Source organism: Phalacrocorax carbo, chromosome 2 (assembly GCF_963921805.1).
Source record: "Phalacrocorax carbo chromosome 2, bPhaCar2.1, whole genome shotgun sequence".
Lineage (NCBI taxonomy): Eukaryota > Metazoa > Chordata > Aves > Suliformes > Phalacrocoracidae > Phalacrocorax > Phalacrocorax carbo.
The window spans coordinates 165,359,105-165,503,283 of record NC_087514.1 but is presented as its reverse complement, the minus strand read 5'-3'; the positions used below and the strand labels follow the sequence as shown (position 1 = coordinate 165,503,283).

The 144,179-nt window shown below is 46.5% G+C and overlaps 1 protein-coding gene and 1 long non-coding RNA gene across 3 annotated transcripts; both read right to left on the bottom strand.

Moving 5' to 3' along the window:
* Positions 1-10,256: 10,256 nt before the first annotated feature.
* LOC135311769 (uncharacterized) lies at positions 10,257-15,423 on the bottom strand. The gene is made up of 3 exons (XR_010371350.1): positions 15,233-15,423; positions 13,002-13,317; positions 10,257-11,571 (listed from the first exon to the last, which is right to left on the bottom strand). It is a non-coding gene; the product is annotated as an uncharacterized LOC135311769 (long non-coding RNA).
* Positions 15,424-43,393: 27,970 nt separating this feature from the next.
* WNT9A (Wnt family member 9A) lies at positions 43,394-102,729 on the bottom strand. Of its 2 annotated transcripts, none has more exons than XM_064445181.1 (4): positions 102,573-102,729; positions 66,783-67,042; positions 62,563-62,825; positions 43,394-50,223 (listed from the first exon to the last, which is right to left on the bottom strand). In XM_064445181.1, exons 1-4 carry the CDS (start codon positions 102,665-102,667, stop codon positions 49,750-49,752), a joined length of 1,092 nt encoding a protein of 363 aa, XP_064301251.1. In that variant the 5' UTR covers positions 102,668-102,729; the 3' UTR covers positions 43,394-49,749. The 2 variants fall into 2 exon arrangements, with proteins under 2 accessions (XP_064301251.1, XP_064301252.1); XM_064445182.1 differs by lacking the exon at positions 102,573-102,729 and adding an exon at positions 102,149-102,230.
* Between the last annotated feature and the right edge of the window lie 41,450 nt (positions 102,730-144,179).

Sequence of the window (144,179 nt, the reverse complement as noted above, 5' to 3'; positions counted from 1 at the left end):
ACAGTTTGTAGATGCCTATACCAGAGGAAAAGTCACAACCTCATCAGCAGCGCTGAGGGAAGTGGAGCAAAACCCCACCAGGATCCCAGCCCTAGGGTGCATCCAAACACTTTGGCAAGCAGGAGCAGAGAACTGGATGAGTGCTTCTGAATAACCAGTTCCAGGACCATACGCACCTGGAGAAGGTCCAGACACCTGGGATTGTTGGAGGTGTCTCAGGATCTGAGGGAATTTTTGCAGGAAGAGAAGAGCCCGAGAGGCAAAGGGGAACAGGATGGGTCTCACACCTCCAAATCAAGCAGAGCTGTTCCTGTCCAACTGACTAACTTTACAAGGATATGTAGACCCTTGACTCTCATTTTAAGGTCATAACTTAAATATACCTTGAGCTACCAGTATAGACATACGCATGAACTGCAGTCTGGCTTTCTACATGGCTGAAGATTTAGAAACGCATTTTTGGTGCTCTTTGCACTTCAGAACTTTCTTTCTCGTCTAATTGAACAGGGCCACAGAAATGCTCAGCACATATAACATCATCTGTAAAAAAGCTTCTTTTTGGACCAGTGTTCATTACCATGCACTGTGGCAGACACTGAAGTAAATCCCTCCTGGCCTGTGTGGTTTTGTGAGAATCCAGGAAAAAAAAAATTAAAAAAGCAAAATTCACCAGATCAGCTTTCTAAGCAGTGACTTTCCTTGCGCTTTCCTAGAAACCCTGTTCTGCTTTCCCCATCTCCTGCCAAGCTGTATAGAATTGGATGAGCATAATTTTTCTTTTTCTCCTTCTACACGAGCTAGTGCCAGTGCAAGTAAGTTTATTATTGTAACTTAACCCTCTCTTGTGAAGTGCATTTAAAGCACCTGGCTTTACATTTTGAATGAAACCGGAATTGACCCTACTTTGCTGAAAATTTAGCTGCTCTTTATTTGACTTGCAGGGGTTTAAGTCAGCTGCAATGGATTGGGGTTAAGAGAGTCTCTGGTGAGAAAAACCTGTGAGAGGAGAGGGCAGCTGGAGGCAAAATGGACTTACAAAAGCATTGAGAGGCTCAGAAATGGTACTGTCTGGCAGTCTTCAAATTCTACCTGTCCCGCTTCTATGGAGGAACCATTTAGAGGTTTGTTTTTGTTTGTTTGTTTTGCTTTTTTCTTTTAAACAGGATTACAGAAGCCTTTAATGAAAGTCAACCTGGAGGCCAGGGAGTGAATGGGTGTCTGGAGGCTGCCTTCACCATGAGGAGAGAATTGAGTGACTAGCACAGACTTAAATAATTTGCAGACATCTGATATTAAAATGAGAGAAATCCCACCCCCACATCTACTGACTGGGAACTGTGCCCTGCAGACACTTCTAATGGCTAATGTGGCTTCGTGCACCCTAACCTTCCAGGAGTGCTTTTTCCTGGGATATTTATTGATTTTTCTGGATCAAAACAAAAGCAGAGGAAAGGGGGGAAAAAAAATCTAGATCAGATGGAAAACAGCTGATAATCCAACTTTAGAGAAATCCCTAGAGGAGCTGCCTGCAAAGTCATCCTGAAGATGTGGCAGCTTTGTAGATCTGGTACAGCCAGGTCAGGACATCGAGCTGAGTTAAGGAAGTTAGAAAAATCACCGAGCAGGAGTCATTAAGGCACCCATCACACTAAGCCTGGTAAAGAGTTCCGCAGTCTCACCTGCCCCCGGTGAGAAGCCTGTGATCAAAAACAGTGAACAGAAATTACAGGCTTCAAAGTTTTTTAGTGGAAAATGAAGTTATATCAGAATCTAGAGTGTCTAAGGACTAATAAAATAAGAACCTAATTTGGAGGCTTATGTAGTTGTTATTATTACTGAATGCATTAATTCTTTAAAGTTGAAATACTAATTCCAAGTAAAACAGGTCTTTCAAATCAGAGGCAATGTTTGGAAACAAAGTATTTGGCTCAATTTGTATCATCCCCCTTCCATTTTGTTTCTAACTATCGAAATGATACTCTGGCAAAGTCTGATCAGGATTCATCTAATACAGGTTCCTGTGAAATCAGTTAATTTGCCCTCTAAATATGCATATCTAACTTCAGCTATGCCAGGAAGTGTCGAAATGACCAGCTTAGACAAGATATCAAGTTTTAGATTCCTAATATTGACTGAAGTGAATCTTACTCTTTCCTTTATACCACCCCCAGTTTCCACTTGGAAAATGAGAATATTAGCATTGCCACACTTCAGAAGGCGTACTGGAAGGTTACAAGCTGTTAAAAATAATGCCGGGACAGTGGAGACCTTGGAAATACTTTCTACAGCAGCCAGGCTTAAGCAGCATTGTCTTCAGTGCTAACTCTTTGTTCTAGATCTTTCATTCTGCTTGCAGAGGTATGTCCTTTTAATTTCATTCCCTGTAAATGGGGAATGATAGCCAATTCAGATTAATCCCTGAAACCAGAGGAACAAGGGCTGTTCTTCACAACTTTGGGTCATTTTGAAATCAGTGGCTTTTTCAGTGGTTGAAAGGACCTGCTGGCCATCCCACTTGATTCATGAAATGCTGTCCTTCGTGTCAGCTGCTAAAGAAGGTTCATTGCCCTTTCCCAAACAAAAAACTTAAGGCAAGAGCTCTTCTCACCCAGCCTCTTACTAGCTGTGGGTTGTCCTCAGCGTTGTCTCTGCTTTGAGCAAGAGGTTGGACAGGGTGATCTGCAGTCCCCTCTGACCTGAATTTGCCTATGATCCAGTAGAGCTTTCAGGGGAAAGGTTGTCCTGGAAGTGGGGAGGAAAGGAAGACCATCACCACAGGAGACTGAGGCTCACATATGCAGTGATTTGTCAGGGAACCTGACATCAGTACCTTACATCAGTAATCTAACAAAGCTTAATTTGGCAAGACTGAACCCCAAGAGACAAACCCCATCCTGGTTCCTGCAAGGAACAACTGTGTGTGGATGAGTCACTCCAGTTGCTGCACTTGAGTCTTGCTACTGCAGTCGTCTGATCCCATCTCTAACTTCATAACCTTTGTCCTGCCTCAAAACTTTCCACTTGTGTCTGCAGCGTGATTCCTGACCTTTGGTTGATGTGCCAAATTTTTCTTCTACTCCATCACTCCATATTTGAAATGGAAACCTCAACCACAGCATGGTCCTCTGCTTAAAATTTATCAAGCGAGCATATGGCTCTCTGCTTTTTATATTTGGCCACCATCAATAACCTCAAAAGTTTACCACATGCTAAGACAAGACAGCATTCTTTTTCCTGCAGCCATCTTTCCTGTCCTTATTTAGAGATGTATTTCACCATTGGCGTGTTGCTTTCTCGGTCAGTGTCTGAGTGGTCGGGTCACTCGGTGCCGTCAGGCTCACAGGGCAAGCAGTCAAGGCTGTGAAACTTTCTTTGCACATTGTTAATCAGAGGTGCTTGATCTCTTTACAACACCAAAGGTGCTGCGAACACTGCTGGCGAGTTTTAGTTATGCACTGACCCCTAAAAACGGTAGTCACTAGGGAAGGCTGGTACTGTCCTCTTTTTATATCTGTTCACCCCCCTAGATTTAGAAAAAAAAGGAAGACGGGGGAAGGAGCTAAAAGCATTCATAACACTTTTGCTTGGAATATCACAGCAGTGGAAATGGCCAAGTTCCATTTTTAAAATATATTTTCCTTTTTAAAAGATCAGAAATGCAAGGCAGCTTCTATCCAGAAGCAAAATAAGCTGTCTGTGGCAGCAGGTTGAAGGGGACTCACAGCAAAGATGGTCCTGTGTTCTAGTTTACTAAAATAAACAGCAAAATCTGGAAAACCAGTGCTTCTGAGACAGGGGATGGGTCTTTGCCTGCTGCTTCCTGAGAAGGAAAGGCAGATTATACCCCAGGAATAACTGAGCTTGCTTAGAGTAGAGCTAGAATAGATTGACAGATGGATAGATAGATAGATAGATAGATAGATAGATAGATAGATAGATAGATAGATAGATAGATAGACAGACAGACAGATAGATAGACAGACAGACACTTTGTTCATAGAAGGCATTGCAGCATTACTGTCTTCTGCCAGAAGTCTATGAGGCCAACATGTTCCAAGTACTGCTGAGCAAAGCCCCACAAAATAAGAAGTAGAAATGACCACAAATATGCCTGTGCTTTAAAATCTAGAGGAGTTGGCGTTGTCTGGTAGTCTGCTGGTTGGAAAGGGAGCAGCCAAATCTAAACAATTGCAGCGAGGCACCCTTGTGTTCTCTGCAAGGGGTGAATTTACCAAGCCAGGCCTGGCATTCAAGCCAACACTGCTGAAGGCCATTTGCAGAAGGGATCTTCCTTCTACAAAGCAACTTGCAAAAGCTGTGCCTGTCATTTGAAAGAACAGAAACCACTGCTGTGTGACTCGGGCACCCAGCTGAAGCAGCTCACCCTCAGGGACTGTTGAACCCCATAGAACCAACTTTTCACTAAGTGCTTACTCTCATTGCATCAAGAGTCAAAGTTGGGGCATCAATTCAAGAAAGATATAACTCATGGAGACAGAAAGTGATGAAAGGCAGCCAACAGGTTATTCACTACAGAGTGTTTTCCTAGCTCTAATCTCTTCCCTTGTCTTTAAACACAAAGAGTTTGGGAAAAAAATGGGCCACTTTTTCTTGTGCATGTAATTCTGCAGCTGAAAACAAGGACACCAAGGAGGGCAATTCCACACAACACTGAGAATTGCTAGATTTTTTTAGTAAGGATGCTTGCACGTAGAGAACAAATGGCCATATTCCAGCCCCCAGCTGCAGCATGTAAAACAGACACAGGCACCATAAACTCAGGAGAGCAATTTCCTACTCCTTTAGTTGTCCATCTTTCCTCAGAATCTGGATTTCGAGTTGACTCCCAAAAGGAGCATCAAAGCCCTTCATGCATACTTGAATATAAGGTCTTTCTCCAACCATTTTAACCCTGTAAGAAGTACCTACCACACCATTTTCTGGCTGGGGAGTGAGAGGACCCACCGATGTTTCCTGCTTCTGCACTACAAAGTCTACAGTTGGTGTCTTCAGTGGGTTGGCCAAATTCAGAGAAATACTTTTTAAACATGGGCCACCACAGAGAGGTAACATGGTAGCAGTGGTCAGGCTGAACTTAGGTTTTTATTTCCACCAGCACTGAAAGATGTGAAGAACATGGGGTCTTTGATGAAGTCCTTGAACATTTAACATCACTCTGAGCTCATGTGTTCCCATGAGGGCTGGGAGTGAAACTGCAGTCTTCACCATGGGGGAAGCGTTGCATGTGCCTGTTACTCAATTTGGGAAGTGGGCATTTTAGTTGTCACTAATATTTTTTCCTCTCTCTGCTTCCTGTCTCCTAGCCTCAAGAGCATCAACCTTTTTACTCACCATTTGCCTGTGGAAAGAGCTGAAAACCCATTTGTGCTAGATAACATACTTTGGATTGTTTGATACTACATTGCTGTGTTTCCAATTAGGTTTCTTTGCTTTTATCTTCTCTGTGTAATCTATTCAGTCCCTCCCACTAATTAGAACCTTATTTGCCTTTTTTCCCCTTTCAACAGTGTTTATCCTTCGCATTGTTCCTTGCATCTCTGCTTAGCAAGATTGACTTCTGTTATCTTTGGTTTTAAAATTTATGTTTAGATTTTATTGGCACAGACGCTTGTTAAAGCGATCCAACTATTCATTACAGACCTCATGATTTTCCATAGTAAATTTTCTAGACAATCAACTCAGATCAACATTATTTTTTTGTCTCCTTCTACATTCTTTCAGAGAGTTATGTTTTATGAAAAGCTCAATACTTCAGATTATTACCTTTCATACATAACATTCCCTCAGAATCAGTGGATATCTGATGATATTCTGATGGCTAGACCTCCAGATGTTTTATTTTATTTATCATACTTGGCTTGTTTTCTAGGACCATGTCCAAACCAGCCTCTAATCTCAGGAGTTGCTCAACAAATTCTGTGAGGGGCTGTAAAAAGTTATTAAGGGGGGAAAAAAATCTTACCCAAAAACTAATTCTGCAAATCCTAGTATTTTCCTTATGTACTTAAAATATATGTTGATCAATAATGACCTTGTAACAAGATTAATAAGGAATTTTACAATGTACTTTTGGGAGGGCATGGAAACTCTCCGAATAAACTGATTTCTTGCTAACGCAAGTCAGGAAGAAACTTTCCAAGAGCAGCTTTCCGTAGTTGTTGATTAAGAGGTTTTTTTCTGTAGCAGGGGGCACTTGCAGTGCTCAGGATTCAGAACAGGTTCTGGATCTATAGTCTGAGCCAGGAGAGCAGTCTTCACATCCAGAAAACAAATAGAACAAAGATGAAAGGAACCGAGTGTGTAACATGCTGTGATGCTCTCCCGCCTGTGTGGAGCTTTGCAGGGCTCACAATGGGAGAGAACCTTTCTGGAAGGACAGACCACAGCCACCCAATCGAAGGGGCATGCCTAAAGGTAAACAAAAGGTAAGTGAAGACCAAGGGTCCCAAAATTAGAAGAAAAGAGCCACAGTAAGTTTGCAATTAACAATTTCAGTTCACTGAGTAAAGACATTAACAGATTGAACTTACTGATAGGCGAGAGGTGTATTTCCATAACAAAATGGTCTCTGGGAAGCAGCCGTTTTCAGTCTGCCCTATTTTCCCTGTAATTTCAGCCTGGTTTTAGTATCAGAGGGAGATGAGAGAACTCAGAGGGAGAGAGTTAAGCATTTGCACTTAGGCGGAGGGCTCTCATGTCCAGTAACATCAAGCCTTCTTCCACTAGACAAATCAACCACCCCTACTAATGATTAACACCATCAAAAGAAGTTAGTGGTGTGCTTTTCCTGAGCAAAACTTACATTGCTTGGCAGCGTCATCGGGGAACCACCCCATTCCCTGGAGCTGATGCTAGCTGCACCCTAGGCTGTGAATCTCCCCAGACAGTGCTTCTCCTTCTCCTGCCCCTGACAGTGCCAGAAGAGGGTATCTGCAGCCAGTTCAGGGCAAGGAGGAAAGTCTGGGGTGGTGCTGCCTTACCAGTTGTCCAGATCCATGTAGGAAGGAAAGTAAAATGATAGGACAAAATGTAATGGTTTTAAACTTAAAAGAGGGGGGATTCAGGCTAAATTCAGTGAAGAATTTCACAATGAGGGTGGTGAAACCCTGGCCCAGGTTGCCCAGAGAGGTGGTCGATGTCCCATCCCTGGAAACATTCAAGGCCAGGCTGGCCAGGGCTCTGAGCAACACGACCTAGCAGAAAATATCCCTGCTTTTTACAGAGAGTTTGTATCACATGATCTTTAAAGGTCCCTTTCAATCCAAACCATTCTATGAATCTATGAAAAATGGGTCTCATAGCTCCCAGTGCCATCTCTCTCCACTGCCATCACTGTGAAATGAAAGCTCCTCTGAACAGGTCCCACACTCCAGGTGAGGTCAGAGCACGGAGAGAGCAAAAGAGAGTTCCCCCACTCTAATTTCACCCAAGCATTGTGTTAAAATTCAGAGTTCATGAGATCTCTAGTCTCATGGAGTGAGCAAGAAGTTTTGCAGCAACATGAATAGCAGAACAGCCATTTGCTATTCTGTTCAGTCCATTTTACACAAAGGTTTATCAGAAGAACCAGATGAGGTTTCACTTTTCCAGTTCTTAATACAATATTTCGCTAGACTTGGTTAGGCCACTATTTTTCTTATTTGTTTTCCCTTCTACTCTGTTTCCTTCAGTAATTGATACATCAGTGGAAATGACAAGTTCAATGTCCCAGGTAAAGCTCTGTTCACCTGCAGGTATATACCTGCATGCCCCCTTCTTGACTCCTACAGGTCTTCAGCTGAAGTCCCGAAGCATGAAGATAAGCTGAACTAATCACATAACTAAGCACACTGTCTAATCTTGTCAAGTTGCTCTGAAATTCCTCTCATCAGGTTTTGTATCCTTAATTTCTTGCAGCCAGGCTCTCCAGTATCAGCAGTGCTCTTGGGAAAGGCAGTAATGGGACAAATGAGACAAAATCAATCAGATTTTTTTGTTTTGAGATTTCAAGGAGGTTTTGAAACCATTTTTCTAACCTTATGGCTCCTCACTCCCTACCCCCCCAGTTTCATGTAAATTTCTTTCTTTTCTTTCAAATCAAGTTCAAAACTGACATGCTGAAATTCAGAATACAAAAAAAAAAGTAGGAAATTTGAGGATTTTCCCACCCCACCCCACTTTCAACAGTTTCCAAACCTTTTTACTACGATGGCCTGAGAGGGCTCTTTATTTTTACAGCTGTTGCATACCTAGTTCTCCTCGCTGGAAGACGCACATGCAGCTCCAGCGATTCTAATCTTTTCATTCCAGGAAAGGAACCAGCTGTAAATCCACCGAAGCAAGATCAGGATACAGCACCAGGACTGTTGTTCTGGCCTCCTGCTGGTTAAGACTTCCCTTGAACTGCTCTCACACTCAGCCCTGTCGTGGGTCCAGGAGCCTCTGTTTTAAGAATCCCTTCCCACCTCCCATTTCTGACCTCAGTAAGCCTCTAAAGGCAGTGGTATTATGATTTTCATGATCTGGTGAGACACCCCTGCAAAGCAACAGTTGAGTCAGATTTGGAGGAACAGGGGGCGCTTGGTTTCTCCCACCCTGAAAGCACCCAGGAGAGGTGCTGTGTTTGCATCCACTCCCAATTTCCAAACAAATGGTAGGGATAAAATTACTCCATGCACACACCCTGTCCCTGGGTGATGCTGTAAATGAGTTTGTGTGATGATGTTGTAGCGCCTGATAGTGCAGCTCCTTCCCTCTTTTACTCCAAGCAGGGTTGCCACCATCCCTGCTGACATCATATCTTTGCTGACATCATATCAGCTTTCCACTCTACGGTAAGAGGTAAGAAAGAGCAAAATGTTTGGCATTGTTTGAAAAAAAAAAAATCAGATAAATATTTGCAAAGAGGGACAATTTCCCTGCACCCATGGAAAACTGCTCAGGGAGTCACGTCGTGATGGTGAGAACGTCACCTCCAGGATGGATCTTTCCCAAATCTTTATGGTATCCTGGTGCCGAGTGTATACAAACACTCACAATGACTGCTTAGCAACATCTCCTGCCAACCCAGGCAGTGGCAGAGCGAACAAAAATGTGCGCCGTGCTCTCCAGCTATTCCTGCAATGAAAATAGATCATCAAGGAACAGTAAAACCTATGTCGTGCTGACAGGGATGAGGTGGAGCGGCACCTCCCGCCCCTCTTTCCACACCACTAACACAAGTCTGACTTTGTCTTCTTGGTCTTCACAAGTCTCATTTGGGCTCCAGGGAGCACTGTGTCCCCAGAAAAAGCTGGCACACATGAAAGCTATATGTATTTATATTTGTTTTGTGAGGGGTTGGGGAGGAGGAGGCAACCCAAAGGTCAAAAGCCCAAAAGTCAAGAGATCTCCAGGATTATTCCAGACAACTTCTGTCCCCTCTTATCCTGTCTGGATCAAGGGTGACCCAGCAAGGGGGAAACTGGTCATTTGGCATGGAAAGAGACTATTGCTCTTAGGGCCGTGATTGAATAGATCCTGAGAGCAAAGGCCACTCTACATCCCCCATAGCAGCCTTGTGACCTTCTGCAGTTCATCCTTCAGTACTATTCAACATATGGCAGGACAGGTCCCCACCGAAGGCTGGCTATGGCTTAGCTCAGGCTTTCTACCTTCGGAGCACCCATCACGATTGATTTTGATGACAGTTTTGGAGGTGGGGGTGCCCATGCCAGCCACCAAAGAACCACCCAGAGGCACCTGAGCTGACACGGGGGTGAGCTACTGCATCCATGTAATACAGCGCTTTGCTATGCAAAGGTTTGCTCAGGTATTGACTCCAGTCTAAAAACCTACTTTGTGGGTAGGAGGGACACTGCTAATCAACCACATTGAAAGGAAATAAAGTCTCTTTTTCCAAACCCTGTTGACATTGTCACATCAGTGCTAGCTTGGGGGCAACCCCATACATTGCTGAGTCTTTCATCTTCACACCATACCTCACCATAAAAAGATGTTTCTTTGGTTTTCTGAGAGGCCAGGCAGAAGACTTTCCTTGCTGAAGAGCAGCTATGGGAGATGGGCATATGTGTCAATAGGATAGTCTCTATTTGCTGCCAGCTTATCTGACAGCAAGCTGCAGGTCTGTTCTTTCCTACACTGTCCAGAATATATTAAACTGGCTTAAAATCCACGGCTTGGTATGTGAAACCCTACTGAGTGGGTGTTAATGATTCCTAGTCAAAATTCAAAGACAAGGCACCGTGAAGTTTCTTAACAAGCATTTAATAAGCATAGAAAACCTTGTAAATCATGTTTGGAAAAAAAAACAAAACCTCAAATATTTGGGACTTGCAATAAATTTTAAATTACTACTATTGGGTAACTGCTCCAGACATCCTTCCTTCTATTACTGTTAAATACATACCACTGATGATCCTTCAGAGGTAACTTCTCCAAGTCAAGAGTGTGACTGTATGACACCCTCAGAGCTGGAGAAGAGTGGCAAGATCTCAGATGTTTGCCTGTTAAAAGGTGGAGACCTGTGGCAGAACCTATAATAGTATCCTTTTGTGGAATAATTTAGCTGAAGACATTTAAATTTACTCTCATTCTTAGCAGCATTTCAGTCCTGGGATTAATACCTGCCTTAGCTTCACGTAGATAATACGACATAAATCTGTAAAAAGGCAACCTGGACCACACAACATGTACTTCCCAGTCCTTCATCCACAACGCTTTGTCCATAATTTGTATTTCTTACTCCTGCCTGTGCTGTATATGTTTCAGTTGTAAGAATGTCAGCTGAAAGTGACACCAGCTGCTCTACAAGCTTCAGAAACAATTTCAAAGCACAGCTCATAAATACCATTTCTTACGTTTGGCTACATCTGAGCCTTTCTAGCCATGATACGCTGCCCTGCTCTCCACGTCTGCAAGAATTAAAGCTCACCAAAAACCCTGCCCCTCCCTATGTCTTTGATCCTTTTGTCTGGACTGAAGAAATCCAAGCTGATATATAAAGCATGTGTGATACATCAGCCTGGTAGAAACCTCCGTCGTGTATTAGCCCTCTTCTGGAGGAGGGAGATTTTTGTGGTATGATGCACAGAGCCAAACCTGCCAGCATTCCCTGGAAAGCAGGAATAAGGGGGAAAAAATCTGAGCTCATTATTTGAGACCTGATCATATTATTATACATATATATCTTAATTATTAAACAAAACATCCACCCAGCTAATTTCCCAATTGGCACCCTGGCAAAGGGGCCCTGGGAACTGAGTACTGGAGTCAGGGAATAAGGATCCATTTGGAGGGTAAGGGCTGGGGCTTGTCCGTGCCGGTGAGCAGGAACATCTGGAGGGAAAGGAGGGTGGGTTTCCAAGCAGAACAGCTGGCTGCCCCATGCATCCACCCCAGCCACAGCTGGCACAGGCACAGCAGCACCACCGCAGAGCTTCAGCCTCGTTCCATCGGCACCGCGTCCACACGCTATTGCCCTCGCATCGTATCCCCAGTCGCTCCGCGTGCTGCTTGTCCCTTAGGCTGTCCCCACACGGCAGTGGCACAGCAGGGCCCTGGCCTCTGGCCCTGTGAAGCATAAGGATACAGTGAAGGGGGGGGGAGCCAGGAGTTGTATCATTTGCATCCCAAAGGCATGAGTAAGACCGTTTCCAAATACAGCAGCAACTTGCTGTCAGGGGTTGCAGGACCATTCATACCAGAAGCAGATGATTTGTATATACGGTCATACGACATTACTAATGCTGTTGGGTTCCCTCCCAAGTGGAATACCTCCCCTTTGAGGCAAAGCCCCGCTGGTATTTAACCACACAAAGGATCCCTATCAACTATCCCTTCTACTAAAGCTCTGACAAATCACTTTCCTCTCCCTGTGCAAGTCACAACAGGCTTGTCAATCTCCCCCTCCCAACACCATCCCAGAAACCTTTCTCCCCCCAGTCAACCGCTGGTGGTCAGAGCCAGCCCGTAAAACCCCAGGACGTGCAGATGACTTCTCTCTGAAAGAATCCCCACCCCACCACCATGCCACAGCAGAGGGGATCAGGTCTCCACTCCATGAGTCAAGAGTCTCCTGTACTTGCTACAAAGCCACAGGGCTGTTTGTTTGACAATCCAAAGATTTCCTTAATTAAAACTAGAAATCAAATTCTCAAAATAGATATGATCCTGTTTTGGACTGAGTCCCAGGTTTGATTTTGATCTTCCGAGTCAAACTGTCTCCTTCCCTTCCACTGGAAATCACAGGCAAGAAGCCTTTGGCACCTAGTGGAGAAGGTTTACTATAGAAGTGCTAAAGAGCAGACCAATAATTCCCAAAATCTGAAATGATGGGACAGGAGTCAGTTAAACTGAGGATTTTGGTGCTTTTGCTCAACTTGTTAGATGTGTTTGCTGCCATGAAGTGTGGAAAGCTGGTGTACTGCAGAGGTGCTAAAGCACTTTGTGCCCTCTGAAACAACATGCAAGCTGCTAAGGGCAATAAAGCAAAAGCCTTTAAAGTCATGGACAATATTAGAAAACAAGGATGACAGCGCATGCCTTTTTTTTCCTTCATGTTGGGGAAACTGAGGCAAGAAAAATAACTTATCAGAAGGGTGTGGTGCCAGTTTGAGAAGTTAAATTCTCTCCGGTGCACTAAATCCTTCAGCTTCATTAAAAACCAAATGACAAATGGATGAGCAGGAATACTAATATTTACTTCTTCTAATTTCACATTGGAACAGCCCCTGAGAAAATCTGATCCAAAGAAAAGATGTTCCCAACCTCTGCCTTTATAAGGCAGTAGGCTGAGCAGTACAAAGCCCTCCAAGATTTATGCAACACAGACAGGTCATGTAAGTTTTGTCGATGTCCTAATAACCAACCACAATCTGGGAGTGGCCTGAGCACATCAGCCGTTAAATACATCACCCGTTCAAAGAACCAGGGGCTAAAATTCAATCTCAGCTGCCTTGGGGGTAAATCTGGGCAAATCTTGTTGATGACAAAAGACTTACTCCTGGCTGGGCTGAGAACAAAACTTGGACTTGAACAGCTACATTCCTCTACAGCCACCCCATCCTTAGGGTGGAAGAATCAAGGAAGGAATCAGGAGCTGCTGGCCATCTCAGTGTGACTTCCAGGTGGGTAGCTCCCCAGTCCATCCTCCCAGTGCCAGTGTTTAATTCAGCCCATGACTCTTACACCAGATCAGCCTTCAGCTCCTAGGTGACATGAGCATTTCGAAGCATTTTTTTCAAAAGCAGATGTTGGCCTGTCTTGCTCTAGTTAATGATCAAAGTTGTGACAAAGCTGTCATGTGCCTGGGTTGATCTGTAAGTGGGAATGGGAGAAGGAGAAAGGAAAGCTACTTAGGTGTGTATGTAGGTATAAAAAAAGACAGGACAAAACAACAAATATCTATTTCCATTCTTTGTGTTGACTCTCAAGTCCCCTTAAAGCCTTATGGAGCACACACCAAAGAAAGCCTTCTTACCTGGGAAGGCTAAGCCATAGATGGCTTTCTACCTCCATGGCCTCTGATATATCTGGAGAACTGCTCATTGACTTTACTGAGCCTCACTTAAGACTTGAAGTACTGAGTATCCATGGATATAACACACATGTTAAGCTGAAGACTGACAGACAAGCAGAAATTCAGTCTCTGCTGGTTTGGGGTTAGTGACTGCCTTATCTTGGGAAGCATTTTCAAACTCTGATGGTAAATTCTGCATTCTACAAACTTCTCTTACAGAGATTATTTTAATTTTTAAAGCAGTGACTTTACCCATAACTTCTCTTTGCTTTGTTTCATTTGGTTTGCTTTGGTTTTCCTAGAGGTTCAGAAATGGAGGTGGCTTTACCCACAAACCCACACTTAATCAGGGTCAGAGCATTGTACCTCTTCCCACTTCCCAACCACTGCATCTTCCTTTGCAAAGACCGTTAATTAACCCCCTACATAGAGCAGGGTTTGGTTTCTCTGCTGAATACCCTGACTGTTAAGGATGACACAGCCCCTGAAGGTACTGAGAAATGGGCTGAGACCACAAATTCATTTTGTGTCAGTCACCACTAGCACACTAGATCCTTTGACCACCACAGCCAAAACAGACTACTCTCAGACTAGCCATCTAGAAGAAACAGGAGAGGGGTATTTTACATTACATTTTCCATAAGACAAGTGCATCCAACTTTTTAGGTTGTAGGGGTTGGATGTCAATATTGGGACCCTTTCTCAGAAGCTCTACAGATGGGATAACAGCAAATGCTGACTTTTACTTTCTGGCTAATTATAAACCAGACAACGACAGGACATATTTAGCTGCTGGACTCCATGCATTGCCTTCATAGCCATCTCTTCAAGGCAAATACTATAGGTTAGAGGGAATTGTCCTGGTGACAAGGTCTAACCCTCGAATCCCTAGCTGGGTCCCCAACTCACTGACACTGTGTGTGTTCAAGCCAGTTTATCCAACATAGTAACCAGGCCTCTACAGCTATGCAAAAAAACCCAAAAGCAATTCTTTGTCTAGTGTGCTTGAAGGAAAAATATAACAAAGGAGCAAAATGACAAATCCAAAACAAAGGCTAAGGCGAGACTTAGAGCTAGTTCTTGAGAGTTGTTTCTTAAATTCCACGTTTCATGGGAAGTGTGGGACCCATCGGGATGGAAGGGAAGGTTTCACCTCACCTGCAATGACACTGCTAGGCCTGTGGTAATTTCCACGTAAAGTGACTGGAGAATGCCATAAATTACTCCATTCGACTGCTTTGTGCTCTGTGCGCTGATGTACTCAGCTGCATTTGGGAACTGCCGTAATAGTAAAGATATATGGAGTTTGGGACGGATCTGGAGAATGTAGAAGCAGAAGAGGCCCTTGATGGAAGCTGTGTCTGATGAGCCATTTCTGCTCACATTCTTGGACATTTCATTTTGACCCTGCTTTCCATCTCCACTTGGGATCTTTCCATACCCTTTTCTCTTCAAATACAGACATTCCATGCCTAAAATCATCCCAGGCAAAGCATATCCATCATCACTAGCATGTGTTGCACAAAGTCATCCTTTCCTGAGATCAGCCAGTGCTGGTAACTCCCTAACACATTCAACATACCCTCTCATCTTCTTTACACTCCTATACAATTCCTGTATGCTGCGGTTTTATGGGAATCAATTCCAGATTCAAAAATGTCCCCTAAAAATGCATGAACCATGTTCAGAAAAAAATAATTTTAAAAAACCCACCAGACATTTGCTGCAAAGACAAAACATGGTATTTTCTGTCTTCTTCCTTTTACAGGAGTCATCTTGGTCCATCAGAGCTGAAACTACTTTTATGTGTGTTCAGTAGCCTCTGTCAAATGAGCTAGAAAGATGAAGTATATAGGAGAAACTTCTTCTCTCTTAAGTAGTAACTTTTTAGTACCAGTAGCCCAGTTAGTAACCCTGACAGGATCTGACTAGTGCCCTTACCAGGGAATCCAAGTAGACAGGCAATGGTAGAACAAACTAAGAAAAACAACGTGGTTTCTTGCCTGGCTGTCAGGTGCCCCTGCAGCAGGACTGAATTAACCACAGCAGGGGAGGATGGAGGAGTGCTCTTTTGCTGTTGCTATTAGTCCTGTGGCTAATCAGAGGGTTTAAGGTCTCCAAGCCATCAATACAGGACTTTAATCTCACATTACGAATAGCATCAAACTCACAAATGTACACTGTACACAACACTCACGGAAACATGTAATTCTCCCAGACTAATAACCATTCCACCATTCCTTCGGGTCTTGACATGCCATGGCCTCAGGCTCAGGTTATTTCATATTCATCTGGCTTCCTGGTGGCCCTGTGTGAGGTCTCTCTGGAGTTTGAGCTGGAGGACAGCCAAGGTGTCAAAGGGACACCTTTCCCCTGAGCTGTTGAGTGGAATGTCCTAAGTTTATGAACACTGGAGTAATTCTAGGTATATGGCCCTCGTGAGCACCATCAATTGTGGATTTTCATTTCAAACTCTCCTTACTTTTTATGGCACTTCCCATAGCTGGGTAGGAGAAATGCTGTCACTCCCACCAGATCACTGCAGCTTACTGAAGTTGCTGAGCTGGGAAAGTGGAGCCTCCAGCAGATTCCTGATAAGGATTGTGGAAACCTGAGAATGTAAAAACCCTCTCAAATATTCTTACTCAATCCAAATTTAGTATAAAACTAACTTTCCTGATGCCTGCTGGGACAGGACTCATGTAACTAATTGTGACTGTGGACCGTCTCTCATGGAGAAATATATGTACTTATTCCAGAGAAACCCAGGGCAGTGGTAGATGGGAGTCTGTGGGACATCACGCTAACATATCAGGCATTTTTAACTATACTGATTTATCTACCTACTTATTTATCTATCACTTACGCAGCTCTAGAAGTCAGTGCTGGGGTTACTGAGGGAATACTCGCCACCTTAATCTACTGTAACCAAGAAAAGAAACAAGCAAGAAGCCTGAAATATCAGTTTAAGATTTTTCCAGACACCTACAGTTACTCATTCTCACACTCTGTTGAACATATTCACATAGATGTGGATCAGTTAGACACATCTTTTTGAGAATATTACAGAAATTCAAATAACCAAAGATGCATGAGCACTATCTAGTCCAGAGCAGGAGTAAGGACTGTTCTTATTTTTTGAAACTACTCATGAAATAACCAAAGCAGACTGAATCATTATTATGCTTTGGAGGTATTATCATTTATTGGAGATTTTCCCCTTAACAAAAATATGTCAATCCTGCTCAAACTCAGTGGCAATTAACAAGACAGACAACACGTAAATGCTTTTCCCTGTTTGCCACTCAGGGCTGTTTGGGAATTTGCTGGTGGGGCACCTCTTGGCTTCAAAGGACTGCTTGATTATTTGTTCTTAATGGGAAAATGTCATTTCATTGCAAAAACCCTCTTTGGTTTCCAGGCAGATACTGCCTAAGAGTCTCTCAGGTTCAGTGTAAAGTTTCCCATCAGAGCCTGAAAAAGCTTCCCAAGAAGTTCGCTGCAGTTTGGTGCTTGGGAGAACAGATTGGATGAGAAAACCAGAGTCAGAGACTAATTGCTGAGATTTATCATGAAGCAGAGGTTTTTATTCCATAGCCAGCTCTCCTTCTTACCTTCTGGCCTGTGCAGCTCTTTGGCTTCTTGCAAGGTTCAGGTGACCAGCTCTTTAGATAAAGAAATATATAATTTCTCAATTTTACGGGTAGGACACAAAACCACACTGAAAGCATATGTTAGATAGCTGTGGACTTTAAGGAAAAAGCTGAACTCGGACCTGTATCTCCTGTGATTCAGACCAACGTGCTGACTCCAAACCCCGCCTGCTTCGTTTTAACATGTGGCTCAGACTGGGGTACGAGGCATGCTTCCTTCCAAAGGGCACGTGTATTCCTCAGTACTAAGAGTGGGCTCCTTTTCAGAGATGAGGATGAATGAGCAAAGCCGGGCTAAGAAATCATCCATCCTACCCTTGAATGCAATAAGCTGCGGTTAGATGTGTCTCATCCCTCCTAGGTGCTCTGGGGAGCCTTAACCTTCCTAGGACCTCCAGGGAACAAGAAAATGAACCTCGCCAGCTTAGACTCACCTCCCCATGCCAAGACCTATCCTTGCCAGTCCAGAACCCTCCAGAATCAAGTCCCTGAGTTACCGTGCAAGGTGGCTTCAGCAAGGCGGCATCTCAGGCTTTTCCACCCCCCTCTTTTACAACACAACATCCTTCCTGCCCCTGCCTTCTGCTTAAGCCTGCCTTGAACTGTGGCCAATGACAGATGAAATGGCAGAGGATTAGTTTTGCCTAGCAGGGAGGGGGCCAACGCCGGGCCAAGGTGCTGGCATGAATTCTTCCCCAAAAGCACCGCTACTCCTCCAGCCTTCCAAGACATCTAGAGGCTCAGCAGCCTCCATCTCTCAAGACTACAGCTCAAGGATCCAGTGGCTTTGTTAAGCTACTATGCTGCCTCGAGGGAAACAAGGAGGGTATTTTCTTTGCGTGTCCCTTAATTCAGTCAGCAAACATTCCCCACACAAAAAAACTGGGCTGGGAAGAATTGATCTATGCACCATCTTGCATTTGCCAAATGGATTAGCTAGTAATTGCTGGGTGTCTCGAATGCAAAAAACTCCTGACTCCCATGTATGGCAGGACAGGGCTTGGTCTTTATTTAATTTATTTAACATTATTATTTCCCTCCCCCTTTCTCACCCTTGACAAGAAGAGACCCTGACCTGTTTCTTAAATCCTTTTTTTGAGGGGAGGGGGGGAAAGCAGGGGAGGGGTATGGGGTTCTTTCATTAACAAAGCCTGCGAGCCTAAAAGTGACTTTGGAAGGCAGGATATTAACCTTTATGGCTCCTAATGCCACATTACAACGCCTAATCCTGCATTCCAGGGCAGGCTGAAAAATGAGGAAAGGATGGGTAGAAGAGAAAATATCACTCATTGAGCACAACACACTTGCTTCAAATGAAACACAGGTCATTGCAAGGGAGGTAAAGAGACAGGACAAAAATGGAAGCAAAATAGATTTGGGTGGATTTTTCTGGGGATGTAAAAAAAATGTCCAAAGTGCAGAGGGGGTCTGGAGTGATTTATTGAAATGGCAATTTCATCTCTTCTCCTTGGCTTCACATCACTCCTCATGCTCTTCCAAAAGTTATCTGCTAATGACTGTTATCAAGCATTTATCACCCAGGTGGTGGGGTCAGGAAAATAGCTGTCCCCACCAGAGCCAGGGAGGAGCTGGAAATGAGGTGAGCAGCAATATGGTTGTGTGGTGGGGTGGGAAAGTCCCACAGCATGGAGAGGGCAATGGGGCTTAACAATAGCTCTCAACAGCCTTCCCCCCTGGATGAAGAAGCATGGGGTAACCAAAATTATTTTACCATGACTAATAATGCTGTAAGACAGGTAAAGCTCTCCCTCTGTCCACGTTACCTTGGCAGCAGGCTTAACCCATCAATCCATCTCAAAGGGTGACACTCTCTATGGGGACAGAGCTGGCTTGTCCTAATCTCCCTGCTGAATTATTTCACTCTTTTTACATTGTATGAATGTTAGAGTCTGATTTCTTGAGACTATGTGTCTGAGTCATAGTGTCGTTAGACGATATACCTCTTAATTCAAGGTACTGCTATGCTTGCACACAATGAAGTGGGAAGAAGAGGGGTTTTGGCAGAGGAAGGAGAAACAGGCAACCCTGAGGAAATAGTAAAACACTAGCCACAAAAAAGAAAAAGAGAGAAGAAAGGAGGGTCAGCACTTGAAAATTCCTTCATTTGAAAGTCAGCACTGATAGCTGTGACCTGAAAAACATCTCAAGGTTTCAGTGTGTACCAAAAAAGACCCTGAGCTTGAGTCAGTGATGTCTTCAGCACTGCAGAGTGGGCACTACAACACTGTCTGACAATGGTTTGGTTGGTTTTATCAGTGCTTTTTAACCAGCAGCAGTGACAAAGCAAGAAACAGTGCCAAGAATTTGTTAGGACCTGGATAGCTGTTGAGTCTCTGGAAGATTTTACATTGGAATTTATTTTATTTTTTTTTTCAGGAAAAGAGGTGGAAATACCATACAGGAATAAATTGATTTTGATAACATTTTGTCCCAGAAAAATAAGAAAATTAATGCTTTAAGATGAAAATTTCCTTCTCTGTCATGTACAGGGTGGAATGATTCATGTTATTTGAGCAATCTGGGGGAGTGGGTAAGGAATGGGATTAGCTTCTTGGTAAAGTTTGGGTTTTTTTAAATTACAGAAATCTTTTCAAAGCCAAAGTTAGATCCCACACATTTTGCATGCCTTCCAGACTGTCTCACTGCAGATGAATGCACTGATACTTATCCACCTATAAATGCAGACATCTAGCTAATAATTAGATTTCATTACTGTAGTCTCAAGAAAGCTCCTCGCATCTCGCTTAGAGTCCCAACTCCCCATCAACTCTGATGGCAAGTGAGAGAAAAGAGGTCTTGTCTTGAGGTCTGAGAGCTGGGTACGAACACATCCTGAACAATCACTGCCAGCTGCTGTAAAATCGCTCCCTATTCACATTCCCTGATCACATTCTTGCTTCTCTGCTCAGACACCCCACTTTTAGACTATTTTTCTCTTGGTTTATTTTCATGAGAATTAAACAAAATAAACCAAAGCAAATCAGCCCTCACTAGCTTTGGGTTTACCTCCTTTCTATGCTTACAGCATAGCCAAAACCAAAGGACAGTTAGACTCCAGATTCCCCTTAAAGCTAAACGTTCCCATCCAGGTCATGGGTTCTGCTCCAAACCAGACAGTGAAACCACCAAAGGGGCGCCCAGTTGCACGGCTCCTTGCAAATCACCATCACGTTACCGACTTCAGGGAGGCTGACCTGGTGAACTTCTGGTTCAGGACCAGAACGTCCTACTTTTTCACCTAGGTCTGCAGACAGGGGAAGGATGTTCGTTGTTCTTGAGGACAGATTTTATTTTTTTTTTTCCCCTGGATTCACAACAGCTAGCAAGGAGCAAAGATGGTTGGAGAAGCTCATTGCCTTGCTAATGAGTGGTTCGCAATAAGAGCTGCGGAAAGGCTTCTCAAAGAAAAGCCAAACTGGTTTCAGGAATGAGCCAAACCCAAGTGTTTAGGAGGGATCTCAGGAAAAGGATGAAGAGTGGAGAGGGGGAGAGGTAAAGGAAGGTAACAAGAGCTGTGTGTGGTACTTCCACATAGGAAAAGTCTTGAGGAATGGATTTGAGATTCCTCCATTTGGAAACAGTTGGGAAAAAAAAGAGCTCAGAAGCCTACATTTAAGAAGAGGTTAGAAATGTTCAAAAAACAAATAGGCAAAAAAAAAACCCCAACCCAAAAACATGTCCTTGAGGGTTTTTCTCCCATCAGCACTCCCGTTCCAGGAGAACACACTGGGTAAGGTTACGTGACCAATGAATGCATCCTGACCCCAAGTGCACCACAAGAATAATAGATCTTGTATCGTGCTTTCCTTTGGTAGAGTTCAAAACACTTTATGGGAAAAGCTGTGTTTTCCACAAAAAAAAATAAAAATAAACGTTTCCAACAGGAACTGGAACCAGAAGAAAAAAAAAACCAACAGAAAACCCAACTTTTAGAAATTTTCCATCTAAAATATAAAACGTAGAAAGAAAAACCATTTAGAAGGGGGAAAATGTTTTGTTTAAAACCAAAACATTTCACTTCTGAGAAGAAAGCCAAGGCATAGGGAGGTTAAAGTGGCTTGTCTAGAAACCCACTAGGGACTTACACCTAGATCTCCTAAGCCACAAGCCAGTCTGTCTTTAGTTAAACTGTAACGTCAGCAGAGATTTCAGGCAAATGTTGAAAAAAGAGTGCAGTATTACTAGTAAAGTCGCCGGGCTATAAACCAGCCTCTTTAAGAGATCTCCGTGCCCACACATGTACTATTCATCACTGTCGTATAACAGAAAAGCAAGTCAGGCTGGTCCCAGAGAGACCGTTTACCCCTCTTATCCCCCTGTAATAACCAACCCATTAAAAGTGCCTACAGCATTCCTTGCGCAATCTGCTCATCTGCTGTGTATAATATCACACGTACTATGTACATAAGGTCAAGCTGAACACGCACAAGCCATTCCCAAGGCTCTGAAATTCCTGCGTGCTCCACTCGGGCAACTTCTGTGAGTGAATTCCCTTGAATGACACTGAATTCAGCCTCTCCAAGACCTCAAGATTTTCTCCTAAGCAAACAGCACGTTAATCCTGCATGGAGTTTTTACAGAGCACACGGATCATGTCACGTATGGAGACTCTCAAGATGTCATCTGCCACTTAAGAGGTACTAAGAGAGCCAAGAATAGCAGAAACCCAGCGCAGTGCATACCCTTGGGTGCTCTACAGCTGTGCTTGAGTCGGGAAGACATGTAATTTTCACACCATTTCTCACCAACATACATTCAGTCAACTCCATTTTCCCAGCTCTGTGGTCTAAACACGCAGATCTCCAATTTTCACTTTATCTTCTCATTCAAAAGAGCTGGCAGTGCCTGTAGGCAAAAATGCTTTCAGTCCACTGTGTTTCTGTGCTCTGATTTACATTGGCTTCTGGAATTGGCTCCTCTGTTTAATAACTGTTTCATGAAGCAGAGAGTGATGAAAAAAAAACCCAAAACCAAACAACCAACCCTACCTGGATGGATTGATCAACATTAGTTTATGGCTTTACTGAACAACACTTGGGCAGAAGAATGAGGTGGGATGCTAAAAATGGAGATGAAAGAAACCACAGGACAGTGAGGCAGAAAACGGCCACTCTAACTCCTTCCCACCTCATCCTTTTGTGGGTGAAGAAGTCTTTGCAACTTTCAGCCCTAGTCTTACCCATGTCTTCAGACTAACCATGCACACTCATCTCGCTGATAGAGGTAGAGAGGCTCTATCAAGGAGGTCATTCATGTCATCAAAAAGAGGAGGAATTCAGTATTTGGGAGGTAAATTTTTAAATTGGCTATTGTCAGTCACTAGTCACCATACGCACGGTGACTAGAATAATGGGTTTTTCCTTCAGCTGGGACCAGTCACATACCATCAATACCCTCGCCATAAATGAAGCAAATCTCTTCCAGATGAATGCAGACAATTTAATGGATTTTACACCTAAAACCAACATTAGGTGTAACCAATCTAAATTGTCACCAGACCTGAGATAAAAAACACCTTGTAAGGTGGATTTCTTTTCCTGACCTTGTGGGAATTGGAACAGAAACGCTGGACCTGCAATAAGACCCAGCCACAAACCCAAGACTTGTGGAGACAGAAGCATATTGTTGGGTTGGGTTGAGGGTGTACTGTACAGCCATACCCCCGTTGACTGATGCTGTCAGTAGGTCCAGTCTCCAAAGCTTTCAAAGCAAACTGGGCTTAGATGTTCAGGCTTGGCTTTTTTTCTTGGGACCTAAGCAAGTTAGGCACTGAGATCCCACTGAATACCCTTTCTAAGCCTCTGGAAGCCCTAGATTTCTACAGCTGCTGTTCTCTCCAGCTGGTTACAGTGCAGTTCTACAAAGAGTGCCGCAATACAGCCTGACAACAAAAGGGTTAACACAATACCTAAGGCATGCTTTCAACATACAAAGAGATTAAAAGTTAGACTTCCATGTGATTTACTGGCAGATGCAGTACTCGGAAAAATATCACCCTTTACCAGTCCCAATGGCCAATAACTCATTACACTCAAATCCTCTCAGGTTCAAGAATTTGATAGATCAGATTCTTGGTGCATATATGTGCTTTTTTTTAAAGGATGGGTCTACCATATAAGCCTTAAAACAAACCCCACATGAGGAAAAAGCCTGTCAGCAACTGACAGCAAAGAGAAAGTGCAGATCAGTCCCTGACAGTCACCATGTCTGTCAGACATGCCTTCTGCAAACATCAGGTGATCAAGGTCAAGAGAACCTCTGTCTCCCATGATAAACCTGGCTTACAACAGAGGGGCCGATCCAAATACATCCTTTGGCTAACAGACCCTGTGAGGCGTGAGAGAAGAAAGTCAAGTCCAAGAACCCCTATATCAGCAGAGGAACATGTTGATGCCACTCTGGCAGCCAAAACGCTTACAGCTGCTGGAGCACTGCGTGCAGACATGGGGCAGGGATCTGCTGTGGATCTGTTGTCTCCTGCCTGTCCTCTACTGCTTTTGGAGTAGGAGAGCTGCCTGAGAGGCACTGCACACCCAGCCTTGTGTCTATCATCTCAGCAAGGCACTTCACAGTGCCCACTGGTGTCAGTGGAAGAGCATCCATTGCATCAAGAGCTAAAACAAGTGGACTTCAGTCTTCAAGATCCTGTGTCTATCCATAATGCACTATGGCATGTGTCAGCTACTGACAGAATATATGGGGTAGAGGTGAAGAATAACATCTTGTGAGAGAGGGTCTTAGTGACTGAAATAAAAACAATTGCACTCATATAAATTGGGACCAGACTTGCTCAGGAAAGTGAAAAAAACAACAAAATCCATCCATCCACATATGTACTTTTCTTGAAACCTGAAAAAAAAAAGGAAAAAGAAAAGAAAAAAACCCAAGTTTGGCTTGGATTGAACCGAGTTGAGTATGAAGACCAAAACCACTCACTAATTAATGGTGTCTGGTTTTCTGGCATTTATGCACCATAAAAATTAATAAGGGACTTCTCTGGGAAAATAAATGGTTAGCTGGAAAGCCAGTTTTGGCCTTTGTTTTTTTCCTGTTAGTCATAGCCTCTCAGTGAGGTTCCTTGAAACTTCAGGCTGGTTACTTCCCAGGAAGTTTTAGTGATTTCCCAAAGCCAACATTTCAAATGAGGAATTGATGTAGTCTCCCTGATATCAGCATAAAGAGACTGGGTGTAAAATTTAACTGTTCACACTGATTCCCAGACCCCATATAATCAAGGTACACATAGGCAGGATGAGGAAGCACGAAATTTTAAAAAGCTGCATGTATTTTTAGCAGCATCTATGTATAATTTCTTGGATATCAAGATTTAAGCACCAAAGCCTCCATTCTTAGCAGTGGTAACCACTTGTAGTGGTCATATGGAGGTAAGCAGGGGGTTTTCCTACATAAGGAGCTCCAAAGTTAGGGAATCTTGAGACTGAGCGATGGAGAATGGTGCAGAGTCTCATGCTAAGTTCCAGGTAGCCTCCTCATATAGCCCAGTCCGGCACCATGTAGAAACACCACCTTAGTCCTTTTAACAACATAGTGCATCAGTATGGTATTAAATATTGTACCCGAGCTGAAGATTTCTGCTTTCCAGCAGGTTTAGCTGATGCAGAGCCATGGAAGCAGTAAGAGAAAGCTCCTCAGACAGCAAACAGCACGTACAGAGCACAAGCAAATCTTGTTTTAGCCTCACCAAAACCTCTGACACCTGATACTGCCCACCTTCCTGGTGGAGTTCCCATACTCCTTATCAGCCTCCCAGACTCTCAAGAGGCAAATCCATTGCACCATCCCCACCTGTGGAAGCAATGTAAAGCAACCTGGGTGGGCTGGTAAATGGAGAGCGAGGGTACTGCTTTCTGCTGAGCAGACCTTGGTGCGGATCAGCAGAGCTCAGCAGACATGGAGAAAATGAGCCCAAGAGCCCATTTTTAGATCTTCTTGAGAATATCCTTGCATATCCTCTGGGAGCCTCAGACTGAAGATCCTGGGCGAAATCTTCAGCTGGAGTAAATCAGGATAGCTTTTGACATTGACAGAGCTCCCCTAATTGACATCAGCTGAGGATCTGCCCCTCCTCTTTGTTTTTTGTTGTGGTTTTTTTTGTTTCCCTCTTTGCAGTTCTCTTGGAATCTGCGACTTGAGCTTTTCCCCTTAATGACTCCACTTCTTGCAGCAGCACAGCATTGGAGAAGGAGTCCTGTTTGGGCATTTCTAGGCAGCAAGGTCTTCTTTGAGGCCTGTGGAGAGCTGCAGGTGTTTGGCTTTGGATGAAAGGAAGGAACTAACAATGCTGGTTTATTCCTGACATTAGTCCTGGTATTTTGCTGAAGTATTTCAGTGATGTCAGAGCCAAACCTCAGGAAAAAAAAATATATATATGTAGTACACAGGGTTGGGACCAGTGGATGGATTAAAAGAGCATGATTATTTTGATTACCTTGATTTAGAGCGCCAGCGGTGCTGAATCATGTTCAGCCAAAGAAATATCACTGCGACAAAATTTACTTCTCTGTATGCAGAAGACCAGAAGAGGAAGGAGGCAGGGAGGAGAGAAGAAAGAAAAAATACTCTGAATCAAAAGATGAAGATATACACCAGTCCAACATTTGCTTCTTGTAATTATTCTCTTTCTTAAGAACACAACCACAAAACACAGAGATGTTTAATACATTAAAACTGTAGTTTTCTGGGCAGAACAATCTGAGTTTAGTCAACCCACCAGCCTGTTTCTCACTGGGTGGGCTCTGGCTGGGGAGGGGATAGGCTTTCACTTGGTTCCCTCAGAACAGGTCAATGTGCCACAGGTTTTATGGATGGTGTCTAATAACCTTTGCTGGCAGAGTGTCAACATGAGCAGTATGAGAAAATGGGTTTTCATTGGAGAGTAGCACAGTTCTGAATGTCATCTGGAACCACAGTGGCAAGGGGGATGATGACTTTTGGTGAGAGTACGTACCTTGGGGAAGAATGAAATTCTGGTTCTCTTTTCATGGTTTCCTTCACCAGTCATTCAGCTCTTCCCATTTTCCCCAAAGGTTGGAAAGGCAGAAAGATCCCCAGCTTTTTGCAAAGCACAGGTGGATGGAGAGAGGTTTTGAAAGCTTGGCTTGAGCCAGAGCAATGTAAAGCATCTCTGGAGAAAGAGTGACTTTCCTTAAGTATTAGCACAGGCCAAGGGCATTGAAAGGATGCAGATGCCTCTGGTCCCTTCCTCCCCTCTTCTGAAATGGGGAGGACAACACCAGGACCATTAAGTTACAGCCATCACTGAGGACCTGTTTGGAAGATAACCTGGGAAGATGAAGCAAAAGCAAAGGCTTAGCTGTCACAGCATGAGCACAATCAGACCATCACCCTCCCTCCAGCAGCTGTCATGTGTGGGCCAGTCTTGGATGTGGGAGGTCTAAATTCAAATTTCAATATATTTTTGGTCACTTTTAAATGTTCTCATCAAAAAGATCATTTATATTTGAACAAACAACAAAGGCAATCCTTATATCCAACAATCCCTGAACCAGCAGATGGGTAGGGAAACGTGGGCCAATATAGAAATGCTACCTCTATAAGTGCCAGGAGGTCTCCACACTTAATCCAGTCCTGACACCCTCACGTCTCTGGAATGAGCAGATACCCAGCAAAGCCCCTATGCTGCTGCATCCCACCCTGGCAAGGGTGGTGTGTTAAGGGGGAAAGTAGAAAGGATCGACTAACAGAGGCTACAGGCAGACATTCCCTGGAAGGAAGGTCAAGGAAAACCCTTCACCTGAAGCTCACCCTGGTCCCAGGCATCTGACTGCAGGTTCTTCCTCACCAAAATCATCCTAACCCTCTCCCCTGCATTTCTACTTGTCCTTGGGCATGGGAGGAACACAGGAAAACAGCCAGTTTCTTCTGCTTGCAAGACTCTGAGGTTCACCATTGCCCCTTACCTTAGCTGCAATAATGCTTTGGGTGAATGGACACCTTACTGGACTTAGTAAGCCATTACTGATGGGTAAAATACATGCGGGTCTAGGACCACCATGTACAGGTACAAATCTTGTGAGGTGGTCCCAAAACCACACCTGAACATGGGGCTTTTTGGAGATGGAGCATATCTTGCAGTGCCCGTTAGATACCATGGGAAAGAGATTGTCTTCACTGAGGATTTTCCCAGAAAGGTTACAGCTGCCCCAAAAGCCCCATGCATTGCAAGGCACCAAACCACCCACAAACTGAGCGCCAGAGGACAGAGTTAACTGCTCATTTCCCAGAACCCTCAGGCAGTTTGTCACAGGCTAATAAAAAATATAATGGATCATGGGGGAAAATCATAATTAGGCTTACAAAACATACTCTAGGCTTCTGGTTTTGTTTCAAATATCAGTCCCACCAAAGGAGTATTTTGTGTTTCTACGATTTCCTGAATAAAACCAGGAGGAAATAATAAAATGCAAAAAACGCCCACAAATGAAAAGTCCTTATCTTGACATGAAAATATTATTCAGAGTGTCTGTGGATTGTTTTGCTAATTTCCAAAATGGATGATCAAATACTGAGTGATCCTTCTTTGACTGCCAATATTTTTAATAGGCATCTTAGTCAATGTTAGTACAGCTGTCCTTTCAAATCAACTCTTCTGATGACTCACACTTGGATTCAGAGATTTCCCGAGGTTTTATCTGCTCTCCTAATGCTCTTGGTGGACCTGTCCTTGAATCGCCATCACATGGGAGAGCAGGAGGTGGCTCCTCATCCAAAACATACAACACACTGGACAGTGGAAAGGACACTCACAACTAAAAGAGGCAAGAAAGGAAGAGGGGGGAAAAAGAGAAGAAGGAAAAAAAAATAAGGAAAAAAAATACACCAGCAGGGTCATTTCATGCTCCAGCAGATCGGCATTTATATAGAGAGCTCTTGGAACGCCGTACTTCTGCAGCCACCCTCCAGCCTTACTCATGTTGAGTTCACATCACCTGTTTCCCCTTTGAGTCGACATTTCCAAGGACTTTGGCTTCCTGACATGCACTTGGAAAACTGAAAAGCAAGAAAGTCTTCACATTCTGAAGAAAACACGGCTGCTTGCAAAGCCCCAGGGAAATATCAACAGCCAACAGAAACGAAGAAGAAGAAGCCATGAGACACTATCCCTACTGTAGAAAACAACTGATGAATTAATATTCATTTCAGGAATTTTATTTCTCCCTGATTATACTTTTTCCATGTCAATTTGACCAAAGGTTGAAGGAGATTCAATAATGCGGTTGTGGAGGGGAGAAAATATTCCCCTATAAAAGCTCGTTCTTCAGGTAGAAAAGTGCATTGTGTCCCAAAGTGTAACATGAGAAAGGTTTTGTGCAGATAACTGCAGTTTTGTTACTGCCCAGATTGCTCTTGGTCCTCCTGAAAGAAAAAAAAAAAAAAAGAGAAGTCTCTGGGCTGAATACTTTAATTTTGAAGCCTCCAGTAGCTTGAAATATCTCCAAACCTATTAAACCCTGAAACCAAAATAAACATTTTGTCCTCCCTTCATGGACATATAAAGAATGTCTTAAGTCAACCCGTCCACTTGCCTGCCAATACCAAATTGCCCTCAAGAACATATTCTCCAGGGCTTTGTCAAATCAGCTTTAGCATTCCTGAAGCAATGAGGGGTTCTACTACATTCCTGGAAAGTCTATTCCACAGTCTGTTCCTGTATCCTTCTTAAAAAGCACCGTAAACTGCCTGTTACCTGCAAGCACCATAGCTGGAGATGAATCAAATTTTCCATTCTGTGGTAAATCCCGTGCTTTCAAATATCTTTCCAGTCTGGTTCCAAAGGAAAACAAAATATTTTCAAAATTTTCCTACTAAATAGAATTCTGAGACAAAAGGACACTCACAGTTGATAAAACTGTTCATCTCAATAAAGAGAAATTCATGGACCAAGTTTGAGGTTTATTGCTTCTATACAACTAATATGCTATAGTGCCTCAAGTAAAAGATGGAAATGAAAACAATCTGAAACTGAAAACCAAACCTTTTTTTTAATAAAGTTTATCAAAATTAACATTTGCAAGCCATTTCAGTTTTATCAAAGTGGCTTTTTCCAACAGGAAAACATTCCTTCCTAAAATTTCCCATTGGCTCTCAGACAGGCCTTTGCAATATCAAGGTCAGAAAGAGTGTTTTCTGTTTCTGTTCTCCAAGAATTTAAACTGCCCAGCAATTCCTTTCCCAGAAGATGCATTTCACAGGAAAATATTATAGTGCAATTGAAGAATTCCTTTTAAATTGAAGAAATTTAAATATTTTAATCAGTGTATTCAGAAGCAGTTCAGGATCTAAGGATAAATTGAAACAGTCCTTAGGTAGAGCCAATTCTTATTTTCTCAGATTTTTAATTCTTATACCCTTTATTTGCTAACCATGTTTATCTAGCTAAGAACCTAAATGTCCCTTAAATTAAAGAAAGTGTCGATACACAACTTCAGCTACTCCAGAACTTAAAATTGTCTAGGCTTGATGTGAACTGTCAAATATTCAAGAAGGGGGGGGAAGAAAAAAAAAAAAGAAAAAAGAAAAAAGGAAAAACATTTTAAAAAAAGCCTAAATAAAAGAAACCAAACCAACAGAAGGAATCGTTCCCATTCAACACTGGCACAAATGACATCAGGTCCTGGATACGAACACAGGGCAGCGTTCATCCCTCTGCTCTCGAGATCGTGTGAGCATACACCTGACACAAACACATATCCCCACTGCCAACCCCCACCCCACCCCCACCCTCCCATTCACTCCCCTCTTAAAGGCTTACAGCCCGCCCTTCGCCACCAAAGCTCCCCAACATTGATTAATAATTGCTTGCAGAGGGAAGCTGCTTGCGCTGTCAGCCGTTTAGTATTGATTAAGGAGCACTCGGCACGGAAAGACTGCGTGGCTCCAGCTCTGGAAAGTGCCAACAAAAATAAAGCTGGTATTAGTGGTCTTCAGCGTCTTTGCTGGGGCTGGGAAAAAGGCAGTACTGTGGGCTGGGAGACCGATCACCAAGATGTCAGTCTTTGCCAGTTACCTAACAGCAATAATAAGCACTGGATAAATAAGTGGGATACTCACAAGGGCAACCAACAGAGGGAATTAAAAATGAACAAAGAAGAAGGAGAGGAAAAAAGGAAGGCGTTAGACTTTCCAGCATTCTGAGAGAACAAGGTTTTATCCTCAGTCGGGGGAAAAACAGATTTACCAAACACAGTGACCTCACTTGTTTGCATAGCATTCGGTAACGTGTATTTTATTACCTATGCTACCTCCATGCTAGCTTGCAAAGCCTTTCCAGCGGCCGTGTGAAGGGTGCCGAGCATATGGAAAAGAAATAAACCAGCCTGAGGAAGGAACGGCACAGCTGGGTGAAACACAAAAAAAATACAGGCTAGAAACACACTGGTTGGGTGTAAATAAAACTGAGTGGGTGAACACCCTGGGAGAAAACATCTCACTCCTCTGCCCAGCATCATCTGACGAGTGAGGGTCATTTCTACTGGTGATAGGGAGGTGCAGATGGTGGTGAGAAGAGATTTCTGACTTCTCCTCCTTATGAGGCATGCACCATGGACTTGCTGGGCATTGGCAGACGGAGGACACGTGTTAATGGGAAGGGACTTGGACCAGGCTGCAGGGTGAGAAGATCCCATCTAGAGAGGGTCCTCTGAGGGATCAGCCTCTGCGTGAAGCACAAGTTCTGCTCCGGGAGCCATCACACCAGGCGCTGCCAGCGCTGGGTATGGGGTGAAGGCGATCAGTCCTGCTTGATGTGTGAGCACCAAAAATTGTGGGGTCAGGCCACTGCACTGCACTGCAAATGGGAAGCGGAGCCTGTCATATGCTGGTTATTTTTGGTGAAGGAAGTACCATCCTTACATGCAATCAGGGGAGAGAGTCCCCCAAATGTGATTTAGCTGAAATCAAAGTTGAGCATTTTTATTACTGCAAAATTTGGACCCTTGGCTGTGGCCACAAGACACGATCATAATGTGTGAAACAGGAAAACTGCTGGTCTGCAACCCAGACCCAGGGAAGCCCCAACAGCCATTTCCTAGAGCCCAGCTCTACCTTAGAGGTCTCTTTTTCCATCTCGTTGCACTGAGACCATCTGTGAGCTGGAAGGAAGCAAATGAGAGCCTGTGAACTGAGTACTGAAGTTCAACAGCACTAAAAAATATAACAAAAGGAAATCAAATCCTGCTGGAATAAAAATAATAATAATTAAAAAAAATAGGGAGGGGAACTGTCTAGTATGAGGTGAAGTCAAAGATATCAGGGTCAGTCCAGTTTAAAAAAATAAAAACAAGTCATCAGATAATTTGTTTCATTCCATGTGTTACAAGAGTGGAGGCTCTGCCTGCTCCTGGAGCAAAGACCACACAGGAACCAGTCCAGGCAAGAAATCACCTCCGTTGTTATTCTACATGGAGCACAGAGTAAAAACAGGAGCAGCAGCTGAGTAGCAGGTGGGCTGGTGGACCCTGTGTGCCAGGCAAATGGCATTTGGCCAGCGTGGGGTCTCCCCTGTCTGAAAACAGGGCACCAAAATATCCAGGACCCGTGCAGACCAGACCCATGCAACTGTCTGTGCATCACTTCTCTGTCAGCTGATGAACCTGCCACAGCTTTACCCAGACAGGAATGGAGGTTTGCCTGGGCAAAACCTAGAGAAGAGTGGCTCTTTGAATGATCTCCAGTACCTGACCTTGCCTTAGCTACGCTTGCTCCATTTCCTGGTCTCAACCTTGTGTAACGTGTTTTCTGACCTTTGGTCTGTCCCAGGACCACGCTTTTTCTTTGCCTCCCTCTTTACTCTCTCCTTCCCTCATCTCCTGGGGTTTAGTGCACCATGAGAGCCTCCTGCCCTGAACCTTAGTTTGGTTTCACCCTCAGTTTCTCCAGCTCTTAACCATGAATGCCCTTGACCACAGCACCACAATCCTGGCTCCAGACTGTAGTCCAGCCTGCTGAGCTGCTTGCCCTCACCCATCCAATGAACCCCTAACAGCACATCCAAGCAACAGACCCATACTGTGACCTGCTGCAGGTGAATCAGGTCCTTCCTGGGCCCCAAATAGTCATGTTACAGCAGATGTGACTCTCATGGGATGAGCCCTGTTCAGAAGCAGTAGATATTAGCACTAATACAGCATTATGTTCACCTATTCAAATGGCTTTCAGCTCGCAGCCATTACCATCTGACCTCCCCACCACGTTCTTGAGGCAGACAGATATGAGCTGACTTCATCTGTGGAGACCTGGCAAACCTCATGTAATAGATCTCCGCTGCTGATAAAGTGTATTAAGTCTTGTTAAAGTTCCTCAGCACTGGGGTGAAAGTCACAAAGCAGAAGCTCACAACAGTGAACAAGGTCAACAGAGAATTGCTTCATCTGATTTTATTCATGTACATTGGGCCTCTGTGTGACCATCAGACTGGACACTAGCACTGTGGTGGGGGTAGAGGGCAAAATATACAGCCTAGAGAAAGAAGAGTCAAGGCAGGGTACTTTGTGGCTTCTATAAGCTGTTAAGCAGGAGGTGTTGCCTCAGTGTCTTCTGTGGTTAAGAGCCTCTTATAGATGGAAGAAGTGCATCAGCAGAGCATTTCCACACGCTTTGGCTCAGGGCTGAAATAACAGAAGCAGTCAGCAATGCTGCAATCATCACCTGAGCAGCTACCGAGGGACAAGGGTAGAAGCTCCATGAGACTAGCTTGAACCCAGCCTTGTTCCCAGCAAGCCTGGGTGGGCAGTCCCAAGCTACAAGGTGACCACAGGCAGGAGCAAGGAGCTGAGCGAGTGCATAGGATAAACAGTGACAGCAGCATTGCACTAGCTGTTCCTCCCAGCTAACGGTCAACCATGCCAAGGTCTAGTTGCAATGGCCAGATTTACATCTCGGGAGCTCGTTCTTTGAAAATGAAACCACACCCAATTCCCTCTTCTTTGATTTTTGGGAGGAAATTTCTTAGTAAGAAAGACATTAATTTCCTGGGCTGGGAGTGGGGGGGGCGAACAATCAACCAACCAAACAGAAATTCCTCTTTTCGGTTAGCCACAAGGATTGTGCAATCATCCCAGGGTGTTGTCAGCTGGCCCGTTCCAAGGAGCTCTCTCCCAGCTCCACCTGGTGGCAAAAAGGACTATTCGGGCTATTGCTGTGGGCGTCGGACTGGGTTCCAAAGGGCCAGGGAATCAGCTTCTAGTGCTGCCATTTTGCATGAGTTAAATGGTCTCCATGGCATTGTCTTGCTTCCTCTCGCGAGGCGGGAACAGCCCTTCGCTGCATAGCTAAGGAAGCTCAGACTCCCGCACGTGTGCACGGGGAGTGCGGTGTGGTGGGGAAGCCACAGCTGGGAGGAAGGCACTTAGCGAGAAAGCAAAGGGAGCCTTGGGCTGGCAGCCAGGCATAGCTGACAGCTGTTTGCAGTATTTGCCTTGAGGCTGAATCACTCCTGACCATCAAAGATCACAAAACACCGTCAAGAGTCTTCTTTGAGTGTGGTTAGAGCAGTGGTATCTTGTAGCCTGGCATTTAGGAGGTCCAAGGCTGAACTCAACTGCCCAGGCGTAGGCACCTCATGTCCTCTGAGATGACCTGTAGTGTCTCACCTGTCCTGCTTTTCTTCTCACATGAAGGAGTGGAAGTTGCACTGCTGCCTTGTGCTGATGAAGATACCTTCAGCTCCATCAGTATATTTGACACGACTGCAATGATAAGGAGTTGTAAAAAGATAAGATACAGATATAGACATCCCCAGATAGCACTATATTAATCCAAGACCCTTCAAAGCTTTGACTTTTTGAATGTGTCAGATAATGAGCCTTGGTCAATATAACTCCAGCGTTTGGTCATGTCTTGGTCCAAAATATAGCTCAGGCTAGACCTTATCACAAAGTTCTCCAGCTACAACAATCAAAACAGCAACTTCATTGTCTGGTTTGTTTTTTGCTATGTTACCTTCTGAGAGAAGGAAAGAAAAAGAGAACAAACAAGAGAAAGAGAGAGAAAGAAAGAAATTAAGAAGAAAGGAAGAAGAAAGCAAAGAAAATCCCACTAGTCCTAGACCAAATGCAGAACATCCCTCCCTTAAAAGCAGAAAATAATTACAGCTCTTTTTCAAATGCTAGATATTTGGTATTTCAAAACATACAACAGAATATATTTTCTGAGAAAACAGAGAAAAAAGAATAATGAAAAAGTGTCTTGTTTCCCCTAAATATTAAATATCTGATTTCTAGACATCAAAAATTATCAAAAATCATGAACTGGTGAAAAGTCCTGGGACTGGCTCATAGATAATTAAGACAGACCCAAGCATGTAACCCTATGACTTCTGACATAAAGCTGATTACAAATACTGTTATTTATGGTTGCTGTAAATACTCTTGGGAAGGCTGTGTGTATCCTTTGGGGATCTTCCCCTAGCTTACAAGTAACAGGCCTGGCTTATACATGCCAGGAGCTGAGGTCACTGGCATGAGAAACATCAGGGTGTGAAAAGTGAAGCCTTCATAGGAAGTTATAGGAGCTATAGAGGGCTAATGTCAGGCTCAGAAACGCTGATGAAGCTGTATAGAGACAATAGAGCGTAAGGAAGGGGGGGGAAAAGGGGAGGCAAAGCCATGCTGCCAACGCTTCCAAAAAGGCTGCATCCCACTGGAATCCTGTTTATTCTATAAACTGCCTGAGTATATATTAAGTTAAAGCCATATGGAGACCAGCAAAGCAGATGTCCCAATCTAACCTCCACCCATCGGGATCTACAGGGCAGTTCGCTGCGGCTCGGTGTCCTCCACCCACTTGGGCAGATCCCTTCGGGAAGGGAGAGGTGCCGAAGTGAGCAGCAGCAAGGCACCAAGGATGCAACTCAAAATCCGCATTTGGCTCTCTCCCAGGGCAGAAGACAGCGTAGAGAGCTTTTCCAACCCTGAAAATGAAGGGCAAGAGCCACAGTCTCCCCTAACCCCAGAATCAGCCCAGATGTTTGGAAATAGCCAAGGTGAAGTCACTAATTGTTCATTAATTCCAAAACAACTTTGACAGTGGTCATAATAATTCCTATAAGCTCTAGTTGAATTACGGCTCAGGTGGGAGACAGGCTTGACAGAGCATTTATGGGGAGCATTTAACAAAAAGTTTGCGTTTTTTACCTACTCAGATTTTATGCTTTTCACAAGGGCAGTATTTTTTCCCTCAAAGTGATTAGGACTAACTATATATCACAGCATCTGTTTCCTTACGTTGGTGATTCCTACAACAAATGTACCAGACAAATACGTTTAAGTAGAGAGCTGAGAGTCCTGTGAAAAGCAAGAATGTTCCAAAATGCTTATTTGGGAAGAAAAGAACAGGACAAAAAAGATTATGCATTTTAAGCCAATGAAATACCTGATTAAAAATAAATAATTCCTAAAATATGGAACATATCTTCAGTTCTGTAACTCTTGAATACTTAAATTAGAAGGTTTTTCACACAGCTGTTTAGTTTGCATTTGAAATGAGTACAACCTGACAGAATGGGCTCTGGCTCTCTATCAGTATTCAACAATAAAGCATCCCAAAGTGAAACTGAAATATGGATTCACATGCGAAAAACCTTCACTTTCTGAGCGCTCTTGCACATCCCGTACGTCAAGTGACATTCAGGTGAGCGTGATGTAAAACTGAGGTGGCGTGGGTAAGGTTGGCCTTGGGGTGATCTTGGCAACAGGAGCCAAGAGGTGGAGTCAGGAGACTTCAGTATTATCATGATGATCTTCTCTGAGAATCCTCTTATCCACAGATAACCATGGGTAAAATATTCCTGTAAAATTTGTTTCAATTCTATTCAAATATGCTCTGATTTCCATGGAAAATAATGCTATTTTCATTAAATTTCCTCCCTGCCACCCCCCTTCCTTTGTACTTCCATGCACTGAAAATACATTTTCCCCCCCCATGCTAGCTTATGAGAGTTATAGCTCAAATGCCTCCTGCCTCTGCTGAGATGCAGACCAAGCTCTCCAGCCAACTCATCTCCCGCAGTGCCCCCGGGGGCACATGCTGTGCGTCAGGGGAGTCTGTGTGAGCAGGGGGCCAGTCTATAGGGGAGAGTGGGAATAGCAGCAACCGAACTTTGATTTTCACAAGGCATCACAGCTTCATTTTCTCATTTAAAAAAAATTACCCTTTTTCAGTTTTCTAACAAAAAAAAATTCTTTTTAAACAGATGAGAAAGAATCAAAACAAAACATTATCCAATCAGCTGTCGTCCAGCACTAGTGGCCTGTTCATGCTGTTGAAATAACCCGTTACAGGTCATTTTCTGTCACCAAATCTTGCTGAACCTTCAGAAAAATGCCACGTGTGCCTTTTTATCCCAACCTTTGTACCTTCAAGCCATGACTGAAAGTGGAAACCTTCCCTCCATCAGGTAACACATAGTTTACTCGGTAGCACCAGCTTCTCCACAGCGGAGCCCTCACGCCGCAGATCACTCCGCTGCAGCACTTTCATTTCACAATGCAATTTAGTGCCACAATAAAACAACAGCTGCCTTCCCTGCATGGAACCAGCCAGATCTGCACAAAACAGATGTTTGCCATCTTTCCTTTCACTTATCCAGTATTTACACTCACTTCCATTTCACTCAGAGGCACCACTAACCATCCTTGAGGGAATCAACAGCATGGGACACCCACTGGAGTTCACAGGATTGCTTGATTGAAGATTTCCACCACCTCTAATGTGGTGATCCATGAAGAAAAAGCAATCCAGGACAAGCATCTTCATGCCAAGTCTGTCGTATGTGCTGTATGCAGCCTCCATGCACACTTTGCTGTGACCTGGAAACTAAGAAACAAATTATTTGACTGGCTTTAAAGTAATTTCTCCTGATGGTAGAAGACTAATAATATTTCAGTGCCATTACGGCTGTAGAAACTGAGATGAGCCAGCCCATCAGATAGAGGGAATTAAGGACGAGTCAACCAAGCATGGTTTGTGATAGGCTGCCCAGAGCATCCAAGAAAACTAAGGCTGACTTCTTCATCTTTTTTCCGAATATTTCCTGGTAGAATAAGTTTTTTAAAAGAGAGTAAATTCAAAGTTAATAGCCAATGCAATCCAGAAATAAAGCTGGGTTCTAAATATACCCCCTCCTCACTGTGTCCTTGTAGAGCCAGATTGTGCTTCTCAGGTGGGTCACAAGGAATAAAGGAAGGCTAACAGGCACAAGTGAGGTCATTCACACCTAGGGAAGGGAAAATGTGGTTTTTTGTTGAGGTTTCCTTGCCTCAGGAGACAATAAACAGAAGAACAAGGGAGAGGTTGCTCATGGAAAACATGATAGCAGACCAGCCTTGATGCTTGGGATAAAGTGCCAGTCTGTAAAATTAACAAAGATCCCAAATCAGGTAAAGGCTACCCAATAATGCCTCAAATGTCATCTTTATGGTGTTTTTTTTTTTTTAAACCATGTCCAATACTTCAATTTAAGTGCTACCTTGTCAGAAGTTACTAAGTCCATTATTTTTTTTTCACCTTTAATCCTTACCAAAAGCAGTGAAATCTCAGCTACACAGAGTCCTCCGTCCTTCTGTCTGAATCATCAAGTAGGGTTAGCTGGTAGACTTTCCCAAGAGATGTTGGGGGATTCCCTAGGGCTGGAGGTCCCTCAGGTTTACAGCTCAGTGCCCAACCACCTTTATTTTCTTTTTATTCCCTCAGTCCTTCCAGCAGGCTGCCCAGCTCTCCTGGAACATGGCTCACAGGGAGCTTGGTCCTGCTTTAATAAGGATAATCCCTTGAGGGATTCTTCCATGCAAGTGAGGGGGAGAAATGAGTGATAATTTATGATGAGTGCCCTTGCAATTAGCACCTTGGAAAATAACGCTGCCTGGGGAAGCTGAGAAGGCCATAAACGAAAGCATATCCAGGACAGAAGTGTCATTCTGATGCTAAGTCTAAATTCTTATTAAAGTCAGCGGGAGCTGGAGGTGGTGGAAGACAGGGATAGCACAGCCTAGAGATGTGGGGAAGGCCCCGGGCAACCAGAGCTCTGAAACTCTTCCTGCTTTGTCTTGCCTGATGCAATATCAAGCTCTTCAAAGCAGGAGCTGTTGGCCAGAGGGCACTTAGCAGACTGGCGTTAACATCAGAGAAGGTCATCATCGAAGAAGAGGTGGAGAACGGACTGAAACACAGGCTCTGGACTTGAACTCTAGTATTTGTAACGTCTGTTCTAATATCAGTTAAGAGGATGTGGGATTTTATACTGAGATCAGATCCCATTAAGGTCTTTCAGTTGACTCCAAAAACTTTTCTGTCAGTCCCTGGGTTTAGCATTCTTGTCGTGAACATTGCCAGCCATTAAATTTGTAGGATACGTGAATGTAAATATATAAGCACGAGCACAGACACATATACACACACGCAGATAACCCAAGGCACAACCAGTCAATGGAGAAAAAAGGCATTTGAGAAATACCACTTACCCTCTCTGTTATTTCTTAGGTGTGATTACCTGTCCATTAACTAGAGGTGGAGACTGTATTATCTACATTCCTCATATAGACACCTTGTTAAATAATTAAAGGAAGCCGTGGCTTTTCAGTCCTTGAGCCTGCCAAAGAAGCAGCACAAAGCTATGCAGGGCCTACAAATAGTGATAACCACACAAATGGATTATCCCTGCTTTGGTTGTCTTTTAGCACGAGGCCTTTTTCAAGGTCTGGCCATGTCTTATCCAAAAAAGTGATGAGTGTTGTGAGGTCTAGTTATAGTTACACTACAGAAATCAGTTCAGGGGTATCTGGAGGCTGATGTGTTGGAGCAGCTGTGATTGACTTGTTTCTTGCTTTAGTCCTGGTCAACCAGGAAGGCCAGCCTTCTCTGAGATGTGGTTCCCCACCAGCAGAATAAGAGAACTGACCAACAAATACTCCAGGCTTAGTGTGTGAGGATTGTTTGTAGAGCACTTGAATTTCTGCATCTATTTTAGCAGACTTACAGAGTGACAAGGAACATTCCTGGACACTGGTACTTGGTCAAGTGTATTGTTAAAATATTAGAAAATCCCCATTGTGCTTTTGGCTCAGGTAAAAACACACTCCCAAGCAATTGCTGGGCACGGTTCAAGGGTTAGAATGGGCCAAGGACCATTCCCAGGAGAGGTTTTACATAGAGCCACCGTGTCCTGGAAGGCAAGAGTATTTAACAGGTTGGATGTGGCCTGTTTTATGCCAGGTGGCATCAGCATAAGAGCTATGTTTAATTAACTAGTGGAGATGTAGCCAGAAAACCTAATCCACTCCCTATTTTGACACTGTGACTCTTGGATTTACAAGCAGAGATGACATGGGACAGGATGTAGGCAGTGAAATGGCTCTTCCTCTTTTTCCAAGCAACTGACAGCATCGCTTCTCACTACCTCTATATCCCAGGTCCTGAGGGAAATGCTCCATTTTGCATTTGACAGAGCTACACCCTTTATTAGCCCAGCTACAGCCCACCAGTACTGTAGCCAACAGCACACAAGGGAGTCATATGTTTAGCATCATCTCCAGCCAGCTTTGATTCCCACTGGCAGACGTGGAGGAGACAGCTTCTAGCATAAGCCTGGGGAGCCAGGCTTGAAGAAAATCCATAGGAAAACACAAGAATCCTGCTGCTATCCCATCTGCTTCCCATTGCAGAAAGGCAGGATATGAACACTGAAGTGTAGCATGAGTTGCATATTTTTCCTGCCCACCAGTGGTACCCTCACATCTCGAATAGTATTGAGGGCACTTATAGCTACCTGGTTCTAGGCCTGGTTCTCAAAATGGCCAAGGCATGAGTTTGGGCAAGCCACATCTGCTTTCTAGTCCTCTTTCATGGCTCTGACTCTGTGTCTGTGCTTCTTTTTAGACTGAAAGAGAGTAGTCATAGCATCTGCCTCTTAAATAATTCATTTAGGACCTCTATAACTAGACAGTCAAAAGCACCCATGCAGCTTGAGCTATGTTAATGATGAAGATGAACGAATAGCTGCGACCTGACTCCCCCGTCTCATCTCTTGGTGATTAATTTTATTTTTGTCCAAGTAAAAGTCAGATTTTCATCCTTCATGCGTATGTTAGAGGAATCTCTGTATAAAATTTGTCCCCTCATTATTTTTTCTCTTTCCTTCTCCACTTTCTGGTTATTTTGCTCACAAATACACATGCTTTTCTACATTCCCCTGTGCTCAGTCGTTAGTTTAGTTTGCTAGCTGGGCTACACACACAGTTCCACACAAAACACATGCCTCAGATGCGTAGCACGTCTGAGGTTCAGGCAAGTCCTTACTTCTTTCCAGGATAACCCACCTCTATTGTTTATTGGATTTTACTTTAGTGCTCATGCTCGCCTGCTTCTCAGCACATCCACAGATGGAGGCTGAAACCTCCTTCTTGCAAAGACCTAGCAGTGGCCCTAAGGAAAGCAGTGGGAGAAAAGGGGGAAGGAGACTAATTTTATTTTTCTGGAGGTCTCTCATTTGATACTTCTTTTTTTTTTTTTTAAATCCCAGATTCTTACAATATGCATTCTAGCTTCACCCACTTCCTCTGTGGGAACAGCTGTCAAAACGCTGTAACATCCTAGGCTACTGCGGCTTTACGATGCACATTAGCAGCTCTTTAAGGGTCTGGCGGAGGCTGGCTGTGAGGTTTCAAGCCTGTGATTTCTCATTACCCAACTGCCAGGAAGTGTAACGCAAGGTCAGATGGGAAGCTGAAGAAGGCAGGGAGGTACGCTGCAGGGTTTGACGGGAGGTAGACCACAGGTCGTTCCATGGATCCCCCATCTCCAATCCTCCACTTTTCTTGCTTAAAACCACCAGGACCAAATATCAGCCAAAGTATCTGCCTGACTTGTCAGAGCCTGGTGCTGATCATTCTCATCACAAGGGGCAAAGCAAAACAGAAGTGGAAGGTGTATTGGTTGTGCAGGGTTCTCACTGATTTAGTAAACATAACGTTTACTAAACATTAGTTTAGTATCCGATGTTGCAGATAATAAGCTGTGAGGTGTGTAACAGTGCGATACGATACTAACATCAGCGTGATACTGGATAATGATACCATCAGCTCAGTATGATGATGGACAGCGGTGATTCTGTGTGAAGTACTGAGACGCTATCTCTTAAAGGGTTGGTTAAAGGCCTGGATGTGATTGCTGCACCGCAGGGGAAAATGAGATTGGAAGACAAAATAAATGCAAGAATTTTTTCATGCATAGGAAGGAGAGAAATAGATAACCAACTCTAACTTTGTGAAGTATTTTGGAGACACAAGTCAGAGTTTTAAAAGGCCTCCAGCACACCATCAAGAATACAGCAGCCCTTGTTCAATAGTCTAACTTGGGACGTACAGAAGGCTGTCAAGGGTACACTGAGAGGACAGCTGGAGCTAAAGCTCTTTCCAAGCTCAGTTTTTCTGTTACGTGCCCAGTCAGCCTACCAAGCAACTTGGGTTGGCTGTCTGCTCGTTTGAATCATCTGGACCACTCTTAGCTGCCTCGACAGGATGCCAAACCATTGAGAAGGAGTACCTGGATACAAGCATGAGAGCCATTAAGTTACTGCAGGGTATGAAGTTACCTCCTGCCAGCTGAACGACCATTATTGGTTGTGTGCTTTTCCTTACCTCACCCCATGAAGATGCTTTATGATAACATGATTACTTGACCATTGAGGGAGATGACAAGGATGCCTGTGCCTGGTTGCCTGCCTCAACAGAGAGTAGCCCAGTAATCTAAATAGCCTCTTACTTAGTAGGTCACCACCTGCTATCTCAATGAGATCTTTTCTGCCACAAGTTTTGTCTACTCAGGGCTAGATTTTGGGTTGGATTGGTTGTTTGTTTTAAACATCTTGAGCAGTTGGCCCTCAGGTGGCTGCTGGTTGATTTCTCAGCTTTCTCCTCATCCACATGAAAAGCAGCATCTGTGAACTGTGCCACAACTGTGGTCCAGAGAAACAGCATCTCATTGCATGCACCCATGTATGGGGGCACAATGTTATTTCTCAGAGGCTTTACAAACCCAAATCATCCATGTTCCGGTCATTAGTAGGTTATGAGGTGAACAGCAATGGGCTCTGGTTATTTAAAGCTCAGCGGAATTTTAGGTACTAAATAGCTCCAGGGGCCCACTGCAAAGAAAAAGACATTTGGTCAGGTAAGAGAGTATGTAGCCTGGGATAATGACTATTTTTTTAATCGTTGTCACTCAGCCAGACTAAATTTGGCCACATCCCCCGTTCTGAGCTCCTGCCAGATACTCGATCAGAGTAACTTTGCGATCACTTCATGACAGTGACATTCTGCTGAGGTACCGTGACTTCCCCAGCAAAGCATGATGACTAATGCAATCCCATGAAAAGCTGATGGAGTCCATCAACCTCCTGAGATTGTTTAACATTGTATTGCTCAAAACACTGGCACGGCAACTGGCCCGAACGACAGCACTGAATCAGATCATACACTGCAAGCTGTTTCACTGGGAGGGCAGGCGTTCTGGGGAGGGGAGCAGAAATCTGGGGGGCTTGGCCTTGCTGTAGACATTGTTGTGCAAAATTGGCATAGAGGCGTTTCTTCATCTCAAGGTCGTGCTAGGAGAGCAACTACATTTAAACTTCTGAAGCAGTATGTTGGCTGTGATCAAAGGGCCAGCTCAAGGACCTAGGAGGGACAGATCTCAGGGTTCACTTGGCAAGGGTTAATTGTTGCCAAGGCTGGGCTTGTTAAGGACCTGTTTCCTGAGCTGTTGACTCTGCTTTCTGAAGGTGTAATTACTGCAGAAAGAAAAGGAGAACACCACTTTCTCCTATGAAGGTTGTGAGCATCCTCTCCCCTGAAGGCCTGGGGGCTTTCAAAGGGGGGAAGGCTACAATGGGACCAAATAGATTAGGATTTCTACCACCCAACCAATTAATGGGAATCGTTTCACCTCTCCCAAAGCATACTGTGACCTCAGGTTGGAAATACACCATCCTACTCCTCTAGGCACCACACTTGCCACCCTACTAGGCTTAACAGCCTTTCGAGGCTTACATTAGCCACAGGTGCAGGCTGAGTGGAGGTCAGGAGTAGTGCCGAGGCAGACACATGGGCTCCTGCAACAACTGAACATAGACCTTTTTCAGCAGATGTGAAAAAGAGGAGCACGCTTCAAGTATAATTTAAAATACATTTATTGTTTCATTTGTTCTGGCTTTTTTTTGTTATACAAAGATGTTAAATAACTTAAATACATTCTCAACAGTCACTCAGAATCAGATTTATACCTACAAGCTGTACATATGAGGTAGAGAAAAATAACTTAGGCTCCCATAAGACATTGGAAAACAAAAAAACGAAAACAAAAGAAAAATATTAATCCTTCATGTTAGTATTCCCACCTCCCTTTAAGAGGAAATGCCATCCCAAGGGTGCAAAACAAATCCTAGACTTTACATTCAGGCCTCAAAGGGCGTTGTTAGAGACTGGGGTGGGTTGGAACAAGGGAAAATTCCTGTGCTAGTTTGATGATCACTGTTTCAGATGGGTCCATGCCCAAGGGGAGCTGGCAGGGTTATCTGCCCATACTTTGATTAGTCCTGAATTCATCCCCACATCTATTAACCTGGGTGTCCATAACTTTATCCCCTTCTATTGTCATCAGGGAGAAACTGGCACCTTCACATGGGCCAAAACAGCTTCTAGAGGTGCCTACACTGATTGCAGGCTCCTTATCTAAGGGGGGATGACTCCAGGCCCATTGCAAAAGCCCCACTACACCAAGCGTGTCAGCATCTCTCCCAACTTTCCTGAGGAACCCTGTGGTGAAAGAGGAGCGGGTGAGGGAGGAACCTCCCATCCCTTTGGGTCACCTGGCCCAATGCTGCTGGTAAGGGTTTTGCCCATTTCTGAAAACTTTCAGCAACTACTGAGAAAAATGTGTTATTCAGACACGTCCCCTGATAGCCTGCTGAATTTCATGTGTCTGAATATTTTAAGGTCTTAATTTACACCCTGCTCACTCCCTGCCCCTGAAGAAATGTAGTTACAGGAAGCCTACCGTGATGCCAGAATTAAGCTGTGCTTGCAATATCCATTTGCTTTTCCTCCCCACTCACAAATAATAGAGATCCCCTTTTTTGTTATGATTCAGAACTATTGTGTTTCCTGGAACGTGTAGATAGCTTGGTCAGATCCAATGCTCATCAGTGAAAAATAGATCTAAAAGCTATTCTATGGTAACATCCATGGCCCCAAGCTTAACTGCTCTAGCCATGACCAGATTTCGACAGGCCTGATCCTGTCCCATACTGAGCCTCCTTCAAGTTACACAGGCAGTAATGATCATAAAAGGCACTATTTCTCTTGCGGGAAAATGTTGCTTTCCAGAAGTCATCACCTAGTTAGCGCCCTGAAAGCCGACAGCCAGGACGAGCTGACCACGGAAGCCAGACTCAACCCAACAGATGTGCACAGAGCTGAATAAACCAGGAATGAAGAGCTTTGCTGCACCTGTTTTATTGAGTATAGAACAGACCTAATTTTACTGCAACATCAACTGAGGAATTTTTCACAGGCACTATAATCCACCAGAAAATTACTTTAAGCAGCATCTACTCCATGAAAGTACCCTTGAGAAATCTGTCCCTTCATCTGGGTTCTCATCCAACCCTACTACAGCCAAACCAACCTAACTTCTCCTCATGTGTTGGCTAAAATAGGGCAGCTGAAAAACAATTAACAAAGAAATTTAAGACCTGGGCTGAAAGAAGGCAGATGTGTACGAGCTGGCCGACAACAAAAAACCCTCAGAAATTATTTCGCCCCTGATCAAGTCTCCAAACCAGCAATCCCAAAAGCTCTTTTGAAAACAGATGGTCCATAACTCATCCCCTGCTTCCAAAGGTGAACGATGGGCTTCCTGAACCACAGTAGACCAAGTTCCCAGCTCCCCGGTTTTACATTGCCCCATTCAAATAAATAAAAATTGCCTGTGTTAGGATCAAGCTTGGAATTTGGTCCTCTTCATTTAACCTTCCCATGTACTTGGATTACTTTCTTTTTCCCCAACAAGCTTTTTAAGAGTCGTCCTTCCCAGGTCAACTGATATCAATGGCAAATATCTAGTTATTAGAAATAGGTTTCAGATTTTCTCCATCCAGAGCCATCTCAAGACCAGGATGCACAAATATAAAGGGTAAGCCTGAGGTTTTGGGGTAAGTTTTTGTATTTTAAGTACAAGCTACTGATTCTTCATACGTCATTTTTAGTGTCAGGAATCAAACAAATGAAAAAGAAAAAGCCCCTTGGATTAAACACTGCTTGTTTCACCAACTGGAGTCTTTTGAGAGCTGGAAGACAATGAGAATGTAATGTTTAGGACTTGTTTTGCATGTCTCCACATCCGGCATATATGAGTCAGTCACACAGAATAGAAGCTTGTTAAAAAACAGATGACGGGTGCAACAATTATTTGTGTGGGTTTTTATTTCTTTTAATAGAAAATTCTAATATAAAACAGCAAACATTTTCAGTTTGCCTTGTTTACAAAAATATTATATATATTTTTTATATTTCTGACATAACTAAATGCACTATTCAATAAAAATATTCTTCCATCAGCTAACTTCTCTTTTAAAAAAATTAATAAAAAAGTTATATAAATAATGGTTGCACCCCCCCACCCCAAAACTGATCTCGCAAGTCTTGCTGGATCAGCTTAGGAGAACCAACACTTTGACACTTTTGGGGGGGACAGGGGGTGAAAGGGGATCAGAAAGCAGAGACCTCCCCTACACCCATCCATCCTTCTCCAGTTACATCTGCTGCAAAAACCTGTTTCTCTGGGGGTAAGTAAAAGGGGGAAAGTTGCTTTGCACTTTTTTTTTTTTTAATATGAAATGACACCATGAAAGATTCAGGGACCCAAATCCACTTATAGTAGTTTTACAAAAATGAGCAATTTCATTGAATTGCACTGGAGATCCCATGGTGTGGTGGTAGAATTAGCCTCCCTGGAAATATCCAGTTTCATACAGCTGGAACGAAAAGGGTTTTGCAGGACATTACCAAATGTTTTATAGAGGACTTCAGGGTCTCTTCTCCAGGGTTTTCTGAAGTCATATATGGAGTAGCACAAGCAGAAGGTGCTGTTCCATGGGTTAATTCGATTCCAGCACACATCTATCCCCAGCTGAAAACCCAGGTCAAGCACTTGAGAGGGGTTTGAGAGGGTCTGACATCTTCTCTTGTTTCATCCTACTCAATCTCCACTGGATTTTTCCAAAACGAGGCTTTTCCCCCCATTCTTTCTTCAAAGATAAGGCAAACATTGGAAAACGCTGGAACTAAACAACACCCCACCCAAAACACACACAATGTGGTGGGGGAAGAAGAAAAATAACCCACATATGTTTTACCACCCTAGGTCAAAAGGCCAAGAAGACAAGTTCTCCTGATTTCAGAGTGTTAGTATATTTTATACACTGCCTATACATTTAACACATGTGCCTCGCTACTATTTAGTTATTTATAATTTTTTTTAACCACAGGAGAATAAACCTTGCTATTTACAATATATAACAGGCAAGTAATATATCCACATTAACATAAATACAATTTGTTTTTTGTGTTTTTTTTTCTTTTTTTAAATACTTACAGAAAGCATCCAGGCTTCAGTGCGTGAGTTATAATACACAGAAGAGCTCTTTCACTCAGTAGTTCATTCACTCTTTGCCTCTTTCTTCTAGTCAAGCTTTGACAGTCTGCCTTACTGCCCACCCATCTCTCTCTCCCCCCTCACTACCAAACACGCCAGGCTACCCTATCCCATCCGACCCAGGCGTTTGCTCTGCAATGGTATCGATGCCAACACTGCCCTCTCTTCTGCATCTAGGGACTCATTCTCCTCTCACACCAGTGCAATGTGGAGTTACTCCAGCGAGGTCAACGGAGACAGAGACACCAGTGAAAAGAAGGAAAATTAGGCCCATGGTTTAAATATAACAATAATAATATTAATAATAATAATGCACATAAATTGTGGCCCATTCTTTAAGAACAAATATTTTTTTTAAAAAGAATGGGACCAGAAATAGTAATTCAGACCAAAAATCCTCCTGTTTTGAGCAGGTTTGGATCCAGCCTTACTTTGGAGGGGAAGAGCTATTCTAGCACACACACAAAAATGTAACAGTGAGTTTGCACATAACGTGTGAGAGAGACAGAGGGAGAAAGAGAATTTAACATAATACCACATTGAAACCATAAGAGGGTCCTTCTGAAGGGCTTTACAATAAATAAATGTTCATTCAATATTTATATATATATTTATGTGTCAGCATGCGTGTATATATATACACACACATGCACACACTGAATAATAGGTTTCTAGTCAGTTTATTTTTTAAACCATTAGATAAACTGCTCGTGGGTCACTTTCAAAGCGGTGCACGTCCCAGAAGCCACAAGACCTTCCTGCAAACTCTCTGCGTTGAACGCACCACCGCGCGTTTGCCGTGGGGGAAGGGACAAACACCATGTGTGGATCCCTCCTGTTCCAGCACTACCCCAACCTCCAGAATCGTACAGCAAATAAAACATCAAAAAACAGAGACACCATGCTTCACGTTGCAGGACCATAGCGCTGTTAAGAGTAACATCCTGTCTCTCCCCATACCCTCACCTCAAGATTTAATGCCAATGAGCCAAGCTGGACTGCACGTATTTATTACCAAGAAAAAAAAGAAAAAATCTTTTCTCCTCCCAGTAGATGCACATGAAGAGCTTAAATATTAGTGGCTATTTCGGGGGGAGAAAATAAAAAAGCTTAAAGAAAAAATATTAAGAAAAAACACCTTGAAAATAATGGTCCATCTAGGAAAAATGCTCTCTTTTTGCTTGGCTAATATCTACTACTGCTTGAAAAACTCCAGCCAGCTTTCCTCTTTTGAGAGCTAGATCGTATATAAAATTAGTGAAAATTGCTACCACTGGACAAATCAAAAATTGCTACCAAAAGTAAAATAAAATGCCCTCCGCTTTCCAGTGTTTCTTTAGAAAGCTTCGTTGAGGCATTCACTGGCTGCTTCCAATCCACTTTTATATGACTGAAGGGTATTGCCACATCAAGACCTGGACTGTAAGTATCCTCTTCAAAGAAAAATCAAAATGCTGAAGGTTGTCATCTACTTCACAGCATCAGAGCAATCTACCACTGCAGTCAACTTCTGGCTTCTCTGGCCACTTGATAGTTTGTCTCTTCATTGATTGCTTGTTCCGAATCCAATAGCTGGTTACCATTTAGCAGTTGTATTTTTAAAATACAGTTCTCAATCTAGTGGTTAAAAAAAATCTTAAGGTCATAGGGTTTACATACAGCTTGTGTCATGTACCACTGCCATGGTTTAGAGTAAATGGAATGATGACCTAGTAAAAGAAAAGTCAACTCCTCCAGAGGTCTGATCCAGTCCAAAACGGCTGCTATACAATGCAAGACAACACTGCGTTCCAAGATGCACTGGAATTTCTCTTGTCCTACTCAAACACATGTCCAAATTCAGCTGGCATAAGGTTAGGAAGTTCCAGTTCAGATTTCTGAAGCAGTTACCACAGGGTAAATTCAATCAACAAGAGGTGGGAAGAGGAGAGAAAAAGAAATCATGCACAAATTGAAAATAAAAGTATCTAGTGGTTTGTTTAAAAAAAATTAAGACAGCAATAGTGCTAAAGAAACTGCACTTGAAGCAATTGTTTTAAAAAAAGAACGTGTGATTGGACTGAAGGGGACAGGCACGTCAGGTTTTCTACTGTCTTCCCAACCTCTTTCCCAGATATATTTCTGTCTGCAACATGGTGGACCTAACATTTTTTGAGCTGTATTTGGTGATCAAAGCATGTGGATATGGAGCAGTCGTTTAAAAGCTTACCCTCCCTGTGGGCCTCTCTGTCAGAGCCTTGTTTGCTCGATGTGCAGAAACTCCACTAGAGGAAACATCAGGGCTGTTCCTGCTCACCCTACACACCTCTCTCCAGTTTTAGAAGGGGAAATGAATGACTGCTTCCCGTACCATCACTTTCAAAGCAGAAAGATCTTTCGTATCTGCTTAGCTCTCTAAGCAGTTGGGTAAGCTTCAGGAATAAAGTAGTACAGGTTATTTATGCCAAAGAGAATATATTAGCCCAGGAGTTCATGGAGGATTGGTGAAACAATCAAGATGTTCCAAGGATGAATGATCCGTCAAACTGCGTGGATGACTAAGGTGAAGGTCAACTGGTGTCTAACCCCAGTGTGACAGGCACTTATTTCCACATGGTTGGACCTCATTAAAATTCAGTCTACAGGAAAACAAAACAAAACAAAACCAAAAACAAAACAGCAACACAGCTGGGTCACCTGTACCCTACAAAGTGCTTATGTCTCAACATAGCTTTCAGATCCCAGAAGGTCAATCAAACCCTGTTTGTCTCCATATGTAGTTCTCATAGATCGCCATCACCCGTCACCAAGGGTTGCCATCGAGCAGAAGACGCATCAGTCTTTGCAGGTGTAAACCTCTTCTCTCTGGGTGCATTGCTTGCATTCCACATAGCAGCACCAACGGACCTGGCACTGGCACGGACGGGTGACCACCCGGCTCTGCGTATTGTGCCCTCGCCCGCAGCAGATGCTGTCACAGTTCTTGTCTTTGTAACATTTCCTTCCCGAAGTCCCAGGCGAGTATCTACTCATCATACAGAAGCTCGGGGAATCGTCAATGTAGACAAGATCCGTAGTCCTTGGGATTTGATCACTGTGACCAGGGATGGACTTCTTGGGTGGAGAGATGTCTCCTTCCCCAGTGGCCTCGTTGGTAGTGCTGCCCACTTTGAGCGATGTCTCATACTTTTGCTTCAGCTGCTTCCCTATTTCATGGAACGGAGAGAGCTGCCTCCAGCACGTTCGGACAGTACAGGATCCAGATACACCATGGCATTTACAGGTTGTCTCTACTCCAGCTTTAATGACCTGCAGACACACAGGGCCCCAAAAGAAAATCAGTTATGGGGGAAGAAATCAAGACAGAGCAAAAAACCACCCTATTTTCTAGAAAAGAATCCTGGAACACAAAGTTGATGACAACACAAAAACTGTCTGTTGGAAGAGGACAGAAAACACATGACACAGGAAACACGTTTTAGAAGGGTCCCAGTTTCCAGGAATATGACGTTTATCTGCTGGAATATTGCTTTGTTGACTAGCTAATGACACTAGTAAGGCGTACAAAGGCTGTCTGGTGCTGGCACTCATCTAGATAGACAACAGTTCTGAAGCTGTGATGCAACTAAGATTAATACGTATTTTAAGGCCTATTTATCTACTTTAATAAGAACCCAGAGACAAGATGTAACAAAAGTTGAAGGAGTTGGTTTAGTGGAGAGAAGAGGGAGAGAGCTGCTGTGACACATGCTCCAGAACATGAGCGTGGACAGTAGGAACCTCCTCCACACCGCCATACACAGGATACCTCATTAAACTCACACTGCTCCCAATTAGCAGCACAGGCTCAGGGGAAACACGGTTAAGCTGTGCCATTTCCACCAGCAGTGACTAGGCATAGCATCCCACCCAGTTCGCTTTGTGACTGAGAAAAAAACTTTGTGTAGCTGAAATTATATATGAGTCCTCAAGAACAACAGCCTGAATCACCACCACCAAAAACATCAGCTCCAAAAGCATCTAGGTAGCTTCTGCCTCTCCGGCCTGCATTCAGGATCCTGCTCTGGAGTGTGGCAGCATGTCCAAGAGTACCTGCCAATTTTTTTCTGCTAGCAATGAAGCCTGCATGTGCTGTTAAAAACAAAGAGTGCCATTGCTTGCTGGCCAAATACATGTTTAATGAAGCATGTTTTCATACAGGGTAAAGCCCAAGGCTGCTTCAGTCTCCTCTGTCCCCTTCCTTTCTCTGAAAAATTAAGATGTGAAGAAATGGAAAACAGACCCCTGTGTAAAGGGTTCAGTAATTCCAGGTGCTTTAATGCAGCCCCCAGGATTTACTCTGCCTGTGGTACCAGCTGTAGGCAGCTTGGAAAGGGAATCTGGCTTCTCACACATTGTTTCAAAGGGAAAAACATGACATCTGGGTTGATGCTGCAGTGAGAAGTGTCCATCCCAGTGGGTTCAGCCCATCAGGCAGTGACCCCTGAGGACTATGACAGGCCTGGTGGCTGCAGGGAGGTCTAAGGGAACAGTCTTTGGTTATCAACCAGAGAAAGGATGTGGGGCAGTCACTCTGCAGGGAGATAAAAGGACTTAAAATTTTCGGTTCTGGCCATGGGAACAGGCTCCCTGTACTATAAGCTGCCCCATCTGCCCCATCATGAGCAAGCAGGAGCTGCCCCATATCAGGATGAGGAACCTCAACTGCTGCCTTGATGACAGCAGCACCTCAGGGTGAGTGGATCGTGAGATCTGACCAGGCAAGACAGTGAGCAAGGCCACAAGTGTTTACAAAAAGCCTGACCCAGAGATGGAAAAACCACTTAGCTAAGCACTGTGTAGGGATAAACGGCATCCCACGGGCATTCAGGGGCTGCTGCGCCCAAATGTTGGCTACACAAGCCACTGTCCAGGAAAGACCACGCCGCAAGGTTAGAGTCCCAGGCTTGCATAAGTCCTATAATGTTTTGATAGAACCTTCTTAAGGTGCTCTCAACTAGAATGGAAACGTATATTTATTCTCTCCACACAAAAAAAGCAGAGCACTTGCGACCTAGGTCTTCAAACTCAAGGTGAAAAAGAAAAGGAAGATGTTTAAACCTTAGGAAACTGAAGTGCATTATGTCCCCTCCACACCACGACTCTCACATTAAACTTTGTGCCTCCTTATGCCTCTTGCCTGCAATATCAATGGCAAAGCTCAGTTTTAAATCCTTTATTTTAATAGTTAAACACTTGTAGTGGGTTTTGTAATGAGAAATTAGGTTCATCTCACAGATCCCTAAACGATGGAAATAACTTGTTCAAGAAAACACATACATTTACTGCCTGATAAAGTTATTCACAAGGCAAAATAAAGTCAATCTCCATATAGGAAGGTGTTCAGATCTTGCCTGAGGATAGCTTGCATGGGAATAGCTCTTCAGACCTCCACAAAGCATAAATACAGAAGGAAGAGCAGAGCCAGTGGAGCCACAGTGGTCACATATGAGATGGAGGGAACAGAAAGAGAAGGTTATTTTCAACAGCAAAAGCAGCATGGGAAGGAGAGGCAGTATCAGGAGGGGAAGAGAAGAAAGCAATGAGACAGTCAATTCATCTTAGAGAGACACAAAGGTGCTAAGAGTCCCCCAGGTGCTGTAAAGGACCCCATACCCATAAACTGACTGATGCTAAACAAAGGATCCTGTCCTTTTCAAATCAGACAGCAATAAAGATGCTTCATGGCACAAAAGCATATTCATCTCCTTATAAATGGCATCTGAATGTTCTTCCCCACCCTCTCCAGAGGTAGGTTTACGCTTGGGAATCCTCCATGGGCAACATGAGAGCGGACAAGTTATTTGGACAGTCACAGATAACCTGCATTTTGTCCACAGATTATAAATATGTATTTATAGATCTAGTTCTCCCTTCCCCCCCCCCACCCCCCCAAAATAGGATACGTTTTGACATTAAATGGGTAAAGTATAACCACCCCTTAAAATAGCAAGTTAGAACAGAGTCTGTTTTATAGAGCTGCCTCCTGACAAGGTACTACTGAAATGCCCTTCCTTTGGGCATCTACAGCATCTGAAAAATTAAAATGAAATCTCCCCCTTCTGCCCATTATGGCATCTGCCAACATTATGGCCTCATGACAACAGAGGACTGGCTCCAGTCCATTTCCTGACCATCCGGTTCTTAATTATTTGGCTGCATGAGTCCTACTGAGCACCATGTGCAAATGTGCAATAGGTCATGGACTCAGAATTGGGGTCTGGCCCAATCCTGATATTACAGAGACATTTTTAGAAAGACACTCTGCATAATACGGCCTTCAGCAAAGCCCAGCCAATGGTCACACTTCATTCCTGCGACAGCCAAGACCTTTTCAAATGCAATCCAATAATACACAGTAGCATTCAAACAAGTGACGGGTTACAGAGGGAGATGTGTTACTGCTTTTAGTACTCAGCTGGGCCGGCTTGGTTAGGGGCTGTTACGCTTTGCATGCCAAAGCGTCTAGCCAACTCTGCAAGAAATCCCACAATGTTAGACAAGAGCGTACAGAACACATTTCAACACCAAGAAAAAAAAACTTGCCCATTCTGTCCCTCATGTAAAGTCACATTTCACTGGTTGTCCAGAAGTGAGAGCTGAGTTCATGTGAAACAAAGCTCCCATACCTGATTTCACGCCCAGACCATCAACAAACTGGGCAAAATTGCTGAGATACTTGCAGAAGTGCTACACACTGCAGTCATTCATCAGTTCAGGCTTTTCTCAACCCTTCCACCTCCCCCAACCCATTTGCATCTGCTCCACCTGGTAAAGGAGACAACCACTATTGTACAGGAGATGGGAAAGCAAGAAACCAACAGGAATTGGCTCGGCTGGTAGACATGTCCCTGTGCACAGGCTTGGCTGGATTTAGAGCTGGTTGAACAAGGCATGGTCATGAAATGCAGGAAGGCAATCTAGACACGGGGCTCAGTGGGAGAGCAGACATTGCAGGTGCAGGATATTCAAGGCATCCACACAGAGCTGGTAGATACGGCACAACACACCCAGACCTTGATGGATTGGCAGCTAGCAGATGGCAGCAAACCTTTAGTCAGGAATAGGCATGTAGGTTTAGGCACCTGAATCACTCCATCCAGCCAGGGTTGACCTCCCTGAGGCAGACATTTGAGTTTAAATATCTACATTTGAGAAACACCTCTAAACTCCCAGCCAACAGTGGAACCAAAGCAGGCAGGGGATCCTACAGTAAAGCAGACACCTGCACATGCTCAGCTGAACGGCTCTCCAGGCTTCACCAACTGTGCTGACCACTTCTCCACTCTCTAACAGGAGCCTAGAGACCCGATTCACACAGAGGGACCTCGATTTAGTTATCTTAAACTGTGAGTAGAATCCCACCCTCTAGGACAAATTCAGGTGCCTAAATATCAGCATCTAGTATCATTTAAGGCACTGTGAAACTTTGCACTTCATCACCAGTTGCCCCTCCAGAGGCATAACAGTCTCTCAAAAGGTACTAATGCATATATTTAGGTAGATGAAACCTACTCTCCTTGTCAGTGTTTAAACAGTGATGAACAAAGCCCCTAATGAATCCCAGTCTGTTTTTCTCCTGACCCACTTCTAGCTCCTTGATAATCAGTGACTAGGACAGCTTAAATGTCATGCACCAGTGGACCAAAGTATAAAAGCTTTCCATTGTCCACGTACTCATGAACGTACAAGTTCATGAAATCCAGCATGTGGATTTTCATATGGCCACTGTGCAAGTGTGGTGGATCCCAACCACCCCATAAACCTTCTCCTTGAACGGCCAGGAAGGGCTCAAGAATGTTATTAGGCAGCTATAGTAAAAATCCTAGAAAAATTTCTTCCCCAGCCAGCCTCCCCTGCTGCTGTCAGTCACAATGCAGCTACTCAAGGTGACGTGTGATGGAGAACTGCTGCCTACAGGCCCCTAACCACCCACGAGCCAAAATGAATCTTGGCAAAGCCCTTCTGTTTCCTGTCTCGTTCCCCAGGTTCCACAAAGACCTTCCTCCTCTTGTTGCAGGCTCCTGTCAGAGACACCTACACCCACCTCATTCCTCCAGGAAGCAGAGGAAGACTTATCCAAGTCAGCAGGTTGTTTGGAGCAGTGTTGGAGAAACCTTTCCTGGCTAGGCCCTGGGACAAATGGGTAAATGTCTAGATCATGCTTTCAAACCTGCAGGGACTTCCAGGATAGAATAACTTAGCTTTTATTACAGAAAAAAGTCTAGGTTACACATAGTAGAATAAGACTTTAACATGAGCTTTTAACTTCAAGAGTCATAGGTAGCTCCTGTTTTCTTTTCAAGGCACATCACAGTTCAGAGCCTGATCTGACTCCATCCTATACAGACCTGAACTTCTCTTGAACAGGCACAGCCTCACTGCTTGTTTAATAATCACATTTCATCTACAGCATGGTAAGTCACCACATGAATGCTTTTATCTTGTTACAGATGTGAAGCAAAATATATTAGCTTAAATCCAAAGCACAAGACTTCTCATGCTCCCCATGGGCTAAACCCATAAACTTATAAACATCATAGTAACCCAGTAACAAAAGTGTGCATTTGAATCCTTTTCATGTTCTATGCTGTAGAGAGCTTCTACCATGAAAGCAAAGTTGAGCAATCTGTGGATCATCAATAGCATCACATGTTGAAATTATGTCCTCCCACTCTCCCCTGAACAGCCACCTGGTCAAGTAGTCTCACAAACAGGAGAGCTATTTGGGAGGAAGATAAAGCTCTTTGAGCAAATTAGTTTGACTTAGGAACACAAACTCCCATTGATCTCGTCGTGAGAATATCAAATACTGACAAAATCACAATGAGGAAAACAATTATGATAGAGCAAGACTGAAGCGTCTTTATTGGTGCTTGCTGCTAAGATGAAATTAGATATCACTGCAGGACCGCCTGCCTAAATGGCTTTACAAGAGCCATAGGGAAAAGGGATCACAGCAGAGCATTGCTATGCAACATGTAATCCTTCCTCACAACAATGGTTTGCTACGAAGCTCAGACTAAGTGCCCCCGTAATGATCAGTCTCAGACATGCTGCAACACACAATTTCTCAGTGTTTTAGCTGAAACGCTGAGGACAGATTCCCATTCATTCCCAGCTGGGTCACGGGGCTCTGGCGGTGGTTTTCAGACAACTCTTGTCTGGGCAGCAGCAGTCCGAAGCGGACGCACAGCCGTGGGAATTCCTCAGTTATAGCTCTGCTATCGTCATGGCTGGTCTGCAGCTCCAAGGCTTCAAACCATTCGCTATGGTTTGGGGGAGAGGAGGGAGCAGATGAACCTCCTTAGAGCCAGCTCATCCAGGAAAAAGCTTGCCCTCATCTTACTTCAGAAAGGGCTTTGGGATGCTTCTTTACAAATCAGATCTCTTCCATCCTCTATAGACATAACCTCCTTCGATTTAAATACGCTTAGTTATTCTCTCAGCTCAAGTATTAATTGTTTGTTTGGACAGCAGCCACAGTCCCCATTTCTTCAGTGCCCAAATGACTAGAAGACCAGGCTTGTCCCTTAATGCTGGCCATTACCATTGGTTGAATTATAAAAATTTAAGATTGTTAAGTTTTCTTTTCTTTTCCCTTCCCTTGTTTCTTCTATCTTGTTAAAAAGACTCTTTTGAGCCTGTTCTCAAACTGTTTTTCAGAAGTTTTCCCTTTCCACTACCCTTCCTTCTTTAAAAATACGACCACTCATATTTTAGTGAAATAGGCATTAAAATACAAACACTTAAACACAGAAAAACATAAGCCTACTTTAAATTAAGAACTTAAGTATTTTTCCCCTTCAGTGTTCCTAATGTGCTTCACACACTAAGAAAGCTTCACATAAACAACTAACTGCAGTTACTTATGGGACACAGCAAGCAATTTTTTCCAGAGTGTTGATTTCCAGGCCTTAGAAAGAATTTGGCTGAGCCAGTCTCAGCCTGAAAGAAGAAGGGGAAAATCCAGAGAGCATGCTTATGCATTCCTACCTGTCATAACCTGGAGCAATTAATACTAGCGGTGGCCCTGCAAACTGATCCGTACATACAAAGTCAAGAGCTAGTCTCAGAGAGGCTGCTATTTGCTAGCTTTGATTTGTACCTCAGTAAGAGTGCGATGCTAGATTTGTCACTGCAAACACTCCCCTAAAGAAACTCCCTAAAGGATGCATTATGTCTCTTTTTTCCTGCACAAACTATATTAGTAAGCTCATATGGATTTGTCTCAAAAAGAGCAATTATTACACTTTTTGAAGGTACAGAAAACCAGAGGGATTAGCATTTAAACTCACCTGTTGGACATACTGTGGAGTTTGACTGGAATCATGTTTGCTAGTAGGAATTGTATGAGGCAGGATGGGCAGTGCCTGTAAACACTCTCTGCAACTGGAGACCAGGGTGCAAGTCTCTGCTTTGCTACGCCTGTGTGTGACCTTTAGTAAGTCACTTAATCTTTCTAGGTCTCAATTTCCCCCTCTGTAAAATGGAGATACAGAAATGAAGAGGGTGGTATGCTCTGATAACATGTTATGTGATAGCTCGTGAAGTTCCTCAGACAGATGATAGCTGGGCAAACATCTACCTGATATGGAGAGTCCGTCTCCAGCACAGGAGGCATGCTCAGCCCTTGAGACAGATCCCTGCCAGCACCACCGCTTAAGGGGAAAAGCCATTCCTTGCATGGACTTCCAAAACAAGCAAGTCAACACCAAGGAAAAGTCCACGCACCTCCCACTGTCCTCTCCAGGGTATCCCATATGGTTTCACAGATGCAGGCATAAAGAGTCTCAGAATGGGCCTGAACTTTAAACCTACAGCAACAAGGACGACAAAGATCCTTCAGAAACGTGCATACATATATAGTCTGCACAGACCAAAACATATGGGTTGACACTGCAGAAAAAAATTAAGGAAGCCTCATTGAAGGCAACCAGTTTCAAAGAGGGATATTGCCTAAAGAGAGATATTTCAGGGGTGAGAGGGAGAAATTTTCTTGTTCTCCATTTCTGCCCTCCCATAGTTTTGCACTAAACACTCTTGGCTTTCAAGGAGACTGTGGTTATACCCCTGACATCAGGGTCCTGAAGGTAAAAGCTTGCTTGCATCCCTCCTTCTGGAAGGATAAAGGGAAAAGGGAATGAGAACATGAAAATTTTTTTTTCTTGGGTAACAGCAGCCCCCTTTAATAGTGCCCCTTGGATCTGTAAGACATGCTTGACCAGACATACCTCTGGAAGAGGTCAGCACTCCCGGGATTAAGAAACTTAGCAACGCTCCAGAGAGGGAGTTGGAAAGTCATGTTTAATGATACTTTGCTGAGAAACTGGGCAAATTTAATTAAAACATCACTTACTCAAGCCCAGTGGAACTAATTGAGTGCTCTAATATTCCAACTTTTCATTAATAGGTTACAAAAGAGGGCTGCACTTGTGTGTACAAGGGGGGGAAAAGGGGGAGGATATAGAGAAGAAGAGAGCTTTAGCAAGGCTGCCTGTGCTTCATTTAATATAGCCAAGAAACTTCATTGCTGGCAACAGAGCTTTAATACAGTTGACTTCTCTCACCACCACCGCCCCCCATCCCCTTGACACATACACACATCTCCCCCCCAACACACACCCTCTCCACCCAAGACCCCTCTGAAAGAATAGCTGAATGAGCAAGAGTAGATTTGGCAAAGGAAGGGAAATTGCTTTTTTAATAAGTGGTCTATTCAGAGCTCCTACTTTTCAATAAAGAGGAGGCTGGAGAAGTCCTGGTCTAATTACCTCATCCTCACACTAGACAAGCTCGCCCTTTCATTAGCGATTGAGGTCATATCATGTAACTTTGTGAGCCATCACGGGCACAACATGTTCAGTGATTATTTCATTGGTGGTGGCAAAATTACAGTCAGCCCATCAAGGTTGTGAAAAACAGAATAATAATTAAATGAGAACGTCTACCAAGAGACACTAAAACTAGGCGGGATGGGATCATTTCACCCTCACAGAAATATACAGATTTACTAGCGTGACACCATGGAGAAACTGCTGTGTTGACCAGAAGGGTATAGGGTTGGTTGCCAAATCAGTCAAGTTAAGCACAGGTCCCTTTTTTGCTGAGTCTCAAGGGACTAGTTATCCATTTTGCCATGGTCGGGAGTAATTAGATGGGAAGGATTGTATGTTGTTAAGAATCAGTGAAAGACCACCAAGCTTGTGTTATACCTTTAACAGATATTCCTCCACTCCTCGGGAAACACACACATGCACATCCATACATAAACTGTAGGTACACCAACATAGGCTGGCACTGCAGCAAGCTCCCATAGCAAAACAAAGTACTGGAAAAAAGTCTCCTGTCCTTTCTCAGCCCAGTCCAAAGCAGTCTGTAGTAAGAAGCAAAAAGGTTTCAGAGTTCATGCATGTAAGGCTTCAGTAACAGACAAAATCTGCAGTTTGGTTAGAGTAAAAACCCAGCAGGTGCTGAGCTGGAATTCAGGAGAACTGGCTTCAGTCTCCAGCTCCATCATCAGCTTGCTGCATAACCTTGGGAAAGGCATTCAGTTTACATCTCAGCTCCTTAAAATGGCCATAATTGTCTTTTTGGAACTCACAGGGATATTTAATGCATTAGAGGCCATAGAGCATCTTAGTTATGAGTGTTCCAGTTCAAAAACTGTCAGTCCCAAAATGGCACAAATCAAGGCTATCTGCACTCCCATACTGCTTTCGATTCCCATCAGATCCAATACGTATGAGTTATTGCCCAAATAACCAAACTAGGTTAGTTCAAAGTGGTTTCAGATTGTCATAGCCACTAGGTTAGCATCTCTTGCTAGTCAAGGGTTGGAAAATCCATAAGGCAGCAGTCAGTTGATAGGCAGCTTCTTTGGGGAAAGACAAGTAGAAGCAGCATACTGAGTTTCATGTTTAACCCACTACCTTTATCAAGGAAAATATCAATAAATTCAGCAAAGGAGCCTAGTACTGTCTGCTGAGCAATTCTCATCCTCCAACACTGCACTGGCAGTGAGACCAGAAGAGAAGTAGTAGATTGAACATGATATTAATCTACATCCAGGTGTTTGCAATGTCAAAGACAATCCATCAACCACACCAAGTTGTTCAATGCTCAGGCTTCAAATCAGTTTCACATTATTGAAACCTTAAGCAAGCTTTGTAAGTTTTGACCTTGCAATTACAAAGCCAGCCTGAGTCCTCCTCTGACTCGAACATCAGTCATCATCATCTTAATGGCCCCATATCATGCCAATGGTTTAGGTCCGTGTATCCTGACTACACGGACATGTTCTCCTGATCATGAGCCACCATCCTCCTAAAACCTTCCTTCTCAACATGCAGTTTGCTTGTTCTCTGCCTGGCTTCATGGTGATGTTGTGAATCTGGTGGGCTGCTTGGCTTGCCTTTCAACCAGACTAAGGTACAATCATTCTAGAAGCATAAACAGAGAAGTTGTTTCAATTGCTGCTGCAAATAGGCAAGGAAAGCTGTCAGACAGCAATACCGACTCGACAGACATGGCATGGGTGGACAAAAATAGGAACACCGGATCACTGACCTGCAGCAAAGGTCTTTGACTTGGATTGCCATGAGGGCTCTCAGTGTCTGGACAACCGTCACAACTGTTACTCAGCTGTTTAGCTGCAGATATTACACTAGCACTTAGAAATCACTGCCAATGACCAGAGCCTGACCGTGCCAAGTAAAGTGGAGGCAGAGGATGCAAGAGTGTCCCTGACATCTCCCCTTCCCCTGGGAACTAACTCACAGTGAGATCAGGACAAGGAAGGGGAGATTCACTCCCTCCAACTCATTATTGAGGTTGTTTAGCTCAAAGTCATGTAGACAGTATCGAGCAGAGATGACAAATAAGGACCTAAATCCAAGAGTCTCAGCCATATGGGCATCCTGACTGCAGCTACTGGGGTGGAGAGCATTGTGATTTAGGTCAAGTCCCTTGGGTAAATGTTTTTAGCCCCACTACTGCCAGAGGGGAGATATTCCTGGAGTTACAGGAACATGTCAATGGCACCTATAGCCACAGCCTTTGAGGCTTTCATGAGACTGTATTATATGACTCTGGAAAGGGAGAACAGGGACATCTCACAGCAGTCTCCAGTGTGAAATCACAGCCTCCATGGACCACTCTCTGCGTTTTTAGTCCCATCTGCTGCACAGCCAGCTCCAAAGAGTTGAACAGGCCCTTGGGAACAACCAACCACAAGGATTAAAACAAATTTCATCGCCCTGCAAAGCCTGTTTCACATGCCAAAGAGCTGCAACAGGAGTTCAGAGGCACTGAGACTTTTAATCCAGAGGCAGAAAAGCTGTCAGCCAAAGCCAGACACCAGCTAAATCCAGGATATTTCTAATCCTGATCTCAGTGCTGTCTAGGAGCATCTGGTGGTGGGGAGAGGGGGAGTCTTTTTGCTGGCCAGCACTCACTGGTGACATTCTCTGATGCCCCAACTCCGTTGCGAGGAATGACATTTTATGCATACGCACAGGAACAACTGAGCTGGGGTGGCGATTCCTAGAATGCACAACTGGCTGGGCTGCATTTGCCTGGGAAACTGGAGACCCAGGTCCCCCCATCCCAGCCCCAACCCTCCATCCAATCACACTGACAATAACAAGGCTCGGAGGCTATTTATAACCTTACAGTATGTCCCCCTTCGAGGTTGGCGCAATGAAACACTGATCCTAGGCACCTGTGCTGGCCAGTCTGAGGGATTTTCGTGTTCAAGCAATGCCAGGCTAGGTACAGCCAAGCAGATTATGGGAGAAGGTGGGAAGCCCCTTGCTTTCCCCTCTCTTGCTGGGATGACCCAGCAATTGCAGACACTTTGTCCTTTACATCAGTCCGGCAGGGAGGCCCCCAGGCAGGAGGGTAAAGCCTCATGGGAGGAACCTGGAATAAAGAGCAGAAGCCTTCTAGCTGAGAGGGTAAGGATGGGAGAGAAAAAAAAAAGAAGAAAGGAGCAACTACACACCCAAGCACTGCCAGCTGCCATCCCGGCAGCTCTAGACAGAGTGGAAGGTTGCCAGAAGATAAGTCTGAAGGGACTTTCAGGACTGAGGTCAGTCAGAGGGGAATATGTCCACCCTGTTTCCCCATCAGGTGTTTGTCCAGCCAGTTTTAAAGAAGCCTGGCTATGTAGATGCTACACTGTCCATGCTCTACTGAACTGCTGTAAAAAAAACATCCCTCAACCTGTCTTGCAGCAGCATAAATACCTTCCTCCTTGTCCTACCTCACATAAGCCTGGAGAACCTGCCTTCCCATCCCTTTGCAGTGTAAGACCCTCTCCTCCCTGTGGGAAGTCAGCAAGTCCCCCCCCAGCTCATATTTTTGAGGCCTGGACAGTCCTGATTTCTTTCCCTCTGGTTTCCCTCCAGTGGTTTTGCACAACTCTTGAAGCACCATGACAAAAACAGGGCTCAGTCCCATAATTGAGGCTTCACCCCTCCAGCAGAAGGATCACTCCGCATGTTCTGCATCCAACACTCCTGTTTCCACACCCAAGCGCAGTACCTTATTGTCCCCACAATCCGCACAACGGCTTGAACCCCCCACCCCAAGCAGTCTGCAACGCACCTTCATGCCCACGAGGTTATTGTGGAAGTCCACCCTGGCTCGCAGGTCCTTGTTGGGCTTCCTCCCCAGGAACTCCTTGACAAACTTGTTGCTGTATTTCAGGTTGTCGCCACAGCCACCCCACTGCCAAGCCTCTCGGTTCTCCAGGTCAGGGGCCTCGTCGCAGGTGCAACGCTCCATCCGCCCTGCACTGCACGCCTTGGCCATGGCGTGTGTCAGCCCCGCGGAGGAGATGGCGTACAAGAAGGCTGTCTCTTTAAAACCTGCAGGAGAGAGGAGGCGATGGGTTTAACTGCAGCTGGAACAAGGGTTAAAACGAGAACAAAATTAGGAAATCCAGGGAAAACCCATTGTGAGAAGAGTTGGAGTGATGTCAAAGCATGCTGAGCTCTGTATGTATCACTGATGGTGGAAAGGACACAGTGGAGGGCAAGGAATGATGGCTAGAGGTGGCATGAGCCAGGCTTCAAGAATGCAAATGAAATCTGGCCAGTCCTGTGGCTGTCACTCTGCAGAGAGTCTCTGCCTGAAAACAGAAAGAGGTGAGTAAGACTTGGACAGGCCGTGGAAGTCCCATCACCATAGTACAGCAATACTGCTACCAAGGGACACCAAATAGCAGGAACCAGCTGAGACTTCCACTCTGATGGTTGGGATAGAAACCATAGGTGCTCCTTGTTCTTCCCCTCTACCCCTGAAAAATAAAATCACTGGGGTCCTACTCCAGACCAACAAAATTGTTAACAGAAGGCACCTGAGGGCTGGGAAGCACACAGTAGCCAGCCTGTCACCCAACACAGCACCTCAGAAGGCAATTTACACCTCAATTCTTTCATGCACAACCCTTTACACCTCCATGTTCACCTGCAGGGATGCCACAGCATCCACTCCCCCCAGTAGGCAAACTGAGGCCCAGAGAGACACGTTATTTCAATCTAAATGATAAAAGCCAGAAATAAAAAGCAAACATGCCAGTATTTATAGCTCCTCATTCTCCGGCCATGGAAGCCGTAAACGACTGCATATTTGAGATGCAATTCCAGAACAGCTTTGGATCCGACTCAAGAAATCCCCCACTCAGAAATAACACAAGTGGATGGTGACAGTAGTGGATATATCTGTAAGCTGGTGTGTCAACCAAGGACATGCAGAGACACTGCCAGGTCATTTTTGGAACTGTTCCTTGGGAGGTTCATGTTAGCAAGCTCGTGGGGCACTACCCTGGCCCATCCCCAGAGCCTGCCCTCCCAGAGCACTCCCAGGTGCGCAATGCTGCACTTAATGATGAAAATCCAGTCCAGGAGAGTAAGGTTTGAGTCTCCCCCCCTTGGGAGGATCAAACTAGGTTATGGTAGGAATTCTCCAACCGTTCTACTGCTCATGTGGAAAAGAGGAGCAGGAACCTTTCCCTCACTGAAAGGAAGGCTAAAATAAAAAAAGGCTTAACTCCACACTCGCTGAGGACATTGTAAAGAGTGGTCAGGGTTGAGAAGCCAAATTTGGGTTTTTCCCCCTCTGTTTTCTCCCTGAAAAAGTTAGGCCACGTCCTCTGGCACCCTAGGAATAACTTCAGCATTGTAAAATCTCTCATTGGGAATGGTGGGAGAATTCTTTACTTAATTCACACAACAGAAACTCATGGGTATGCAGACCACTGAACTCCTCTGGGTAGAAAATGCCTTCTAAGCAGCTTCCATCTTTCATAGGCTAGTTCAGCTTTTTCTAGGTTACACCCTCAGTCAGACTGCCCACACGCCTGTCAGAGGGATGCCACTGCTAGAGACAGATGCTCCCAAGCCTCCATGCTCCCTGATTGTGGAACTGGCCTCTTGCCACTGCTACTACTTGCACTATGGAAGGAAGAGGTACCAACACACTAACCTAAAGTCCCCAATGTAATAGGGCATAGAAATTCTCATCTGGGATGCTGCAATTAACAGCAAACGGCCTGGATGTGGTCCGGTTTAGCAGACAGCCCAGATCTACAACCTGCTTGAAGGCCTCCTGGTTTGAAGCACTAAATTCAGAGTGGTTGTGAAATCTCAGCAGAAGTCAGTACCATGCAACCACAGCGCATACCAGGTTTGACAGAAAGCCAAGAGGAATGGCTCATTTGCCAGGTTCTCCCCCCTCCATCAATCTCCCCATCATCTTCGGCTCTACTTCTCCTATTCTCCATCACTAAAAGCCTCACAAATTCCCAGTGCCCATCAGCACAGGTATCATCTTGCCCGCAGGCAGCTCAGGCAGCTTCCAAGCAAGTCCATGTGACATTTGGCTCTGCCCAGATTTAAAGCCATCTCCACCACGCACTATTTGATTGCACCAAGATATTTTGTAACAAGATAATGAGCTTTAAATCAATGCAGGCATTCTAACCCGCAGTGCATCGACAGCCTGCCATCCGCGGCTATCCAGTTTCAGCCATTTCCAAAATTGTTCACGAGTATCCAAAGAGGATAACAAGTCCCTTAAACAATCCCCCGTTATTTTAAGAAACGGGCTGCATCAGCCCAAGTTGCAAACCAGCAGCCAGGCTGTTCTGGTGAGCAAGTGTAAAAACGGAGGGAGAAACTATTCTTAAGAAAAATGTGTGCGGTTTTTTGCCCTTTTTTCCCCCCCTTCCTCTCCTCAAAAATCTGCAGTGGTCCTGAAGGAGAGGAAGCAAGCCCACACTGACATATCTGAATAGCTGTGTCTTAGTGGGTGATACATGTGCCCCTTTGCCCTGGGGTATCACTTGCTGCAATGCTGAACCAGGAACCAGCGGCTCCCGGAAAGGAGGAGAAAGATTTACAGGGCAGTGTGTTATGCTGCAGGAACAACATCTGAAGGATTTACAGCATCGGTGGAGAGCAGAGATGTTGCAGGGGCATAAAACATGGAAGAATGAGACAGCAGGCAGAGTCTTGCATCCCTCAGAGCTACCATTTATTACGCGGGGTCCTGACAAGGTGGTGGGGGGGTGGTTCTCGATGGCGTGTTAAGGCAGCTCAACTTCAGGCTGCTTTGAAATGCCCCTTGCCGAGGGCTGCCCACGGGGTCAGGGATATCTGAAGGAACAAGCTGTGGCCTCCAGGTGTCAGCATGAGAAAGTGCTTGGCTTTCCCAAGGCACCACTAACCCAGGGACTCCTCTGGCATGCAGGGATATTTTTAAATGTCTTGCAGCTCTGGCTGGACCTCTTGGGTTTCATAAGGACTTTCCTTGTTTCCACTGCAGTCAGTGACAGTGTGTTAGTTAAGCCCCAGCGCTTCTGAATTACTCCTTCCCCACTAATTAGCAAGGGAGGGCGCTTTGCGAACCTCTTATCTTTGAGCATGTCAAGCCCTGGGTTTCTAGATCCAGCTCCAATGCTGAGTGAGGGACTTTCTGGAAGTCACTAAGGCACTCGACACCCATGCCAGCTGCCTGTAAAATGGCCCTGCTGCACTGTTAGCTTCAGTCCAGAAATAAGAACTGGATTTTTACTAGGAAAATGGACTATATGACCTAGCACAAAGGAGGGAGATAATACCACCACCTGCTCCTTGGATACTCCCACTCAGATTCTAGTCATCTCCCGTGAGCTGCTGGGAAGGGGTGTGGGAATTACCCACCAGTCACATCCAGGGAGATTTTCCCTGGGTAGAGCAGTAACAGGACACACACATTTGCAGGTTTTGCCCTGCACTACGATAGGGCTCCCCTTGCCCACACTATCAGGACAGCACAGAACAGTCCTGTTTGACTTATTTCCTTCAACAAGGTGTTTTCTCAATTTCTTTCCTGAAAGGTTGACATAATAAATAGGAAAATAATAATAATAATAATAAAAGAGGAGACAGCTTTGGAAAGTTCAACACCTTCCCCTCCAGCAACAGCTCAGCTTCCAGCAGAAATGAGGAGCAACCGCAGCTACTGGCTGCGGACGCATGCACGAACATCTCCAGCCTCCCAGGAGAGGAGCCACAGCCAGCAATTGGAGGTGGACAGGAGCTGCTTTGCTAGTACAAGCACAGAAATTACTGCCATATAGCACATCCTTTGCCTGCTGTGTGCTTTGACAGATGAGCTGATCCTGGCTTTGTCTTTACGAGCAATTTTTGGACCCCTGGGGAGGCAGTGACCCACCGCTGGCAAAGGATGCAACAGGATGACCGCTTTGCAAAATGCCAGGGAAGCCGATGGGTACCAGGGGGTGCCAGCACCCCTGACCAAGACCCTCCAACTCTGCTCACCTCTCTTTAGCAAGCTGGCCCGGTAGCGACCCTCGAGGGTGCAGTTCCAACGCTCAAAGCGAAACTGGTACTGGCACTCCAGCGCACTCATGCTGATCGCCTCCATCAGGGTCTCAGCCACACCGGGGTCCCGCCGGCACATCCTGCGCTGCTTCTTCTCCAGCTTCAGGCGGTCACAGACTTTGTAGTGGGCTTTGACGGCAGCTTCCTCCATTTCTGAGGTCAGAGGGAGGATGGTCAGGGGTTCGTTCCCCGTCAGCCTGCAGAGGGACAGAGGGGCATACTGGTAAGGAGAAAGAAATACAGCCCACTGCAGAAGTGGGGGCTGTGGTAGGATTGTGGGCTCGCCGATGCCTGGGCAAGGAGTGATTTTACAGCAAGGCTCTCTGCAGTGTGTGTGCGCAACATGGGAGCAAGAAGAAAAGGGTAAGAAGTAATATTTGGGTTTATTTCCTCTACCAGCTCTCACAGAGCTTGTTTGGACATAAGGCCTTGGCAATATCCACCACAGGACCATGTTGAAAACTGAAATAGGGAAGAAATAACTGAAAGTACCTTGGGAATGAACTTGGGAAGGGAGAAAAATACAAGAGCATTACAGTCACGCTCCTGTGTATAAACAAAAGAATCATTTTATCACATCAAGCAGAGCCAGAACCATCTTGGGAAGGAGTAGAGGGTGATTCGTCCCACCAGACCCCAAAAGACACACCGGGAAAGCACGTACAGCCACCCTGCCCTCAGCAGAAAAGTTCCTTACATAAAACTAGCGAGCCACAGCCTGAGGCTTAAGAACAGGATACACTTTTCAGGTGATACTGCCAAAAGCTTTTACAGGGCAGAACTAGCTTGAAACCTAAAATAATGACCTGAAGAAATACATGTCCCATTGCCTTCTCCCCTCCCCTGCCTTCTCCCAGCACAAGGTCCTTGACTTGTACAATGTGCAACAAAAGAAGCCAGCGTACTGTTCCCGGTGTCAAGTGACGAGCTGCTGGAAGAGGACCAGGCTGGCATCGGCCCCGGGGAGCAGAGAGGCTGCAGGAACATCTGCTGGGCTCATGAGCAGTTTGTTGGCCAAGCTGCCCGCACCCCACTCTCCTGGCTCTGCCCTTTTCCGGCCAGGTGCCAGTCCACGCAGTCAATGAGAATCACTATGTAGAGTTTCAAGGGACCTGAAGACATATTTCTCAGGCCAAAAAGGAAGAATTGTTTAAAGCCAGAATTGAAAACATGCTGGAACATTGCAATCCTACACAGGCGAGGATGGGGGTGAGTCACAGGCTCAGACATCCCCGTCAGTGCAGGACCACCAGGGTAAATGGGGTGGTGAGCACAGGAGGGGAGAACACACTCACCCCCATCACTGGCTGCAGATGGATCCTGGAAACCCGTTAAAACCCCACCTGTCCTACAGCAGCAGTGGTTTGTTGTTTCCTTTATTATTTTTTTTTTTAAATAAAGATTTCTGTCTAATCAGCAGGATGCATTGTGCCAGGAGCAGTCCCAGAGGGCAAGCAGCTAGGATGCTTTAACTCCCAAACCTCCTTGCACAATGGGCACAAAATCCTGACCTGAGCCACAGCCAGCAACATCCCATACAGATCCAATAATTACTCATGATTTAACGAGGTGAGAAAAAAATCGCTGGATTTTGATGGGTTGTGTTTGGTGTGTTGGGTTTTTTTTTTTAGGGGAACAAATACAGGCAGGGAAATATTCTCCTTCAGTTACCTTCAAAAGTATTAGTATTTCAAGAAGAAAACTGCAATAGTAAAAACAAAGTCAGTGATTTGTAGGAAACATAGAAAGTTAGTGTAACCAGTGTAAATTTTAAAATTTCTCCCCCCCCAAATTCTGCTCCTCCAAAATGATAAAACACCCGAAAGGCCAAACAGCAAGTCCATCTGAAGCACTGGCAAATGTTAACCCTTATGTTTTTGCTCTGTCTGCGCCAGGACAGAGTGTGGACTTAGGCTTGACTGCTCCCCAAGGAGATGGGACACCGCCCAGCCTTGGTGCCTCCTTAACTGAAGCTCTGAGCAGGCTTGTTCAGGAGAAAAGTGGCTTGGTCTGAGTTTCACAGAAGTAAAGAAGAACTCCAGGACATTCTTTCCTGGCCTTCATCAATACTTCTGCTCTGAAGCATCATTCCTGCAAGCTTTCACAGTTGGTGCAAAAGATACCCTCAGCTGGCAAAGGAGAGGGGGGTATAAAAGCATTTTCTAGAGCTCCTCCTCCCCAGTTTACCTTTCCAACTGGGCAGGCACTGTTCAGCTACATGTTCTGGAAAACATAAGCTCCAAGTATCATGTAGCAGATGGCTATCGCAGTGAGGAGGGATACAGGAACTGATCCTACGGCCATGACTTCTGCAGAACAATTAGTGATTTTGAACCCCTTCCCCGCCCTCCCCCTTAGGTGCTTGGCTTTGACATACTTCAAAGCGTAGTTGCTGATAGCACAGCCCAGTCGTGTCTCACTCCAAAGGGGGTCTCCGTAAGAGTCACCCAAATAAAGACACAAAAAAGAGCCAGGGATAGAGAGAAGGCAGAAAATTGGCTTTGTGCAGCACCATGAATCCTGAGGATAGGCTTCCAGCAGCCACTTAGAACTAGTGTATGGAAAGCCCTGGGAAATGGTAGAAGACTGAAGCAACTTGATATCTGCAAGACATGGGTAGCGGCCATGGTGAGCCGAGGAAGCTGGGCCAGCATGTAGACACTCACTTCATCCCTTCCTGAGAAAACAACCCAAAGACACCAACAGGACGTTCTTACAGGGAGGGCAAAACACCACCTCTTTCCACCTCCTGTTGCCTGACCCAGTTCTTCCCTGCCCTCACCCATTAAAGAAAAGGGGATGTGAAAATCCAAACTGGTGAAAAACAAGTCACGCAACACGTACACTGAACAGAGACACATCCATCACTGCCTGGCTTATTGCTCGGACTGATTTCACTGGCTTTCAAACTGGTCTGAATCAGAGCAAAGCAAGTGAATTAGGGAAAGCATCTCCAGAACAAGACAAGGAGTAAGTTTAGGGGAAGAGGCTTTTCCTGGCCAACAAGCAAAGAAGTTCTTCCAGGTGAAGATCTCCATGAGGGGAAGGAGCACACATGCGCACACACACGTTTTCCCTCCCCCACGCTGGATGCGTGCCCGTTTCAGCAGGGGGGGACCAACGCAGCAGCCTTAGCTCTGCATACACATTCCAGCAGCCCCACGAAGGGTGAGGTGGCACTTTTCAGAGCGTGGCATCAATAATAAACAAGCCCAGGCAGAGCCAGGGAGAGCCGGTGCCCCCACCTGAAATGCTGCCTTGGAGCTGCCGCTGCATGGAACCTTTATAATCCTATAAAGCCCTTTTATGCAACCTAGGCTGAGTGAGGTCCCGTAAGGCAACGGTGTCAGAGTCGGATGCTTTCTCAGCTCCTCACAAAGACCGAGCTGTTCCTTCCAAGGAAATTTTTTGGGAAGCGATGGGGGTGTTCTTTATTTTATATACACCCGATCCACAACTGTTATGATTAAATTGCCAGCCAGCGCTCTGTGCAATTGTATTATTTTGGATCAAGGAGGTTGAGCTTGAGGTGAAGGTGTGTTTGTCCACTAGGAACCTGGAGAGAGACCCAGGCTTGGGAGAGATCCCAAACACAGCCCCTGCCACAGCATAACTCATGCCAATAGCTGTGTAGCCAACATTTATCTGTAGCACCATGGAATTATTGCCCTTCCAGAGAGGCAATTCAAGATTGGTCCTGCTTTCAGATCATCCTGCAAGTCAGGATGTTTTATTGCCTCACCAGCTCACTCCATCAGTGTCCCTGTATTTTCCCTTGTCTAAGGATTTTCCTGGTGAGAATTTGATGGGGACAAGACAGAAGTAAGGCACCTGCGTAGACCTGTGAGTGCACTCTTATCTTTGATATGCTCAAGACTTTCCTTTGCAAGTGCCACCAGAGACATGAGCAAAGGTGAGCTGCTTTCCTGCAAGGAAACACCTCTTTTATACCTCCTTGGAATGACAGGCTTGCTGAAATATTGCATTCCTACCTCACTGCTTCTTTCTGTCAGGAGATTTCTTTGGTACATTTGTACAATGACTGAATTGATTCTATTTTCACTTTTTACGTGAATGTCTTTCCTGCAGTATTGCTACTCTTCCAACCCTTTTACTTCTCTTTCCACCACTACTTTCCTTTCTTTTAATAATTATAAGAGTTTATAACAAGTTGACAACTTGAACACTAACCTTCTTCACTGCAATACTTAAATTAATTTGACTTTACAACTGAAGGAATCAGACTGAGTTATGCTGGACACCAGGTCTATATTCTTTTGCAACCTTCACTTGCCCCCTCTCTCCCATCAGCACACTCCCACACTGTGAAGAAGCTTTCCTAAATTGATTCAATTTATTTACCCATCCCACAAAGGCTAATTGCTATTTGAAGTGCAAGAAGGAAAAATTCCAAGGAAACTCTGAACTCCATGGTGAGTGATGAAGACTTGATATATGGACCAAGAGTTGGTCATTGAAGAATCAACTATCTCATTCTGCACTGTGTTGTCTGGGTTTAAGTATTCACAGGTAGAAGTGCCACCATTGTGCTCCCATTAACTCAATGTCCTTTGGCGGAAACCATCTGAAGAGCACTCAACAACCTCAGTTCTGCTCTTCCCAGAGCTATCAGAACCATTGGCGGACACCCAAAACTTTTGGGATCAGAGAAGGCTTTCTTGTCTTTGTTAGTAAATAATTAGTTCTCTATTTTTTCTACCTCTCAAAGTCAGAACTAAGTGTTTTTGCTCCAAGATGCATTGCTCGCCCCAGCGTTCAGGCATTCATGTCTATTGCTGCCTTGCTTACACCACAAAATCCAAAGCCACACATGCTAGTTCCAAATTCTCTGCCATTCTCTGAGCTATAAAGCCAAAGGTTTCCTACTTTGGCTGATGTATACACATGAAAAAAATAAAATCCCATATCCCCTTAAGTCCTTACAAAAAAATAACGCAATGCATTCTCCAAACCTCAGCAAGAATTTCTTGGCTTCCACAATATCCTGCCATCTCAGCGAGTGTTAAGTCCCTTCATGAAGATTGCTGTTAGAGGTATTCGCTTCTTCTAGCTCAACCCTTCCTCAGTGTAATTTTTCCACCGATCTCTGGCACGGTACTGTAACATTGTGAGGGTCAAAGAAGGTTGAGAAAATGTAGACCACCGAGGGCTTTACAGGACAGAGCTAAACAGCCTTCACTCCACCTAGAAACCAAAAACAGCTCTGCTAAAGCTCCATCTGTCCTGGCACTTTGCAAGGCTTCCTCCCCTTGTCATCATCCACAGACCACTGCCCTTATGCACATGCTGGTTGGGAATGACCTTGGAAGGAAAAGAACTAACTCTCTGCTTGTGCTCACCTCTCCTTTTTGCTCTCCATGTCATTCTCCATAAACAGTGTCTTGCTGTTGAAAACCATTAAACAAAGCAAAAACCAAACATTTGGAAACTCGAGTAGAAAATACAGATACCCTCATCACAAGTGCGGCCCAATTGCTATTTTGATCCGAGTTTCCCATTTTAACCTTAGCTGAAGTTCACACAGAAGTCAGAGGACTTCTCCCAGGCTGCTGAATGCAGAGGTCCAAGCAAGTGAAACCCCCTCATGCCAGCTGTCCTGCACCGAGAAGAGAGGTGGACCCCAACACCCTTACAAAGGAGTTGCCCCATTCACCGAAAAAAAATCCCTTCCGGGCTGATGTGACAAGACAGACGGTTGCCTCCCAGATACAGGGTGGTTGCCGCATGTATAAATAAGCTTCCATGCAAATTCCTGCCAAAACATGCCCTCAACTTCTCCTGTACAACTTACCAAAAAAAGAGTTTGGCACATAGTATATGAGGGCAAAATTTAGCAACTGAAGGAAAAATACTTCAGTGAATGAGCAGGGAATACGTGACTCAGTTCAGATGTGGAGAGCTGGAGCTGTTCTTGTTACGGTGCATTCCTGTGTAGGACCTATGGGACCAGGGTGCCATGAGGAGCAGCTATTTTTGCACTGTGGCAACCAGAAGCACCACAAGCAAATACTTCAAGCTGCTACAGCATTTCCCACCTATGCAAGGCAGACGACCTGCACAGGTTATGAATTACAGCTAATACCACCCCACTGAAGGAAGGAAGTGTTGCCTTCCCTTCTGCCTCCCTTCCCCCAGTGGGGAAGGCATAAGCAATCACAGAGAAACCCCACAGCAGAGGAAGGAATCCAACCTGGGTCTCTCAGCCCTTGGTGGTGTGCCTGAACCACAAGGCTGCACTACCTCTCTTCCTATCCCCTCCTCCACTCCTTACGAACAAACCTTATTCAGGAAGTTGCCAGTCCACAAGAGCAAAAGGCATTTTTATTCTAGGCAAATATCTTAAGAGTTGCAGGATTAAGATTCACCAGAAAGGAAAAAATACAATGAGAAGGCAAATATCAGGACGAACTCTACAAGCATTTGCAATAGTCCCTTGCAATTCCCGTGGCTTGTACTGAACAGTTCCCAGCACCAAACCACCTTTAGAAAACACTACTGGTTTTTTGAGGAGGCGGCGTTCAGATTTTACACCTCAACGACTACTAGCTGTCCTTGGCTGGGAGGTCCCCAGTAGCTTAGCCTCAAGAGCTGCCTGCAACCTAGTTCCACTAGAACAACCCATTTTGTCCATAAGCAAGCATAGGTGGAGAAAGGAAGAGAGGAGGGGAAGGTTGTTTCCCCTCCCCTTCATCCTCTCAAGAATGAAACAGCAAGTGAGATTTACGAAGGATTTTCAACCCAACTTAAAACTGGCCGGTGAACCACGGTGCCAGTGGAATGCATGGGCCAGGCAGCAACAGGGGCTTTCACTCCTGATTTAAGAGGGCATTAGCTTTGCCCTTGGCAGCCTGTGCCAGGAATTACACCCCTGCCAGCGCCCCCCTCCCTGGCTGGACAGCTCCCGGACCCCCCCAGACCCCCGCCCTGTGATCCACTGCAGCTTCTTATCCCCAGCCACTGCTTATTCTTATTTTTTTTTTTTTCAGCTTAACATCATTTCTTTTGGCATGGGTCCCACTAGACCGTAAGCAATGTGTAGCTGTGAGTTTTAATGCAAGGAAGCAGTAAGTGGGGAGCACTAAGATGGAAGAAGATGAAGAAATAAGCTCAGAGGAAAAAAGGCTAAAAGGCTGGGTTTAACCTATTTAGGTCTCCATGGTATGGAAGGAGGAAAGAGGTTTTCAAAATATTTATCATGATAAATTGGTGAGAGATGCGCACATGCACAACACACCTATGCCCTACAGTAACACCACCTTGCAGCTGGAAGACAAAACATAAGGTAGGGGTTTTTGTTTGATTGTTGTGGGTTTTTTCAGTTGTTTGGGGATTTATTTTTTGTGGGTTGGGTTTTTTTTTTGAGGGGGGAGTTGTTTGGGTGTTTTGTTTTACACTGATGAAAATTCTGCCATCCCAGGATCTCACATCCCTGATGCAGTAAAAGACAACTCAGCTCCATCCTTGACATGGGTTTAGATCAGTTCATTTTAATCTAGATTGGGTTTAAGAGCTCTCCATGACATATAAAAAAGGGACATATCTAGGTCACACTTATAGAAAATATATATAACCATCCCTCCCCCGCCTTGTTTTTTTAATGTTTCTGGTGGGGTTGAGGACAAGGACACCACCACAGATGTAATGGATCACACAAAGGAATACAGCAAATAATTTATACCAATTTTAAAGACAACAGACCAGAGGAAACAGGCCAGGTACTCAATGGCATGATTTTCTTGAAACAAAGGGTTGGGTCGTGCAAACTCTGTTATGTCTGCCCCTACATAAAGTGCACATTCTTAAAAGGCAGAAAGTCCTCTGTGATATAAACCTGCAGTAATAGTTTTGGTTTTCTGTTCCAAGCAAATGAAATCCAACCTCAAGGTCTTTCTTGGTAACTTCCCTTCTCTGGGGAGAGCTGCATGTCACAAGGGATATTTAGCATTTGAAATCGAAACAAAGAGGACCAAAAAACCTTAGATATTTGTTCATTGTGCTTTTTGCACTGCTGCTACTTTATATTTATTCCAGAAGGTTTACAAAGAAGGCATCAGAAAGCATCACACATAGGGTAAAATCACTCCTGCACAAAGGCACTTCCAGTCCCCAAAACACCTCCCGTCTCTCCTTCTGGGACTCTACAGCTCAAGCTACTGACATGAAGCCTAACCAAGCCCTGCAGATCTGCCCAAGGCTGGGGCTCCACAGGGAGCACTTTCCTCAGGGCAATGCAAGTGTCAGACCTGTCAAGTCAGGCCAGGAGGAGCATTAAAATAAATAAATAAATACATGCTAGACACTGAGAATGGAGCCTTTTTTCCAAACAGCGCATCGTTAAACTGCAAGGCTCATTGCCACCGGATGTTGCGAAGCCCAAAAATATGAACAGATTCCAGAAGTGATTAGACAAATACAGGAAAGGGAGGTTCACCGAGGTGGGTGGTGAGACATGATGGCTCAAACACAGCCTCTGGCTCAGGAAGCCTCTAAACCGCTGACTGCTAGGAGCGAGCAGGACATACATCACTTGTCCCGCTTCTCCTTGGCTTCCCCAGATGCCCATGCTTGGCTGAAGAAACCTTTGGTTCAACCCTGTATAGCAGTCATGTTCTCAGGACCAAGACAGGTGCCTGTAAGATGCACTGCAGGACCTCGCTTCGGCTGCGGCATTTAACCCACCTGCACTCTCCAACCCTTTGGATGACAGCAAGAAGCAACCCAGCGGCGTCAAGCACACGCCACACACTAACACTTTGCAACAGCAGGTTGATGGATTCACACAACCAGAACACCCTGCTCTTTCCCCCGAGAGGCTGTTGCTGCTGCACCCCCTTTCAGCAACCCCACCTCCGCGGTCCCAGCAGCCATCCTGCCACGTCCCCAGCAAGCCTCCCACCCACGGCAGCCCTCAGCACGCTGGGACGTGGGCATGCCTCGCACGGCTCCAGCGACAGCACAGCCAGACATGTGTTAGTGTCAGTCTCTCCCATCCGCCCCTGCCAGGGAACGCATCTGACTTTGTAAAGAATTACCCATTTGTCTCCCTAACACCTCAGCCAGCCCTTTTGTTAAGCCTTTATCTTCCAAATTTAACAGCTCCACAGCACTCATCATACAGCAGGACTTGGCCTCTTCCTTTCCCTCCTCCACCAGCCCGTCTGTCGGATAAATCGCTCTGTCCCTCCCAAACACTGCCCCGTCTGTTCTCGGCAGATGCTGCAGTTACATAGCTGCCCTTGCCCAGACCACAGAGATTGGCAGCCAGGGAAGAAACTCCTTGTAGCCAATGCAGCAGCTTCCCTCGCTGCCTGGAGATATCCCTGTGCACACACACACTCAAGTAACACAGCAACTAAAGAGAAAATAAAGGTTACTCCAGACAACACAGATCTCAGAAGCTGGGGGGGGTCAAACTTGAACCTTTGAGGGAAGCACAGTGAATGCAGAGAGTTCCCTGAGTCTGTTGGGACAGAAAAAGAACTTGAGAATGAGCTTCCGCCTTCCCCAGCCTTAGCTTCTATATTCCGGACCTGGAGGTCCCAGCTGGAAGCAGAGACTGGCTCCTAATCAACTTCTGGACTAATGACAACTTCTAGAAACAAGCGTGCAGATTCAGACAGAAGGTGGTTTTCACCTCCCCCTCCCCTCAAAACATTTCACCCAGCCCCTATTTTGTATCGCACGAGGTCAGCTCGTGGAGTATTTAGATGGTTGGGCGGTTTGACACATCATCTGGTCTATTTTGGGAGCAGTTTACAGCTCTGCAATTCCTCCCCTGCACAACAGCGATAGCTTTTCCACTCTAATGTCATATTATCCTCGTGGCAGGTTTAAAAACTAAACAGGTGAAAAAACAAACTTTCTGGGCACTGGAGAGCGCAGAATGCATGCGAGACAGATTAGCGTGATGGGATGGTACAAGTTATCCTTGTTCTGAGCTCCAACAGAATGAACTGTGAACGTAGAGGCTGGTTCCTTACAAAACTCAACAGGAGGATACTCAAAGGCTCTTGCATAAAGGTCGTACCATGACAAAAGGTGTCTCATGAATGTCTTTCTGGAGGAGCTTTGCAGTCCTGTGGTTTTACAAGCCTCAGATGAAACTTCAACTGTCAGATCTCCAGCTAAGCAAACTAGCTCTGGCCAAGGTTTCAAACTCATCGGATAAGGGTAAGCCACCAGCAGGAGATGTTCTCACTGATGTATCCTACAACAGGTTCCCATGAAGCCAACCAACATCACAAGCCTCACTGTCTTCTGCTCCAGATGCAACGGCACTGCATGGTCCCGCCCTCACTGCCATCCGCTGAACAACAGTGCTCTTTCCCTTGATCTCCTCCAGCACCCCAAAACACCACAATTCATCCCAGCAAGAGGAAAAGAACCATGTGAACATCTGCCATCAATCTGTAGAAGTCCATTCGCCACCATCAAGAAAGGCCTGGGTCCCACCCCATTATAGAAATGGTGCAACCCTTCCTTAAAGGATGCTCAGTTTTGTGGAAGGGAAGCAGATGCTGTGACAGTGGCTAATCACCGGTGATGAATAACTTGATATTGATAGTTAAGATGTCTCTAAGAGACCCGTGCTGCCGGCAGGACCCTCACTTACCTTTTGAAGGTGACTGGACTACAGAATTTTGGCAAGGACCTCAGTCAGACCTACCTTTGCCAACCCTTCAGGTGAATACCCTCAGAATACTTGGCGACTTCAGCATATACATCTTTTTCATGGTACTATATAGTATTTATATGAACAAAGAGTCACGTTAACCAAAGTACTATAGTCCAGGGAGACCAAAAGCTTTATTATGCAGTCCTGTCTGCTAAGCAGCACTCAGATCATCCATTTTCAAAGCAATATATTTGTGCTCAGAAATTAAAAAAAATCCTTTATGCATTGTAAAAAGGCATGTGGGACACACAACCAACCAGTATTAAGGAAAGCATTTCCTTCCTGTATTGATCATCAATCCATCCAACTAAGTTGCATTAAAAAGGCAGAGGGGAAGACAACAAGCCAAGTGTTATACATAGCAAATTCTGATTAGATTATGAAACTTTAAGAAGATTTTAGCAAGTGGACAGTGTGCATTTTACATAATTAGCTTGTTACTTATAAATGCCTTCCATACTGCCAACGGCAGATTTTCACCACCTAAAATAGCCTAAAGCTGTTGGATTCAGGAACTCCTGCCATCCCAATTTAGAGCAACTGAAATACAGAAACCACGAGGTGGTTTCGTTACACCAAGATTAAGAATTGAATCGGCTCTTGTGTGCCTGGGTGTTGGAAGGGGTAAAAGATTACAGAGGGCAAAGACATATTATGTCACACTGCACCTCGCCAGCCCAATCCTCACCAAACGTGAAAACGGTCCTTCACAACGTTTTGACAGATTTCAAGTTACTTTGGAGGAATAGAGCCTCACTTTAAGACTGGACGTAAAGATGCAGCACTGTGGGATGCCACAGTTGTATCCACATTCATTAGGCAGAGCACAGTTCCCCAGCTCCCTGAGACATATGCTTCATGAAGCTGGGACTGTTTCACCTCAATTCCAAGAAGCTCAGAGCAGGCCTCGAGTTAAAACCACTGCCTGTAAAACATGACCTCAGAAGTAGCAAACCCAGCGAGGAAACCATTTGATTTTCAAGTTGCTCATGCTTGACAAGGAAGTCCCCACAAATGCAGAGCTACACGATGTTATTCCTATAACAGTCTAGGCCAATCCGTACACCACTCCTTCCCAATGCCTGCAGACATCTAAAGGGAGAAACATTTTCAATTCTAAGTAAAAAGTGCAAGAAAACACTCTAGAAACCATCCTGAGGAAAAAATTATCTTATGGGAAGAGGATCCACAGGCTTAGAGTTATCCCAGCGTGCAAACATCATCCAAGACACCATCAACGAATTTGTGCAAGTTCCCATTTTCTAAGCCACCCACCAACAGCTAGCAAAACCACCACAGCAGAAAGGCGGTCCTTACATCACTGGTTACCCAAAAATGCCTTGGAGGTAAGCTGTAAGCTCTGTGGGTGCATACTACATGATGCTTTATCTCCAACTACTGAATAGCATTAAGAGATATATAAAAATGCCAGTCTAACACCGAGTATGCCATTTCAACATGTCATATAATGGCCATTTCCAAGGACTGAAAGGGAAGATGGTGGCCACATATCTAATGCAGCATACAGCCCCAAAGAACTTAACAGAAAAAGCTTCCCATTTACCTTTGTCTTAATAGTTTTTCTTCTTAGACCCCAGAAACATCATTGGATCCACTTTCCTCAACAAATCTACAGAGCAGGATTTGAGTCTTTTCCTTTAGAAAGATTATCAAGAATAGCCTAGAGGTTTCAGCTGTGAGAAACTGCAGCAAGGTCAGAAGCCTCAAGTGAGAGATGTCCCATTAATCTGGACATTTGGGAAAAACCAACAGGGAAGAACAAAAACGACGAGTGCACTTTCTGCACTCTAAGAATGGCCTGGCTTGATACTCCGTCTTACAGAATAAATTGTTTATGTGGTCTGAAAATACATGCTCCATCTCCCAGTCCAGGGCTGAATGATCAGTTTTCCCAAGATTCACAAAGGCATTTAGCTGACATGTCATGTGAAATAATTGTGGTCTGTATCCCTAAACTGCTCTAGAATTCAGAATGCTTTAGAGTCCATAGGTGAAACAGATGTAGAAGAGATTTGGAAGTTCTCTATCTGAATTATTCCTTGTGAAATTTGAAAACTAAAAGTGGAAGAAGTGAAAAGAACAAAATTGTCATATAGAAATGACTCAATTCAGCCACACAAGGGTCAGGAATCAGCATAATGACATATATGCATTAGGAAATCAGTTCTATCTAAAAATATCATGGAACCACATTCTGCAAATGAACACTGCATGAGATCGATATTCTTTTCCAAATTCCCATCTTGCCTTCACTCCCTCAGGGCAACTAGATGGAGACAGGGCACCACAGGAAGAGCAAACTATGATCTTATGAGTATCTTGTTGGAGAATTAAAATCTATTTTAGCAGGGCCACAATAGAAGGCAAATTCAGTAAACAGCTTTTACAGTTGTTCACAAGTCATTAGCACGCCTCATTTTCCAGGTACTGAGTCTTTGGGTTTCCCTAGTGATGACAACTAAACATGGGATGACCTATAATAATCCTAAGTACTCAGAAGTAATAAAAAGGAAGCTGACTTTCAGCATCAGAAGGGATGCTGTAGATAAGTGGACTCTTGATAGCTTTCTTTGAGCTCTGAGTCTCAGACTGTCTTAAACACACCCATGAGGAAGCAAATGTGTTTTCCATCGAGTACAGAACCTGGATAATGTGTTCTAAATAAGCCTTGGGGCCACACAGTTAATGAGAACAGTAAAGAGAAATATTTAGTAATTGCCCATTCTCTGAAAGAGGCAAGGATGCAGAACAAAACTTGCATGAAATCACAACACAATGTTCCATCGCAGTGTGCGTGCACGAAGGAGATGATTTAGGTTATTTATACAGCTCACCTCTGAAGTTTCCCAAATTAAACTGTGAAGCCTTACATTAGCAGTAATTTTGTATTAAAAGGTATCTCCAGATGCTTTAGGTGCTGGCATTAAAATGCTCTGCTCCTGGATTCACTTACAGACACCCTTCAGTAGTTATGCTCCATTTTATACATGTATTTGCCAGAAACTATGTCCAGCACTACAAGGGACAGGCAAATTCTAGGGACTCCAGCCTGGGAGGCATATATATGCATCAGGGAAATCCTGCGGCATGTATAAACTATCAGATAATAAATCTATTTCTGACAATGGTTTAGTGCAGGTGGAATTTTTTTGACATGGAAATACTACAAACAGGAAAAGAAAAACTAAAAACCACATTGGACATATTCTGTAAGCTTTGCTGTAAGTCTTCATGAATAACCTGTATCTTCTTTTTCAGTTTAGCCCTTCATATCCTAACATGATCACTAATAAAGAATATTGAAAACCCCCTCCCTGGACTACTCCATCAACAGATGCTCATTAGAGCTACTCACTACCGGAGCAGATCCAGCCTGAAATGAAGTTTCCATCTGTCTTCAAAACGCATGTGGGCTTGCTTTGCAATTCCCACATCCCACCTCTTTCAGTGGGTCTGGAGACTGAGTCATCAGCCCCAGGATGATAGAGGGCAACTACACGGAACCTATCAGAATTAGAACCAAGGGGCTAAAAAAAACAAGATCAGAAAGTTCTAACTTAATATCTAAGTGTCACAAAGATGCCCAGCTACGCAGTGAAATCTCAAAAATTATAAACAGTGATACTGGAGCAAGAGTACAGGCCTGTGTTTCCAAGAACAGAAACATTTTGCCTAGGAATAACCAGCAGGGTTTCTCACCATATGTGAGAAGCAGGACCAGAGCTGTCCACTCAACGCTGTGTAACATGCAGAAGACAGAAGTCAGGGCAAAAGAAGTCAGAAGCTGGCTGAGCCACCAACTGTACCCAGCTTGCATTCCAAATTTACCGTGAGTTACGTTCTCCCCTGAATCCTGTGGCAAAGCATATTTGAAAGATGGGGTATGAGTGCAAGGTAAAGGGAAATGACTGGGAGATTCAGGACAGTTTTACGCTTAAAAAGATACACAAGCCAAGGTGCGAGATCCCTTTGGCCTACTCTGCAAACCAGAACTAGACTTCCCAGTGCTTTAAGCAGATCACTGCAAAACAGCAATGCTGAAGCAGCAGCTGAAACCCTATAGCAACGCGACAAAACTTGGCGACGTCCTTCTCTTAGGTTTTACGTCCTTCCCTGGTAGACGGTATCACATTCCCCTTCCCCTTTCTTCGTCTGCACTTGAGATTTTCCAGTTGGCCCCATGTCAAGAAAACTGTCCCACCCCCAGCCTTGGTCTCTCATCCCTGCAAGAGTGCGTGCCTTCTGCCAAGCCTTCCACCAACCTCCCTGGCTCCCTCCAGCCCTCCTTGAGGTTACAGAGGCATCCAGCATCCCCTGACCCACATCCCCGAGGGACACTAACCCACAAATCTCACACCTCACTTCCTTGAAACTCTGGGAGCACGGGTTACACTTGCAATTCTGCAGGCTGAACCACAGCAGCAAGAGTGGCAGGATCTCACTTGCTTTGCCAGCTTTCTCTCCACCGCGATCCCCAGAGTGACATTTGTTTTCTCAGTGGTGGAGAAAGGAATCCCTCTAGTTTACCCCTCTCCAGCCCCAAAATAGCAGTGGTTGAAAGCGCCCCAACAGCATACAACTTGAGCGCGCAGCTGGAGCAATAAGCATTACTGAAAATAAAATCACAGAAAGACATTTTATTTTATAGCAAAGGAACAACGGGGAGCCATTCACTTTCTCATTGTTACGGGGCGATTAAAGGGTCTCAGAACAAAAGGGAGTGAGAATAACCTATCCTAGCACACAACTATTGCTATTACTTATACAAATAACAGGTTTTGATAAGCTTATACCTATTCCTTTCTTCCACTCTTTGTCTAAGAGTTAAGTACTCGAGACTAGCTTCCCATGCTCATGATTTCCCACCCAGCTTTCTGCTGAAGGATATCCATGTTGATAGTCTTGACATGTCAATAACAAACTCTGATCTATTCTGGAGCTGTCAAGAAGCAAAGTCAGGTTTATCAAAGCAAATGGCAGCTTCAGGGACGAAAGTTAGGCCCAAATAATGCAAATATGTGAGGAAACCTTTCTACCGGAGCTCTGTAACATAATTTCTTTGTGAATCAACAGCATTCTTCACACTGGAATTTTCCTCCAAGTTAAAGAGGGCTTGCAAGTAATTAAAAAAAGCCCTCCAAGTTTCCAAAGCATTTCAAGTGATAAAACCAAAGTTACAGCCTGAAAATAAATCATAACAGTAATATGCACACACTTGAGAAAAAAAAAACAGATATAAACCTACACTGGAAAAAATCTTACACTTAGTGCAGCCAAAATGCCAGTTGATACATGTCACATTTGGGCGCTCTAGGCAACGCTATCACAATGGCTAATACAGGCAGGCAGAGCTCCAAGATGAATGTCCAAAGCCCAAGAGGACACACAGATGCTCCCTGGAGCCTTAGAGAACAGTGATGGCATCCCAGGCCTTTTGCTGAAGCTTTCACACACGTTTAGTATCTTGAGCAGCAGAGCAAATCGAAGCAAGGCTACGACCTTTCAGACACTGTTACCGGCTAATCCTCCTTCAAGGAGGGCCTCGAGAAACATTTATATTGAAGTATCTGTGAGATTAAGATGTTTATCCATCTTGTATTTTGCACATTTGTGATTTCTGTGCCTCCTGGCTGCAAGAGCTCAGGAGGACCAAGGGCCAAGAAAGAAAAAGAACAACTCAGGCAGAAAGGAAAGGATAGCAACGCTAACACATGCTTTGTATGTTTGCTAGAAACCTGTCATCAATCTGCAACTAGAAGAGTAAAGCAAAATTAGGGGGATTTTTCCCCAGATGGAAATACCTTGTGCAGCTGAATTAACAGAGCTATTGGGCATAACTAGAACTAAGAGCATAATGTGAGAGGTGCTCCCTGCTAAGACTTTCCAGGTGTTTATATCTGGCCATGAACCCCTTAAGATCACCCCAGTCTATCAACAGTCTAAAGCCATCTCAGCACAAATGCTAAGGAGGAGGTCAGTTAAGCACCACCGTGGCTGGAGATACTGTACTGGTAACCACATGCAGAGGTGAGATACTTCCCTTCTCCCAGCCCAAACTGGAAGAGAGTTTGGCACCAGAGTCCCTGCGGGGAAACCTCATAGAGACACGAATCCCTGGAGGGTAATGCTGACCCTTTCTAAACACAGCTCACAGCATGGAAACAGAGGTTTCCAAAGCAACTTTGGCCACATACCACAGAAAAACATGCTTTATGTAACTGCAAAGTGGAGAAGAGCTAGGTAATAAAACAGAAGGGAAGATGAAGGTACAGCAGTAAGGCAAGAGGAATCCTCACACTGCACACAAAACAAGGGCAACAGGGGTTATGGCAAGATGGCAAGTAAAAGCCTTTGTAACTTAATTTGCCACCTTCATCCTAGAATAACCAACATTTGCAGAGCACATGTAACAGATTGCAAACTCCAGGCTTAGGAAGCTCACACCAGGCATCTTTAGTCACAGATGATGATACATCACTTTGCTCCAGCACAGCAAAGCCACACCAAGCTATAACTGTGCTACAGAGTCATGCCTTTGAGAAAGACGCTGCATGGCAAGAATTACATGAGGGTAGGAGAAAAGTTATTCAGTTGTTCTGAGACATTTCTGGGCTAAGTGCCTCTCGTGGCTCATTTAGGATGTTGGGGAGATGGTCCCGGGGAAGGATGGTCCCTGACAGTTTTATGTTCCTACACATTTGGTCACATCAAATGGGTGAGTTGATCAATGGAGGGAAAGAAATTGAGGACACCCCCCCAGGCAAGACTTCAGTCTCCCTGGAATAGCCTTCATCGACTTCACACTGAAGGCCCAAGAGCTTGTGAGGCAGGTTTAATTTCAGAGCACACTCAGCGGATTTGCTTACATAATTTTCTTGATTTGGAAGGCTTTTTATTTTCCTTAGTGAAAAAAGCTGTCCAATTTATCACATTAAGCAGGGGGCTGCTTGCCCATAAGAACCTTAAAATACATTGGCTGCGATTTTCATTTTAAAATTTGCAATCACAATTAGGGCAATATGGAATTAGAGCAGCTTTTAAAAGTAAGTTGGGAAAGAAACCATTAAAAAGGACAAATCCTCACCAAATTATACTGGCATCTAAATGCCATGGCCCACAGGGTGTCCAGAGGCTGCTGAAAACAGGGTAGCAAGAGATCAAGAAATAGTTCCAGTCTGAACCCATTAAGCAGGATGTATAAAAAAATCCCACAGCAGGGATTTTTATTGATTTTAAGAATTTTCAGTAACTAAGAGAACACCATCATCCTCTTAAACATACATTTATAAGTACTAGAGAAGACGGTGGCCTCATCATCTAACTGAAGAGCTTAGTCTGCAAAGAAACCTCTCCTTTGGGTATCCTGTAGGCCAGTCCTCGTAGCCAGAGACAGGACTTGGGAGCAGCCTAGATACTACCCCAGATTTAGTTCTGTTCAGCTCCTCCACGCAGCCCTCCTCCTAGTCACCACTTGATTACAGCAAGAATTCAACTTCTGAACTTTGTACTTACCAACCTGAAATCACAAAAAGCCATAAAACCCCTACACCAATAACTCACTAGAACCATTACTCCCAATTTTGACACTGCTTAGTTCATTTTTTGTAGGTGGAAGTCTGGTATCTACAGCACTTTCCAACCCTACAGTCAAGTTGCAAGAGTAGAAAGCAAGGGGTCAATTTACACAGCTTGAAAACAAAGCAAGAAAACCCCACAGACCCCATGAATGCCACAGGCCATCATCCCTCAGACTGCAAGCTCACAGGAGGGAGAATTCAGTTCAGATGTTGCCAGATTTTTTTCCACCTACTGAAAACTCATTTTAAGGGCCACTCTAGCAGATCCTTTACCGTTCTGCCCAACGGTCATCGCAATGCACAATGGAAGAAGTCATATCTCAAGCAGAATCACTTTATTTGGGTCCAAAATGCAGCTCACAGGCCTATGCAGGTTTGGATTTAGGTTTCCAGCACTCCTGACTACTTACAAGAGTAGCCCTGGAGCCCCCTGCCACCACCCTGGGAAGCTCCAAGGCTTAGAAAGTTACACTTTGGTTTGCTCTTTGATGGGCCACCTTACAAAGGCAGCTCATTAGCCTCCCTCCTTTAGATGATGGTTACAAACTCAGCCAAATGCCAGCTGCCTTCAACTGCTGAAGTCTGAGGTCTTTTGATCACAGGCTTTGAGTAAGGGTGACACCCCCAAAATAGAGGCAGGAGACTAATTACCTAAGGCAGATCCTCACCTCCAACTTGCTGCACAGAGGGATGGCAATTCATCAGGGGAGCTGGCCCCTCTTTCCTATTGGGGCACCTTATCTCCCAGCATCTGTAACCCTATTTGCTGTCTTCTACTGAAAAACCTACTTCATACAAGCACAGCCTCAGCAGAGAGGCCTTCAAAGAGCTATCCTGGAAAGGTCCCCCAGGCTTGTCCAGGCATCCCTAGGAGAGGAGGTAGTTTGTGGATGGCACAGTTTGGCAGGACGTATTAATGCAACTCTTCATGGATCATGAGGTTGGAAGACAGCATCTTCCCCAAGTACAGATTTGCACCTAGGTGAAACATCTCCTTTCAGTAAGATCTTGGTGTTTTCTCACTCCTGAGAAAACAAGTTTGCTGCTCACAGAAGGAATCACGTGTGCTCCGCACTCATTCTTTTCAGGACTGCCCAGAGCAATAATCCCCAGAAAATCTTAACATCTTTAGCATCTCTTAACAGACCCATGTCTTCAAGGAGGAAACACCAACACCTCATGGTACTGAACTCATTAGGGCTTGCCACCAAAACCTAAAAACCTCTGTCTTGCTAATTACCTGAGCCAAGACCTAAGGATAGAATAAAATTTATAGGACTGGGGTCCTATGGGAAAACCCCATATTTGTAGACAATACTCCAAGTGTGGTTTTTTGCTGGTATTCTTTGGGCAAGAAGAGGAAAACACCCCCCAGGACCTGGACATTGGAGCAGTAATGTAAATCAGAAAACTTTGCCAGAGAGATGAGATTTAATGCATAACTACATCAAACATCCACGTTGTCATTGTTTGTGCCGACCTCAGAGGCAAGCCTAAAGGCAGCCAGGGACTGAAAAGCAACATGGCGATGTTCTTGAGCCATGCTACAGAGAGGGAAGGAGTTGCCTGGTGGTAAGAAAATAAGAGGACAACAGCTTATGGTTCAGCCAAAGTTGTTTCCTTCACCTGTTAGAGAAAAACCCTTTATTACTAAGCAAAGCACTGATTAAAGGAGCCAGGCTCATGGCAAAGCACCTTCCATGGAGCATTTTAAAGGTTGTTGTGGGAAAGTATCTGCCAGCGATTGTTCAGACACTTGCAAATAGGGCCCTTTCCAGATCCATTTTATAATCCAGCTGTGGTGGGCTGCCTTGTCCTTCCACCTCCGCTCCCAAAATAAAACCCTACAGACCCTGAACGTCTGAACACCTGGTTAGAAAGGGACGGCTGGCAGCTTTGGACATGCCTCTCCTCCACCATCCCCACGGCTGTAAGCTAGATGCAGGTTTTGCACAGTAGCACAGTGGGTCCTTTGAGGGATTTCAGAGCTGCAGCATCGAAGCACAGAGCGGTCTCGCAGCCCCAGCACAGCAGCATCCACATCCCGCTTGTGTGCAATGCCTGTTCCCTTCTCCGCAGCCTGCAGGGCACAGGGGACTTCTCATGAGCACCATGAAAAACCCAAGATAAAGAAACTGAAAGTTTGTTCCCCCCTCTGCTCCCCCAAAAAAAGCTCATATAGCTGCCAGCTCCGCCTGCGGCCACCCAAACTGCTCACCTATTTCTTAAGTGATGCTGAACTAAGTAAAGGAGCTGAAATATCATAAGCAGAGGGAAATGCAAGAAGGGGAGAGTGAAGTTAGAGGGCTATTAGCAAAATAAACCTTTGCTCTGGCAGGCTGAAGAAGCAGTACCAAGAGCAATGTTGGCACTCATTTCAGTCATCGGGTTTAACCCTTCCTTTCCTTGGCTGCTGTCCCTGTGAAAGATGGCAAAGCCATGCCAAGCAGCCATCCCCTCCCTAGTCTGCTGGCAGCCACACAGCAGGGATTAAATTTAAGCCCAGAGCAACAAAACAGGGGTCTCAGGTGAAGCCCAGGGGGTCAGGATGGTATTAAATCAGTTAATGGACTGCAGGGATACAGGCAAGGGGATGGAGAGCCTCATCTGCAGAGGGGTCAGTGCTACATCCTCTCCCTTTCAGAAAGGGGAGCCAAAATGTTTAGGGTCAGTATGAAGGAAAAAATGTGGTGATAATTTTTCCCACCAATCATGGGTCTTCCCCTCACTTGGTGCTGGCAGGATTCCCCTCTTTTCCTCAAGACACACATCCTCTGACACTTAAAACACAGAAGAAAACCCCTGTCCCACCCAAATCTCACCAAAGCATGAATTATCCTGCCCAGAGCACCACAGATGTAATGACTATTTTTCACTCAAGCTTCAGGGAAACAGAGGCCAATCTTTCACAACCACAGCTCATCTTCAACTGGAGAGTTAAATGACTGAGCTAAGAGGATGAGCGCACTGTTGGTGAAGTACTCCCATTTTATCCAGTGACTTAAGGAGAGCAGAGAAACACTGATGCATGACTCACTGCCCTGCATTTTAAGTGAAAAAGCAAAAAGCTTGGTTTGAAGAATTAAAAAAAGCAAGACATGGAAAAGGAAAAAAAAGGATAAAAAACCAAAAGAGTAAACACCTCTAAAACACCCTGGCTAGGCAATTTTAAGCACTGAATCAGCAGATGCAGCTCTTCACAGGAGCTGGTTCGCACATTAGCCTAGGTAATGTGTTTGCAGCTTTATATCTGAGAGGTTGCCTATATTAGTCATCTGTAAGGGGACACTCCAGCAATGCTAACCGGAATGAATTGAGCACAGGAATGCAAAGTGGGGTGGTTAAACCACATCAATTTTGAAGGAGTGCCTCCACACAAGGCTCTAAAGTACCCTTGATTCAGTTTAGCCTGATTTGCATTGAAATCAAGTATGTTAAAGTAAATTAAGGATCTTTAATCCCCAAGGAGAGTGTTTCCACCAGGGCTAGTTAAGAGTAATTGAACTAATCCACTTTAAAAGTCAGTTCAGATTAGTTGTGCTAAGTGGCTGTGCAGATGAGGCCTGGGAGCACAGGGACTGTCTCTAGCATGCAGTAATCACATCAATCTGCCTCTGGGGCTGCTCTGGGAGGACAGCTACAGCAGGGCTCTTTTGCTATCCAGAGGCTGGTAGTGGTCCAAGACACTCCAATAAGAACACTAATAGAAATGTCTACTTGTGCTTGACAGGTGCCATCTGGTTGCAACTGAAGGCATTTTCCACATGTATTTTCTGTACATACCGTATATGCTGGGTAAGGCCAAGGGGGAAGCTGTTTTTATGGGCAGCTCAGGGACCAGGTTACTCGTCCAAAAAGTGCTGGCAGCATCTCTCACTCAAGCCATGCCTGAAGCTCACATCCCCCCACCAAAATACGTAACACAAGTTCGCAGGTCTCCACTCCCCCTGTCCCAGAGATGTCAGGAGAGGTATTTTGGGCTCAGTGGAGGACCGAAGGCACCACCTCCACCACACACTCATGGCTGGGGGTAGTTGGTTTCCCCACTTAATGCTATCACATCCACCCTACTCTTCTGCAAGCTCCCAGGGTGTTACCCACTTCCCACTGGTTTCCACACCAGTTTTTCAACTAGACTCAACTGGTTAGAGCAAAACCAGTTCAGCCCCACACACTTCCCACAGAAACTGGGAAAGGGAAGCTAAGAAAGGGCAATAAGAAATCAAAGATAGGGATAACAACCACCCCAAAACCCATCCTGCCCCAGTTTCTAGTGCAGGTTTCCCCCCACCCAGACAGGCCTAGCAGCACAGAGCAGGCTCAGCACAGGTTTTGCCTTTCTAGGAAAGCACTGAGCCCCTCTGTTTGATCCAAGCCAGTTCTTCCCCAGCTAAGAATAATCCCCCCAGCTGCTGTTTGATTTACACATTACCATGGACGCGCAGTGTTTTTTATCTGGTAGATATACAGGGGGAGAGGGAGCAAGTCTGCGTGTGTTCGTTCTAGTTAATGTTTCCTGTGCGGTTCAGGCCGTTATGCCTACAGGTATGTTTATTCCACTACTTTAGCAAACCAGCAGACTTTTTAATGGAACTGTTGATATTTTTCCTGGCTGATCCTCCTGGAGAGGCGAGGCAGTGTACAAATGAAGTTCATTCCTAGCTCCAGCCTGAAGCTACTCTTCTCCTCCTGGGACCGCAGGGAATTGAAGGTTTCCATTGCACTGGTCAGATTTCTTCCTTCTCCAGCCTTCAAGTTTTAGATACATAAACAGAGGCGCTCAGGCAGCTGACAGTAGCAAGAGCAATGTGTGGCTAGTGCTTTATGCAAGGGCAGCAGCTGCACTGGAAATCCAGCCATGCATCTCCCAGCAAGGCTCTGGAAAAGGACAGGGGTGCAACACTGCACCCTTGAAATGAAGGCCCAACTACACAGCTTGTTTTGAAGTCAGACCTTGCAGGCTGAAGCTAGGGGGTTTCCTGCTTATTAGCATTTGAGTTCACTAAGCCATCAGTAGATCCCCCATACATTTGCCTTTGGAACACCTTTATTGTTGCAACAGGAGCAGTAACTCCAACCCCAGAGGGCTCTGCTTCATCAGGCACCTATGGGAGACACTTTCAGGCCCGGTCTATAATCTAACGACCCTTGGGGGGTCCTGAGATGAGCCAATGGATGTGAACTAAGTCCCTTACTCAGTTCACAGCCTGCTCCCCCAGAAAACAGCCCTGTTTTACAAGCTGAAGTACCCTGAGGTTAATGGATGTGCCCAAAGCCATGCAGATGTTTGGCAATCTCTCTGCTCCCTCCACCCCCATGAAGCAACGAGGTAAAACTTACCCCAGCCTCTGAACACATCCAGACAGATCAGACACCAGCTCTAGAGCCACTTCAATTGCAAGCACTTGAAAGGAGTGCTCCAAAGAGCTCTGGTACGAGTAAACAGCCCCACACAAGCAGGCATCAGTTTGAACAGCACTACCCAGCTGCCTCTGACCCTGTGCTGATCTGTCCAACAGCAAAAGCACAGCATCCCTGAGAGCAGCTCTCCAGCCTCACACCACACTCAGTGCTGGAGCAGTCAGCCTCTGGGAGCAGATGGGCTCACCGGCCACCTCCACGCCACGAGGTGCCCCCCTGCCTACAGGGGTCTGCAAGGGAGAGCACCCAACCCCCGCCAGCTGCTAGGGGACATAGTGAAAATATGGCCAGCGTCACCACGTAAAAGGGTCATCAAGCCTGGTGCGGTCTCAGACTCCAATGAGTCAGAAAAGGCCAAGCCTTCAAGCTCACCTCCCCCATCCCAGTGCCAGCTCTCAGATTTTCCATGAGCCTTGTTGCAGCTCGAGCAAGTGCCTCAAGGAATGCAGTGCTGAGGGAGGATGCCCTTCTCTTACCCTGGTTCCTTCCACAAGGCAGTGTCTGGGACAGCCCGCAGGGAATCCAGCCCATGCACGGGGGAGGACTGGGACCACAAGCTCCTCAGAGATAAACCGCAGTTAGTTTTAAGGCATCTCCACTACATCAAGTAAAATTTCTTTCTGCATGGCTGTTGATCCCTCTTTCAAGCTCAGGAGACAAATATAGGATTATGCCTGGTCCCACTCCCCTCCAAATGCTATGGCTTTGGCCCAGCATCTACCCTGCACCTTGCAGAGACAAGTCTGACTATAAACACATTTCCATCAGCTACAAAAACCAGCATGGAGATAATGGCTTCAAAGAATAGCCATGTAGCACTGACCCCAGGGGCTGCTCAAAGCCTTGTTTAGTCCAGTTCACACTCTCCCAAAAGCAGCTCTTCAGCTTCAGTCCCCTCTTCAAACTCATACTAGCCTCTGGATTTCCAGAGTCAACATGGGACAAGCCAGAAGATAGAAATAGTCACCGGGGATGCAACACAGCCGCGCTAATGAGCCAAAGGAAGTGTTGGATCTTTGGTTAGACCCTGTAATTCAGCTCAAGTGGCTGTTTCACCTCTGGCCTGTCAGATCAACTTGCTAACCACAGACTGGGAAATAGCTCCCTGCTAGCTCCCAGCAGGAGATTTATCTTTGGCAGGGGCTGAAAACATCCCTACCCCCCACAACCTTTGATTACAGAGAGGCCCAGAGATGCAGAAAGAGCTATGCTATAAGTTTGCCAGGTATTTCAAGATCTCACCTTACACTGGAAGAGGATTAGGGCTAGAAAAGAATTTTGTCAAGATTAAGCAAAACAAGTCAGTTCTTTTAAATAAAGTATCAGTTCTGGTGAACTGTCCCCAGAGGGGTTTGGGCTCCAGGGTAGGATTTCTTGTCAGAGGAGATGGGCGGCCCTGGAGTGCTGTAGCACAGCAGGGCTTGCAACAGAGCAGTAAGCTGAACTCTGTGTTGCTGAGCTGGGCAAGCTCCGCTGAAGCCACTGACTGCTCTGGGAGAGCAGTCCCTGCAGCCAACACCAAGGGAGCCAGCCCAAAAGGACTTGCCAAAGCTGGATCCTCCTCCTAAGTGCAATCGCACTCAGATGTTTCCCAGGTACCCAGTCCCACCAACTGCCCTGGCTCCCAGGTGATTACCACACCCTGAACTGAACTTGGCTCCCAGACACTCCGATGTCGTAGCACGCATCAGAGCTCATTCATTCACATCATAACTCTCACCTGAGCAAGACCAAAGTTTGCTCCATAGAGCGGAGAAGCTCAGCTCTACAAGCAGAGCCACTGTAAGAGGTAGGGGCAAGTAGCACCATGACATGCCCCAGGTCAGTGGGGTACTGATGCTCCCATACCTGAGGTGCCACACTGGAAGTCTCCTTTGAGACTACTGAAGGCAGGACCCAAAGCCTGAGTGGGTTGGGATATTTGTGCTTGAGGCTAGCAAGCAGTAGGATTTAAAGAAGCTGAGAAACACCAAAATATACAGTGCCCTTCCTAGGCTAAACTCAAGTGGAAGCACATTTTCTTTGCTTGCTTATTTTGCAAGGCTTTGTTCGATGTGCCCTCACCCACACTCCCTAATGCTGAAAGGCATGGCCTTAGAAGGGGCTCTGCACCCACAGGAGACAGGACTGGCTGGTTTTCTACGGAAATCAGGAGACACTGAAGTCAAAGCAAGATTTGGGGGTGGCAAGCCATCTGGGAAAGGATCTGGCAGGCCTCCTGCAGGCGAGACACCTACCCTTCCTGCAGGCAGAGTGAGGAGCTTCAGTGTCAAGGCCAAGGAGGGTAGATCCCCACCAAAAACCACACCCCACCAGCGGTCAGCTACCAGAGGTCTTAGCTCTGATTCACAGTGAGGCATTGTATTGGTCACCAGGGTAAAATGAAGCCCCTGTAAGCTCAGCTTCAGGCATAGCCAAGGAACACTCTCAACATCCAGAAGATTGAACACTTCACCTTGGCAACTTCAGAGCGCAAGGTGCTTATGTACAGTAATCCTGGAAGATGGAGCTGGAAAGACCCACAAGTGGTCCTCTGCAACACACAAAACCAGCTTCACCTACAATCTTCAGTTGCAATCTCTAACAGAAGCGCAGTTATGCCCCCCAGGGCTGCCTGGCTTTGTTTTGTTGCAATACCAAGCATGAGATCACCGATCTTTAAAAAAAAAAATCAACCCGCAGAGAAGACATTACAATGAGGATATTTAAAGGCCTGAGCTCACCATAACAGGGAAAGCCAGTCAATGCACCCAGCTCAGCAGGGGTTCACACAGCAAGAGCTACACCGGGAATTAGCTGTAGGCAAATCATGAGGACTAGGCCATAGCAATGCCTCCGTGCAGTTTCTTTTAAGCAATGAGGTGGGGAATTCTACAAAGATCCCAGCAGCCAAGTCATGAGAGCAACCTGCCAGGCTGTGCGTGCCACAGCTCGGCAGATGGGCACTCCTGTAACACGAGCACTTGGCGATCCTGCAGCCCCCCACCAACGGCCCCTCCAGCCGAGCCTGCGGAGGGGTCAGCTAGCACCAGCGCACTCCCGCGCACGCTGTAGCAACACACAGCGCACTCCCACACGCAGAGCTGGGAAAGCTGTCACATACAGCTGATTGATGACAGCAGGCAACATAAGGCACTCTGTGGAAGTGGAATTTAAAGGGTAATAACTGGCTCTGACTGGAAGTTAGAACAGGTATCCCTGAAGACATGGGTGAGCCTACCTCAGTAGATGCTCATCTGGCAGTGCTGATGGTTTTGGAGCAGAGTCATGACCAGCTCCTTTTGGGAAGGAGTTAAGAAGCACTTAAGACAAAGAAGCAGGAATCCCAGTGTCCAACCAGGGGCTCCGTGCATCAAAGTAATTCATCCTGGCAGCCTATCTCACCTACATATATGTTACACATGAAGGCATCACCCAGGCGTCAGACTCAAGACACCCTTGTGTACCTCAGAGGAAACTTAATTTTGCTGGACTCTAACAATGGAGAAAAAAATTAAGCAGACCAAGAGCAGATGGAAGCTAATTTTTTTGCTCATCATCTGAGCTCTTCCAAAAGGACTTTGCGAGGCTGCTCCACAGTTTGGTTTCAGAAATTCAACAGCAGAACAAGGTTCTGGCTAAGTTTCTGCCCGTTCCTCCCAGGACTGCCTTAGCCAGCCAGGGCCATTTGACAGGTTTTTAAGCAAAGCCCAGATATTTCTATGGGCATCTCAGTACTTCATTCACATCTAGGGGAAATCACACGTTGCTCCAAAGGACAAGCAGCTACCTCCTGCTATGCACGGTAAATGACCAATTATGCTACTTCAGTCTCTGGAAGCCTCAGAACAGTTTTTCCAAGAAAGGAAACTTTTGCTACAATTGTGAAACTTGTCCATCCAGTGCACGGCAAATGCAGAAGTCAGAGCAAGCTAGCTTTTCCCCAAACTGCATAAGCATCTGGCTATCCAATTAATGCTATTTTAATGAGCTAGGCCAAATGAATCTGCTCATAAAGTTCATGCCAACTCCCATAGGGCATGACATCCCATCAGCATGAACCGCATGCTCCATGCTCCCTTCCAAGCCAGCACAGACTCAGCATTAATGTCAGATACTGTTGAGTTTGCATGTTCTACAGTGGATGTATAGAAAAGCTCTTTTGCTCTGTGCTCTTTCCAAAGGAAGAGTTCAAGTTTTTTTAACCTATCATTTCCCCTTCCCCCAAAAGAAATCCTTCAGCAACTGAATTAACAGAATATTCCCCACACCTTATAGAAGAATGATTTAAGGTCACAAGCAGACTGGAAGACCACATAGCACATGCAGGAGCCGCTTGATCCATCTGAGATGGAGTTCTCTGCAACAGCTAAGGGGAAAAAAAGAGTCAGAATAGATTTTTTTTATCAGCTAGAGCAAATCCCGTAACTGCTATGTTTATCCATGTAGTCAAAATACTCCCTGTTCCACTTAGCACAGTGCAAACACGCATTACAATAAAATGTAAAGCTTACTGAGCTGATAAACTTCATAAGTGTATTTCATGACAGTATCTCAGGAGATAAGGCTCATTAGCACTTACAGCCACGATCTGAGGGAACCTTAAAAAGCACAGTTAAAAACAGGAGAAGAAAAATTTGCAACTAGATGTCAAAAAAAAACCAGCTTCTAGAGGGTTAACCCTTTCCACCCAGCATCATAATTTCTAGCTCCTACTCAGTTTCACCAGAGCTGGCTCCCCAGCTCTGGGTCCAGTAAATCAGGGAAACTTATCCTACCTGCCCTGCCTGCAGCCAGACCATGCGCTAGTGCAGGACCTGCAGCACCAGTCTCCCTGCAGCCACATTCTGCAGGAGGAGCAGTAGCCTCCCATCAGCATTTAACAGTGCAAGCAACAGGCCCTCTGCTTGAGGGCTGCTTAGGTTGGGAAACCAATTGCATTAACATGCTACAAGCCACTAGAGAGCTTTTTTGGCTGCAGAGAGAAAGGCTGCTTCATTATGGAGGGAAGCCAGAGACTGAGCATATTTGCAGTCTGGAAAGCCCGGTACCTGAGGCTTCTTGGATTGCTTCAACACACACCCTCAGAGAAGCACTGGGAAGCTGGCAGGTCACTACCTGGACAGTCAGGGAACTTGGGGTAAAGACGTTTGTGTCTAACATAGCTTTTAGTACGAACTAAGCAAGTGCCATCCCACCCAGGAGTGCTTTCTCCAGGCGGTGGTTGCATGGTCAGGCAGAGGGTCCCTTTACCTACAGCAGATTAATGCATTGAGCCCTGTCCTCCCAAATGCCTCAGGCAGCAAACATTAGGATCAGAGCTGTCCCGTTTGCACTCTACAGAACTCGAGTGACCAGAAAACCCAAGCCCTGACGTTGCTACGTTGCCCACATAACTGGAACAGGGGGTCAATACAAAGCCTCTGGCAGAAGCCCTTACAGCTCTGGTGGCCTGACCTAGGAGACCATGTTCAAGACAGTCTCCCCCATGGGGATATTCTAGTGTAGCATCTCTTCAGTGGTGTCCAAAAAAGCTTCAAAATCCCTCCCCAAGCTAAGTTCCTCTTAGAGAGGAGCTATGCACAGAGGCATAGGGGGGAGAGGGGACAGGCAGGTTTGCCCTTCAGCTTTTAGGTCAGCTCTGCATCAGAAACTGCCTCATGCAGTGGAAGCACTAGTGATGCTCACTGGTTCAGTACCTCCTCTGGCTATTGAGACTCCTCCAAGAATACAGATAGCTTAGTTCAGCAGTGCCTCCTGGCTTGGCTTTTCCACCAGAAAATCTCAAGAAGCCTTTAAATGGCAACATTTCCTCAAGAAAAATACCAGGAATAAAAAACACTGTCAGGATCTCCCTAAATGAAGGGAATGGAATGGAGCATCCCTGGGACAGGAACATCTCCAGGAGGCAATTACAGGAACCCTGCAAGCACCGTGGATTAAGCAGACAGAAAAATGAAGAAAGCAGCAAAGACTGACAGAACCCAGTCCGGTCAGCAAGATTCAAACTCAGTAGCATCACATCAGCTTCTCCACGCAGTCTTCCAGACCTTCCACTTAACCCTCCCCGTTCCCAAACCCACAACCTAATTCAATTACCTACCACTGAATAAGCCTCAAGGCGATTCTCATTACCCTGCAATAAAGCACGAGGCCTTTAATTATTAAACACTCATGGGCTTTTTGTGTTGGGGTTGTGGGGCTGGACTCCCTTTTATTGTTTTTAGCAGCTTCCAGAAAGCAAGTTAATCATTGACCAAGCCTTTCACCGGGAGACCAGAGTCCTATAGATTCCTGGTCTCTAGTTCTGCATCACCAGTCACACTAAGAAAGTCACTGGCCACCTCCTGCTTTGCCAAGTGTCACTCAGTACTGTCCCAACGAGGCATCTCCTCCCCCTAGGGAGCCATCTGTAGCACTGGTGGCCCCTGCCAATAAAACACACAGTATTTGGTGAGCGTTGTATGTAGCCACTGCCTCCATTAACAAGTGGAGTTCAGAGAGAGATGGCCCCAGCGTCTTTCCAAGAAAGGGAAACTGAGGCACAAGGTAGTGGTTCAAGTCTCAAGCAACATGGTCAATCCCGTACATGAATCCAAGACATACTAATCCAAGTCTGAACACAGTTTTGCCCCATCCTCTGCACACACTGTGGATGGAGGAAGCTTTCAGGTACCTCCCAACCTAATTTGGGCAGATGTGGGTCCCCAGGACTGAAGATGCAGGTCTGTTGGACATCAGCTGCACACACAGTTATTTTTCCAAACGCTCCTGGGTTTGTCACAACCCTTATGGCACTTCATCAAGTCCAGGGCCGCCTTCTAGCGCCTACAAATCAAATGCTTCTTCTGGGCACAGGGTTCCCCTTCACAAAGGAATGGAGGTTAAACACCGCTTTCAGCTGACCCAGAGAGGCCAACTTTGGGAGAGAGGCCAGTCAGGACTCAGAGATCAGTCTCTACGTGACAATTCAGCCAGCTCAAAAGGAGCAGGAAAAGAAAAAACAAACAGCCAGGCACACCCTTCCTATTCCAAGGAAAACCAGAAATCCAGCACCTTAAATCCAGCACCGCCATCTAGAAAAAGCAGAACACCACAGGGTGGGATGGCAAAGCCGCTCTCCCAGCCCCAGGAGCTGCCTCCTTACGCTCCAGCTGTGTTTGCCTGCGTGCCGCATTCCTCCCTCGCCACCCGAGTCCAGGTTTTGTTTTTTTGGGTTGTGCTGAGAACCAGCTGCTCCATCTCACACATGCCAGAGACGACCGGCGCGTCTGGAAAGCCAACACGCTGTGGCCTGGCTACGCAACAGCTTCCCGAGAAGTTCACACGCCTTCAGTCGAAAGCTGCAAACGTGAGTGTGTGGCCCCACACTACCATCAAGTGACAGGTACAGAAATTCTTGATATGCAACAGCCATGTTAGCACCTAGCATATCCCGCAGGCTGGGAAAAAACAGGCAGCAAAGCCTGCCAGCACCAGCGGGCTTGCTTTTATTGGAGATGACATTCAAGCTGACGCCATGTGCTTGCAGTGACAGGGTTGAGGAACTCATGCTAAGCCCTCAGGCCCCCTTAAGAGCAGACCTCATCGGGTGGTCACAACCCCTGAATACCCCTTCAAGCCCAGTATCTTTTCTAAGGAATTTTAGCAGAATCACACCCTGAATTGCAGGGCATGTAATTATTTCTACCCCAGCAGCACCTAAAGCATAGCAGGGTACCTATTCTGCACCTGCCAATGGGAACAAAAATATATTGCACTTCCCACACCAAAAAAACCCCACCATGCAGCGAGGAACCTGCTCTCGCTAGCGATGCATTGGTAAATTAGAGCAAGCTATGCTTCCCCTCCCTCCCTCTCCCCCACACAAGCATTTAAGGGTTCCTGTTGCCTGCGTGCAGTGTACAGATCAGTTACATTTATGAAGAACATTGCAATCTGTCAATATAAACACTATGTAAGCATGAGCCACTTGTAACATTACTACTGTCCTGACAAGTGTTTGCAGAGGGGCAGAGCTACTCAGCTCCTGCTGCTGCTGGAGGACAGCAGAGCAAGCTCCAAGCTGCAGAAACCAACACTTCTTCCAGCAAGAAAAATAGAGGGCGTGTGTCAAAACTGAGATTATAAATCAGAACACCCAGAAAGAAATAGAGGGGTTTTGATTTACGGCCTGGACAGGTTGCAACCTCGGAGCTGCAAACCAGGCAGCTCAGGAAAGCAGCAAGCTCCTACAGGCTGGTTTGCCACCCTGCTTCGGACCCAGGCACAGCAGGACTGAAGTTAATCAGCCTGCTTGTCACCCCAGCATGGCTCATCTTCTCATCTGCCACTTCCAAAGCCCAGTGCAAGACCCAACACTGTTCCCAGATGCCGCTATGGCTTTTCCACCACCCCCTAGCCACGTTTGAGAGAGAAAGGGGAGGGAGGGGAGATACCCACACCCAAAGCTTGTAAGGCACAAGGAAAGCAGAGAGGGGAGGAAACTGAAATGCAATGCTTTCTCAGGGATCCCAACAGTCTGGGGCTGCTCCAAGCTACCCCCACCAGCCAGTTGTAATATGGTGCAAATTAGTTTTCAGACAGCCCAGCTGCAGAGGAGATGGCTGAGCATAAAAGCAGGCTCACTGTTAGAACAGCCAGTGCATCTCAACAAGCCAGTCTCAGCTGACTCTTATCTCAAGGCAATGCTTCCCCCTCTGGTATAGACTGAGCCAGTAACAGTCTCTCAGACATACTCCTACCCTAAAACACACCCTTCATCATCAGGCAACCTGATGGGCAACTCCAAACCTAGCACCAGCTGTCAGGGCCCGCTCAGGTTTGCAAACGTGCTTTTTCCTCTCTAGTATCAAGAGGTCTCATATCAGACAAGGCTTAGGAGCTGTAGCACCACCACATCCCTGAAGCTAGCCTCTTTCAGCTGTTTTTCCAGTCATTATCACTGACAGACCCCTCCTGAGGGGGTGCCTACAGGGACTCAGCTCTGCTCACACCTGCACAGCAGCATCACTTCAGGTCCTGCCTTTGTGTATCAGGTCAGGCTGGCACCTCCTCTGCTGCACCGGGGAGAGGGCCAGCAACACCCAGGGAGCAGCAGGCACAACCCCAGGCAAGGGACGAGCCTGTCCCTCCCTTCACCCCGGACAGGAGCTGTTACCGTCAGCACATGTCCTCACCAGGCAGCCTGGGAACAGAGCAAGTAGCAGAAGCCCCACCTGCACCAACGCTTTCTCACATACCCCAAACTTCCAGAGGGCATTTATCATTTTTGGCTGCTTATGCGACCCTCCAAGACACCAAGGCCAGACACACAGAGCAGCAGCAGCCTCCAGCCACAGCCTTCCCGCCCCAGCATCCCCTCCCACTCGCTAGCTGCCCCTGTGGGGCAGGCACAGACATAACTACATGCTGACACAATCTTGTTATCATGTAACCATGCCCAATTTCTGTCCCCATGAACTAATTCCCCTGCCAGGCCACGCATTTGGAGACACCGAATTCTTTTCCTGAAAGAAGCCATTGGGGATGGGGTGGAGGGGATCATACACAGCTGTCCCTGTCCCCCACCAGACTGCAGAACAGAACAGCTATGCTGCAGCTACAACATGACATCTGTTTATCACAGCCGCCTGCTGTGTTCCGTGCCCCTCCGCTTCCTCCGACAGGGATGTTGGCACCCAGGGCCGAGGGTCTAGCAGGCCACCAAAAGGCATCGTGGTAGCTTTGACTGGGAAGGAGCGTCCCTTCCCCTGCCTCAAAAGGGTGTTGCATTAACTGAGCCTGCTTCGTTTCAGCTCAGCTCCTCCAAGGGTGATGCATCCAGGTTTTTAAGAGAGGTTTATGTTGAATACAGGTGTGCTTCCTCACCTGGAGGAGTTCCTCTGTGCATGTCATTACCTTTCTAGGCTTACAAGGGCTAATTCCAGCCTTCACGGGGCACTCGCAGAGGCATTGAGAGCTCTGCAGGAACACAACCTTTTACTAGGTAAGGTTCTGTTCCTTATCAACATACAGAAGCCCACGGCAAGGAGGGCTCAGCTCTTCCACACACACTAGTTAGATCACATATCACTGGGGATTAGAAGGGACCCTGGACCTCAGCGCTGACTATCCCACTGTGTCCCCAGCAGCTCAGCAAGTGCAATCTCTGCTCTCAGCCTCTTGGAAGAACAAAGAGATTAGCAGCAGATGCTGCTCCTTCTCCGGGGCTCTAACCAGGGAGCAGGACACTTTGCATAAGCAAACTTCACAGCGCACCGCAGCAGCCCCAGAGGGCACATCTGGCTGGGTGCACAGCTGGCAGCATCTCCTCTCCCCTGGTTATTGCCAGAGAGGGAGTCTCAAATCAGAAACAGCAGCCGTACTGAGACAGAGAAAATAACCCAAAGTGGCCAGGACAGACCTAGCAGCACGATTCCCTCGGCTCAACATGCTCTCTCCAAAGTTAAAACCTACACCAGCCACACGAGGCCAGAAGAGCAGTCCCAGAAGCGAGCGACTGGAATGAGTTACCTGCTGCACTACAGCAGATACCAGCACCGCATGGATTAACAGGGGAGTTACAGCTAAACTTCTTACAAGCCCTGTCACTCCCTGTACAACTGCAGTGCCGGTGGTCTTCGGCAGACACACGAGCTAACGGGCTCGGTACAGCCCTCTGTGAGCTGCTGGGGGAGAAGAGGGCTTTTCCTAAAGCCCTACACGCAGGACAGGCTGTTTCCTCACAAAACCAGCCCCAGCAGCAGCTCAGTTAAATGCTTCTTGAGCTGGAAACAGAAGATGTAAGTAGCACTGTTTGGAAAACTTTGCCAGACCACAAGCAATGGACAAGCCTCAACACCAGGATTTGTTTTACTGGAAAGAGGGGGGGGAAACCTCAAGTCTGCTAAAACATTCTCCAGGGCCAGTCCAGTGGCTCCTACCAGCGGTCACAACACAGCATCCCAAAAAGCAGCAAGAACCATCACTCCTGAGTAAACTTGCACCAGAACTTCTTTAACCAGGTGCTCGCATCCAAACTCCCTCGTAAACCGACCCCATTTTAGGCACAAGTCTTTAAAAAAAAGACAAGAAGCAGCTACACTGACACCCCAAAAATCAAAGTGGGGGGGTTGCGGAGATGGAAGCCGGGGACCCTTCGCTGCGGGATGAAGCCTCGCGACGTGACCGCGGTTGCGGGGAGGGCTATAAGGAGAGGGGGTGAAGGGGTTTATTTGGCTGCTCCGGCTTAGCCCCTCGCCCAAGGAAGGGGGATAGGGGGGTCCGGGTTGGGGGGCGATGGGTGGGAGCGGGAGCCACCTGCGCGGCGCGGACCGGGCCGGTAGCGCCCCCTGCCGGCCGCGCCCCGGCACCGCGCACAGGTGAGCGGCGCGGGATGATGCGGCGGCTCCGCACCCCGACCCCCGCCTCCGTCGGGAGTAAAGCTCTGCATCGCCCCAGGCTGGTGACAGCAGCATGCATATCCCCCCCAGTAAAAATAACAACTCCGCCGGGGTAACGTCGATCCTCGCTTGCCAGCACCTGGTGCTGAAGCATGCGCTTAAAATTGGGGGGAAAAACAAGTTTTTTCGGGGCTTCGCCATGCCGGTGGAGGTTACAGCACGCACCTGGGGCTGAACTCCCCGGCCACCCCGCTACGGGTCCCCTCCGTGCGGGCCACCTTCCCATCGGGAAAGGACAGACCAAAACGCTCCCTCGCCCGCAGAGTTTTTGCCCTGGGGAAAAAAAAAAAAAAAAGCACGGCAGCCCCCGGCAAGCAGCGACCTGCGGCTCCCGGGGACCCCGGCCGCGCAACGCGGGACGCCGAGGGGATGCGGGTCACACGGCTCGGGGGGAGCGGGAGCCCCGCACCGGGGCTGTCAGCGCCGGCGGAGGGGATGCCCGCACCCACCGCGGGGAAAGGAGGCTGCCGGCAGCATCTCCACCTCGGGTGGGATTCGGGCACGGTGCAAAAAAAACCCTTTTGCAAAAAAATAAGAGAAAAGAAAAGTTTAAAAAGGAGGAGCGGGGGTGCGGGCGCTGAGCACCTACCCGAAGTAGGCGGCGGAGGGCCGCGGGGCGCAGGCGAGCAGCCCTAGGAGCGCGCAGGAGGAGAGCCATCCCAGCAGGACGTGTCCATCCAGCATCTTGCAGCGGCGCCGGCGCTGCTCATCTCGTTCCCCCGCCGCGCCCGCTGCGGCCCCGCCGCCCGCACCGCTTCTTATAGCGCGGCCGGCGGCGAGAGCCCGGCCGGCGGCGGGGCGGGGCCGGGGCGGGGCCGGGGCGGGGGGGCGGGGGGACACGCCCCCGGGAGGAGGGAGCCGCGGCGTGGGGCGTTGCGGGGCGGGATGGGGGGGGGAAGCAGCGCGGCGGGGCGGGGAGAGCGGGGAGGGACGGGGAGGAGAGGGGGGTGCGGGGTGTCCTCGGGCTGGGTGTCCCGGGGTGGGTGTGACACGGCCGGGCAGGAAAGGGGTGGGTGTGCAAGGGCTGGATGTGCCGGGGATGGGCAGTCGTGCAAGGGCCGGGTGGGCAAGGGGTGGGTATGTCACATCTGGGCAGCTGTGCAAGGGCTGGGCATGCAAGGGTTCAATGTGCCGGGGTGGGCAGCCGTGCAAGGGTCAGGCTGTTGTGCAAGGGGTGGGTGTGCAAGGGCTGGATCTGCCGGGGATGGGCAGTCGTGCAAAGGCCGGGTGTGCAAAGAGTGGCTGTGCCAGGGCTGGGCATTCAAGGGCTGGGCATGCCAAGGCAGGAGAGTCGTGCAAGGGCTGAATGTGCCGGGGATGGCAGTCGTGCAAGGGCCAGGTGTGCAAGGGGTAGATATGTCACATCTGGGCAGCTGTGCAAGGGCTGGGCATGCCTGAGCAGGGCAGTCGTGCAAGGGCTGAATGTGCCAGGGGTGGGCAGCTGTGCAAGGGTCGGGCAGTTGTGCAAGGGATGGGTGTGCAAGGGTTGGGTGTGCAAGGGCTGATGAGCTATGCATGGGCCAGACATGCAAGGGCCAATCAGTCATGCAAACACTAAACATGCAATGACTGGGTGGTCACGCAAGGGCTGCAGTTGCAAGCGCTGATCCACCGTGCCAGAACCAGGCACTTGTGCAAGCGCTGGACAGTTGTCCGAGGGTTGAACATGCTGCTCAATATTTCAAGGGCTAGACAGGCATGGAAAGGCAAGCTGGACAAGGGCTGATCCAGCATGCAAGAGCTGATCGCGGGTGCAAAGGCTGGACTTGGAAAGGCACAGGCACCTCGCACTCCTGTGCACACACTTCCAGCCCTGTGCAAAAGCGATGCACCCCAGTGATGCTGGTGCAGTGGAGGGGAACACAGGGACCCCAGTGCATGGACAGGATGATGAGCACCCCAGCTAGGAAGGTGTTAATACCCTAAATGTCAGCTCTTGGGGTGCTCAGTGGCAGTTCCAGGTCGGTCGACATCACTCTTGCCATCATCCTCGGGGCAATTGCTGCACCCGCTGTTGCCAAAGAACAACAGAGTTTCCCTCCCGAGCTGCCGAACCGCCCTGCGTCCCATGGGGACGGGGACAGGAGGACACGCAGGTACTTGGCATCGGACTCTCATCTCAAAAGCCACTGTCCCCAGGGGTTTAAGGCGTTCAGCTCTGCAAATCTGTGCTCAGCAGGTGACAGCTGGGCGCACGAAGTGACAGAGAGACCCTCAGATAACTGTGTTTCTGACTCCAATAGTTTGTGGACAAACCCATTCAGGAATCACGCAGGGGGTGGGTTAATGAGGATGAACCTTTGGTCCCGGAATAGCCCCTGGAGCGACACTGGGAGCTCGATGAATTTATTCTCACCACTGGCCATGCACTCCGGCATTTCCAGCCTTCCCAGCACTGTGCAAACGTCTTGGGTTCTGCTTATTTTCAGAGTAAAAGTGGGGATGGGGGGGGGAGGAAAGCTGCTTTAATTTTTAATGTGTAAAACATCCCAGCCCAGTCCCTGTCTGAACCTTTGCAAAACAGACTTGCAGAAAAGCAGCCCGCTTTGCGCCACACAAACCTTTTTGCACATCCACAAGCACGTGCCCGTGCGTGAGGTTTGGGGGTCCCCACTGCAGCTCTGCACCGCAAGCCTCAGCAACCCCTTGGGGTGAGGGCTGAAATATGCTGCTGGGGGGGAGGTGGGGTGTCAAATCCAATCCAACAAACGGCTTCCTCAAATCCGCATGATTCGCCAAGGTCTGGGATTATCTCTGTTCCCTTATCCCTGCGGTCGGGGCGAAGTGGCATCATGCCACCACCCCGTGCGCCCCCGCGGGGGCTGGGAGGTGAGCGGCCCCCGGGCTCCGAGGGCGATCACAGCCCCGCTGAGGCCAGCAGCAATCTTGCATTAAAGCCCCATCTAGAGGCCTTTCATTGAGAAGAGTTTGGGAGATGAGGACCAGCTCTGGGGTCACGTTGGGTATCCTCATCCTCCCACCTGAGCTCTTCCAGCTTGGGAAAAGGCAATAAAGGATTGCAGATCGAGCAGAGGGCAAGCAAGGTTATTTATATAACATCGGGAGGCTTTGCCTGAGTGTTTCCCTGATGGAAAAGATAGTTTGAGAGTCATTCTTTGTGCATGTCCCCAAGAAGCTGGTGAGCCCAGCACGTGGAAGGAAACTCCGGTTACGCCAGGCAGCCCCGAGGCAAAGCTCTGGGGCACCCAGCCGGGACCGGGTCACGGAAGGGCAGCGCGACCCTCGCCGTTACTCATTTCCTCTGCCCAGAGCAAGGTGCCGTAGCTAGAGTGATGCTCTGGGGTGTGCGCGACTCTTTCCGAAGTGAGACAGCACCAAAAATAGTCACCACTTCTGCTTTCAGCCGGGGGAAAAGGGAAGCCCAAGCAGGTGCTGACCCCTCCGGGGCTTTGCTGCCTGCGGATGCGGCTTGTCATGCCCGGGGGGGAACCATGCACCAGTCCTGGGCGCAGCATCCTCCTGGGGCGGCTTTGTGGCTTTCTAGGTCCTTCAGCAGTCCCCAGGGTGACACAAAAGCTGGGTGTTTCTACGCAGCAGCGGTGGCCTCGGCCGGTGTCCCCGTAGCCACCGACAGCAGAGGGCAGTGCCACACAGGCGCAGTGCCGTCACGGGCAGCGTGGGCATGTTACGGTACGCTTGGCTTTTTAAGTGGGCATTTTCCAGCGGGGTGGTTTATATCCAGGATGTAGGGGACACACCATAGCCAGAGTGAAGCACTTAAAAGGCCAAGGAGTTTGGCATTTCAAGCGACTATTTCAAAGGGCCATAACCGTACCAGGGAATGGCGTCGCTGCCAGCACCAAACCATCTTTGGGATCAAAAAAAGATGCCAGGGTGCAACACTCATACTGGGCAAGGAGCCCCAGAGCAGTCGTCACCAGACCTGCCTCTGCTTTGGCATCAGCGGAACACCTGCATCCTCCCCCAAACGCACCGGTGTGCTTCTGTAACTTGCTCCTGCGTGCCAGGCAGTTGGGGCAGCACCCCGTGAGGATCCCAGCAAAGGGTCCTGGCATCCTGCACCCACTGCCGGGGCAAGCCCTGCCTCCCAGCCCCACGGGTGACACCGACCCGTGACAGCCAGCGGTCACAGTCAGTGGGACATCCTCAGACAGCACAAGGCTGCTGCAGCTGCCCCGTCAGGCTCTTCCCAGGCACGTTAGACCACAGGGGGATCTGGAGGATGACTTCAAGTTTCCTTCTCCATGACTCAGCTCTCGAGCGGCTCCTGGGGCTCAGCCTGCCTGCATCGCTCCAGAGGCTTCCCTGCCCCGAGGAGCCCTCACCACCATCCCTGTTACGGTTTTTGCAGGAAACCCAGTGCCTCTTTTGCTCAGGGTTCCCCTTCCCTCCCTATGGCTTTGCTCCCAGTGCTTTCCTCTGCAGCCTGGAGCCCAGCTCCGTCTGCCCTCCAAGCAGCTCCTGTTAGAGAAGCCAGGACTTTGAGCAGTTCACTGAGGTCTTGCTGCATGAACCCAACCTCTCCAGGGCAGCGACTCCAGCTCAGCGGGGCGGTTGAGTCATAGGAGTGCGAGAGGGAAGGAAAATACCCATGAGGTCATCTCGTTCATCCCTCGCTGCCAGTCCTGCATGGGTTCCCCACCAGATACTTGGCACTCGCTCCCAGGTCGGAGTAACTCAAGCAAGGCAGCAAGAGGTGGGGACCTCACCAGCCTCCGCCTGGGCTGGGTATCCGAGGCTGTGCCCGGGATAGCTGAGAAGCCTTCAGCTGCGTTTCCTCCCGACAAATCACCTCCGAGACAAGGCACTCACATTTCCCTTCCTCAGTTTCCTTAATTAGAAGTGGGCCTGGCATTTATCTGCCCTCCGGATACAGTCTGAAATAACAGACAAGACCCGGGAACACCGCCTGCCCATGGGATGCTGTTTATTCCACCATCTCAGGGATCACGCCGTGCAACTCCCCACTGCTGCCACCGTCTTCATTTCCACTTACTCTTTTTTCACCGTCACGTGGACTTCCAGGGTGTTTCCTCCCTCTGAGTGATCACACACAAGCTCAAAGCCAGATTCTTGCTTCTTCTCCATCAGGCTTGGATGCAGTTAGAGTCACCCCGGAGACAGCTCTGAGCTTCAAGCAACATGGTGTTGTGTTATACCTCCATCCCTTCCCTCCATCCTGCCAGCAGCCAGCCAGGGTCGCTGATTTTGAGGGGTAGAGATGTGGTCAAAATATGCCTGTTGCTTTCAGCTGGGCTGCTGAGAGCCCGGCTGAGAGCACCCCTGCTTCCCCAGGGCTCTGAATAGTACGAATCACTGAAAATCTGAAAATAAGGAGCGGTACGGTCCTCATCGCCCCCGTCCCCACTCCTACCCTGTGTCTTCCCACCTTTCCAGATGAAGAAAAGGCACTGAAGCCAGCTGCAGTCCATTACTTCAGCATTATTGAAGGCGAAAAGCAAACGAGAGACTGCCAAGCCGTGATGGTCTGCAAGCAGTTCTCCATCGTGGAGCCCTGGTTTCCATCCAGGGCAAAGCTGGATGCAGGGATGTGGGGGGTCTGTAAGGCTGTGTCTGTTCCCAGCTGCAGAAGAGGGGGAACCACCAGCTTTGTCCTGAGACCTGTGGGGACCATGCCAGACTGAAAGCCATAGCTCATTGGGCTACATGTGTTGAGTTTTTTTGCTGGTTCCACTGTAAGTGTACCCCAAAATGAGGCAATCAGATGGAAAGAGAATCAGAATCAGGCCAGGGCACCAAGCTGCCATGGGACTGACCCCTAGCAGGGCCCCTCACACCAAATCTCAACCAGCCATAGGTTTCTCTAAACCTCACTCCCATCAGAGATCCCCTCTCTTAACTGATTACAGGACCCATATTAAAATACTTTGAAAGAGCCTTAACCAACAGGTCCCAATAGGCATCTGTTACACAGCAGCTAAATCTTATTAAGCATTAGCAAGCACCTTACTCCTGGCCCACGGTAACAGGCTCAGGCAGATCCTTTCTGAGCATTGCCAGCTCTCGGTATAATCGGGCAATCTCATAAAATATGTTTACAAGGGGCCTCAGGAGGTCATCTAGTCCAGCCCCCACTCTGTGGCAGGCACAGTTCCTTTATTTATTTTTTTTAAGAGTGATCAGTGGGCATTCTGCTCTCCTGTTATGCCACCAAGAGAAGAGAGGAAACGTTCCAGCTTTCCTAAGGCCCCTCCAAGAATTGTATCTCATGCAAGAAGAGCAAGGGGTGATCTTTAGGAGCACTCACGCCTTTCCCTCTAATTTAAGAGGCTATTGCTTGCAGAAAGGACGGAGTTCATCATCTCTTTGTATCAAGTGAGCTCATGGTGGCTGCACAGCAGAGTTTCCCCGAGAGGCACACAAGCATCGTACGCAGGTGGAGACGCTTGCAGCTGGTCTACCCTTGTGCATCCTTTGCAAGGGCTCCGACATCCCAAGGTCTACTGTACAAACCTTGACCCACAGGAGCTGTTGATGCCTTGTTACATTTGCTCTTGGACTGATGTGCAACGGCAGTGATAACCCAGCGTCTGCATTGGCTTGCAGATCCAAATTAGGGCAGTCCAACCAAAAGAAGCTCAACAGGCTCCAGCAGCAGCCGTGTCTCCCATTTAAGGGGGACTTTCTGGACTCCTGGACTACAAAGTCCTCATGATGCCTTTGCAGAGCTCTGCATCCATCAATGAGGCGAACCCGTTAGCAAATCATGCCCAGGGGCAGGCAGGGATGCTGCCCTTCAGGCAACGGGGCCTTGCAGCGACATGGAGAGCAGAGGGTGACTCAGAGGGACTCCCCCAAATGGCTTTGATGGGCCTGAACCAGAGGAAAGCACCATCAGGGGTTCCCCAAACCTCAGGGCTTGCTGATATTATACGTGTGTGTGTGTGTGTGAAACAAAATGTTTTCAAACCTCTGACTTTTTAATTGCTCTCTGTCATTAAAAAATTGAAATTGTAAAGTATCTCCCACTCATGGAAAGCCAGTAAATGCTTCTCTTAGGGTCTAATAATTTCTCTCTGGCAGCAAAGGACATGTCTTTTCACTGATGCTCCAAAGAGCTGGCAACATTATTTAAAAATGACCTAAAAAATGGATATTTCACCTCCTGCTCCCTTGCATATCTTTCCTGAGTTGTGTTCTGCTCTTGAAAAGGCTTTTCTTCTTAAGTACATGAGTACTATCAAAACAGCCTCTCTGAGTAAACCCAGACAAGTTGTCCTTTACATGGACACCTTTCTCCTGGTGATTTCACAGAGAATTGGGGACTTTATAGTCTGGGCCAGAGTGATTTTTAATGCAATTAGTCCCAGTGCAAAATAAGGTCCTTATTGTCTTTATGACAATCAGGCATGCTAGGAATGAATGTGTTTTTGTTAGACAGAGCTGCAGGAGGTATTTTTTAGGTCTGAAGAAATAGGGCCAAGCAAGCAGGGACTCTTTTCACATTCTGCCTGAGCCTGTGCTGTAAAACACGGTGATTTACTGACCATTATTTGAGGGCTTTTGGTGAGAGTTTGCTTCCTTAGAAAAATCAGATAGAAGAGAGAGGCTTGGACTGGTGCATGGTGGAGGGAGAGGCCCCTGTGTGGGCTCAGCAGCTTCTTTGAGCTGATTAATGCCACCAACGTGGTGCCAGCCCTGAAGCAGCCCCCGGCCGTGCTGCTCGTGGGCTGGCTGGGGAGATACTGGAGGTGGTAGGGGAGCAACTAGAGGAGGGAAACTGGGAAATTGAGGTTGTGAGTGTGTGGAGGTAGGCATTAGGGGAGCTGAAGGTGAAGCAAGGGTTACTGTGAGGGTCGATGTCACGATGCCATCTGCAGATCTATAGGAGACCTCATTAGCTCTGCTCCTGTAGGGCCTCTTGTTTACCTCATCCATAGGTGACAGATGCCCTGAGGTAACCTATTCCTCTATCTTTGAGGTCACCCACCTTGTCTCAGTATCTTAGGGACTGATGGCAATGACGAGGGATATGCTCAAGTCAAGGGTCTTTGACCTTGAACATACATTAAACCAGTTAACTGAAGGACATGCATGGTCCCTGAGAGGGATAAATGAGTGACATGATAATGGAAAGGAAAAAAAAAAAAAGAACAGAAAAATAGAGAGAGGGGAGTAGAGGCTGCGTTTCTGGAGTCCAGCTGGCCCATGTTTCTGTGTCCCTGGCTGCAGTCACTGCTGTCCCTTTGAGGAGAAGTACACAGAAACCTCTTTAGATCTCTGAAAATTAATTTTTGGTTGATATTCTGTAACAGTTTCTAGCCATCCCAGTTGTCTGTGGATGTTGCCATCCACCATGGGTTTCTCTGAAGTTCCCCTAATTAATTACTGCTCTCATATTTTTTTTTTTTTTAAATCCTCTTATTGATACCTAGTTTCTTATCACCATTTCATTTTGGATCTCTCCTTGCTGGTAAAGGACAGGTCATAGCATCTGCTTTTCCTGGACTGCATTTATGCACATGGGTTGCAACAACACAGGGCCAGCCGTGGCTGAGATGGGCTGGTGTGTGTCGAATGTCAACGTGTGGTCACGGCAAGTGAGGGAAGAAGCAGGGCGTGGGTTGGTGGATGCTCATCCTGGATCCTGTTCCCTCAGTTGGCTCCACTGAGAAGGGATGCTGGATCAACTTTTAATACGGCAAAGAACAAGAAATCATACTCATAATGGATGAAGAGCAGGTCTGGGTAGTGTCTTTTCTCTATTTTCTTCTTTTTTTTTTATAAATAGTGAATTTTCTGGAAACGGAGATTTGGAAGGGACAGCAGATATTCATAAACACATGTTGAAATTCTGTGGGCTGGAGAAAAGGTGGGAGAAAATTTCTGGGGAAAAAATGAAACATTTCCCTGCAATGTTCTCAAGGCAGGTCCAAAATACCAACAGATTTCCTTGGATATTTCCAAATATGACCTTTTTTTTTGAAAATTACATTTTCTCTTTAAAAAAAAATCTCTATGTGCAAAGGAAAGGCAGTAAAGGGAGGAGTGAAATACCCTCAGAAGGAAACAAAACCAGCAACTGAGCTCAAATGGACTGTTACGAGCTGAGCCAAAAGCATATTTGCTGTTCTCTGATTTCATCTTTTTTTTTGCTGAAAAGCCTGAAAAAAACACCCAGACAAACCCTTTGGTCTTTCCAATCTACCTGAACGTACATCTGTCACCACTTCCCAGCCCTTGTTTTTTTGGGTTCAGCCTCCCTTTGGCTGCCCTTCAGGAGATCCACCTCTCTTCCCCCCAGGCTGGGGCTGTGCTGGTTGGCGGAGAGGAGCCAAGCGCATTGTCCAAAACCACTCACCGCCAGCTCTTGGATGGCAGGCATCTCCCCAGGGACCTGTCCTCCCGTGCTCCTCCGTCCTGCGAGCAGCCACACTTATTTAAACAAAAGGGGAAAACTGCTGCTCCTCGGTGCTGCTACGCTCGGTTCAAAATACCAAAGCAAGATGATGTTGGTTGTTTTTTAGCAGTTCTGGGAAGTTTCTCTGAAACTGTTAACAGTTGCAGTGGCTCAAAACGGTGGGATATTTCTAGGATATTTACTGGGGGGTCACTTCCCGAGTCCAGTGGCACCGCCGTCTCTTCAAGCCATACGGGTAAGCTAGCAAACCCATCTTATTGAATGCCAAAGCAGAAGCGATCCAGCCAAGAGATCTGGCAACCTGTCAGCTGCAAAACAGCCAGAAACAAACTGAGCGAAAATATTTTTGTAGTCACAATATCAAGCCCACCCATTGAACGTGGCGGGTATTTTCCAGCACTGCTGAAAACTCTCTCTTTGCTTTTATTTTTAGATGAAGGGTGATTTCGGTCACGTTATTTCACTTTTTGGACATTTCATGCTAGTAAAAGGGTTTTATTTCACAGTGCTTAGCCTTCTTTTAAAGTGGGACTTATGATTTACTGCTGCAATTGAAATGTCATTGTCTTGAAGGTTGTCATCTGCCTGGTTTTCAGCCAAAGAGTCCAGGAGCTGGGTAGTTTTACCTGTGTTAGTGCACAAGTAGGCTGCCAGATTTTTGCTCATGAGCCCAACTGGAAGAAGCTCCTCATGACTAAGTCCCCGTACCTGTGATCAAAATGAGCCTTTAGAAAGAAAACTCAAGCTCAGAAGCCAGGATCGCAGTCGTTGGGCTTGTCAGCTGTGGTGCTCTCAAGTGGATACGTGGCAAAACACAGAACCCCTCAGTGGGACACAGCCCTCTCCATTCAGAGGTCTCCAGTGGAGGTGTCCCAAGCCTGTTGGGCACCTGAGCCCCTGTTACAGATGGAAAGTAGGTGTCTGTTTTCAGCAAGTTGGCCTTGGACACCCACACAGGTGTGACACAGGAGACGTGTGTCTTCTGGAGCAGCAGCTGAAGGTCACTGGGACACCTCAGGGCATCTCAAACCACACCAGATGACTATGTCCAGACATTTGAATCTCAACCCATTAATCATAGAATCATAGAATCATAGAATCGTTAAGGTTGGAAAAGACCCTTAAGATCGTCAAGTCCAACCGCTAACCTATCACTGCCAAGTCCACCCAGTGAATGGCACTGAGTATCTCCATTTGCTGTAAAGGGAGCTTGAAAACCCAGGGTGCTTCTAAAGACCTAAATGTTCCTAGGGTTAGGACTGCCGGAGTGGAGAGTAGAGGATCATTCTTGCTACGCTACCTGTCTGCTGCCAGTCCTGCTCTCTGCTCGCTTGCTCCACGTTTAATGCCTCCCTGCACAGCAGGAGTAAGGAAATAATAATTTTGCAATGTGCCAGCTGCTACTCAGGCCCTTGCAAACCTTATCCCAGCCCACGACATCTCTGAAATCCTTTCCCACTTCTTTCCATCTCAGTAACAGGCAGAATAAAAATACCAGATATCATTAGGTAACTCACTGCTGGGGAAGATTTGAGGATCAGTACTGAGCTAACTGGTGCAGCTGGGGTGGTCTCCATATACAGCCACTGCAATAACTCAGCGCTGAACTCTGTGATGCCATCATATTTAGGCATTTAGATACCATTGGTGGTTGGACTCCGTCATGATGGCCAAGGATGATGATAGTGTGTACTGCTTGATCCAGTGTAACTCCTTACAAGGACACCATCATGCTGAGCGAAGCCATCTCGCTGTTTCATTCTGTTCTCTTCCCACTCTGTTGCCCTTATGTCTTAGGTTGCAGCTCAACACCTAATACAACCAGTTTGAGAGGCAGCCTGAAGCCCTGTTATCTCACAGCATCCAGCTTTGTCTGTCCACAAGGCTCTTGCAGGTGGGCTGAACCTTCCCAAAGTCCAAGAGTCCAAATCTTAGGAAGAGTCCAAGGCTGTGTTGTCTAGTTTGTGTCTGTGATGAGAGGTTATTATGTGGGCAGGCTGGGTAGTTGGTAAGCAGAGCACTGAAAAGCAGGGTCCATCCACATTGGTAAGCTGTGATCTGCGTGCAGTCTATAGGGCAGGATACTCATCCAAGATGTACCAATGGGGTCACTCCAGACCTGGCCCAAAATCCACCAGCTGGCTTATATTTGGTTCACATGTTCTCCATTGTATCCTTAAATGAGATTCACTGGGTTGGATGTAGAGGTCTGCAGTCTAGATACCTCCATCTGACCCAGACACTCATGTCAGACTCTTTTTATAGCTATTGGAGATCTATGCAATATATGTAGTGGGACCTAAAGGGCAATTCTTCTCCCCTTAACATCTAAATTCTCATCCTAGTCGGTGAAGACATAATCAGTAAAATCCATATGTGAGAATCAGTTGTCTTTTAACACAAGCATCCTGGGACATTTGAGAGGACCTAGGTTATCCAAGACACCAAGATGTGGCTGGCAGATGTGACCCAGGTCCTCCTGGATCAGCACCTAGAGGCCACACACGACTGATTGAGACACATCTCCAGTGCCACAGCCCTGAAGGGCAGGGCTTGGGAGCTAAAATATGCTTAATCTCTTACAGAGCAACTTTGGTAGAGTATTGGCAAATAGGCACGGGAGCACAAGAGACAGCGCAATAATCCAAGCTCTGTCTGATACTGGGATATTGAGCGCTCTAGGGATTTAAAATATCTTGCAAAATGTCCCCTTACCATCCAAAGCTGAAGGTGCACTTAACTCGTGCTGTCCATGTCTTTGAAGGACACACCTACATCAGGTTGAAACAGAACTGGACAAAATTTCTCACCTAAAAGAAGGGGGAGTTATTGGAAATGAAAGCTTTCTTTTGTTCTTCAAGCAATTTGTAGGGGGAAGTGGAGATGAAGCTCAAGATGTAGAAAAATTTATTATTTGTTTCAAATAAATGTTTTGTTTCAAAGTTTCAGTTCAACTGCTGGACTTTTTTTTGTTTTTTCACTCTTCTTCCTAGTCCCAAAACAGATCTTTTTTATTCTGTTTTCATCTTTAGCATACTAAATACCTTTGGAAATCTGACTCTCGGGTAACTCTGAGGATCCCAGACTTAGCTATGCCTTTAGGGAACTTCCTATTTCAGTATTCCCAGGAATTCCTGGGAAACCTGAGGTACACCAAGGAATATCCCATATATCGAATGTGCAGCTTACAGAACATCCACCCAGTCTACATCCATGTACTAACTGGAAAAAAAAAAGGTATTTTCCCACCACAGTATCTGGTCTTAGTGTCACATCATGACTTTGATGACATCCAGATGGAAGAGATTTCCCCTTCATATCATCACATCAGCGGTTTTCCTTCTCTTTTGGAATTAGAGAGATGGGAAATTCAGTTTCCTGAATTTCCAGTAGCACCCACCAAGGAGAATGACAGCTTATATGTACTGGGCAGCTGAGCATGCACAGAGCAAAACCATGAGGGTTATGGTTTGACAGGGAAGGCATCTGATTGACAAGGCAAGGATGGTACGTGATGCAGGAATTAATTAGAGGTGCTAGGCTAGAAAGGGTAATTCTGCCCCATGCAGGGACTGCTGGGTGTTTGGCCAATACCTCCAGAGGAGTAAATTTGTGTGCTTTAGTTGCTACTGAATTCAGACACAGCATTTCTGCAACATGTAGGCACATCGCATGCATAAGTGAGGGTGAAAAATGAGCGGCAGCTATTAAGTCTCCCAGGGTTTGATACAAAGCATGGATTTGGGCAAGCTTAGTTTCCAAGGTCAACACCGTGCAGATGAAAATGTGGGGAGCATCGGCCTCCGGCACGCGATTGGTCGCGTGAGAGCCCGAACTGAGTCATTACATCGCAATATCCGCACAGGTCTGTCAGCAGCGGCTCTGACGAGATGGACAAGCCGGGGCCCTTTCTGTATGGGACCCATTGTTTAGCAAACCAGAGGGCCTTCCTATTTGGTTAATGGGTCAGCAAAGTCTGTTGCTTTAATGGTTAATCATCTACTTACATTGTTCAACAAGTAAACCCACGCAGATAATGCCTCTTGCCTACGGTTCATGTGACAGGCTGACTTCCCAGCTGTGAGCAGGGAAAGTTTTTGACACTGGGAGAATAAGAGAGAGGAGAAATGCCAGGCTTTGAGGCTCTGACTTCAAACTGGTGGAAACAATGGGATCAATAACACACATAAATACATATATGTGTACATACACACAGCCTTACGTGCATGCACATGCAAAAGTGTGTGTATGAACAGTCACACACACACACCCCCTCACATAAAATGGATATTTCAACCCCAGACCATTTTCCAACTGTTAAATTGGCTGACTATCAGAGATCACACAAGTGTCTGCAAGCTGACATGCAAAACTCCTGACGCAGCAAGTCAGGTTGAGGGCCATCACCATTCAGGATTTTGGAATCTCAGTAGTATCTCTTGTTCTGAATTGCTTGAAAATCATACAGCTCCAGACTTCTGGATCCCAAACTCCCACATCCCACCCCTGCACCCTGTGCTGTCTCAGTAGATCCGGCAGAGAGGTTGTGGACCTTGGAATCAGGTGGCCAAGTCCTACTTACAAGCGTCCCTGATTTGCAGGTGTTATTTATGAGGTGTCTCCTGCTTGGACATCTCTAATACAAGGAATACATCACTACTTTGATTCTTGAGGCACCTGGAGTCATCCAGATGAGAAGTCAGAGCTTGTCGGGGTCAAGGCAGGAGCCACTGCATCCAATTTTCTGATTTACTGTATTCAGGCTATCAAATTGTACTATTAAGTCGTGACCTAAAAATCTCTGTCTCTATGTGACAGTGACAGACATGCACTTTAGCTGATTGAGGGTGATGGTGATTTCACTTCAAGCTCCCCTAATTTGACAGGAGTTTAATTGTACATGTAGTCTAAACTGAGCATCCGGCCCCACTCTTTTGAGATGGTCACTTCCAGAGCATGATCTGTCCCTTCCCAAGACAGGTATCTGTGAGTTGATGGGTGGACACACCAACCACCAATATGCTGGGGAGATGTCCTTTATAATTATCCTTGATACATTCCCATCCCCCTGAGCAGGATGCAATGATTTTCCTATCTGCTAAAGCACACAGCCAGGCAACACAACACTGAGAAAACCTGGCATTTACCACTAGATGAAAAAAGACACATCTCAGAGGACAACAGCTAACAGTCCAGACAAAGGACTCCCCATGGTGGTTTTGAAATGCTCGTGACTCAATATGGTCAATACACTTCAAGTCCACTTAGGAACATGGCTTTGACTTCATGTCATCATCTAGGGTGGTAAGAGGTAATAGGAGAATGGTCTACAAACACCTGGAGTGTTTGTTCCTCCCCGGCGGATACTTGTCACTTGGGAAGTACTTCCAGCCTTCCAGGGCATGGATGGGTAACCTTTGAAGTAAAGGTCCCCCTCCCCTCTAAAGAAGCACACCAACACCACAGCCTCACCAGATTTTTTCGTCGTTAAGCAGCGAACGTTGCGCTGGATGATGGGGAGAGGTCATGGCCTCCAGGTTAGAGAAGAGGATCCGCAGAAGTTTGCCCTTGTCTCCAGGGAAAAGATGTGTTTAACTTGCGTACTAAAAAGTCTGTAGTTTCTCCACAAGGAAGCAGACTGAGATAAACACTGATGGCCTGAGCTGGTGTGGATCTTTTTGTCCTGGTTTCATATTTGAGCTCCTCCATTTATCCTTGTGCCAGAGGTTCTGGAGAAGCTTGTGGAACAGTGCCCACAGCCCGGCTACTCCAGATGAGCCCACTCCCTTGGACAAGATAGTCAACCCCACTGTGGGCAAAGGGTAACAAAGAGATGGACTTCTCCCTCCTACTGTCGCTCAGGGACCATGAGACAGAGCCCTCTCACCCTGTAGCCCTGGATTTGACCTGTTTCAGGACCCTATCCTCATCCCAGCACAGGAATCCGCATGTCCTTCCTAGCAAAAATAAACCTTGACCCATCTCAGGCTTTCTGCTGCTTCAAGGAAGGATGAGTGCCTGCTAGAGAGGGTCACAGGACAGCAACTGAGGTGGAAAGAAGTCTCAAAAGCGGGCCTGTGAGGGGCAATGGAGGAATAGACTTGTGTGGTGTAGGGGAGACCGAGAGGCGATGGGGTCAGTGTATCCACCTGCGCTGCTGGGAAAGGGAAGCAATAAACTGCTCATCTAGAGGAGAGGCAACAACGGGCTCCAAATGCAGTGACACAGGCTAAAGTTAAACATTAGTGTGACCTGTCTGCCAGCCTGGCTGGCAGCAACATGGACCAGGCTCAGGTATGAAGGGGTCACCTCAGAACACACCAGCCTGGGCTTCCAACCCCAGGAACCTGAGGACATACAGCAATGCTCTGGTACCCGGTGATCTAAAACTCCTCCGCTCACCAAGGCAAATAATTTAATTCAACTAACAGTATTTTACTCAAGGGAGAAAAAGCAAAGCTAACAAGATAGAACAGCAAAGTAACGCACAAAATCCCTCCTCAGCAGAAAAAAATAATTAACCTATGTAAAATAAACACAGTTCTCACCTGCCTGTTTGACCCCCCTGTTTTAGCTCTGCTTCTCTCCATCCAACCCCAACATACCCTCCTGCCTTTGGGATCCTGTCCCCATTGAGGACACCTGTGGGGAGTGGGTTGCTTTGTCTTTCAAGCCTTGGCTACTAGGCTTATGTTTTTTGACAGGGAATCCAGCTAAAGCCTGGAAACAACCTGCCTGTGGAGGTCTGTGGAGGGCACATTCCTGCCCGGGGCAGTTTGGCAGATGCAGTGCTGTCTTGGGGCAGGGCAACAGGGTAGGTGAAATCCCCAGGACTTTTTTCCAGCCTGGCCAGTTACAGCTTCATGAGAGCCACCGCTCCCTTTTCCAAGGGTCCTAACTCATTATATTCAATTAAAATTCAAATCCCTCCTCATTTTCTGCTGGTGATGTCTGCAAGGTACCGAAAAAATATTCAGTAGAGCCATGCATCAGTCATTTCTAATAGTATACTTGCCTGCAGAGCACTTTGCTGCTTCTTGTAGCCAGTCTCCAGTTCCCCCATCTCACTCTTTCCAAGCTTGCTCTTTCCTGTGCCCTGACTAAAAGCATGGGAACTGAAATGCATGGCTACGCCAGGGAAGAGAGGGGCTGATAGTCCCCCCAGAAATGCCCAATGCAGATCATTGCAATGCAATGCAAGAAACTAATAGGTCTCTCCCCACCCAAGTATCTCTTTCCAACCGATTTTGTTTGCCACCCTAATTGTCAGCTAAGCAAAAAGCTTCAGAGTTTAAATTTCCATTTCATTACAATGTGATTGCTTTTTACAATGTGATTGTTGTAAAAATAGCTTGGGTAAAGCTGTTGACATTGATTCTCGGTGGTTCCCCTTCTGAATGTCCACCACTTTCCTGTAGCAAATGGTTGTATTTTATTGTTTCTTAAGTGCTCCACGTGAGCTCTGGGGCTGTCAGGTCTGTGGCCAAAGGCAAGACTGGCAGCATCTCAGGGCAGCTTACTCATAGCTAGCTAGGAGACTGCCAGTGACAGAGCTCATGCCCAGGAAAATGATGCAGAAGGTGAAGACCCACCTCCAGGTCCCAGTTGCCAGATATTCACCAGCTTGGTTGTTTTCTCCTCATTCCCCACTGCCTTTAAAGCTCTGCTGACCGTAGGAAGCTTTTGGATTAACCTTTACCTTCAAAGAGCTGTAGGAGTGGGATTTGGCTACACATAAAAGCACCTAAATTTTGTTGTCTACATCTGGAGGCGCAATTCAGGGTCTTAACCACAGGTACCTACTGCCACCTAAAATGCTCTGTGGGATGCCCCAACAGGCTCCAGCTTCCACCCCATCTGAATGCAGCCCTCCAAAGGTCCTAGGTCCTGCAGGCCAAGTTCATGTGGATGTCTTAGGTGGCTCAGGGTGTCTCAAATAGTACTAGACACCTACAGTGAGGCAGCTGATTTGAGCTTTGGGGTCTCCATTTCAGTGGATATCTAAGCTCCCATCATAATTAGTGGAGATCTGATCAATGGGGACTGTGGAGGGGTTCAGGCAGCCATGTGCTGGTATCTTTGAGTATCTTGCTCATACCAGCATGGGGCAGAGCAGGCTGGGTTGATGCCAGTGAGAGGGGCTCAGCTGCCACTGCACTTGCCACCATCACAAAACACATGGGCAATCACTCAGCTGATCTTGGCGGACACGCAGTGGCTTCTTATCTGCTACTCACGTGTCTGGACCCTGTTGAGGCACACGGAATGTAAGGAAATGTCACCTGAATTTGCTGGATTCAGAAAAGCCTTTTCCCAAGAAGCTTCTGGGGCCTAGAAGTCCATAAGTGGCAGTGGAAGGATAACTTGCACATCATTGCCTGACGCCTTCAGCTTTGACCTGGAATGAGAAGCAAAATTTGGCCTTAGAAGGAGCCACAATACAGACTAACCACGGTTCTGCATTTACATCCTTCGCTGCCTGCCAGGGAGGTTATGGGAGCCCTGATCACTAATTTCCAGCTTACTTTATCCCCACGTTACTTTTACTGTCCTTCATCTTCTGGCTTTTTTGAATCAGTGCCGGGTTTCTGAGGACGAGATAGTAGGAAAATGTCCTGCTGTGTGCACTGCAGATGCCGCATGCTCAGGCCTGCTTCTTTATGTTGCTCTGAAATAGTCATACCACAACCCTGGACCACATGCACAGGTCACAGGTTGGGTGGTTTGCTTGGAAACGCTTCTCCAAATTTTTTGTTGTTGCACCAAACTAGTACGTGTAGATCTGGAGGAAAGGATCGGAGTATGTATGTGCATGTGTATGAGTATGTATTTTTTTGCTGGCCACTCTTAACTTCCACTGCGTTTCTGGGGAAAATTATGTCTTCCCAGGAGCCAATTTGGGGCGGTCACCCTCTTTGGAGGGAGGACGCCATGCAGGTATCGGGATGTGTTTTGTGCCACGCTGCTTGCCCTCAGATGCAGAGACCATGCTCCAGCTTGTTTTATCTAGTGGCACTAATATTGCCACAGGGTCCTGGCTGAGATCTCAGGTTGCTGGGCAGACACAGGCAGCATTGCGGCCAGCCTGCCATACGTCAGTTCAAAATGCAATATGACATTTTAAAATTGCTGCAGGCATTCACATGTGATGTGCAGGGTTCACCCCAGGTTCCTCCTGCAGCCAATTCCCCACCACCCATCTGCCCTCCCCACCCTCCCCCCTGTTTGGTTGTTGCTAAACCTCAATGCAGAGCAAGAGGGAAGCAACCTGCTCTTCCCCCGTGCCTTGTGTAGCTGGTGGCCATGGACCAGAGAGGCAGAACCTGCCTGTCCCATGCCAGGGCATCCCAGGGGACGGAGGGGAGTGCATAGCTGCCAGCACTCAAGGGCATTTCGGCACCTATGAGAGTGTGTGTGTGGGCACGCAAACCACTCCTGGCCTGTAAATCATTGTCAGCGTTCACACATATTAGGCCATAGTTCAGGGACTAACCAATGAAGCATCCACTCTCAAACATGCCATTGCACCGCTGATTTACGAGCAGTCGCAGCACAGCAGTCCCGAGATGGTTCTTTATGCAAGTTCAGAGGGGTATTGGGCTTTGGGGAGCATGAGGCATTTTCAGGTGCTCCTGTGGGTGAGAGGAGATGCATCGTTGTCAGATTCAGCTGCCTCACACACGGAAAATGCTGGTTTCACCAGAAAAGAGATGATAGAGCGCACCTACATCATCTGGAAAGAGTGAGGCCACCTGACCACTTGGCCATTACATGACCACTCTCTTATCCTTGCGATTTGTGTGGGTAAGGCACGGACAAAACACAGTACCCCACAGTCCATCAGCCACATGCCATGGGTCTGCTTCAGGTTATCTACTGAGAAATTTTGTGCTTAAGCACAATGTTGATTGTTAGTGTGGGATGGAGCCAGGCAAACAGCAATGTGGATGGAAAACACAAAGATCATCATGGTCAGCTTGCATAAGCCTCTCTTAATCCCCTTAACCTTTTTATCAGCCCAAGTCTTCTTTTTCCTCCGTTCCCACATTCTTTCTGCATCCCACCTCCCGGCCAAAAAAGTGTCTCACACTCATCTCCCCACAACGTGTGTCCTCACCCCTCACTCAACCAGCCACCTCCTGAGACCCCTACCAACCCAAATCATTCTATCTTTCTGCAATTTACATTAATTGCAGTCTTAACCCCAACCCAGTTAGGACAGGCTTATGACAGCGTTTCCACGCACCACGACGATGGTAGGAAGGGGCTGACGTGGGGTTTCTCGGTAGGTCTGTGCGATCCCACGTCCAGGGAAGGGCGCAGCAGTTAGGCTCCCTGCAGAGAGGAGTCTCTGTGCCCTTCGTTCCCTCCACTGTGGCATGTTAAATGCCAAAAGGCGTGTGCAGCTCCCAAATGCGTGTTTCTGCTGGCCTTTGCTGTTGGGCAGATAAAAGTAATTCTCATCTATTTTAACCACTCACTTTAAATCCTCAAAAGTATGTACGAGCTGGCCAAAGTTTGTTGGCACTTTTAGTACAGGCTGGACCTCGTCCATCCTTCCTTCAGGTCCTGTCTTGAAGCAAAGCCATTCTGAAATTTGTAAGGGCTCATGCAACTGCAAGTTGCAGCAAAGCCCGGGACTGGCAGGCCAAGCTGGAAAGCACTGAAATAAGTCTACAGCAGCAAATGCTTTTATAATGAATGAAGGTTTAGCTGCTGAAGGTGGCCTTGATGCTGAAAGTATGTGTCCTTGTAGTCTTGGCCAGAAGCGACAGGAGGAGTCTAGAGCCTGGGAAGAGGCTTTTGGATGAACCTGTTAGCTTTGAGAGAAGATGAGGACTGATGGAAGAGAAGAACTAGGATTATACAGTTTTCATTATGCTGCAAGGTTTGGGTGTTTTCTCTCCGAGAAGCCCAAGACTTGAATTACCAGAGAGAGTGTGGGAAGAGGTTTCTTTTTATTTTTGGCTGCCAGGAAGACTCGTATCTCCAGAAGGCGGAAGGGTCTTTTTTGAAACGTCACCTCTACACATCCCAGAAAAGCGAACGCAGTTCACTCCTCTGGGAAGGGAGGGTTTACTCAGCTGGACATTTACCTAAATCTGTGGTGTGCAGATGTTCACAGAGACTTATGGCATTGACAGGATGCCTAGTCTAATAGGTACATATGGTGTATATATGTAAGAGGTGTATATATGTAAGAGGTGTGTATCCTGGGCTATCTTATCCTGCTGAAGTTTCCTTTCTGATAGACAACACTGCCATGCTCCCCTGTCTTGCTGTGATTTCTGAGCATGAGTGGTGCTGTGAGGGAACGCAAGGCTTGAAACAGAAATACTTCCACAGATGTGACTGGCAGTAGCCTCGTAAAAATACAGGACTAGCTCTCTCCTGTGCTGCTGGATCATGGTTGGGTTACTCAGGCATGCCCTGGATTAAAACTGAAGGTTGCTGGGCTATTCTTTGATGCTGGAGGAGGGGAGGGGGTGGGTTGTTTGTTTTGAAGCCTTTTTTTTTTTTCCCCACAGGACATGAGCAATAATTCAAAGGTCCAGACAATGAAATCCACACACGAAATGGTACCTAGCAATCCAAAGCAAGTCAGAACACTACTCACTTCCACTGAGCCATTGCATCATGTCTAAGGGCAATTAATCAGCAGGAAAATTCTGCTGTGGGTGCCTTTATTTCTGCTTTTTGCATGTTGAGGTCTTAATGCACAAGAGATCAAAAATGGTTGTTGAAACTGGAATAAAAGAGAAGCTCCTATCTTCCTCTCCAACTAGTGGTTCTCCATTTTCCCTGCTTTTCCAGACATAGGAGAACTGGGGTTTTCTGCCATCCTGATGGATCCACTGCTGGTTCCAGAGCCCAGTCACGGAATCCTGTGATTCATCAGTGAGCACCTGACCTCTTCAAAGTGCCATGAGTCATTCAATTATTAATAGCTTAATTTCCTCAAGGCACAGAGAAGTCCCATATCACTACAGGAGGAAAGTTTGGGGACAGAGTGGGTGCATTGCCTTTGGCCCTGCTGGATGTGGAAAGCATTGGGAAAAGCTCAGTGCTGTTCCATGCTGGGGTCCCCTGCTTTAGCAGGTTAGGAAAGCCTGGCTTCTCCTCTGAGGAACCAAAGTTACCCTCAGGTAGTTTCTCCAGGCTTTATTGGCAGAACCGGCAGGTTTTCATCATGGGAAAAAAAGTGGAGAAACAGGAGACTTACTTCTGCCTGTCTGCTGGCCTTTTGCAAAGGGAAGAAGGGGAGACCAAGCACTGACCTTCCTCCAACAACTTTTCATAACCACATACGTGGGACACCTTCGTACCACAGACACAGGCACCACCTCCCTGTGGACACCAGGAGAACCTGCTCTGGTGGACCTGAAAGTAATAGGTGTGGAAATGGCCCCATCTATTGGCCACAAAACTGATCTAGAGCACGTTGACCTTCAAAGTTTGCTAAAACCATGCAAAACTGATCATCTGCTACCAGATAAGGGCCCTCAGTCTCCTGCTTCTCCCATGATCTATGTGGGCTTCTCCAAATATGTGCCCATCATCTGCTGGAATGAGCAGATGTACATCTCCAGTGGCTGCCACTTAGCTGCAAGTGTAGAGATAAATAACGATTAACCTAAAGTAGTCCTTGTCCTTGCCAAGCAGAATACACTTGTTTCAGGTGCTTTTTCGTCTCAGTTAAAAAGCAAGGCTTTGAGATGAGGGAGTGAAACAGTACAGGAATTAAAATATATGGCATTTTAATATGCTCACAAGCAAGGAATCCACCCTGCAAGTTCTGCATTTGTTATGTAGGAAATTATATGAATCTCCAGGACTTGGGCTTTGGCCAGGTGGAGATAAACCTGCCCTTTTATTCCTGATAAGCCAACAACCCGCAGGATCCCCGACCGAGTGTCTTGGGGAAGGGCTTTAACCCAAGCTGAGGAGCTTGAGCTGCTGGGACGGGAGGGGATGCACCTGTTCCCACATGCAGCTCCATGGAGAACCAGTGCCATCTTCTGGCAAATGAGACCTTTCCCAACCTAGCACCAGCAGGCAGGCAGCACACGGCCTGGGGATTGCTGGCTGGCCAATGCGTAACACCAGATTTTGGGGTCACTTTGGGCAGGGAGGTCTCCAGAAGATGCATCAACATTGTTTGTATTACCACGACACTTAGCCTTGTATTACAGCTGCACTTTTCTAGGCTGCGTGCAGATGTAGAATAAAAGCTTGTCTCCGACTGGAAGAGCTGGAAAGCCACCTCTTTTCCTTGTCCATTCAGTATTATGTGATTATGCAATGATGAGCTAGCTCAGTTTTGGGCTTCTTAGAGGCAGTGAGACGGTGAGCGATAACACAGACTCACTTCAACTTTCACCATGAACAATCCATGGACTAATTGTAATTTCAGTCCCATTTTGCTAATCCACTGAGAGCGAGGCTGAACTTTTGGGTCAGAGATGTGTCTTGGGGCCATCCTGAAATAATTCATCTCATGAGAATCTGAGGATGAATGTCTGGGAAACAGACCCCCTTAAATCACCATCCATCCTAGACGTGCATCCCTTTTACACTGCAGAAGACGCCACTGCCAATGACTTTAGTTACTTTAACGTTCTGCTAAGTGAAACTATTGGATGCACCTTTGTGGCTCAGCTCCAGCCTGAGCTGAGGGGACAACCATAGCAGCTGAAAAAGCAATAGGTGCAATAAACCCCCCCAAATCACCCTCCTTATGAATAGGACAGGATTTGCTTAGGAATATCAGCAGCTAGTTGAAGTCCCCAGAGATGGTAGCTATTAAGGACACGTCAGTGAAGCACATGTTCCCACATGCTAAAGAAATGGCAAACCAATAGACAAAGAAACAGTGTCTCCAGGCACAACCCTAAATAAGCCTCATGTCTACCTACATATAAGCTTATAGGTCTTTGAGGCTGACTGGTCATCTCCTTTCCCACGTCCCCTTGCAATTGCCTCTCAGAAAGCCAGTTTTCCAGGAGCTGTGAGCTGTTCCACCGTCACTAGAGGGCAGTGACTGTTTACATTTGGCAACTATGGGTGAGGACTATCTAAGGGTGAGAGGAAATCAGTGTCACTTGGAACAAAGATTCCCAGGGAGGACATTTTGGTGGGCTGTAGGGACGGATGCTGACTGGTAGCCCACCCACTGAAACAGAGAAGCTCCATCTTCAGCGGCTAAGAGCATTTTTGGATCAATGTGTCACAGCAAGTCAGAGCTGGGGGCTCTGCACTCTTTCCCCACCTCTGGCTATAGGTACCACCAGTAGCAGCAACAGCTACAGACTGCTGCCCACTTAGTCCTGTAGTGTGGATGGACTTAGCAGTGCATCAGCTCAGGACACAGGGATCCTGCCTGACATTTAGATCTGTAGCTCCGGGGGCTCTGACAGCAGATGAAATGGAGTAGTCTGACCACATCCCTGAACAATCTTGGTTCCCTGGGACATGTGGGTTCACATTCCCTTCACACAAGTCTGACTTCCTAGCTGGCCTTTCTCCAGTGCAGGAATTGCATGCAAAGCCACGGAGGGCAGCATGGCTGGTGCTGCCCAAAACCTGTGGGAAGCCCCAGATCATTGTCTTACACTAACAGCAAGGAGGTAGCAGAGTATTTTGCCAGTGACCCCTTTTTCCCTCTGTAAATCCCACATTTGCTGTCACATTCAGGACATGCTCACGCATAACAGTTTGGGAAACACTGACTAAAAGTTTGCAGTGTTATTCTGGACACTGTGTGTGAGATTCTCCTACACTTCTGAAGCCTTCTGAAGTAAGGGCAAATTTTGCCATACGTTGTTCAGCAGCAGAATTCACTGCTGCAAGATATTGAGGTAAGACAACTGCCAGTCATTTATTTCAATAGTAAAATGGATTACATATTTATACTGGTTACAAAAGCATAGGAGATATAACAGCAAATGGGGGAAAAAAGGTTAACATTGTGACAAGGTGAGAAGCATTCTCATTCCAGGGCAGAAAGCAACCCATTACTGCTGTGTGTGAGCAGTCTCCCACAAGATCATTCCACAGGAGAGCCCTTAATTGGGCACAGTTTGTAGATGGCTATTAAGTGAGGTAGACAACTAATCTGATCAGTTATGGTTGGCCGAATGGTTGCATTCTCACCATGTATATTTATCTCCTGAGGTAGAAAAGCCTCAGGTAATATAAAGAAACCTTTGAGAGTCTGGGCCTCAGGACATGGAGGAACCTATCTCTCCTTGGTTAACCACTACTCTGGCACCTTTGAAGACCCAGGTCTGAGATGCTGAAGGCACATCTGAACACGATGCTTTGCTTTTGTGTTTGAAAACAGAGCATCGGTGAGCCTGGGCATGTTGTCTCCCTGAGTTTGTCCTTGGCTTGGTGTCTGGTATAGGTCTTTACAGCTCTACAAGGGTTGGGTTTCCTCTGCGACCTCAGGTGAGCATCCCAGTGTCTCTGACAGTGCAAGGAGCTGGGAGAACAGAAGATGTTGTCCACTGTGTTATCTGAAGCACCCTGGGGGATGGAGAGGAGGTGGGGGAAGGAAGGGGTCTGCTCCCCATGTGAGGGCATTGCCCTCTCCTCTGCCAGGGCAGCACACGAGCGCTGCAAGCCCATGGTGGTGGCCAACTGGGGAAGGAAAGGAATATCTATAAAACAGGCTTTTTTTGACAGTTATGGAACATACATCCCATTCTCTAATTTTTCTCAAAAACCATGCAACAGAGTTCTAAAAAATCATCAGAATCCAAGTAGTTATTGCAAAAAACACCCCTATCTGTCCCACAGGGTAAGGCTGTCATAGTGGCTGGACTGTAAGGGCCTACCCAAATAACAATAAGAACATTTGGGGTTTTTTCACAAGATACGTCTCAAGGTGATTTTCAAGACGGTGGCGCGTTTTCCTGCCCAGGTCTGACCAAGGAATATAATTCTTAAAAAAAAAGGGATCGGCTGATTTGGTTTTGTTAAGTTTCTAACCGAGTAAAGGGTTGAGATGGCTGAAGGAATTGATTTAGTCACATTTTTTGGGGTGGCCAGATCCACAAGCTTTAAATAGGATCTGAGACCAGACCTCACTGGGGCTACGTGCCAGATGGGCACAGGACAGCAGGTGCTCATCTGGGATGGGAATTTTGAATTTTGGACATAATATCTATTAATATTCTACAGTTATCCCGTGTAGTGAGTGAATACTCATGTACTGGTATGGTGAATGTGGGGGGAAGAAAGAGAAATCTATTTGCAAGCTCACCTCCATTTAATCTGTATCAGTGGTCAAGTGCCATCACTTCGGGAATCACAAAGGAGCATCACGGATGCTGGAAACCAGATCCAATGCAAGCCAGGGTTGAACATCCTCAAGGGACATCTAGCAAGGCCCGAAACAGAGACTCCAAGCCATGCTGGAGGTGTTATTACAACACTTCTCCAAAACATAATCTGGAAATTTTTTTATTTATTAAAGCATAAAACTGCTTTTTCATTTCTTCTGGGTTTTTTTTATTATCATTATTTTTATTTGAATCCTGCTAAATGCCTGTTCTGTCTTGTGGCAATGAGTTCCTCAGTTTAATCATTAGTTATATATATAAAAGCGGCTGCTTTTACTGGTTTTAATTTTGTTGCTTTTAATTCCATTGGGCTGGTATCATGAGTCAGAACAAATTATAATTTCTTGACTGATTTCTATCCTGTTCATTATGTTGTACATCTCTTACTCACTGCCTCTCGGCAATGAAACCCTGATATTTTTAATCTGTTTCTCTTCTTCTCTCTCTTTCTCTTCTCTTTTTTTTATTTCTATTTTGACAGAGGGTGACTGCAGATGAATACAGTTTTCATGTTTAGCCAATCTCATAAGGTACTCCCAGCATTACTCCCACTTTTATTCCTAGATACATTCTGACTCCGTTTCTGGTTTTATTTAGATCATTCCTGCACAGAGAGCTGTCCATTGAGGACAACAGCTTTTTTTCAGAGCGGTTGCGGTCCATGGAGGAGCCCTACACGGTGACCTCCAATCTAAGTTCTTTCAAAGGCGAAATCACCTGCTACCTGCACTGGATGGCATCAGCCAGCCTCGCCTGCCTGACGCTAATCCAGTGCCAGTTAGCCTAAATCGTTACTGGATTTTTTACCACTTTGTTGCCACGTCCATAGGCTATTTTTTAGCCACTGTGTTTGACTTGGACGGTTCCTCTTCCTCCACCTCCTTTAACAAGAACTGACATTTTCCCTCCTGTCCCACATGCTTTTACCTCTCTTTTTCCCTGTTCTTCCCATGTTGTCATCTTTCCATCTCCCTCAGCAGAGTTCAGTGTTTTCTTTCTGGTTTTGCTGGGTTTTTCCTTCTGGGCAGCTGCTGGTTTCTCCATGAGCCGCGCTCCCCCTGGACCCTGAGAAATCTATCCCATATTTCATGGTTCATGCTGTTGCAGTAATCCTCAGTCTAAAGGACTGCTTTACATCCAGGATGATGCAGAAGGCTTGAAAATGCCTGAGGAACCTTTTTTACCCTTTGTTGGCTGTGGTCCGTGGTCGCAGGGAGGAGGTGTGGTGCTCAATCTGTTTAGGCACGCCATAAGTGATTAACTGCAGGGACTGAGCAGTGATGGCCCTGCTTCAGCATGTTGTCCATGATGGACAACAGCATTGAGAAGGGTTATCAGGCAAATCCTAGAAGGCTGAGTTTAAAGTAGGTTCAAATGACGTGCTGTGGTGTTTGATGGTACAAAGCTCATGAGAATATATTTCCTCCAACCATCCAAGGCAACGCTACATTTCTTATGCCACACAGGTCCAAGAGACCTCTCATTTCCTGAAAACACTATACTGGAATAGGAGAAAGGTTTTAACCTGCCCTTGTCACCTACCTTTCCCTTGAAAAACCACCGATGCCCTTTCTTCGGCTGTAACCTTACACTTAGCTTTGAACAAGGTCACTGGGGCCTTTGCTTTAGGGCATTTAGGGCATTTTCCAACTGCTTAACTGAGATGAAAACTTCCTTGTGTCGATCCTCTTAAAGCTCATTGCATCCTATATCCATGGAATGTCCAGAGTTTGCCATGTTCAAACTCATGCAGGAAGCATCAGGCAGACTTTGGATGGGGGCAGGAATGGCAAAAAGGCATTTTGGGCAAGGTGGCTTTTTGTCCTGTCCCTCCATCAGCTCCCCCCACCTTCCCTTAACTGGCTACACTGAGCTGGTGGGGACTTGTTCCAATTGCCCCTCGCCCCCAGTTCTGCAAAAGAGCTTCAAGGAAATGTTAGAATTGCAAAGAAATGGTGGGAGCTGAATGCAAATAGAATTTTCTTCAAAAATAAAAATGTTTCCAAAACTTCGCATTCTTTATGACCGGTCCTGCCGACCCCTTCTGAATATAGCTGTCACTTTCTCCATCTTATGCACTACTTCTCAAAATGCCTGTACCTACAAATTAAGTTACCAAATAACTCAATATTTGATGGTTTGGGTTGTTTGTTTTTTTTCTTCTCAACATCCCAACTTCTGGGGTCATGTTATTTTGTGCAAATACACAACAAGTTTCATGGTGTGCAAAATATTTCAGAAACCACCTTCCTCACCTATTTTAAAAGTTCAGAAACTAGAAAGAAAGTCATGAATCCAAATATATTTGATTCCTTAAAACCTTACAGTTTATGAGAGGAGGAAACAGAGGCAGAAAGAGCTGACTCTTGATGTCTGGAGTGCCAACGGTTTATTGCTTGATGTCTTCTGAATTTACAGGTTCAGACTTGTGCAGCTTTAGCTCCGAGGAGTCCACTGAGGGAGCGGGAAGGTGAGGAGAGGATGAGGAAGCATCTCAAGAGAGGACTCAGCAGCCATTAACTATATGCAGGGCTTTCCAGCAGGTGGCTGAAGATGTCACTCCTCTCCAGTGCAGGCAGTATTGCCACCATGGCCCAGGGATGGCAACAGAGCAATCCCTTTTCTGGGAAATGCAGGGTTGGGAAATGATGGGCTAAATCCTTCCAGGAGAGCCAGGACTTTTGAACTGACCCAAATATCCCCAATATCTTGCAGTTCCCACTACCACAGGGACATGGTCACAAGGTACCTCTTCCCCTCTGGTCCACCGGTCCCTGGGACCCCTGCCTGGAGCCAGTAAATCAGGACCATGAGGGACCAATGGGAGCTCAGCAGCTGCCCAAAAAAAAGAAATAATCTGTGTAGTGGTCCCTACTTCAGGCTCCAGGGTTTAACACTTGCCTTAGTAGATAAAGGCATTTTCCAGCCACTGGACCCGCCCATCCCTGGTGTGACACCAGCAGGGCCAATGGCATAGGGGTGACCTGTGCTCTGTGAAGACCTAAGCACTTTTTCTACCTCCCATGGCTGCAGAGAAAGAGTATAACCCCTTTTTCTTGGGGAAAAAGAAGAAAAGAAATAAATTGCACAGCTGCCAGTGGGGCCAAGCCCTGCAGATTTTATTCCCTTCTTACTCCACAGAGCCAATGGGATTTCTGGGTAGGACTGAAGCCAAGTAGGGCTGTTAGGAGGCAAAGTTCTTCAAGCCCTGTGATTTCCTTGCCATTCCCATGAATAAACCAACTCCAGCAGAGCCCAGCTCTGCTCTCTTGCTGAATCCAGCCAAATACAACCCACATTAAGGGAGTTGCTCTACATTCATATTGAAAAGCGGGTGCTTGCCAACCTTACGTGCCTTAAACTTCTCATTTTAAACTCCTGAGCACTGGCCTGGGGAAAGGATTGTGTTGAGGAATATGTTCATACAGTGCCTGGCACTGGGGGGTTCTGGCTCGCAACTGGGGTTTGTAAGCAGCTCCTGCAAGACTTGTAAAGCGCTGTAATGCATTTGAAGTCTGGTTTCCTTGGGAAACTTGGTTTAGCTGATTATGTTGTGTGTCTCTATCCGCTCGTTTCCTCCCCTCCAACTTCTGAACCCCTCGGCCAATCCCAGCCCAATTTGGCAGAAAGATAAAAGTTTCAGAGAGATTAAGTTGTATGAAAATAAGTGTACAGGTAGGGAAGAAAGACCTTATTACTGCGTTTCCCTCCTTTCCCCCTGGGAGAAAAGGGCTGCAATGTGAGCTCAACATTTATTAAGCACCAGAGAGCCCACATAGGAAGGGGGAAGGGGGACAGGGGACACGGAGCATCATTAGCATCATTTTCCACCAAACTACTTGCTGCTTAAGCCACTTTGCTTCATGCCCAGGGCTTGGAAACATCCTTTTAAAGCAGCGTGAAGAATTGGAGGATCTGGACTTAATTTTTGTCCTGCAGACCAGAGTGATGCAGGCCCTGCTTTTGCTCCCCACATCACCATGATCCAAATCCCTTGGCAAAAATCCCTCCCTAGGGTGTCCATTGGGTCTGTACAGCACCCAACGCATATCACCCCGTCTGGGAGCACAGCCCTTCCTCAAAGCATCCCATGGACTTTGCAGACCCACGCACCGATCTCCGATCTTCACCAGTGCTTACATCAGGGCAAAACGGGTGCAAAGAACCTGACTTGTGGCGTTTTGCCCCATTTTGACATGTGGCCTGGGATGCTGGGCAAGAAACTATCTGCAGGTGTCACTCCTGCACATGAAGTAAATGCACCAGAAGAACGTCCAGGACAGGTGGCCACCCGGCAACTACATTAAGACATCATAACTTTGACTAATTTGTAAACAGGCTGAAAGAACATCCACCCTCCCTGGAAGGGGGAGAAGTGTCTCTTTCAGCCCTGGGGATATGACCTCTTGTCCTCTCTGTTTATAAGAGGGAGGGGAAGGGGGGGGGGAAAAAAAAGAAGAAAGAAAAAAAAAAGGAGGGAGAAAGGGAGAGAAAGTCAGACTTGTTGCCGTGTTAAAACCTCCCCCCCACCATCAGCTTTTGTGATGAAAATGGTAAGGGACACTCTCCAGTGCCTGTTTTTCTCTCTTTGTCATTCAGGCTTTGCAAGGGATAGCTCCTTTCTGTTTATTTATCAACTTGGATCCCTTGTCAACACCTCGCTTGCCTGAGGTTTTAGCACCTTGGTGGGGTTTGGGGGTTTTTCTGTTTCTTTTTTTTAACTCTCTCAGCCAAATCTGTCTATTCTTTTTCCTCCCCTGAGTGCAGGCTGATCTCTTCTTCCCACTGCTTTTGCAAGAATGCATCTTCTCTCGGCATGAGAGTCTCCTACAGCAAAACACCCAACAATCCCCCATCCAACCCTGTCCTGCCCTTGCCAAGGAGAGTGATTTGGGGTGTATGAGAGATATGGTTGCTTATTTAATTATTTTCCACCACATGGAAAAGCCCTAGCCCAGCTCATCAGCCCTGCTATGTTGCCCTCTCACACACTGCGGAGGGCTGGTACCCAGCCTAATGCATCGTGACATCTTTGCCGTCATGATATTTCATATTAAGCCGTTTTAAAATAAACCCAATGCTAAACAACCAGATAATCTAAAAATCTTGATGTTCTGCACTTTTAAAAAACATTTAAAAAGGGTTTGGAGACCTCAGCCAGGGCACTGTTGTGATACCAGACAGTAACAGGAGTGCCAGTCTAGCAGATGTTCCTATGCTTTCAAATCGTACCCTATGTTCCCAATTACTAGTTTTAATGTACCTTAATTAGCCTTGCTGTGTGGCTGAAGAGAAGACACTCCAGTCTGGGTAGCTCTTCAGTCCAGTACTTGTCAGCAGCATAGAGTAATCCCTCTTTGCAATGCATACCGATTTGCAAGCACAAGGCTGAACCTCAACATTCATCTCAAGCGATAGTATCACTTGGGTTTCAAAGGGGGGTGTTACAAGTAAAATCACAAAGGGATAAAATTCTGGTTTCGATTTTAATTTCTTTTTCTTTTGTTTGCACCTGCAGCCCTGCAGCAGGAGTGTGGCTAGCCCTTTGAAAAGGTGTTATTTGAATTGTATCTTAGAATGGGATTAGAAAATTTCATCATCAGTGCACCAATCATTTCATGAATAACTGTTATTGATCTTTCTGTCTTGCAAACACTTGGGTTTCCTTTTTTTTTTTCTTAATCCAGTATATATCCCCTCCAAAAATACCACTTCTATAAAGACAGATTGGATGGAGCAGAGCAATGAAACTACAATTTTAAAGCCAGTCTTTATTCTGAGGGTGAATTTGGAGGGAATCTTCCCCCAAAGCCCTGTTCTGCTCCTGTGGTTTTCCTCTGAGACCAGCGATATTGCATTTGTAGCATTGTTCATTACAGTACTATTAATATTGAGAACCACCTGGCTTGACTTTAGCTTTGTAGACCTGGGCACATAGGTGAAGGTAGCTGCCTAGGCAGCAGTTGACTAAAGGGGGGGCAGAAAACAAGGATCCCCAAAGGACATGCCATTCCACCCATCGAAGGCGCTTCAATTCCAAGGGCACAAGTTCCCGTTGGATGTGTACTGTTAACAAGTGCCATCCTCCTTTTAGATGCTGAGACTTGGCGAAATGGACGTCTCCAGAAAGGGATGCAGGATTTTCCCCCAGGAGCCAAAATACCAGAGCCTAAGATGTTCATCTCAAAGAAAGCAGGTGATTATTATTACTCTCTTGGAAAGATTTAATTTTCCACAGTTATAAGCATCTAAGCCTGCATTGTCCTACGAACGGTTATCTGTATACATAATAGAAGGTTTGGGCCCCTAGAGATTTTCAGCTTCTGCTGCTGATTAATAGGTTTTTAATGTGAATCTGGCCTAGAGAAATTCCACATAAGCAAACACACATCACACACGCAGGGCTCAGGTTATGTATACATTTATTGAATTAGAGTCCTTAGGGGAAAACTTACACTGATCAGATTCTTCAGTTCCTATTTCGGGTTATTTCCTCTGTGAATGTGGAGTTCTCAATGTGCCAGAAAAGCAGGACTGTTCTTTATGTGCTCAGGGAATTAAGTTTGCCTTTACGTGGTCAGTTTGCCTTCAAAATAAATTGTTTTTCCCCAGACCTCATCCCATGAGGAAGATCCCGACTTATCCTTCACAGCAGTCATTTGTCAGAGGACAATCTCCACCAAGTGGCTTTGCAACAACCAGGCAACTGCTGGTGGAGACCACCTGGAAAAGCCTTCCTCACCATCAGCAAATGCACCTACTGAGCAGAGCACTGATTCCTCTTGCCAAAACCCTGAGGGGCTGTGAAAGGCTCTGGAGAAGATGGCTGAAGGTGAAAACTCAGTGGGTTTAGGATGAAGGCACAATGAAAGGAAATGTTTATCTGAACACAGACATGGTTCTGACTTCTCGGCAGCTGCTGCTGTCTAATAAAGCTTGGTACACATGTTCAGTTCCCTTCTGTTGTTATTAAGGGAGATTTGGGTGAAGCCCGTGCTATTTCTAATTGCCACCATGACTTGCAGAAGATGTTTTGCCTGCCTGTGTTCCTACTCTTCACCAGGGCAGAAGGCCAGGGCCGGGGGTGCTGGTGTCCCCAGCCTAGCCTGTGCTGTTGAGTGGGCAGGTGACAAGGAAATCGCTGCGTGGTGGCACCATCCCAGGGCACTGATCCCTCCTGAGCATGTATCGAGGAGGCAAGGGAAGAGGTAGCACCCGCAATTCATCCTCCCACCTTCCAAGGCAAGACCCTACCATCCTTTTGCCCACCAGGCCTCCCTGATATCCCACCAGAGACACAGAGACAAGCCCCTTCCCCACCTTGGGTTCTGCCAACTTTTCTGCAGTGGGGAAAGGATACCAGAGCCCTGGTGCTGCAGATCCCTGTGCACTGGCTGCATTTTTGGTCCATGCTTTTTTGTCTCCAGGTTTGTTCTCCTCCTGTACCACTAGGTGGGCCAAAGCTACACCAGTGAGAGTCCTACCTTTCCTGCAGGAGACAGGCAAGGCAGGTGCCTGCCTGGTCCCTGCAGGCCAGCGGACAGGCAACCGAGGGAACCGAGGAACCGAAGATGGAGGGAAGGAACAGGGAGAGATGGCAGAGACCCCCAGGTTTCACCTTCAGCCTTGCTGTCATTCAATCCGTGGCAGGAGAGATGGTCCTGAAGAAGTGACCTTCTCAGGGAGAGCCCAGCCCAGCTGGGACTTGACATACACCAGTGAAGTCTCTTGCACAGTCACACCACAGACTGGTGGCAAAGGCAAGAGCAGAACCTCTACCACCACTTCAAGTTCTGGCCTCTCCACCTTTGTAAAGGTGCTCATTGATGGCCAGGACATGATCTTCAGAGCCTGGCATGGAAGAAACAGATTCAGCACCAGTGCCTGCATTAATAACTGGAGGCACACACAATATGAGAGAGGAACCCTCCTCAGAATAACATTTTTTCACCCAAGATGAAGTGACAGAAGATCCCGTATATGAGAGTCCAAAGGAAAGGTTCATCACTTGTGACAGATCTACTCTACCCTGCAAAAGGTCTGTGACATTGCAGAGCAGCTCTTCGGGTGCTTTGCCTCCATTAAACTGAAAGCCAGGCCATGTATCTAACCCCTCCTATCCTCCTGGGGACGTATCAGTACCGGATCTTAAGCTTTCAGCCATCCCTCATCTCTCCTGCAAGCACTGTGCTCAGAGGACAGCACTGCCTTTACCATTATGTAAAAATGCTTTCATGGGAGTCCAGGAGCAGCCAACATCCGTGTCTGCCATTGGCCTAGAATGAGCAAGGCAGATTGCAGCCGTAGTCAGAGCAGTTGTAGGCAGCGTCAAATGTATGCTGACATCGTGCAGCCTAAAGAGCTGAGAAACCCGCCGCAAATGTGCTCCCGATCTGTTCATTGCTATTGGTGCCTCTTTCGAGCCCAGAGAAGAGGCAAGGCCCTGTGGGCATCTCACCTAACTTCAGCCGTCTGAAGATTAGACACCAAGTCTAAACTAGATCCCAAACAGAGAGAAATCCAACTCCAGAAGCAATTCACCCCACCTACCACAGACTAGTAGCTACAGAGGGCTGAGTTGCTCAGGTCTTCACTGCGCCGTTGACCACGGAGGCAGCCACCGTTATGTGAGCGGGATTCGGACAGCAAGGCGAAATCATGCTATTAGTATATTTGGCACATTTCTAGAAACACTCTCAATCACTAACACTGACTGACCTCCACTTCTGGACAACAGTGTCCTTTCTTTGGGAAAACCAGCTGGTCACAGGGACACCTGTCCTGAAGAGGGGACGTGAATCTACTAGCAAAATCCATCTTTTCACCAGTTCTGCCACTGAATCACATCACGAGCCAGCCATTACACATCTTCGACCTCATTCTCCTCATCTAATGAGATCAATATTAACCTACCTTGTCGCTATTTGCACTGTGTGACTCCTGGTCAGGATGTATGGATGACATGGATGACACGGATCTCAGTCTTCAGGGACCTTAAAAGGCACAGAGACAAAATGAAAGAGAGAAGCAGCATGACATGCCACAAGTCAAGAGGCCTGTGGCAAAGCCAGGCCTCCAGCAACCCAGCGGCCAGGCAGCTAGGATCCCAGCATCCTAGATTTCCAACCATCAGTGGAGGGAGGAGGTTTAGGGCTCACAGCATGTCTTGATATCTGGGTCTCCAGATATCTGTAACAACTCCTACATGCTATTTGGGTTCCTCACCAGGGCTGGCTTTAGGGAGGGTGGGTTATAAAGCTGCCTGGTGTGGATTTAGTGGTGCTCCCATTGTCACAACGTGCTGCAGTGTGGGCTTCTTGCCATGGAAGGACAAATAAGCTGTGGCTTTCTCACGCTGCTGTGGTGGCTATACCCAACTACGGAGACCACTGCATCCGGAGAGTGATGTGTGGGGCAGACTGTGAGTAAACTGCAAATGAAGAAGATCAGCCATCTTCCAGCAAGAGCTACTTCCAGTTGTAATTTGCAAAAGCAGGTAACGAATGAGATTTTACTAGTGGGAATTCAAATATTAAAGAGAGAAGGGGCAGAATGCACTTCTGTCCTCCACCAAAAATAAGCAAAACCTTCTGCCCTGTGAGGAGCCTTCCCTGGCTCCGTGTTTGCTCTCACTGAGGATGACCTTCCCATCCAGGAGCCATAATGAATCTTCTCCATGTAGGGTAGAAGGGGGAAGGAGAGCAAGAGAAGTGACACAAAGAGTATTTGAGAAGTGTGACGGACCGCGCTGCACCAGTCTGAGCGCCTTCCTGTCTGCCTGGATCCCTCCAAACCTCCTCTCCTTGCCCCTGATCTCTTTACATAGACGCCTCTGGGGTGGAAGCACCCTGGACGTGCCTTTTTTTGAACAAGGGCGACTGCAGCTGTTCCCTCTTGTGACTAACTGCACCGTGAAGCAGTCATGTTTCTAAATCCAGCTCTATTTGCACACTCAAGTGGGCCCTGAAGATGCCAGCTGGGCCATCCCCATGAGTAAGCAAGATAGGACCAGCTTGCCTTCATATAAAGCATTCCAACTCCATGACGATGAGGCCTGCTCCACGTCCTCCCACCCCTTTTCCCCATGCCAGCTCGATAACAGAAGCTCCCCACCTCCTTTCACAGCAGGCATTCGGAGCTGAGGAACTGGCCCCACGGCCGCGAGCATGGTCAAGATTTTATTGTCCCATTTGCAAGTTGGGATAATGGACCTTCACCTCCTGGGGAAGTCATGAACCAAAACCGGTGTTTTCTTTGCTGGTGTAAGGATGGGCGCTGTGGTAAATCTGTACAAGGCAGGTGGCAGCTCCGCCAGGACTGAGACTTGGCATCTACCACTGAGGAGTCACAAGCCTGCAACCAGAACTCCCCTCAGAACTTCTCCCTGGGCGCTGATGAGCAATGCCAAGAGCAAAGAAGCCAAAGCCATGCTGCCGTCACCCCACCGAGGGCCAGATCCTGCCCATTGTGACGCGTATGTCTAAATATGGGTCCAAATATTTGGGAGAGGGATGGAAACCAATGGACCAGCACGGATAAGCTTAGCCCGCTTTTGACATCAGGCCCTAAACCCAACGGTTGGGAGAAAACACTGCAGATTTGGTCAGCCAAATGCCAGGAGTCTCATAACTGTAAAGCCCGTGGCAGTCTTTTTACTGACTCTAATGGACTGCAAAATCTGGCCCTTAAAGGGCTCTGGTTCAAAGGTAACTGTTGATAATAGATAACTAATCAACAGTAGTGTTCCTAGCGATGGGAGTAGCTATTATACACCTGACTACCTTTTTATCAGTGTAATTAAAAGCAGTTGGCGTCAGAGTAAGTAGCAATGCTGCCTGCTGAAGAAATCAGTACGATCCCGCTTGCGTGTGCGTGCGCGCGCGCGTGTGTGTGTGTGTGTGTGCCTATGACAAAGTGGATTATCTCCATCCTCTCCAAATAGCAGCTGCAAAGCAAAGAGGAAAAGGGAGAGTGGCTGAATTTGTACCTTCAGGTAAAGTTGCCTGGTGCTTCCTGGTGGGAGGGGCAGAGGCTTTGGGGGATGTTTAAATCTCTCCCCAGGAACAAAAGGAGGGGAGATTAGCTCGACCCCTGGAAGGGATGTGTGTGCTGCCCCTTCCTCCCCCTCCATCGCCGGTTTGCCGGGACCCCGCGCCCAGGCGGGCACTGGTGTCTGTGTGTGTGTGTGTGTGTGTGTGTGTGTGTGTTCCAGTCTGCAGTGTGAGCAATTTCACTTGAAAAGACAGAGAAATCCCCTCCTTTGAAAGTCTCAGCGTTTGGTTCTTTCCAGTAATGCTATAATTGGATGGGATTTTCTCTAATACAGAGGGAAAGTCCTTAAGATGATTTTTCACACACCACCACCCTCCTCCTTTTCCTCATCCTACCTTATGCAATAAAACTCCCTTCTGCCTCTCCAGCCTCTTTGGCTCCTGTGGGGTGGGGAGCTGCTGAAGGAGGTGGCGGGGGTTGGATTTAATACACTCAATATAACTGCAGCATCGACACGGCGGGGATTTGCTGGGAGAGCCGGAGAGAGCATCCGCTCCTCCTCTGGAGGCGAGTGAGAAGCCGCTCAGATCGACTCGAGCTTGGCTACGCGGGGCGATTAGATCTCGGAGCACTTGCCAGAGCTCACATTTGCAATCACTTGTCATCCAACCCTAAAGAAAATAATCAGGGCCCGACCCCTGCCAAATTCCCAATGATTTAAATATCCCCAAATGAACTGCATTTCTAGTATAATTTCACTAGAATGAATATATCTCTCCATCTAGCTAAACACAAACATATCTTTATATATATGCATATAAAGCTCTGTGTGTGTAAATAGAAATATTCCCTACTAAGGGAAAATATACATGCAATTCTTAATGAGAAAGAAAACACATTTTGATTTGAGCTAATGCAAGGTTGCAAGCTTCCCTCCAACAAAGTCATTAAAAATTGTACCTCTCTTTGTTCCGTGTGAGCCACAGAATTTTTCTGATTCACAGATAAAATAAAATAAAGTCAAACAAGTAAATAAAATCTCACCCAGTTCTCTCTCTCCCCTAAGGAAAAGAAATAAAAAGGCGACAAAAACCAGCAAAAAACTCAATAGGCGGCAACCACAAAAACCAAAAAAAAAAAAAAAATCAAATAAAAGAGAATCGTTGTTGTTATTCCAGGGAGAAAATATCTCCTAGCTCATCCAGTGCCTCCATCCCCTCGTTTTCGCCTCTCCAGCCCCCTTTCAAATGACCCAGGGTAAGGGGAAAGCCTGTCAGCTGGGTGACACTTGCTCACAGATACAGCAAGCTTTAACCAGAGGAGCAGCAAATCTAAGTGCGTACCCAGTCTCCGGGAGCTACGTCTTTATAATAATACTAATCATGATATATTTTTTTTTTCCTCTTATTTCCACCCCACCGAAAACCTGCAGACTTTTGGAACCGCGCAACCCGCCCCAACTCACCCCCCACCACCGTCACTGAAAGGAGAGAAATTGTTGCGATAGGTAGAGAAAGAAATTTAAAAAGAGATCAATTACTAGTGCCCTGTGGGGTGGATCTGGTGGATGAAGTCGTTTGCAGCAGCTTCTTCGCAAAGTCCGGGGCTGGGACTCCTGCAAATTGTGATAATCTGGATGAGTCTGATTGAGATTTGCGTGGAAGAAGTTGATTTCTTAGCAGATGTCTTCAGTGGAGCCCTTGGATATCTGGCTGGTTGGACTGGTGGGGAAGGGGTGTGCGTGTCTGGGGGGGTGTGCATGTCTGGGTGTGTGCGTGCATGTCTGGGTGTAAATCCTCTTTTTTTTTTTTTTTTTTAATGAAAAAAGGAGAAAAAAAAAACCCACCAACCCAGCTGAAAGTTTCTAGAAAGTTAGTTCAAATGCAACCCGACCGTCACTGCGAGGAAACGGGGATTTGAGAAGGGAGAATGGCAAGAAGGAGCAAATCGAGAAAATAATAATCTAAAAAAAAAAAAATCAACTTGACACTTTTTTTTCCTTTCTTTTTTTTTTTTTTTTTTTTGCATTTTAGTAGCTTCGACCCAGGGAGTGAAATCCGGGCAGGTTGTTATAGCTACCCAAATCCACAGGGGTCCCCCCTGTCTATTTAAACCCCCTAAATCTTCCTTCCCCTTTTTAAAACTACATTTTATCCCTTGGCTTGTGGGCCAACGTGCCCCCTAATGAGTATTAAAACACTATCTCCTTGCAATTAGCTCATTCCTGACTTCGCGCTCCTGATTGACAGAACAAGCCAAAGCATCAGAATTCTCCCTTTGGCAATAAGTGCTGATTGGGTCCTTTTTAAGAGAGCTACTTCAAACTTTTTTTTTTTTTTTTTTTTTAATATTTGCCTTCAGTGTCTTGGCTGAGAGAAGAGTTTTTTACCTCTCTGAGATTTTTTTTTCCTTGAGAGTAGTAGAGGAAGCAAGAGAGGATTTACCTGGTCGGGTTGAGTTCACTTCATTTGACTTTTTTTTTTTAAATTATTGTTATTATTATTATTAAAATAATCATCCTGCCTCAGAAGAAAGGAAGGTTTTTGGCAACTCTGGTTAAAAAAAAAAAAAAAAAGAAAGACAACTTTTCATCAATGGCCTCTTTTGGATATTTCCTGTTTCTTTGTGGGTTGAGTCAGGCTCTGTCAAGTTACCCAATCTGGTGGTAAGTTTTATTCTTCTTTTTTTTTTTTTTTTCTCTCATTTTCATTTATTTTTCCCCTCCTCTGTTTTCTCTGCAACTCCTGCGCTTAAGATGACTTGAAATTCTCCTTTCGTTGCCACTCAGCTAAAGAGGTGGGATTGTTCCAGCGCCAGCAAGTTCTTAGAACCTGCATTTCACCTCTTTTATTTATGCATTCACTTTGTTTATTTTGACTGGGTTATACCTGATCTCTCCTTCTCCTACTGGAAAAGAGAGAGAGCGAGAGCGATCGGAAAGTTACTTTTTTTTTTTTTAAGTGCTTTGATCCTCTTCTGTGAAGAACAAAAGGCGCTGCCTGAATTAAAGAGATAATGATACAAGTTGACATGAGCATTTCAAGGTGATTTCGAGCTAGTCAGGTGGAAGGAAGGGGGGGAAAGGCTGAAAACATCTTTCCCCCCCCCCGCCGCTTTAAGGAATATTGAGGGTGGAAGGAAAAAAAAAAGGAGGGGGGGGGGAAGAAAGGAAAAGAGAGGAAAGAAAGAAAAAGGAGGTGAGAGGAGGGTGAACAACCTGGGCTGGTTCTGGAAGGGCAGAGCAGGGGAGCAGAGTCGGGGCTGGGGGAGACGTGCCCGGCGCTGCCGCCGAGCTGCCCCGCGCAAGATCGGCGGGGCCCTGCGCACCCCCTTCCCCCGGGATAACGCGCTCCGGCAGCCGGGCTGCGGCTCCCTTGGCTTCCGCGCTTTGCACCCTACGCCTTTAAGAGCCTTTTCTCTTTCTCTTCCCCCCCCCCCCCAAAAAAAAAAAAAAAGCAAATGGTGCTGGGCAAGGCATGTAACTGCAAGATCTGCGCTAATTACCCCGCGGAGGTAATTGGGCTCCGGGAAGCCCGAGCGCAGGAAGGCTCGCTGGAGAGCGCGTAGGAAGCGCGGAGCAGCGCCGCGTAAGGTTGCGCGGGGCAGGGAGGCGCAGGCAGGAGCGGTGGGGCTCCGCGCTGCGCCGCCGGCTGCGCGGGTGCGGAGCTGGCGGCGGGGGGGAACCTCCAGCTCCGCGCCCGCGGAGGGGGAAGATGGGTTGCGCGCTCCAGGAGCCGCTCCGCACCCGGGGCGGTGCTGTGAATAACTCCGAAGCGTCCAAAAAAAAAAATTTGATAATAATAATAATAATAATAATTAAATTTATTTAAAGTGCCTTGAATCTCTGCCTCCCCCCCCCCCCCCCCCCCGCGGGACGGGGGGCGGTCGCGGGGTTCAGGTGCGATCCGCGGCGGGCGGAGGCGAAGGGGGGGCCGCGGTACCCCCCGCCCGCGGCCGCGCTGCCCGGCGGTGCAGAGGTGAGGGTGTTGAAGGCAGCCTCTCCAACTATTTCAGGTATGTCTGAAAGCAGGGAATTCGTTGGGATGGGAGAAAAGCAATAAAATGCAAATGTGTTCTTGGGAAGACAGGCAGAAAGAGCACCTGGACGGGAGTCATTAAAAAGCAATCTTTTATTCCCAGCCACCATCTAACTTATAATTAGAAACTCCGGTTGCATTCCTGATTGGAGAAGGGGAACGCATTCCTCTAATACCAGCATAAATATTCCCTTGTCACCCACCGAGGGGAAGGAGGGCAGAGCGGCCCCGCAGCCCCGCTCCCGCCTCCCGGAGGTGCGGGAAAGGCGGCTTCGAGGGGCAAAAAAAAAAGCAGGGAAGGAGGCGGTGGAGAGAGGGGCAGGAGGTGTTTTTCCAAGACGAGGCATCAGGTGTGTGCAGGGGGAGCGCAGCGGCGAGTTTTTGCGGGGTTTGGGGGGTTTTTCTCCCCCCCCCCTTCCATCCTTCCCCGGTGCCAACCAGCGGTTTTAGACGTTTCTGGCTCAAGCCCCCTTAGGCCATGGAAATGCAAAGGAGGTTTTGATTGGGGTGGGGGAGTCGGAGGAGAGGCCGGGTGCTGTTACATTGGCTGCCTAAATTCCCCCTCGCACACCCACACCCCCCCACCCCACCCCTCGCCCTCTTCCATTTGTCTTCAGGCAAGATATAAACCCCTGGGCACCCCCATGGCTGGAGCTGGGGGGCAGCCCTGGAGACACGGGGGTCCCCGACGCACCCCAATATCAGGAGCGCAGATTCTTTTCTCCTAGTCAAGGACAGCCTGCTTCCAAATCAGCTGATGTAGCAAATCGATCGCGCTTCTTTATTTTAATTTCATTTCGTTCTTTTATTTCTTCTTGGTGGGGTTTCTTTCTTTTTTGGGGGGGTTTCGTTGTTTTTCTTTTTTGAAAAGAAAGTAGAGAAGGCCAGGAATTTGTTAGTCTGGTAGAGCAAGCAACAAACCTCTCATCTCAGCCATCTCTGTTTAAAGCCTCTCCTATATCAGCTCATAGCGGTTTCTCTGCTTACAGCAGAAAATCTGTAATTTACCATCCCCACATTGTCCCGTCCCCCAATAATAGTTTCTAATTAAAGCGTAAACTCATCTTAAAGCACACAGAGCTCCGGCTACTTACACTGCTTCCAGCTTCAAGGCAATTTAAGCAGGGACTGAGAAATCGCGCTTTCCTGTAGGTTTTGCTTAATTATTCTCCCAAAGGAAAGGGATTAGGAGAAACATCCAAGTGTGTATTTGTCAGGGGGAACAAGCGGGCGTGTGGCTGTTACTGTAATTTCTGTCTACCTCTAAAGGGAGCTCCTTACTCGGCTGGGCTGTTTAAATTGCTGTTCTCACCACGGCACAGGGGCACCTGTTTAAAATCAGGCCGAGCGGTGCTGGTGGCCTCCGCGCAGAGCCAGATGAGTGGTACCTTCGGAAAAAGTTTAGTGGAGGAGAAGGGGAAAGATCCCTCAGAGCAGTGATGCTCTCGCGCCGCGTC

Excerpts from the sequence above, each read along its gene's own strand:
- WNT9A (XM_064445181.1), bottom strand. The coding sequence starts at position 102,667 with ATGCTGGATGGACACGTCCTGCTGGGATGGCTCTCCTCCTGCGCGCTC. Across the intron at positions 62,826-66,782 it reads GGCCAGCTTGCTAAAGAGAG|GTTTTAAAGAGACAGCCTTC; the intron begins GTGAGCAGAGTT and ends TCTCTCCTGCAG. Across the intron at positions 50,224-62,562 it reads ATAACCTCGTGGGCATGAAG|GTCATTAAAGCTGGAGTAGA; the intron begins GTGCGTTGCAGA and ends GTGTGTCTGCAG.